The sequence below is a fragment of the Peromyscus leucopus genome, chromosome 10 (assembly GCF_004664715.2).
Source record: "Peromyscus leucopus breed LL Stock chromosome 10, UCI_PerLeu_2.1, whole genome shotgun sequence".
In the NCBI taxonomy this organism is placed as follows: Eukaryota; Metazoa; Chordata; class Mammalia; order Rodentia; family Cricetidae; genus Peromyscus; species Peromyscus leucopus.
Genome location: NC_051071.1, coordinates 17,335,172 through 17,479,350, shown reverse-complemented (window position 1 = coordinate 17,479,350; position 144,179 = coordinate 17,335,172). Strand labels below are relative to the sequence as shown.

Genomic DNA, 144,179 nt, shown 5'->3' with positions numbered 1-144,179 from the left:
GGATCTCAGCTTCTCCAAGGCTACATGCTATCATCCTAGCTGCGGCTGTGTGTGTGTGTGTGTGTGTGTGTGTGTGTGTGTGTGTGTGTGTGCATGTTGAACATCTAAATCCAGAAATGAGGAGGAGAAAGGAAGATATAATAATCTATATATAGCTATGCTATGGTTTATACTTTCAGAGGAGCTATTCTGAGTAACAAAAACACTTGGTTTCAGAATATGAGCTTATCACCTGACTTTTTTTTTTCTTTTTACTTCAGGTAATTTCAGTAAGGCGAACAATACAGATGCACAAGGGCTAGCTAGCTATTTTCATCTTCTAAGAATGCCGTTGATGGCTGAGGACACTGGAAGTTAATAAGCATCCACATTTCATTGTAAGCTAAGTCTTTTAGATCGCTTTCCTTCAAATGCTTGGGTTGGCCCCCTTGTCTCTGAAGATCTCCCCTGACTGATGAGAACTAAGGAGGTGAACAGACCCAGGCAGAGTCCTGCATGAAGGGTAATGTGAGGGGCAGAGGCCCCAGTGGAAGGGGCAACATCACTAAAGATAGGAAGGGAAGGGGAATGAAAAGCCACAATCATTTTTTCTTTAAACTAACAAAAGACCAAATATCTCTTTTAACACTTAACTGAAATGATCCCTGATCTTGATTGAGATCAAAAGACAAAGTAAGAGAAGTTGGCAGAAAGAAAAGTCTCTGGCTTCTCTGCTTTTGGGACCCCTTACATCTGGTCATAATCCTCTGTGAGAGGAAATTTTAAGCCAATCAACATCTTGACTTTAATTTCTACTTTGTAACTCGAAATGAACAGCATGGCTGCTATTCATTTTCACTGCTCATTTAAATCACCCTGTCGTGTGTGTGATACAAAAATAGAATTTTTAATGTTAAACACCAGAGTGGAAGTTAGAGAGCACAAAATCAGACATGTTTCATGTCAAGTATTGCCTCTTAAGAAAAACTGCAGTGCAGCATTTAAGTACAACAGAAGAACAACCTGGACATTATGTTCGTGCATCTGAAGAATGAGCTGAAGGTTCCTGTTGCACCTTTAGTGAGAAGGCTATGGGGATGAAATCTGGAGCTGATTTGGAAAGGGAAAATGCTCTACAAATGTGAGGCACCATCACCCTGTGTCTGGTTGGTGATAGACACTGGACAACACAGGAATCCACGTTTCTCTTGCCACTGGCAAGGACTGTTGGGAAATGCACGTTTCATTGTCATGACTGAAGGAACAGTTTGCTTTCTTCCTGTTCCATCTAATCCTCACCTGTGAGGCAAAACCTTTTGATGGACAGCATACTTACGGTTTCTATGGGAGGGGGGGAGAAAGACGACTGGGTCTTTATTACAACCCCCCAACCCACAGCTTTTCCTGATTTGAAAAAAAAAAGTTTTAGTCTCAAGTCTTTTCCAAGAGACTCCTACTTCCTGCTCAGCACCCAGGTGTCACTTTTAAGTCAATCAAGATCAGTGTTGTTCTAGTTTGTTTTTGGTTTGGGGTTGCTGTGATAAACACCATGTCCAAAGAAAGTTGCAGGGAAAGGCATTTCTTGGCTTACAGGTTACAGTCATCATTGAGGAAAGTAAGGGCAGGAGCCATAAGGCAAGGCTACTTGCTGGCTTGCAAGTTCCCTTCCTTAGACAGCCCAGGCCTCTCTGCCTAGGAGTTGCATTACCCATAGTGGGAAGGGCACTTCTACATCAATTAGCAGTGAAGAAAATGTTCCAGAGGCATGCCCACAGGCCACCCTGATGGAAGCAATTCCTCAGTTGAGGTTCCCTCTTCTCACATGTGTCAAGTTGACAGTAGCTATCAGAGGTATTGAGATTTAAAAGCACCTCTTTTTGGGTCAGAATTATACAAGACATGGGAGCATGCCTTGCCTACAGGTCTTTATAGGTTGCCCCACCTTCTTCATCTTCAAATTGGGACTATTATTTCTACCTTCTTGATCACACAGCTGTAGAATTAGACCAAACTATTAGTGAAATTCAAAGTGTATCAGTACAGTACTCAACGTTAGCCATTATCAACCTCCCAGGATCTTTTAGTGTCTGGAGAGAAGCTGAAGTAGAGGAACTTGAGACTGAAAATTTAGAAACTGACACAAAATAAATATCAACCCGAAACTAAGAGAAAATGTGGATATTAAATACTTTTAGATACTGGGAAAACTTATCAAAAAAGAAAAATATACCTTCTTGTTCATGTTACCAGTATCTCTTCAGAACCTCTTAAATGCAAAAATAGTGACGGCTGACAATAGGCATGCCCAAACCTTACTATGTTAGCAGCTATATATTGTTCTACTATCTAGGAGAATTTGGGATGTATTTTCTATTGTGTTGAAGTATGGGAAGTGACAGAGAGAGCTCCATGAAATCTAAGCACTCTACACTTTATGCATATGTGTTGACAAAGAGTCATGGAATGTCGACATTAGAATAGCCAGCCCAAAGGAGTAGCCAGAGACTCCAAAGGACTTCAGCATCTCATGAGTTCTTTATGTCAATGATATTGAAATCTTTTGATCACAATATCATACTATGTCTGCAGGAAAAAAAAAACCCTCTTAAATGATGACTCAAAACTTGTCAAAATTCAAAAGCTTAAAGCAGCCATCTTTATGTGGTAGGCATTGTTTTGCCTAATTTTCACTTTCACGTATGATAAGGGCAGTTGTCCAATATATTACACAAACTAAAAAGAACATATTTTGCTCCCTAAACTTGGAGCCATTGTTGGATTTTTGGGCGAGATTAAGAGATGTATTCTGTATTCCCAGGTGCTCTCCCTGAACTTACCATCAGGGTTACCTTAACTACCATTAGAACTAGGTCTTCCTCATGTTTCTCACGTGTTTGGGGATGTCCCCAACTATTCTGCTGAAGAACAAGGAAGGAATTGCGACTCCATTTCTTAGCAGGTGCTTCTTTACTGGTAGTGGGTTCAAGGGAAGAAGCTGGCTGTCCATTCCAAGCTGAGGCTTCTCCTTGGGCTCTTTCCTCTTCTAGGTAAGGGGTATTATGGTTCAAAATGTCCTTCAAATGTACAAAGATTGCTTTCTTCTATCTTGAGATTTTTTTTCTCAGTGTGATGTCACAAAATCCTTAGTCCTTCCCTTTCTAACTATATCTTTTACAAACTCCAGGAATTCAGAGCTCTGGGATTTCTTAATCATATGAAAGTAGTGGGGCTGGCGAGATGGCTCAGAGGTTAAGAGCACTGACTGCTCTTCCAGAGGTCCTGAGTTCAATTTCCAGCAACCACATGGTGGCTCACAACTATCTATAATGAGATCTGGTGCCCTCTTCTGGCCTGCAGGTACCTGGCTTACAACCTTCTACAATTCTGGTACCCTTTTCTGGCATGCAGGCATACATGCAGGTGGAACATTGCATACATAGTAAACAAACAAACAAATGAACAAACAAAAAACCCAATAAAATAGATAAATAATATGAAAGTATGATGTCCTCTTCACATTTTTCACATAGAGAAAGAGACTTCTCTTACTGAGAAAAGGAAAATATGGCTGTGGACACTTCCAAAAGTATGACTTTTCCCAACCCACTCAGTCCTTTCTGAGGATTAGGGTAGTTTAACAGTCATTGAGATGCTGACATCTAGAAGACCATATTCAGGGTATCTGCTCAGTGGGGCATGATGCTCGTGTTCAGGACAGGTGGGCATGTGAAGTTGCTGTCTCTGCTATTTCTGTGGTCATCCAAGGAGATTAACCCTTCACTGTCTATTGGAGAAATTATTTTGGCCACTCCACGTAGTTAAAAGGATATTTATTTAATGGCGTAACTCACAAATTAAGTAATGGGTAGGTCGCAGGGTCTGGGGAAGGTGTAATGCAGTCCAGCGGTGTTCTCCGGAGCTCTGCACAGTCAATCTGCACCGGTCAGCGTCCCAGCACCGAGAGAGCGCGCCCAGAGCGAGCGCTGGCCCATCCAACTCTCGGGTCCCCAGGCACCTCCCCTCGCCCTGCCTCGTAGGCATGACAGTTGCCAGAGTCTCAATGGGGGTTGGAACTTCCAGAACCAAGCTGGAATGGCTACCCACTACATCTCCCCCTTTTTGTCTAAATAAGAAGGTTCTAAACTAATACAAGACTATATACAAAGGAATGGTTATCAAATATTGTCCAGAAATAATGAGAGATAATGACCTAGATAAGATGTAACTACAACCAATGCAAACAATATCAAGCAAGAAACACATACTAAAATCCAGAGAAGTATAGAGCATAGGTAAACAGCATGTTATAAAGATCATTCAAAGGTGTCCTATCCTAAAGAACCTGAACCTAATACTTAATATGTTCTATCTAAGATATTATATACACTAAGTTGTAACTATAACTGCTAGTCTTCAATCCCATCAAAGACCTGAGAAGGAACATAATGGTCCCTGAGAAATGGTAGATGGATGCAAGCAACTTTCGGGAATCTTGCAAGAGTAGACCACGACAGCTGGCAGCCTGGACAGTCACCTAATGTTTCTCAGCATTGTTGGTGCATTCAAATTGGCTACAGGCCTAGAGTATCTGACAGACCATTTTCAGAAGCAGGATTTCTGAAAGACCATCTTACCCTGTCTTGGCAGAGTACAGTGGTCGCTTTCCTTGTGTCCCGCTTGTCCAGAAAGGAGAGCATTGCATTTGTACTGTCAGCCATCAAGGCAAGGGCAGTTCTTTGCCCAGTAGGCCATTTTGTGCCAAAAAGACAAACTTCCAAATGGAAATGTCTTAGAAGCCCAACATTCTCTCGGGATCAATTGGTGCAGCCAGGAGCAATTGTGTCTCACGTCAACAGAATTCTAAGTTATTTAAATGCCATATTCTCCAGGTCTATGAAGTGTTTGAAGATTACCTGCCCATCTGACCTATGTATCTGTAAATCTGGATAACCTAACTAACGTAACTATAGAGATGACAGGCATAGGCGACTATAAATCTATAAATCTTATCTATTGAAATAACCTAAGGACTAAGGCTTCACATAAATAAGGTAAACAGTCTATAAGCAAATGTATGGTGAAGAACGATGACTTCAGTAGAGCATGAGACTCTTAATCTCAGGGTCGTGGGTTCGGGCCCCACGTTGGGCGCCAGATATTGGAGAAATTATTTTGGCCACTCCACGTAGTTAAAAGGATATTTATTTAATGGCGTAACTCACAAATTAAGTAATGGGTAGGTCGCAGGGTCTGGGGAAGGTGTAATGCAGTCCAGCGGTGTTCTCCGGAGCTCTGCACAGTCAATCTGCACCAGTCAGCGTCCTGGCACCGAGAGAGCGCGCCCAGAGCGAGCGCTGGCCCATCCAACTCTCGGGTCCCCAGGCGCCTCCCCTCGCCCCGCCTCGTAGGCGTGACAGTTGCCAGAGTCTCAATGGGGGTTGGAACTTCCAGAACCAAGCTGGAATGGCTACCCACTACAACTGTCTTTTGATGTTTTTAGAACTTGGGATAGATTTTCTTCTATTGTTGAAGAATAGGTGAGAGATTCAAACCTTATCAAAGTCAGGTATGATGGCATGAGGATTGCAGTACCAACTGTTTAGGAGGCTGGGGTGAGAGAGTTTCTTAAGCCTAGGAGTTTCAGGCCAGCCTGAGTAGTGTAACAAGATCTTGTTCCAACAAACAAGTAAAAGGGCTAGAACCTTATTACATCTATGGGTCAAGTAGGCATCTTTGCCCCCTCTTGGGCCATGTGTTCTCTGACTAGAATGGGTTCTCTAGACTAGACTCTCATTATCTATTGATCCCTAAGACTGGAAGATGAAGAACCAACCTGCTAATTTATATTCAAGCTGTGCTTTCCTGTCCAGTTTATCAGAGAGGTTGATCCGGGAATAGACGGTGATTGACATTTCTCTAGATGTTAATAAAATGGATACCTTGTCATTCTTTGCACTCATTAACATAGGTGAGTTCAGTTGGTCAGAATGAGGTAGAGGGAGGAAAAATGGAACTCAAGTCACCACTCAGACTCTTCCAACAATGAACTCCAGTTATTATCACTTCCATCTCCTCAATGGCACCAGAGTATAACCAGGCCCAGGCAGGCTTTATGTGAAAGAATCTGTGCTATTGTTCTAAGAGAGGAGTTGGCCTTGGCAGTTCTATCCCTATCCTCTTCAACTTGAGATTCTGGAAAATCTGATTGATTGAAGAGACGGATAAGATTAATTACTGCAGAGATAATTTTGCCAGAGCCTGAGATGAAAGGGAAAGATATTTTGCACTCATTCTGGGAAATAGGGAATTTCATTAGAAAATCCTGAGGTTAGGAATAGCATAAGACTGAGCCTAAATTTGCCCAGCAATATAAATCCCAGGAAAGAAAGAAAGCAGAAAGGTGATAGTACTGTTGGAAAAAGTGTTGTATCTTCTCAGGGGAGTTCTTCATTTCCCTTAGCATTTTTATTAAGTATTTTATTTAATAATCATACATGCATGTAATGCTTGGATTCATTCCACTTTCATATCCCCCTCCAATTCATTTCCTTTTAAATTATTTATCCAATGTTATTTACTTATTTATTTCTCAATGGACTTTGCTTAGAGTTCCCATTGTATTGCAGATGCCGAGAGGAAAATGCTGAAGTGGGTGTATGAACAGGGCACTCTGGGGACAAGTGCCCATGGGAATCATACTTGGCTCACTGCATTCACTGGGATGTAGATGGAAAGGATGGCTTAAGAGACAAACTGGGGGACCAGCCTTACCTAACCCAGAACTCACAACCCTAAGAGCAAGGAACAGTTGGTGTGGCAAAGTCCTGGAAAATTACCATGGGCTTCTCATGTGTTATCCTTCTATTGAGGTTCATGTGCTCCATTGCTAATCTGTGACAGCTGCCTTCACTGAGCAGAAGGCAGTGATGAATGTCATGTGACTGGAAAGCATGTGGTCCACCAAGGGTAAATGTCAAGCTTCCTGTGAATGCTGAGGAGTGTGGCTCATGGGAGAGACATATGTATTTAAGGTTTGTAAGTCTATACAATCTGAAATGAATGTCCTGGAAGAACAGTGTGAAATGGCTGGTGAGTCTAAATCAGGGCTATTATTTTTTATTAAATATTGATGCTATGCATTCCTGCAGGGTGCAGAGAACAGATGTTAGACCTGACATCCTGTCATTTTTATCAATGTCTGGATTTCCAATGTCTATTAAATCTGATAGTATAAAACACAGGAAGGGATAATTAATCCTCCATTTCCATGGTTATCTGCTGACATTGGGCCCTAGAGAATCTATAGCTCTCTCTTGAATATTTGTTTAGAGGCAGAGATAAGCTGAGATGGTCTAGTCTCCCAGCAAATTGTTCCACTGGGCCTCTGGTTGGACAGCAGCCCATTCTGAAAGCACAATTTTTTCTTGTTAGATTTAAGAAAATAATAAACTTCAGATAAGGTTTGCTTTAATGGCAAAAACCTTCACTGAGGATTCTGGTTTTTCTTTCTACCTTACGTCCTTAAGTCATTTCTCTTGACATCACCCTAGATTTAAATAGTAAATAAAGAATTACTGACTAACTAATGAACGGACTACCATTCAATAGTCAAATCCATGTTGAGAGACTGTTCATGTGGAGTCTAAGCAGGTGGGGAGAACCAATTTTGAGCAAATTCACAGTGACATAAAATGTGGCTTATGGTGATTTAGTACCAGGAAATATTTGCTAAGTGGAAAGCCCCGGAAAGAAGAATTTGGAAATCATTCTTGGTCAGGTGCAGCTTATAGTGGGTCTAATCACAGGAAAAATACATACAAGGCCGCTTCCTCACAAAATCACATTGTCTACGTGGGGAAAAAAAAAAGACATGCTTTTACCCTATAACACTCTGTTGTCTTATGATTGTTTAAATGGTTCTGGCCACCATGCTGCAATTTCAGTTACATCCCGAAGGGAGGGTAGACTGTGGAAAGAGAGAGAGAAAGAGATGCTTGGATCTCGGGCCTGAACATGAACTCTTTACAGTAACTGTTTTTTATAGGAAATGAGGTAAAATTTAATTTACGAAAACCTGCTGGGTGCTAGAGAGGTGGCCCCACTTAGTGGTTTAGAGTACTTGCATTCTTCCAGAGAACTGGAGTTCAGTTCCCAGCACCTACATTGAGTGCCTCACAACTGTCTATAACTCCAGCTGCAGGGAAACCGATATCCTCTTCTGGCCTCTGTGTGCGATACACACACACACACACACACACACACACACACACACACACACACACACTCCTAGAAATAAAATGCAAATCTTAAAACAAAACAAAACAAATCATAACCCAAAAGCTGCTGATGTACTGAAGAAACTGAGGATTTCCTGCCCGCTTGAGAAAGGACTGAGCAGTCTACCATCAGTACCCATGAGGCTTAGTTCTGCTCTTAGCCTAGGAGATTTGCTGATTTGCTCTTTGACTCAAGGAATAAAGTAGGGCCCTCTGGTCTTCTTCCCAAACACATTGGTGCATGCTACTAACTAGCTTAATGAAGTTCTAAGCTCTAGAAATAAGAGGTAGCCTTAGTATTTTTTCTTTCTTTCTTTCTTTCTTTCTTTCTTTCTTTCTTTCTTTCTTTCTTTCTTTCTTTCTTTCTTTCTTTCTTTCTTCCTTCCTTCCTTCCTTCCTTCCTTCCTTCCTTCCTTCCTTCCTTTCTTTCTTTCTTTCTTTCTTTCTTTCTTTCTTTCTTTCTTTCTTTCTTTCTTCCTTCCTTCCTTCCTTCCTCCCTTTCTTCTTCCTTCCTTCCTTCCTTCCTTCCTTCCTTCCTTCCTTCCTTCCTTCCTTCCTTCCTTCTCTCTCTCTCTCTCTTTCTTTTTGAGCCAGGATCTCATGTAACCAAGGATATCCTTGAACTTGCCATATAGCTAAGCATGACCTTGATTTTTTGATCCTCCAGCCTTCACTTCTCAAATGCTGGAACCACGGGCATCAGCAACCATGCCTGGATGAAAGACACTTTTTGAAGGTAATTTCTAGGAAGTGGTATGGCAGAGGAATGGAATCCCCTTTGTCAAGTGATTTGAGTTGAGAAGAGACAGTATGGAGAGCCTTGGATGAGACACTGCAACAAACTTTTGGAAGCAAGATCAGGGACTTGGCCATGGTATAATTCAAAGGATACTGAGACCCTGACAGGTGCCCGAAAGTCTTACCATGTGAGCCTATCAGCAAAGGTCAGCATGATTGCTGAGGGGACCTGGTTAAAAAGAAAATAACATTTTCCCTTGGAAATCACACCAGTGAGTTGATGAACACAGAGGGTAGATTAATGGGCAATTGCACATTTAAGCAGCCAAGACAAGGATGTGAAGAGGATCTGGCTGTGTGTAACTTCTGTCACCCTGTTGATTGTCAGGGTAGATCTGGCTGGGTATGCAGGTGTCCCCTCCCTTGCTCCCTGTCCCATGTGTGTCCCTCCTGAAGTTGCAATGCTCAGTGGAAGAGGGCAACCTTCCCTGAATAGGGAAAGACAAGAGGATGGGTCTTTGGTCAAAGGTAGCTATGATGCCCCGCTAGAACACCCAAACAAGCTCTTAAGAAGCCTAGACAAGGATATACAACTGGTAATTCCTGATGGCCATAGTGAGGGTGGAAAAAGCCTAGGAATAGATTTTCTTTCTATGGATGTCAAGTCTAGGTTGGAAACTCAATTGGAGATCCCAAGCCACCAAGTAGCTGCAGAATAGACAGCTGAGAAATGAGGAACCACTGGAAACACATTGTACTCTCTCTCTTTAGGACCTAGCTAGGTGGAGTACTGCTATGTAGCACATAGGCTACTGTCCCCACATAGTATGTTCCTAGGAGGACCAAACCCAAGCACCCAGTCTTCTTTTGCCCATTCTTTGGGTAACAGACATGGGGGGCAGTGAACCCAGACTCTGAAGTCATCCCCAGAAGCTGAGACAGGAAGACAGCACCTGCTGACACTCTTCCTAGCATGCCGATCCCTAGCCTCAGCTCTGCTGCTGAGTTTACATCAACAGACAGAGAAGGCTTAAACATGGTCTGGGTGGAAACTTAGGAGAACCAAAACACAGGAGGAGACAGGTGGGCAAAATTGGCCTAGGTTGCCTCCATGCGAATACATTGTGAGTTCTAGTTCATTTAGAGGGAAAAATGAAGCCTTCCTGAAACCAACTGTCCCTCCTACCCCACCCCAGATCTTTAATGTGCCTTTTCATGGGTTTTGCTTTCAAATCTGCATGAATTATTTTTCTTCTATTAAATATTAATGTGCCTCTCTCAGTAAAAGAAGGGGGCAAATTAGGTCTGGTGCACGTCTTCCCGACACTATTTACTGCTGCTGGGGGACTGAAGCAAATGCCAGCTCCCAACACATTATTAAATCAGGCCTGCGCGGAGCCCAGATGTTACACTGATCCAAGCGCAGTGAATGCAGCCTGAAAAAACAAACAGGAGCGTGCACCAGGTCTGCTCCAGCAGGCTTTGTCTTCCCGCATCCTTGTTACCTTTCCTGCCCAGTGTCCCACCCAGCCCACCTTTTCCATTCAGCATGTTCAGCTAGCCCTTTGAGAAAATTGCCCTCAGCTGGGCACGGCTTGCTGCTCCAGAACAGTAGTTGTGTGAAAGGGGATTTATTTTTTTAAGACTGTTTTTTTTTTTTTTTTTTTTTTTTTTTATCCCCCAATGACTCTTTCTACTTGATTAGTTCAGGATCAATATGTCTGTGGGCAGAATGTGATGACGAGAATGATTTATCAGTGTCAGAGGGAGGTTGGCCTTTGTTCCATGTGGTTCTCTTCTCCATAGTACACACACACACACACACACACACACACACACACACACGAGAGAGAGAGAGAGAGAGAGAGAGAGAGAGAGAGAGAGAGAACTCCTGCTTTGCAGTTCTTCCTCTATTCTTTTCCCCATCTAAATTTTATCCACTTTCACAGTCTAGATGAATTTGGTCTCCTTCCAGAAGCATATCTTTCATTCCTAAATTGTAACTCTAAATGAACTGTGAAGTTTCTGAAGAGACCTATTGCATGGTGTGGGTTCAGGCAATACGTTCTTCAGGACCTTCCAGCTAAGGAACACGGAGGCACGGAAAGAGCATTGGTTTGTGTGATTTCTGAAGCAAATTATTTCAGCTGTGGAGATGGTTGTATCATTATTATGGTCACCATTGCCATCATTATGATGTCATCCTTTTCAGCATTAACACTGTCACCATTGTCTTTCCTGAAAAATGGCTAGGTAGGGAGCGGGGTTGGAGAGGGCCCGAGACCCTATTTTTAACAGGGTCCCAGGCAGTTTTGATGATATTCATCTGATCACCACATTGTGAGAAGGGAGGTCTTTACGACTCGAAATGAGGCAATTCCTGGGAAAGTGACTTGTAAACCGAGAGACCAGACCACTGATAAATCTTAGATTATTCTTGCTTCCTTCCCAGAGAAGACTCTGATTTTTACTCTCCCCCCCCTTTTTTTTCAGTTTAGCAGTAACTCCCATTGGTGTTACCACAGGAAGGTATAGTTAGTCCAGCCGTGATGATCCCTTCCACCCTGGCTAAGCCACCACCTCAGTCCATTACATAGCCATAACTGAACACCACAGAGTGGGTGGCATGCAAGGAACAGAAACTACTTTTCATCACTTCAGACATTCAAGGTCAAGATGCCAGCAGAATTAAGGTCTGCTGAGGGCCATTTCTCCCTAGATGGGAGACATTTTGCTGTTATCTCAGAAGGTAGATGGGACAACTGAGCTTTGTAAGGTCTCTTTTGAATTGATGCTTTTAGCTGGCATAATTTCATGGTCCATTTTCATACATATTGTCTTAGCGTTTCTATTGTTGTGATAAGGACCATGGTCAAAAGCAAAACTTGGGGAGGGAAGGGTTTGTGTCAGCTTACCACTCTCAGGTCACACTCCATCACTGAGAGAAGTCAGGGCAGGCACGTGTGTAGGCAGGAACTGCACGGAAGTAAAGGCCATGGGGGTGCTGCTTACTGGCTTGCTCAGTCTGCTCTCTTTTACAACTCAGGATTACCTGTCCAGGACGGCACCTCCCACGGTGAGCTGAGCCCTCCCACATCAACCACCAACCAAGACAATGCCTTACAGACTTACCTACAGGCAGCTCCTATGAAGGCATTTTCTCAAGATTGCCTCTTCCTAGACATGTCTAGGCTTGTATCAAGCTGACAAAAACTAAGCACGCATGCATTCATGTGAGTGTACACCCACCCACATACACACACATGTATATATGTGAGTGTACACCCACCCACATACACACACATGTATATAATTATATTTTGTTCTTATTCACCTCTATGATGCTCTCCCCATCTCCCTCCCCCTCTCTTGCTAGGCTCTTCATTTACAAAATAGTTCCTAGCCGAGTCTTGGTGGCACACGCCTTTAATCCCAGCACTCAGGAGGCAGAGCCAGGCGGATCTCTGTGAGTTGGAGGCTAGCCTGGTTTACAGAACAAGATCCAGGAAAGGTGCAAAGCTACACAGAGAAACCCTGTCTTGAACCGCCACCCCAAAATAGTTCCTTTCATGTCATAAATTTTATTATTTTCTGTTTTCCCCATCCTCCTTTCTGACCTCTTTCTGCCTTCTCATAGTCACCTTTCTTTTTTCTGATCTTGCACATACATGTGATATATAGATATGTGCACACACACACATATATTTTACATACATTCCATATATATTTAAATCTAGATTCTGTATATGAGATAAAAATGTGATAGTTGTTTGAATCTGGCTTATTTTGCTTAACACAATGATTTATAGTATTTTCTTGAAAATGTCAAATATTTATTTTATCCTTACAGCTAAATAAAATTTCATTGTGTATAGCTACTCTATTTTCATTATCTATTCACCTGTTGGTGGACTTCTAAGCTGGTTTTATGTCTCATTTATTGTGAATGGTGGGGCAGTAAAGATGGATGTACAAGTATTTCTCTGGTTGTGATGTAGACTCTTGATATATACTTGGGAGTGATACATCTGACTCATGGTAGCTTTATTTTAGTTTTTGAGGTATCTCAATCCTGATTTCCATAGTGGCTGCACATTTTACATTTCTACCTGTGGTGTGTGAGGGTTATTCTTTACCCATGTGCGGGTCAGCTTGTGTTCCTTTCTTGATGACAGCCTCTGCCTAGGGTGAGATGGATCTCAGTACAGTTTTAATCTGTGTCTTCCTAATGATTTAGGATGTTGAAAATTTGCATTTCTTCTTTTGATGACAGTCTACTTATTAACCTGTTTATTAATTTGATGACTTTGCCTTTCAGTATATGATTTTGGAGATCTCTCTAGATTCTAGATATTGATTTCCTATTGATGCATAGTTAGCAAGGAGTTTCTGCCTTGCTATAGGCCGTTTCTAATCTGCTGATTGTTTCCTTTGAGAATAAAGCTTTTAATTTCATGTGGTCCCTTTTGCCGATTTTTGCCATTACTTACTATGCCATTGGAGTCCTTTGCATATGCCTGTAGTAATCCCATTTAGGATGGCTTCAGTTGAATTACCCAGTCATCTCTCCGTGGTGCCACCTCACAATACTATCACTTTGGTAATTAGGGTTTCAGCATACAATCTGGGGGTAGAATGAAACACAAACATTCAGACCATAGCAGCGGCCATGTCACTTCTTGCTTAGAGATCATCTCAATTGTTCTCCTGTTTCTATGCCTGTCTCCTTTCACCTATTTACAGTGCAAATTGTTTTTGTGACTCTCATCCCTTTCTTGAACTCTTCGGCAGTCTGCAGTGGCTTCTTAACCAGTATGGTTCCAGCCATCATTTGCTATGTTCTTAGTCACTTGAGTCTTTCACCTTTCCCTTATACAAGTGCATAATATAACCTTTCCTTGAACAAATTATGCTCTATAATCTTTGTCTGGCTTCTCCTTTTCAACTTGTCTATTTAAAGCACTCTCTTACTTCTTACCCAGATTTATTGGTGTGTGTGTGTGTGTGTGTGTGTGTGTGTGTGTGTATGCTATTATCACCTAGCTTTCTGCCCTGTTTTTTTATGTGTTCGCCTATGGTCTATCTTGTCTGTGACTTTTTATGGACTAGAAATAAGCTCCTTGAGGCAGAAGGTCATCTGTTTTACTCTGCTCCCTGCTGTCAGCATGTAGAACATTACTGGACACACAATAGACACCTTAGTTCTTTGTCCTGTTGCTGTAATAAAATAGTACGGTAAAAGCTGTATAAGAAAGAAAAGATTGGTGTTAGCTTGCAGCTTAAGGTACAGTCCATCATGGCAAAGATGTTAAAGCAGAAGGTTCTTGAAACAGCTGGTCACATCACATCCACAGTCAACAATTGAGAAATGAAGGCAAGGCTTGGCTCAATACCCTCTCTCTGTTCACACAGTCAGGATCTCCAGCCCAAGCAATGGTCTGCCCACAATTGAAATAGTTATTTCCACATTTGTTAATATACTTCAGATGATCCTCTCATAGGCATGCCCAAAGGTTATCTCCCGGGTGACTCTAGATTTTGTAAAGCTGATAATTAACACCAACTATCACAATAGGTCTGTAGATACTTGCTCAGGTAAAAACTAATTTAACCATTCTTGCTTACTTAATTGCACTGTATCTTCTGTGGCTAACACAGTTAAGTAATTCCTAAGCATTTTCTCAAGCAGCTTTGGATTAGCTCTTTAAATGTTTAGTCCCTGAATAGCTCTTAGTGCACATCAACTGTTTTTTCTGTGAATCAGGGAAATTAATATGACTGATTGAAAATATGGATTAGTTTTTGAGAGAGGGTCTTATAATATATCCTAGGCTATCTGCAAACTGTGTAGGCCTGGGTGACTTCAAACTTGCCATCTTCTTGCCTCAGTTTTTGAGTGTTGCTATTTCAGTGATGTGCCACCATGCTCAACCAAAACTGTAGGTCTTTAGCAAGAAGTCTAGGTGAATGTCTGAGTTCCAGGAGGCCGGGATTGTATACCTAGAGATGTAATGGGCCCCTAGAATCTTTACTTAATTTTGTCTTTGCCAAAATGATCCCCTCCTCACAAACACACACACACACACACACACACACACACACACACACACACACCCCTGACCAACAGAGGAAAAAAATCCATATCCAAATCAAATCACCCAACTAAACCTAAATAAAAACAAAAAGTAACAGTAATACCACTAAGACCTAAAATGGATCAATACATTGAGACTGTGTTTCCTCTTGGATGCAAGCATTTCATACAGGGAAGGGCTTCTCAGGCTGGGTAATGGAATCCCTTTTCACTTCAGCTCATCTAACATAGCACATTAATAAGCTGAACCAAATGTGGTGCTACAGCTGGTTTTATTGGTCATTAACATTTAAAGATCCACATGAAGTCATGTTTTCCAATTTTGACATTAAAAGACTAGCTGGCCTAATTATCGCTTCTAAATGGAGACGGCAGTGCAGCCCAGTCAGCACAGTAGAATCATTTGTCTTCTGCGATGCACTCACCTTCCTGGAGCAGGTGAGCAAGAGACAAATGTGTTGATTGACCTTTGGCTGGAGTCAGCCTTACAGTAGGGTAGTCCTGGCAGCTGCTCTAGATCTTACTCTTGGCCTGTCTTGATAGTGTACTGCCTTCCTTTGATGGTTACAGGTTCACATAAAAGCAAATGTAATCCATCCACTGAACTTGGCTGTCAGGTTAGGTTATCATAATTTCCCTGTTTGCTGTTCCGTGAGTTTGAGCCGTTAGTTGTGTTATTAAGTTTGACTAACGTCGCTAGGTTTTTTTTTTTTTTTTTTTTTTAACAAATTAACTGATTAGAAACAGTGCTGGCCCAAATAATGTCCTAAGTTTTGATTCAAGAAAAGTGACAGTTCTGAGTGTAGCATGAATCTTAAAAGGTCTTATTAATAAAAACAAACCTGGAGCCAGGTATTGGGGTGAACGCTGAAAGATCAGAGAAACAGAACAAGCCACATCCAACCTCACCTTGCCAACTTCTCAGCTGATCTTGTTTCCTTTAACTGGATGCCTCTGAGTCCTCACCCGAATGGATCTCAGCTGAACTGCTGCTAAAAGCCCAAAAGCTTAAAAAGCCTAAAAAGCCTCTAGTTCCTGATCCTCACACCTTATATACCTTTCTGCTTCCTGCCATTACTTCCTGAGATTAAGGGCATGTGTCTTTCCCAAGCAAAGACATGAAATCTCAAGTGCTGGGATTAAAGGTGTGTTCCCAGTGTGACCTTGAACTCACAGAGTTCCACACAGATCTCTGCTTCCCAAGTGATAGGATTAAAGGCATATGTGCCACCATTTTCTGGCCTCTATGTGTATCTAATGGCTGTTCTGTTCTCTGACCCCAGATAAATTTATTAGGGTGCACAATGTATTGGGGAACACAATATCACCAAGCCTGAGGCAAAAGCAGAGGAAGAAAGGAGGAAGGAGTTTATCGATTGAAAGATAAGCAAACCAGAAAAGTTATCGCCCTTTTCTATCCCATTTGTACGACAGACACTGAATGAGGTTGTGGTGGGAGAACCATGGGCTTTGTTCTCAGGGCCAGTTATGTACCTGGCCCCATCACAAAGCAGAATTTGCCTTGGAATTTTTATTTTATTTATTTATTTATTTATTTATTTATTTATTTATTTATTTATTTATTTATCTATCGTGTGTGTACGTGTGTGTGTGTGTGTGTGTGTGTGTACACGTGTGTGTGTGTGTGTGTGTACACGTGTGTACACGTGTGTGTGTGTGTGTGTGTGTGTGTGTGTGTGCGCGCTTAGAGCCAATAGAGATGTGCTGTATATGCATGGACTGTGGTACTGGAGTTGAACCATGAGCATTGTTCCTTCTTCATGCCCACCTGAAATTCAAATAGACGCCACTAAGAAATCATAACAATGACAGTTCCCTATTAGTCAAGGTTGTTTCCACTTTCTATATTACCCTAAAAGTTTTTAAGATATAAATAAAATTTGATGAGGGTACTGGCAGGTTCCTTCTTCCTTCCTTCCTTCTTTTCTTCTCTTGGTGGAGGACACAGGAGACACATTCCTAGCCTGTAATTTGCACAGATGTTTTCTAAGTAAATCACCGTTGGACCTCATGTCTCCATTTTTCTCTTTCTATTAGCCACCAGGCATAGCCTCTTAATACTCCATGGGGCAGTTGGCCCAATGGAAATGTAACACAAGACTAGGAAGGCAGTGTCATGTGCTGCCTTTTGGGTAGGGGTGAGGGGGTTCCTTGCTACCTAGGTTCATCTTGTTGGGTTAACCAGGCATTTCTGTTCTCAGATTCCTTAACTTTACTGAGTAATTCTGACTGTTCGGGCTTAGAATTTTCTTCCTGTTAGGTATCAAGGAGTAAGACAGACAAGGGAAAAGACTGAGACTTGAGTGATATGTTTAGCAAATGAGACCTTGGCCAAGTTGATTGATGTCACCAGGCTTGAGCTCCCTGATGTGCAACATGTGGACAGCTGTTCCCCCAGAATAGCCTTATGTCCTATACTTAGAGTAACAGCAGGTGGCCATGGTGATTCTGAGTGTATGTGTGACTGTGATTACCTGTGTAGGTGGTAAAAAAAAAAAAAAAAAAAAAAAAAAAAAAAAAAAAAAACTTGGCAATATGTTGAGGGTTGAAGAAAATGTGAAGAGAATGAAGATCAGAAGAATAATTAAGGAACTCTTGAATGGTTCCAGGGCATGCTATGCAAAGTTGTCTACCACTGAGATACTTTTAAAGCTCAGATCCTGGTTTTCATAATTGTTGCTTCTGGATTTTTCTCTATCAGTGTCCACAGGCTCTAAACTAATATCCTCCTGACATGGGTTTTTCATTTTGTCTCTTATTGGTTGACTGGTACTCTTCCTTCCAACACATTAAAGACCTATTTCACAGTACTTAAGAATGTGAATTTTTGGATGGCTTTAAAGTTATCGTTAGATGAATCATTAAATGGGCTTTAATCCAATCCTGCTATCTTACATAGTGATATAGACACACAATCAAGAACACAAGAGATCTGCAGATAAGGCAAAGCAGATGATGACAACAAGGAAAATCAAGGTTGCAGCAAACACCAACTAGGAGGAAAAGAAAGTCAGCTATGTGGTCTGGTGTTCCTGTATCCTGCAGTTTGAAGGCTTTGATTCCTCCAAGAAGGCTCTCCCAGCAGTCTGAAACATGCTGGGACCCTGGAACCTGGTCTGCCTGCAACAGCCCTACTTTCCCACCTAAAGGGATCGCTGAGGACTCCACTTATTTATACTTATGGAACGATCTGTGCATCCTCATTTAAGACCATACTCTAGCATCACTTTGACAAAGAAACAGACCTATCATTACAGCACAATACTGTGGAATCCTCATTTCTGTGGCTTAAGCCACCCAGTGGTGATGTTCTTACAACACTCTAGCACATGGAGACTAGTAAAGGTTCTCTAGAGTAACAGAACTAACAGAATGAATCTCTCTAGTACATATAGAAAGGATTTATTACATGACTTACAATCCGGCCACCCAATGATGGCTGGCTGTGTACAAGAATCCAGTAGTTGCTCAGTCATGAGCTGGATGTCTTAACTGGTCCTTAGTATATTCAGGGATCCTGAAGAAATAAGCTGTAATGCTAGTGAAGGAATGGACTTACAGTAAGTGAGAGCAAGCAGGAAGAAAGCAAACCTTCCTTCTTCTATGTCTTAGATAGGTTCCAACAGAAGTGTACCAGATTGAGGCGGGTTTCCCAGCTTAAAAAATCTGATTAAAGGCGTGTCTTCCTACTGCAAAGATCTAATTAGAAGTAGATCTTCCCACTTCAAGTCAAGCAAAACCCCTCCTGGCTATGCCAGTTAGTTGCCAAAAAAAAAAAAAAAAAAAAAAAAAAAAAAATCACAGTCTCCACTTCACTTTTCCTCCTGGAGACCAGGGTCAGGTGCCTCCGCCTCAGCTAGAGCCCCATGGATCCGCTCTAGATGGATCCAATGCGTCTTCCTGCCCTCCCGCCCCACTGTGACCCAGCTCCCCGCGGCTAATCCAACTTCTGATGCTAGCTGGAAGGTAAGGTTAGTGGTTTCCAACTCCTCAGCTTCGTTTTTTGAGATCTGTAGTCATGCAAGCTCAGCATTCTTGGATTTATGCCAAAAGATCCAAATACATCTACTCCAAAGTATGACTCAAAAATTGGGGTGGAATCAAAGGAGTCATAATTGAAATAATGTGACACTTTTGAACAATATTAAATTCTAAATGTTTAAAGTGCACCCCAAAATATAAGAGTCCAAAGGGACTTCATCATCTATACAGAAAAGGAGTTTCTTCTGGTCAAATGCCCTTGAGGTATTTCAAGACACACATTCTCATTAAGTTTCTTATTTAATAAGACAATGGAATTTCACCATGAGTATAAAATAGATTGCTTTCATCATTTTTGGTTCATTTTATTTTACTAAATTGAGTTAAAAGATGCATACTTCGTTGTCAGTAGACAAACTTGGCCCATTAAGCTGTGTTACAAATATAAATCTGGTCTCTGTCCCAGGTAAGGCTTCCAAAAATAGTTAAGGGTTAAGGTACCTAGATTCCAAGCACTTTGAGGACCATTAAATGCTAATGGTGTTGAATTGGTTTTGATGAAGTTGGGGTCTGATTTAATGGAGCTGTTAAGAAAGCTTTTCTCAATAACATGGAATTTAGTTTGGTTGCTGATAAGGTCAGGATGCCCTGCCAACTCCCCATCTTCTCTTCTAACTGCCTGTGTTATGGGATACTTGACTACAAATCAGATTCCAGTACAACAGATAAAATGGCTCAAGGTAGGAGCTGATGGAAGAGACAGCCTCCTTTGATGCCATGATGGGAACCTTAGTAATATGAAATTTGGACAGATGCATCTTAGAAACATCATAGTGTGGTGATATTTTATTTGTGCTTTAATAAATAGAGCTTGCCTGGAGATCAGAGGAAAAAGGCCAGCCATTATAAGTAAACAAAAAGTCGGGCAACCGTAGCACACGCCCTTAATCCTATCACTTAGGAACACAGAGGCAGGATCTCTGTGTGTTCAAGACCACACTGGAAATAGAGCCAGGTGTGGTGACACAAGCCTTAATTCCAACACTAGTTAACCATGGAGGCCTGGAGGTCTGTACAGACAGACAGGAAGTGACAGAGCTGTGTAGGAAGAGGAAGTGATGTAGCTGGACAGAGAGCAAATCAGATGGCAGAACAGCAAGGCATATAGACATGGGTAGACAGGAAGTAACTTGCATTTGGAAGCTGCCGAGTTGGTGAGGTGAGGTTGGCTGGTAACTTTCCCTATTTCCCTGATCTCTCTAAGTCTTTCATCCCTTTATTTGGCTCCATGTTTTCTATTTAATAAGACCATTTAGAAATTAATCTACATCACAGGAATAACTTCCTATTAGTCAAGGGAGATTCCATTTCCTATGCAATTCTTCAATTTCTAGGTTAGTAATAAGATTTAAATAAGGGTATTAGGAATTTCTTTTTCATCTTCTTGGTAAAGGATGTGGGAGACATTTCTAGCCTGAAATTTGCACATGCGTTTTTCCAGTAGAGCACTAGTAGGCCTTGTATCTCCATTTTGCCCGTTCTCTTCGCCACTAGGCAGTGCAGATGAAGTGTGAGCTCACACTCAGGTAGTGATGCCATCTTTTGTGTCTCTTCTCCTCACTCGGAAAGGGCCTTTTCTCCTCCCACAAAAGCACAGATTTAATTTGAAGCTGGGGGAAAGAGGAAGGAAAAACAACGTTTCAAAATATAAAGCAGCAGTTCTTCTTAATAAAAACCACATTTTCTTTCTGAGTTATGGTACCCGAGGGTCCCATACACAGTTTGGGAGCTGATGAGGGTGGGCTTTGGGAGGCTGAGAAACTGTAACTGAGATGTTGGCCCATATGGTTTCATATCTTTTTATTTTCTTTTGAGATTCATGGCACATACTTGAGCCACAGTGAAATGTGCGAAATCCTTCAGAAAGATAACTGTGGAAATAAATCACAATGGATACTCAAATGGTTAGACCATACATCAGAATGCTGCTTTAGGTCTGAGGACCATTAATGCATTAAATAAGGTCTGTGGTGACTTATGGTGAGACTAAGGTATAGGACAAGGAGAAGAAATGAAGTAAGAAGAGGTGGAAGAAAGGGTCTATAGGAGACTGAACTAGTCATTCTAACTGACCTTCTGTATCTTCTTATGGTTAAATTGTGAACTTTGACCTAAAGGATTCTCATGATTTCCTACATAAAATGGACTTGGGATTTCTAAAGCTACCTGAATATTTTTATAGTTTTATTCTTTATAAGTGAAAGGTGATTAATACAAAGAATGAGACATGAGTAGCTAGAGCTTGGGGAACATTACTTCTAGCTGGGAACTCCCTCATGTCATGGGCAGGGGTGCTAACACAATTGATATGAGTCTATGTGATGGTTAGTCTAGTTGTAAACTCGATACAGCCTAGAATCTGCTAGGATTCTCAGTGACGACAGTTTAGAACGGGATGTCCCGTGGGCATATCTTCCTGGGAGTATCTTGATTTTCTTATGGATATGGGAAGACCCAGTCTGAAGGTGGGTTTGAGGTCCTGTTTTGGGGTTCTGGATAGTACAAGGATAAACAGGGCAAGCTAACTTGTATGTATTTCTTCTCTCTGTTCTTAGATAAGTTGGGACTCCACAAATTCCTGCTTTGACTTCTCCATAAGGATAGACTATAACCCGGAATTGTAAGCCATCCCCCCTCCCCCGTCCTCTAAATTGCTTTTTATCGGTGTACTTTATCACAACAAGATGGAACTATGACAGGCTAATTAAATGTCCAAGACTGCTCCTCTATTAGCTGAGTCCCCTTGCTGCCTCTACAGCCTCCTGTTATGGAATCACATTTGCTGGCTTTGATTGGACATAGTAGCACTTGAGAGAAACATGGTTTCTGCCCTTTCAGCAACACACATTCACCAGAAAGCTTGTGGGATATTTGGATCTTTTGAAGCATCTAATCAAAGTAATTTTACTCCATAGCGAAGGCAGACATTATTTTGGATAAGTGAAATTATTTCAATAGTATTGTAAAAAGATACACAAAGAAGTAGCCTTGAACACAGACTTTAGTTTTGCATGGTAAAACAAAGCTTTCTCCTACCAGCAAGGACTTGGAGGTAGCTTTTTCTTACTATTATTATTTTAAACGTTGAGCTCTTATTTTTTGCTTTAGTTTTTTGTAACACTAGAGCCATACTCTTCAGCAACCTATCCTTTTTTTAAAAAATCCATCTGATTATCAGTCTACCACTGAATATTCATAGGATTTTCTTTGTACTGGGAACAGAACTAGTCACTGTGGACAGGGAAATGGCTAAGAAGTGATTCCTGCCCTTGGGAAACTTACAGTTCTTTCCTTCTTTCCTTCTTTCCTTCTTTCCTTCCTTCCTTCCTTCCTTCCTTCCTTCCTTCCTTCCTTCCTTCCTTCCTTCCTCCCTCCCTCCCTCCCTCCCTCCCTCCCTCCCTCCCTTCTTTCCTTCCTTTCTCTCTTTTTTCTTTTTCTTCCTTCTTTCCTTTCTCTCCTCTCTTTTTTCTCTTCCTTCCTTCCTTCCTTCCTTCCTTCCTTTCTCTCCTCTCTTTCTCACACAGACAGACAGATACACACACACACACACACACACACACACACACACACACAGAGAGAGAGAGAGAGAGAGAGAGAGAGAGAGAGAGAGAGAGAGAGAGAGAGAATCAGTTATAATGGTGCAATGACTCTTCTAATAAAACTCAATGCAGGAGGCTCAGCTGTCCCGCAGAGCTGTTGGTAAGTGCTCATCTGTTTTACTTCAGCCTTCTAAGGGTCTTTGATTCCTCCAAGTATAAGCTACAATTCCAAAGTTTCAGGGGTACAGAATTAGGGATATGGCCTTAAAATAAGTCATATAGGCAGTAGCTACTACTAATTTGAAGATTAAAGGAGATGACTGTAACTTATTCCTACGGTTTATGGATCCCTGTATATAAATTCTCTCAACCCTCTCTCCTCTCTGGGGCATAAGTACATGCCACAGTATGGCAGACTCCATTTCCACTCCAGCCTATCTCCAACCTGCTTTATAACTTGATTCTTTGGGAGGCCTATCTATATCCAGTGAGTGTCACTATAAATTGAAATGAAGTAAGAATTACTTAGCTCCACCCAAGACCAATCAGATAACCATTGCTAAGGCCTGAGACTAGGCTGTACAGATACTTTGCAATTTCTCTGGATTTTTCTTTGCCTTCATCAATCCATAAGCGGTAAGTTGCAGCTTAGGAGAAAAGACTGTGAATGTGGGGACACAAGACCCTGAGGAGGAAAGTCTGCATGAAGAAAACAAATGTAACCAAATAATCCAGTGGTTTTTATTACTATGAGAAACAAGAATAGGAAAAGAAAATTAGGAAGTTGCTGAGGCTTGACTCTGTCTGGCATCGGTGTCAGAGAATGCATCACATTGGGAAAGATGCTTTCATTGACCTTATAGAGATAGGTTTTTAATAGTTTTATGACTTAGAAGGATATCGTCAACCAAAGGTATGGGAAGGTTCTAGATCACACATCGCCTTCACTGTAATCCCCAAGCCTCAGCGCAGGGACAGTTCCTCCAAAAGTTTCACCCTGAAATATATATGTAAGTTTGTTTGGTTTGTTTAAAAGTTAGCTGCTTGGCAGACATTTCTGTGAATGATGTGGTTAAAGCATATTGCTAAGCCATCCAGAAAATGTGATTTTTAACAGTTAAGAAAAAAAATATGAAGGCAGGCTAAAAGAGAGGAAAATGGACCAGTGTTTTTGAAGTCATAAAACCTAAATTTAAAAACAAAGCAGATATGGTTTTTTTTTGTTTTGTTTTTATTTTAAGCATTGGACTTGCTATATAAACTTCTTACTTGGGTAATATTGATATGACTTTAGGGAAAACAGGGCTGCGATTTTCTAAGTGTTGGCACTTGAGGGAATACATGTATTTAGACATACAGATCAAGGCCAACCACTCAGGTGACTTACCAATCTATCCTTGCTACTTCATTTACATTCTGGACAAGAGCCCAGAAATTGAACTAGCCCTTGAGGGCCTGATTCAACAAGGGAATGGATGGGATTTGGTAAATTATATATCAGCAATGCTTGTGTAAGGCTTTGAGACCTCGTGTATGTACATATGCATGCATGTGTGGGCAGAGATGCACATGTTTTTGTAGGTGCATGCCCAGGTAGGTGTGAGTCTATGTGTGTGGAGCCAGAGGTCACCGTCACAACCCCAGGTGCCTTCCACATTTTTTTTTAAACATAGAGTTAATTAATCACTTCTCTTATTGTTTTGATTAAATATCCAACAAAAAGAAACTTAAATGGAAGGGGTTTATTTTGGCTTAGACTTCAGATAGTCCATCATAGAAGGAGAGGCATGGAGGTGGAAGCTTAAGTAGCTTCAACAACAGTCAAGAAGCTAAGAGAGATGAACACTGACAGCCAACTCCTTTTCTTCTTTTTATTCTAGTTTGGGGCCCCCACTCATGAACAATACTGTTCACCTTTAGAGTTGATATTTCTACTATATTTCCCTTTAGTAATGTAGTAGACTATTCTACCCGTTAAAGCAACTTGAGGGGCATGTAGTGACTCCATGAGTAAATTTTCAGCCCTTACCTGACCTACTTGTTCCTGAATGCACATCAGACTTCCTGTGAAAGTCATCTATGGGATTCCATGCCTATATTCATGCTGTTCCATGTTTTGCCTGAAGTGTCTCGCGTCCACCTCTTCACATAATAAAGGTCTAACTATGTCTATCACTTAAGGCATCTATTATGTTTGTCAGAGAATAACATGGTGAATATTTGTTTGAATGTCATGATTGTGATCTTTGTCATGGGAATCAGGAAAAAAAAACAAAAAAAAAAACACTCCATAAAACTAAAATCATTTATTTGTACATTTTGAAGGAGAAGTAGCATTGGGAAGACCCAGGGGGAGGGGAGGAAATGACACAGGGGTAAGAAGGGAAGCAGGTTTTAAGTAATGGGGAGATGTGACTAATTGGATTGAAAGGATTATTGAAAAGAGTAATAAAGGGCCGGGCGGTAGTGGCGGCGCACACCTTTAATCCTAGCACTCGGGAGGCAGAGCCAGGCGGATCTCTGTGAGATCGAGGCCAGCCTGGCTACCAAGTGAGCTCCAGGAAAGGCGCAAAGCTACACAGAGAAACCCTGTCTCGAAAAACCAAAAAAAAAAAAAAAAAAAAAAAAAAAGAGTAATAAAGGACTCATATTTCAAAGTCCCTGAGAAGTTGGAAAGAGTAATAGTGTGATTGTCAGTCTTTTGGGTGGATTTAGAATTACTTAGGAGACACAGCTTTGACAGTGTCTGTGAAGGCATTTCCAGAAAGTTTTAGCATAGGAAGGAAGACACATTCTGAGTTTTCATGGCACCATCCCAAGGTCTATTTATGGTCCTGCACTGAATAAAAATGAGAAAGTGAACTGAGCACCATCGTTTATACCTCTCTGTTTCCTGTCTGAGGACAGAAGTGACCAGCTGCCTCATGCTCCCATACCAACAAACTCCTCCAACCACAGTGGGCTATATGTTCTTAGACTATGAGCCAAAAGAAATCCTTCTTATCTTAAGATGCTTCCGCTATAGTAAAGAGAAAAGTAACTAAGGGGGTATAGCTAGCAGAGGTGTTGTTTCTGTGAAAAACTAACTGTTGTTCATAGGACCTTGCAACTGGTTTATGGGAGAAATGAGGAAGGGTTTGAATATGTGGAATAGAGAAGGTGTAGAATGATGATAGCGGTATTTTTTTGTGACTGTGGAAAATAGGAATGCTGATAGAAATATAGGCATTAAAATTGTGCTCATAAAGTTTCAGAGGGGGACATAGGCTGTCCTGGGAACTGGGCTCGGGACAATTCATATTACATTCCACCTAAGTCACCTTGAATCTTTCTGCCCATGTCCTGACAACTTGAGTGAAGCTGAATACAAAATTATTGGATGAAGTTATTGTGGGAGGAAATTCCAAGACAGTTTGACATTCAGGCTGTGGCATGGTTGCCGCCCACTGCGTTTATGGAGTTTGTTCACTTATTTATGTTTTACATTTTATTTATTATTGTTATTGTATGTATGATGAAGGGTTACATGTTGGTAACTTGTGGAGGTCAAAGGACAACTTTGCAGAACTGATTCTCTCCCTCCATCTTTACATTATTGCCAGGCTTGAGAGGTACACACTTAAGCTGCTGAGCCGTTTCACTGGAGTTTGTTGAGGTTTCTAATAATTTAAAATACAAATGGATGAAAAAGTGCATTTGGCAAGGATTAGTTCAATTAAGAAAAAACTTGGAACTTTTCACTGGGGCAATAGGTAAAGTATTTTGAGGGAAAGAGCCCATCTAAAGAAGGTTCCAGCTTATTAAAATGAAAGTTCATTTGAAAGGCCAGAGACTCAACTGAAAATGGGGTCAAAGAGGTTTCCTGTTACAAAAAAACAAAACAAACAAAACAAAAAAAACCCAAAACAAAACAAAAAAAACCTCCCCAGGGAATTTCCCTGCCAGGTTCAGCTATAAGCTACGTGGGGGTCTCTATGACTGTGGTAGAAGGAAACTAATCTACATCTTGAATTGGCAACCGAACTCCCATCAAAATCCACGTGGTGTTCCCTTCCCAGACATGGAAATGCTGAGTTATTGGGCCGTTAGAGGCTTGCAAAGAGGTTTCAGGGAGCTGCGGGTGTCAAGCAATGTGTGGCAGCATCAGATTCTCTGCAAGAGTGCCCCCTGAAAGGTCACCGAAAAGCTATCAAGTGAAGCCTAAGCAACAGTGGAGACCCCCGGATTTTGGAGATGCCAGTGTGATGGGACACATGCTAAGGAAAGCTTTAGGTACAGACTGTATCTGTCTTAAGAGATATGATTTGTGTGCGGCACAAGGCAGAACTCTAGTGTTAGGGCGACTCAAGGTTTTTGGAGCACAGGTGGTGGTTTGAAGAGCCATGTTTGACATGGAGATGCAGGATTTGGTGTTTGCCTAGCTAGGTTTTGATCTTACTTTGGTGTTTCTTTACTATTTCTCCATTCTTCCTTTTTGGAATAAAAATCCTTATTCTATACCATTGTATACTGAAAGTATATAACTCGTTTTTAAATATAATTAGACACAGTTAAGAAATTTGAGTCTCAGAAGGGAGTTTGGACTTTTGAACAGTATTTAAACTATTTTTTTTTAAAAAACTTTTTATAGATTCTTTGTGGATTTCACATCATGCATTCCAATCCCATCCCTTCACATCAGCCCTCTGCCCTTGCAACTCCCCTGCCCCCAAATAAAATAAAATAACATTTAAAAGAAAAAAAATCTCATTGTGGAAGCTGTAGTGTGGCCCAGAGAGTCACACAGTTTACCCTTTAGACATACATCTGTACTTGCAAGTGTTCATTGCAATGAGTCATTGATCTGGTTCGAGGCCTTTGACTTCTGCTATGCTATCAATACTGGGACCTCACTGGGACTCCTCTTGGATATCCTGTTGTTGCCTTGTGCCATGGAGATCCTACAGCTTTGGATATGCAAGCTTGGCACCTTCACATGTTCCAGCGTTTTACCATGGGGTGGATGTTGGCGTGGGCCAACTCATAGACCTGGTTGGTAACTGAGTTGGTTAGCTCGTTAGCTCTTCCTCATCCTCTCCAACAGAATGAGCTCTCCAGCACTACCCCAGTTAGTTTACCCAAAGTATCAGGCAGCAGGGGGTGGGTCCAGTTCTTCTGCTTTCATTTCCTCAGGGTCGACTCATCCATACCCATACTACCAGGGTCAGCTCTACTGTGTTGCCCAGGTAAGGTACATGGCCCACTCTCCCAAGTGCTGCAGCTGGTAAGGGGCAGGGCCAGTTCCCCCACTCTCATGCCCCAAAGCCAGCTCTTCTGCCTGAAATAGATGGTGAGGAATGGGGGATGGGGGAGGGGGGCATCTTTCCCTTGCCCACATCACCACATGGTAGATGAGGGGTGAGACCAGCTTTCCCTCTGTCATGCCCTCGACGCCAGCTCACCCACATCTCTGCCACACTCATTGTGTAAAATGATAGATTTGGGGCTATGGTGGGTGAGTCGGAATGAGACAGGAAGCATGGGACACATCCTAGCAGATTTTGAAAGAAAGAAATGTCGGGCTTGTTAGAAGATGATTATGGATAAAGCAAAGACACTTACGTTTTTATTATTTGAGAATTTCATATGTGCACATAACTTTTTGATCAAATCTACCAGCCCTCTTCATTTCTTCCAATCCCTCCCCAACCCAGCTACCCCTGATTGGTTTGCTTCCTTGCTTTTGGCCTGTAGTAAAGCAAGCATAGCATTTCCAAGGCATGTGGTCGACGAGAACCAATTACTTCATGACTGGGAAGGATTAAAAGGAGTGAGAAGGGGACTTGGGTCTGACAACACCTTTCAGCAGCATGTTCCCCAATGACTTAAAGACATCCAACAAAGGAACCCAGACACTGAAAGGTCAGAACCACCTGATCTCTGTAATATTGGAACTTAGCTTCAAATTCTTAGATTTACATGCTTCATCAGGAGAACCTGTGGAAGTAAGGACACTAGAAACTAAAAGGGCTATTGGGGTTGGGATATCTCAACAGAGGGGAAAGAGTAGAATATATATGCTATGAAATACCTGTGAAAAATACCAGAATCTGCTGTAGAATATTATTTTAAGGTATATTACAATTGTTTATGTTATAGAACATTTGTTTAATGATGCAAAGATATGTTGCACTTGCTTTACTCTGTTAAGCTGTGTTACTATGCCTGTCTAAAGCACCTAATGATCTAATAAAGAGCTGAATGGCCAATAGTGAGGCAAGAGAAAGGACAGGTGGGGCTGGCAGGCAGAATGAACTAATAGATAGAGAAATCTGAGAGGAGCAAGAAGAAATAATCAAGAGAGATCAAGGAGTGAGACAAAGAAGGGGTCAGCCACCAAGCCACCAAGCCACACAGCCAGCCACAGAGTAAGAGTCAAAGTAAGATATACAGAAGGAAGAAAAGGAAAAAGTCTAGAGGCAAAAGGTAGATGGGATAATTTAAAGTCAAGAAAAGCTGGCTAGTCACAAGCCAAGCTAAGGCCAGGCATTTATAATTAAGAATAAACCTCTGTGTGTGATTTATTTGGGAGCTGGTAGGACCCCCAAAAGAGTAAAGGAGAAAAAATAACCAGCAACAAAAGCCCTTATCAAGGGGCTTGAAAATAAAATTCTTTAAGAAACTAAGGATTAAAATAGCACCTGCCTATGGCACATGGAATTCAAACTCTACTCACATCCAGCAGTTCCTAAATGAAGTATACTTTTAATTTTTACCCAAGGGCTGTGGTGTTTACAGTTACCCTAACTTTAAAGATTATGAGAGCTTTAGCATTCAGTTTTAGGTACCCATGGTCACATGTCTATGTAGATGGGTTCCTTTCTTTGGGATACTAGAACCCAGTGCCTATGTCTGGGACCTTCTTATGTTAGAGATGTGAGGGTCGGTCTGGTGGTAAAAAGTGTTAAATGAGCCAGAAGATGCATACTTGCATCTTAATTCTGTCACAAGCTTTCTGAGAGGATTTAAGCAACTAAACATACCTGTTTGAACTTACTTAAGGTCTGTACATGGATCTCATTGATGGTAGTCAGGTTACTCTCATGAAACCTAAGAGGCTCCATGTCAAGAGTTTAGGAGTTTGACAAACTTTTCATTTTAGTTTCTCTTGGAGAATATACTTTAAATGTTATTTTAAATACTATAATAAAGATAACAGAAATTCAAATGTGTTTTATTTCACATTTTAATGTGTCTGTGAACACTAATGCATTAAAATGTGTTGCTAGGTCAAGTTGAAATGAGGATCAGAATTGTCATGTGCACACATTTAATGAATAATGTCCTTCTGCCCTGGTCTGCCTGACTTGGTCTGACATGGCTGCTGCACATTTCCAGTGTCATAACTTTGCACTTGTGTGTGTGAGACTGGAGTGCATTCACACCTGCTGACTTAGGGGCCAGGTCAAGTAATTTGTATTTGCTTTCCTCATGGCATGAGACTTGTCTGTACACCCAAAACCAACTCACACATCTTGAAAACATCACATTAGAGCTAATGTGATGCTTCCATTCTGACTTTATGATGAGAATGCATGGTTTATTAGGTGTCAGCAACAATTCAACTTTGAAACAGACCTTTCCTACCACTTTTCTTGTGAGCTTCTGGATGGGTTAAGTTGAGCATGGCTCAAAGCTGCTAGGAAAGTTGCTTTGAAACAAAACAGAAACTATGATCATTTGCAACTGCTTAACTAGAACAATAAATGTTTTCCAAATGTGCAACCAAAGAAAAGTAAAATACTAAGTCAGGTAATGAGGATAACATGATCATTTAAATTTTTCACATTCATCACATTTGTCTCATGGTCATCAGTGATACCCTTTATCAGTGAAGTAGTGTGTCTGGATATGAGGATTCCACATAAGACTTACCTTCATCAAGGATAAAGAGAAATCACTCATTCAAGTGACCTCCAGTATTTCTTTAGAATACACCTTTGAATCGTTCAAGGTAGGTGTGAGCAAAGTACAGTGAGGGAAGAGTTAGTGACTCAAGGAAGGTAACTGAGCACTGGTCTCTTTAACAGGTAGGACTGAACATCTAGGTACACAAACACATACACAAACACAAACTGAGTACCAGTCTCTTTGACAGGTAGGACTGAGCATCTAGGTACACACATGCATGAGCGTGCGCGCTTGTGCGCGCTTGTGTGTGCGCACACACACACGCACACACACACACACACACACACACGTGCACACACACACACACACACACACACACACAGACACAAACACAAACTGAGTACCAGTCTCTTTAACAGGTAGGACTGAACATCTAGGTACACACATGCACACACACACACACACACACACACACACACACAAACAAACACATACTGAGTACCAGTCTAACAGGTAGGACTGAATGTCTAGGTAGACACATACACACAAACACATACACTTTGGAACATCACCTCTAGTCATGATTTAAACTATAGAGTATGTGGGTCCAGGAAAAACCACATGGTTATCAAAGAATTCTGCAAATTTATGTTTAGGGAACTCAGAAACTCAGGAAGTCTTTTATTTTCATTGCCAAGTGCTGTGCGCTATGGACAACTGCATGTCTATATAATGCTGTATACATTAAGACAATTGGCAGCACAGTAGCTTGTTCGCAACACCCTCCCTCAAACATCTGCATCAGGCAGTGTTCTGTAAGACAAAACCAGAGACTGCATCAGGAGACTAAGGAAGGCACTAGCTGTCTTTCAGCTGCGGTATATTCATGTGGGACTCCTTTGTGTGCTCACTGTGCCAGTGGTCAAAGTGTTCTTACGTGGCCCACGACTTCACTTTCTTTCTTTTTCTTTTATTGAAAATAGATCTTTTTATAAAATGTATTCAGATTGTAATTTCCCCTCTCCCTACTCTTCGCAGTTGCTCCCATCTGGATCCACCCCCTTCCTGTCTTGCATTAGAAAACAAAAGGGCATCTAAGGTATAGGAATATAACATAATGTAGTGTAGAATAATGTAACAGCATAATAATATAAAAAAAAACAAACAAAGAGGGATAGCACAAACCAAACAAAAGGAAAGGCGTCCAAGAAAAGGTACAAGAAACAGATATAGACACCGAGACACACATTTTCGCACCTTTAGGGGGTCCTGTAAGAACATAAAACTGGGAGCCATGCTATATATGTAAAATATGTAGGAGGAAAAAAAGAAGATCTAATATGACATTGTGAGACAAGGAACCTTCAAAGATGCCACTGAATTTGTTTTCTGTTGACCATCTACTGCTGACATCAGCCTACACCTAAGAGTAATTTGTTTCCCTTGTGAGACTTCTTTGGAGAAAACTAATTTTTCATTTGAAAGCAGTTATCAATTGGTGCTAGCTTCTGGGTTAGGGATGGGGGCATGGGTCCACTTGTCCTTTCAGCTCTAGGACCCCATCTGGTGCAGACCCGTGCAGGCCCTGTGCATGCCGCCTCAGCCTCTGTGAGTTCAGATGTGCTTCAGTCCTGCTGTGTTCAGAAGGTCTTGTTTCCTTGGTGTCCTCCATCACCTCTGTTCTTACACTGTTCCTCCTCTTCCACAGGGTTCCCTGATCACTGAGGGAAGGGATTTGGTAGAGACATCCCTTTGGGGGCTGAGTATTCTGATTCTAATTCTCTGCCTATTGTCTGTTGTTGGGTCTCTGTATTTGTTTCCATCTGCTGCAGGAGGAAGTTTCTCTGATGGTGGGTGAGCAGGACACTGACCTGTGAGCAGAGCAGAATGCCATTAGGAGTCATTTTATTGCTATGGTCCTTTTGTAGAACAGTATTCCTCCACCCTCACCCCAGGCTCCTGACCTATCTAGTCTCAAGTTCTCATTTACCCACACAGCACCAGATATGGTTTCCATTTCATGGAGTGGGCCTTAAATCAAATGAGATCTAAGTTGGTTATTCCCACAAGCTTTGTGCTACCATTGCACTAGTCTGTCTTGTCCCCCACCCCCCTCCACCTTGATCTTCCTATTTCAGTCCCCTTTTCATCCATCCATAACTATCTATTCTATTTCCCTGTCCTGGGAAGATACATCACTCCCCTCTAGTCTCTAAATATCTAGCCTTGGTGTTTTTATGGATTGTAGTTCACTTATTTTTGATTTCACAGCTAATATCCACATGTGAGCAAATGCATACCGTATTTGTCTTTCTGGATCTAAGTTATCTCATTTAGGAACTTTTTTCTAATTCTATCCATTTGCCTCCAAATTTCATTGTTTAATGGCTGAATAAAATTATACTGTGTGCCGGGCGTTGGTGGCGCACGCCTTTAGTCCCAGCACTTGGGAGGCAGAGCCAGGCGGATCTCTGTGAGTTCGAGGCCAGCCTGGGCTACCAAGTGAGCTCCAGGAAAGGCGCAAAGCTACACAGAGAAACCCTGTCTCGAAAAACCAAAAAAAAAAAAAAATTATACTGTGTAAATATACCACTTTTTTTTTTATTCATTGATTTGTTGATGGTCATCTAGGTTGTTTCTAGTTTCTGGCGATTTTGAATAGAGCAGAAATGAACATGATTGATCATGTTCTTCTGGAATAGGATGAAAAAGCATCCTTTGAGTATATGCTCAAGAGTGGTATAGCTGGATCTTGGGGTAGAATGATTCTGATCTTCATGAAGAACCCCCATACTAATTTCCATGGTGGTTATATGAGTTTGTAGTCCTACCAGCAATGGGTGAGTATTATTCTTACTCCACATCCTCTTCAGTATAAGCTGGCATTTATTTTATTGATTTTGGCCGCTATGACTGGTATAAGATGAAATCTCAAAGTGTTTTGTTTTACATTTATCTAATGTCTAGGGATGTTGAACATTTCTCAGCTATTTGAGTGTCCTGTTTTGAGAATTCTCCGTTTAGATATGTACCTCATTTTTAGTTGGGTTATTTTGTTTTCTTGATTCCTAGTTTTTTAAAGTTCTTTATATATTTTGGATATTATTCTCTATTGGATGTATAGTTGGCAAAGCTCTTTTCCCTTGCCAAACAGCTGTTCAGTTTCATGAGGTCTCATTCATTAATTGGTGATCTTAGTGCCTGTGCTAATGATGTTCTATTTAGAAAATCTTTTCCTGTGCCATTGAGTTCAAGGTTATTCTCCATTTTCTCTTCTATCAAATTAAAGATATCTGATTTTATGTTGAGGTTTTATGATCCATTTGGAGTTGAGTTTTGTGCAGGGTGATAAGTATGGGTCTATTTGGATTCTTTTATATGTAGCTGCCCAGTTGACCAGCACCATTTGTTGAAGTTACTTTCTTTGTTTCCTTTGTGTATAGTTCTGGCTTCCTTCTAAGAAAATCAGGTTTCCAGAGGTAAATGGATTTATGTCTGGGTCTTCAATTTGATTCCACTGATCAACGTGTGTAGATGTAACCAACCATCTTATTAAATAAGAAACACAGAACCAATGTAAAAGAGAAAGCCAAGAGGTCAGAGCTCAGAGCTAAAACCTTACCCTTCCTTCTGCAGTGCTCCTACCTCTCCAAAAGAGAGCTATTCCTGTGTGTTTGTCTTTAATATAGTCTTTCTGTTCTGCCTTCTCATTGGTTGTAAACCCAAACACATGACTCCCTTGTCACTGCCTGTAAGTACAGCCCTCCAGGTCTTAAAGGCGTATGTCTCCAATGATGGCTGTATCCCTGAACACACAGAGATCTACCTAGCTCTGTCTACCAATTGCTGGGATTAAAGGCATGTGACACTGCCGCCACGCTCTTGCTATAGCTCTAATAGCTCTGACTCCCAGGCAACTTTATTTATTAATATACAATTAAAATCACATTTCAGTACAAATAAAATACCACCATAAACGTGTTTGTTCTTGTGCCCAAACCACACTGTTTTTTATTACTATAATTCTGTAGTACAAGTAGAAATCAGGTATGCAGATACCTCCAGCAGTTCTTTTGTTACTCAGGATTGTTTTTAACTATACCTTTTTGATGTTGTTGTTATTTTGTGTGTATTTTCATGAAGCTAAAAATTATTTTTTGATAGACTTATCTGTTGCTGGAGGGCTTCTCTCCAGGTTCCACCAAACCCCGCAGTCCCACAATCTACTTATAAAATAATCACTCAGATGCTTATATCACTTATAAACTGTATGGCCGTGGCAGGCTTCTTGCTAACTGTTCTTTTATCTTAAATTAACCCATTTTTATAAATCTATACCTTGCCACGTGGCTGGTGGCTTACCAGAGTCTTTACATGCTGCTTGTCCTGGCGGTGGCTGCAGTGTCTCTCCCTTAGCCTTCCGCTTCCCAGAATTCTCCTCTCTCCTTGTCCCACCTACTTCCTGCCTGGCAACCTACTTCCTGCCTGGTCACTGGCCATCAGTGTTTTATTTATATAGAGCAATATCCACAGCACTTCCCCCCCCCTTTTTTTTTAAAGGAAGGTTTTTTTTTTTTTTTTTTGGTTTTTTCGAGACAGGGTTTCTCTGTGTAGCTTTGTGCCTCTCCTGGAACTCACTGGTAGCCCAGGCTGGCCTCGAACTCACAGAGATTCACCTGGCTCTGCCTCCCGAGTGCTGGGATTAAAGGCGTGCGCCACCACCGCCCGGCCTTAAAGGAAGGTTTTAATTTTAACATGGTAAAATTACATACAACAAAACAATTACCGAGCAAGAATTATAGTTACAATATTAAAGAAGATGTCCTATCTATCTTATATTTGTGAGTTTAAGGTTTTATATCTAACTTATCTTTTATCATAACTGAGGAAATTACAACTATCTAGTTTTCAACCACATCAAAGACCTGAGAAGGAACATAATGGTACCTGAGAAATGGTAGATGGATGCAAGCAACTTTCGGGAATCTTGCAAGAGTAGACCAAGACAGCTGGCAGCCTGGACAGTCACCTAATGTTTCTCAGCATTGTTGGTGCATTTAAATTGGTTACAGGCCTAGAGTATCTGACAGACCATTTTTAGATGCAGGAATTCTGAGAGACCATCTTACCCTGTCTTGGCAGAGTACAGTGGTCGCTTTCCTTGTGTCCTGCTTGTCCAGAAAGGACAGCATTGCATTTGTCCTGTCAGCCGTCAAGCAAGGGCAGTTCTTTGCCCAGTAGGCCATTTTGTGCCAAAAAGACAAACTTCCAAATGGAAATGTCTTAGAAGCCCAACATTCTCTCGGGATCAATTGGTGTAGCCAGGAGCAATTGTGTCTCATGTCAACAGAATTCCAAGTTATTTAAATGCCATATTCTCTAGGTCTATGAAGTGTTTGAAGATTACCTATCTATCTGAAATATATCTATGTATACTAGAAGACTTAATTAACATGGCTACAGATATGATTATTATAGATGACTAATTATTAATCTATTTTTTAATTATCCATTACAATTTTAAATGAGTTACATAAATATAATACCTCAAACAAGAATAGAAATATATATATATATAGTATAACAAAATTAACTTCAAGTTTGTATCAATAAACTAAAATTTATACCAATGTAAAACATTTTAAACATAAACTAAAATCTATACCAATGTAAAACATTTTAAACAAGTTGTTCTTTAAAAGTAGGTTCATTAATCTACCCTTTTATCTTATCATCTCCATATCCTCCTATATATCTATATCACTTATCTGAAGAGAGTTTGTCTTTTTTTGGGGGGGGTATTGTGATGGATGTTGTTTTCCTGATTTACTTCTAAGTCCATTTGTCATTTGCATGTAGGGTGATTTTTCTGAGTTTATTTTGTATCCAGCCACTTTGTTAAAACTTTTTATTGGTTGTAGGAGTTTTCTGGTGGATTTTTGAGGTCACTTATATATACTATCATATCGTCTGTAAATGAAGATACTTTGACTACTTTTCTAATTTATATTCCTTGATCCTCTTCATTTGTCTCATTGCTCTAGCTAAGATTTCCAGCACTATATTGAGTAGGTACACAGAGAGAACAACCTTGTCTTATTCCTGATATTAGTGGAATTGCCTTGAGTTTCTCTCCATTTAAGTTGATAATGTCTACGGGCTTGCTGTAACTGCCTTTATTATGTTGAAATATGGCCCTTGTATCCTTCATCTCTCCAGGACTTTTATTATGAAGGGGTGTTGGATTTTGTGTAAGGTCTTTTCTGTATCTAATGAGATGATCATATGGTATTTGTCTTCCAGATTGTTTATATGGTAGATTGCATTTATCAGTTTATGTATGTTGAACTATTCTTGCATCTCTGAGATGAAGCCTACTTGGTTACAATGAATGATCTTGTTATGTTTTCTTGGATTTGGTTTGTAAGTATTTCACTGAAAATTTTTGCATCTATGTTCATAGGGAAATTGGTCTGTAATTTTCTATTTTTGTTGGGTCTTTATGTGGTTTAGTTATCAGGGTAACTATGGTTTCATAAAACATATTGGGAAATATTATTTCTGTTTATGTTTTGTAGAATAATTTGAAGAGTATTGGACATTAAGTCTTCTTAGAAAGTCTGGTAGAATTCTGTGCCAAACAACCTGACTCAACTCTTTTTTTACTTGGGAGAGTTTTAATGATTGCTTCTATTTCACTAGTGACTATAGGTCTATTTAATTTGCTTATCTGACCTTGATTTAACTTTTGAGGTGCTATATATTGAGAAAACTATCTATTTGTTTTATTTAGACTTTCCAGTTTGTTGGAGTACAGGTTTTTAAATATGTCTTTATGATTCTCTGGGTTTCCTTGGAATCTGTTTTTATATCTACTATTTCATCAACAAAATGAGAAAATTTGGTTACTTTGGGTCTTTTTCTCCACCATTTAGTTAACTGAGCAAAGAATTTGCCAATCTTGTGGGTTTTCTCAAAGAACCAACTCTTTGTTTCATTGATTTTTTGTATTATTTTTGGTTTATTTGTTACTATTTTATTGATTTCATCCCTCAGTTTGATTATTTCTTGCCGCCTACTCCACTGGACATTATTCTTCTTTTCATTCTAGATCTTTCAGGTTTGCTGTTAAGTTACTGTTACAAGATCTCTCCAATTTTTTAGTGTGGCATTTAGTGCTATAAATTTGTATTTTAGCACCGCTTTCATTGTGTCCCATAAGTTTGGGTATGTTGTGTATTCATTTTCATTGAATTCAAAAAAATCTTTAATTTATTTCCTATCTTTGTCTTGATCTATTTTTCTTTAAAATTTTTTTCCAAAATAACATTTTTATTAATTATTTGGGAAATTTTTATAATGCACTCCAAAAATGTTAACTTCCCATTCCTCCAAGGTTCACATTCCCACTCTTGTCTCTCCCTCAAAACAACCCCTCAAATCCACCAATTTGTGTTGCCCATGTATTCACTGGAACACGGTCAAATTCCCATTGGCCAGCCCCTTAAAGAAAACTGAGTCAGCCCTTCCCCATCCCCTCGCCAGACGCCATCAACTGTGAGGAGCTACAGTCAGCATCTTTATCACAGTTTTTAAGGACCCTCTTTTATAACTTCCTGTCTGTCTGGACTGTTTCTTTCTTTCTTTTTTTTTTTGTTCTTAGGAGGGAGGTTGTCGTAGAATCCTTCAATGTCCCTCGTTCTCAGTTATGAGTCTGCAGTCATTGTTACCACTGCATAAGAAACGTCCTTGCACATAGCAGCCCACAGCAGCACAGATCATGGACTTCAACATGGTTTCCGGTGGCAGCATGGATGACAGACGTCAGCATGACCCCTGGCAGGAGGCACAGACTACAGATACCAACATGGTCTCTGGCAGCAACACGGGTGACGAACATCAACATGGCCCATAGACAGCACAAATAGATTGTGGACATCAGTATGGTCTCCAGTGGTTGTACAGACCATGGACATTAACATGAACGGTGGTGGCGGCATGGATCATAGACATCAGAGGCCATGTTGGTGTTTGTGGTCCATGTCACTGCTGGAGACCATGCTGATGTCTGATGTCCATGATCTGTGCTGTCACTTTGGGCTGTGTTGATGTCCATGATGTCTGCTGACCTATTTGTCACTCAGTAGTGGTGCTTTTCAGTTTCCATGAGTTTATAAGTTTTCTGTTGTTATTGATATCCAGCTTAATCTGTAGTGGTCTTGAAGGATGCCATGTGTTCTTTCAATTTTCTTGTGTCTGTTGAGACTTGTTTTTTATCTGAGTCTGTGGTCAGTTTTATAGAAAGTTCCATGAGGCATATTCTTTAGTGTTTGGGTGAAATGTTCTCAAATATCTGTTAGGTCCATTTAGTTTATGACATCAGGTAGGCTACAGTATTTACCTTTGTTTCAACTGGATGACCTGTCTTGGTGACAGTGGGATATTGAAGTCACTCACTATCAGTGTGTGAGGGTCAATATGTGATTTAAAGTGTATCAGTGTTTCTTTTACAAACTTGGGTGCCCTCATGTTTGGTGAATAGATGATAAGGACTGAAATGCCATATTGATGGATTTTTCCTTTGGTGAGTATATAGTGTCCTTCCTTAACTCTTCTGACTAATTTTGCATTGAAATCTGTTTTGTCAGATATTAAAATGGCTATACCTGCTTGCTTCTTAGGTCTATTTCCTTGATCTTTTTTTCTCTCCTTTTGTGTCAAGGTGCTATCATCCTTAATGTTAAGGTGTGTTTCTTGGTTGCAGCAAAATTATGGATGCTGTTTTCAATCTGGTTTATTAGTTTTTATCTTTTGGGGAGAAATTGAAACCATTGATGTTGAGAGTTATTAATGAAAAGACTCCTTTAATTTTGTTTTTCCCAACTCTTTTGATTTGCTGGCCAGGATTACATATTCCTTGAATTTTTTTTAATGGATGTGGTTATCCTCTTCAAGTTGAAGTTTTCCTTCTGTAGTGTGGGAGCCCGTTCTCGGGTTCCTCGTGGCTTTACCCAGCAGGTCCGAATAGAGGATGATCAGGACCACGGGCCTGAATGCAGGTGTCTGAGATGGTCTGCACTTGGCTGTGCTGGGGGAGCAGGTCTTTTGCTCCACTCCTTGGCGTCTCTATAAAAACCCTGGGCCAGAGACAGTCGGGGCCCGTTGGAATAGGTTCCAGGCCCTCTCGAGGCTATCCTTTATTTTCTATCTGTTTATCTCCGCGATATTCTCCGCAATAAATCCTTCTATCTAATATTTCCTGCTGATTGCACTCAAGAAAACTCTGGGGAACTGTGGGGGTGGTGGGTAAACGCCCCACACTGTAGGGCTGGATTTGTGGATAGATACTGTTTAAATTTGGTTTTATCTGATATTAACTTTGTTTCTCCATCTATTATGATTGGCACTTTTGCTGGCTATACTACTATGAGCCAGTATCTATGGTCTTTTAAGTTTGTAGAACAATGTCCAGGCCCTTCTGGCTTTTAGTCTCCATTGAGAAGTCAGGTGTTATTCTATTAGGTCTGCCTTTTTATGTTGCTTGGTCTCTTCCTCTTGTGGCTTTTAATATTCTTTATTTGCTCTATGCATTTAGTGTTTTGATTATTATGTGCCAAGAGGAGTTTCTTTTCTAGTTTGTCTATTTGATATTCTGTATGCTTCTTTTAGCTTGAGGGACATCTTTAGATAAGGGCAATTTTCTTCTATGATTTTGTTGAAAATATATTCTGTGTTTTTGACCTAGGTTTCTTCTGCTTCCTCTATTCCTATTATTCATAGATTTGGTCTTTTCATGGTGTCACAAATTTCCTGTAGGTTTTGAGCTGGAAGTTTTTAAGCTTTTACCATTTTTTGACTAAGGAATCAATTTTTTCTCTCCTATGTTTAATGCCATAGATTCTCTCTTCCATCTCACGTGTTATGTTGGTGAAGTTTACTGCTGAGACTCTTGTTCAAGTTTCTAAATTTTTATTTCTAAATTTCCCTCAATTTGGGTTTTCTTTTATGATTCCATTTTTTACTTTCAGGTCTTGAGTTGTTTTATTCATTTCCTTTCCTGTTTGTTTGTATTTTCTTAGATTTCTTTATGGGATTTATTCCTCTTATCTTTAAAGACCTCTATCATATTCATAAAAGTTATGTTAAGGTCATTTTGCTTTTATGCCTCTGTCCAAGGCATTTAATTTTTAGAAGATTGTAATTCTAGAAGCTTATATCTGCTCTTGTCTTTGTTGGGTAGGTGTTTCATTCTGTTCTTGGTTTCTGTTGCACTCTCTGGTTCTTAAGAGACTGTGGTAACTGTGTGTTACCTAGTGGAGAATGCTTTTGGGGTCCTGATAGGAGATTAGGGAACCCTGCAGAAAGGTGGGAGGAAAGATTATGAGCATCAGAAGAGACGGAGGTCACTTGGAAAGCAAATGTTTTATATGTACATAGGCTATCTCCCCCTAAAGTGGGGTTCAAGAGATCAGTCCTGGATATGGGGAAGATAAAAAATTTTATTGCTCAGGTGTAGAAATTTCTGAATGAGAGATTTGACAGGCAAATAGTGGGGTTACAGAATCAGAACATGAGCACAACAAATTGGTCATAACAACCTCCTGAAACAAAGATATGATTGCAAGGTGGTCATAACAATGTGGTCGTCTCAACCTCCTGAAACAAGGCATGGTTGTAAGGTGGTCATAACAAGGTATTCATAACAAGGTAGTCATAACAACCTCCAAAACCATTTCCTGGAACAGGCAGTGCAGACTTATTTGTAGTTAATGTTACAGGTGGGGCATAGCTTAATCCTAGAAAAACAGAGATGTAATCATAAACAGGAATGAACCTACTTTGACTTTGCTATATGATGGCTTTTTAAGCCTGAGATGGAGGCAGGTTGGCTTATCAGAATGAGGAGAGGCCCCATCAGACATTCTGCTACAGAGCTGGGGATGAGACTGGGGGATTGGATTTGGAAGGATGGAGGGAGAGTGAAGACCTGAAGCTTTGCCTGTCAGCATTGTTGTCTTCCTTGTTCCTCTGGTTTCTACAGTTGCCTGCTGGAGCTGGGAGCTGAGGCAAAGGGATGAATGGAGAGGAAGGTTGGAGAAGATATGTGTGATTCATGGAGATGGAGGAAGAGAGGGAGTGAGACCACAATAGGCAGTGTGCTGCTGAGCTGTGGGTGAGACAAGGGGATGGGATTTGGAGTAGAGCAGGAAGTAGCCAAGATTAGCAGTTAGTCTACTTGCTTCCCTGGCCAGTGTGGCCATCAAGTTCCCAGGGAGCCCTGTAAATAGTTATAAAGTGTTATTTTTGTATGATCTAGTGTAATTATTTCTGAGCCTATTTAAAACATGTATCACATTTCCATGGCATACTCTTCCCTGAATGACTTTCTTTTGGAAGCAGTACTTTATATGATGTCAAGAACAATGGAGCCTGAGGCTGGGTGTTTGTGTGGTAGGGGATGAGTGTGCTAGGCATGAGCAGTGGAACAGTCCTCATGCAGTCAGTGCAGGGGTGTGCGAAGTTGGAAATGGGGGCCCTGATTTGTTTTAGCTGTCACTTTCAGAAGTTACCATCATCAGATCTCAGCATCCTCCCAAGGCTTCCATTGCATGAGACACTGAAGTTCAGCTTGACAACTGATTCTGTAGGTAAACAGCACTGATGAGGCTTGCGGAACATGCAGAGATAGATCTGAGAGGTCCTGGACTGCACAGTTGTGTGCATGAACCTTACTCCAGTGGTTCCCCCATGCACATTAAGATGAGAAGAAAGGTCTGGATATAGAATGGTGGAAGATAGCTACCAGGGTTTGCATTGGAACTGGACTGACCCACTGAAATAAAGGGCTTCTTCACTAATTTTTGTGGGTAGAAGTCTATCAGTATTGAAGAACTATTATCCTGATTTCAACATTGATTATTACCATGGCAAAAGTTTACATACAACAGAGGCCCTAAACAACAGTGGTTTAAATAGGACAGGTTATATTTTTCTTTCTTATAATAACCAGAAAGCAGGAGAGAGAGGACATTGTGTTCTGTTTTACACAGATGTCTTAAAATCTCAGTTCCCTCTGTTTTGTTCCAGTTTAAGAATATCCCCTTTATATGTATGATTCAAAATGGTTCCCATGTCAGTGGTATGGAAAGTATAAGTTAAAAGAGGGTAGTGGGTACCCATCATTAAATAAGAGAGTCTGAGGTTGAGTGAATTATTTATGCTCCCATTATCTTGCTCAGACTTGATTGGGTATATGACCATTCATAGCTGTAAAGTATCTGGAAATGCAAAATTTATTTTATTTTTTTGAAAGAAGATCTTGGTATATACTTTATTCTAGCCTTTAACTCAAGCTTCACCTGCCTAAACTCCCAGAATGGTAGCATTGGATGCATGTGCTACCATGTTTAGAAGCATAGTTCTTATTTTATGTCCAGATAAAATAAGGGGAGAATGGATATTGGTGTAGAAGTGGATGGCCTCATTAGAGTCTTTAATGAAATATGCAAATACTCTGGCACTGTTTTGAAGTCTGCCTGCCTACTCTCCATTCCAGAGGTAGATGGCCATGTTGATAAGTGTGGAGTCCAGAGTGCGGCACATGGTGGTCCTGGGCCTAATGTCTTGCACATTAACATCATCCTATCTGTACTTATTTCCTCAGGTGAGAGATTGCTCTCTATTGAAACTGCTTGAAGACATAAAGTTGTGAAAGGTTGATCTAGATGCTCAAAGCACATTAAATGGTAATATACAGACTAGATGACTTCAAACAATACCCTAAGAGACCTGGAATATGTTTACAGTTCCAGGAACAGGAGGTAGAAATGGAAAACAGGGATATTCATTCTAAACTCCATTCCCTACTTGATAACTCAACCAGAATACCTCATTTTTACTTATTTTATTTCTTTTTCTAACTAACATTTTCTTTTACTAAAATATAGAGTTTGCATCTCCAAGGGTCCATCAGAATTAAAATGCTTATAATTCAGAAAACAGATTAAATGATGTATTAACTACTAATGCCATAAAGAATAATTTTCCAATGTAATGAGAAATTATCTTGACCACATTTTTGCCAGGAAGCAATTTACAAAGGAAATAAGAAGAAAATGCCACAGTTCAAAAATAAGAAAAGCATAGATGGGCTCTAGTAGTCATTCTGAAGAAGAATTGTATAAGTTTGTCTGTCTATCTATCTATCTATCTATCTATCTATCTATCTATCTATCTATCTATCTATCTATCTATTTATTCATTCATTCATTTATTTATTCCCCGCCTCTGTGTGTGTGTGTGTGTGTGTGTGTGTGTGTGTGTGTGTGTGTGTGTGCATGCCATGCAAGTACATGGAAACCAGAGGATGTGGGATGTCCTGCTCTGTCATTCTCTGCCTTAGTTCCATTGAGACAAGGTCTCTCATAGAACCTGGAAGGTAGATGTACACTCTTCTCCTTCTGTTCATTTGCTTATACTCCAACTGCGAGATGAAGATCTGTCCCCAGGGACCTGACACCAGAGACACTGCATCAAGTGAGCCAGATGGTTATGCAACCTGACCTTTGTGCTTGAGGCTTCTCATCTCTTCTTACTCCCATCTCCTGTCATAATCAGTCACTGTCTCAAGGGTTGGGAGAGACTCTAGTAAAACAAACAAACAAACAAACAAACAAACAAAACCCTGTGGAACCTCCAGGGAACTTAGTAGACTCTATGCTACAAAAATAACCAAATCAAAAGTAAACATAAACAGTATTTTCAGAGTAACAATTGCCTCAAAGAAACTTAGTCCAGGTAATGACAAGCTGGAAGCACTGTCTATGGCCAGGAGGTGAGACCTGAGTGAGGGAAGAGGTGAGCCATACAAACCTCTTGAGGAAAAGCATCCAGGATACTATGAGAGCAAAAATGCTCAGCCGTCACAGCCCTGCAGAATCAGTGGGGCTGCGAGCATAAGCAAGGCTTTAAAAAGCATTGTTTGTTATGACACAGAGAAGAGGAAAGAAGGACTAGCAGAGGGGGATGGAGTTCTGTCTGTGCACAAATAGCCGAGGCACAGCTATTTCCGGAAAGAAAGGGGGCTGAAAAGATGTGCCAGGGCTGATAGGTTTAGTGGAAAAATTAGTAAAGTTTTTTTTATTAAAAGTTACTAACAAGTCTTTCCTACTTGGTTCTACTTGTCAGTAAACTATCAGGTGAATTTTGAAGTAGGATGAGGTCAGGAAAAGAGTAATGAGTTTCTGAGGTCATGAGAAAATGAACTTACCAGCAGATGCACACAGGGATTCTGGGTGGTTCTGGAGGTCTCTTTGAAATCTGTAGTATGTGGCTTATGTAAGATGCTTCTACATGGCTGTATAATTTTCTCAGCTATGCCTGGATGTCATGAAGGGAGAAACATAATGGTGGATTCACTCATGGGAAAGGCTTTATCTATCCCTTTATGACCTATTTTCCATCCTTCACTGAGTGCGACACTTCAGAAGGTTGACATTTATGGACAACTCAGTGGCTCTCTTGGCTTCAGGACTGGTTTTGGCTGGTGACAGACAGGGGGGTGACTGAAGCAGTAGAGACAGATAGGTGTTGACAATTAGTTTATTTTCCCTTTCTCTTACAATGGTCTCTGGCTAGCCATGGCTCCATTTTTCTCTTGGAGACTCAGCTCTATTGGGCAGCTCCCACCATAGCTTTGGTTTTTCTTAGTTCCCAGAAACCACCTTTTTTCTTTTTCCTGCAGGTTTATATGTGGTACCTGATGCTCTTTCTTGGGACCTTGGAGTCATGCTGGTGCTTGCTCCCAGCACCTCTTCACTTGCCCTCTCTGTATCTTCTTGGTCAGTTACTAACTACTGCAAACATGCTTTGCGCATTGGTGACGGAAGACTAGCAGAAGGGCAGAGGAACATGGCATTTGTGGGTACAGAGGGAAGAGGTACTGTTGGAAAGGGATGCTATGTTCAGTGTAGAGGGAAATTAAGGGCATGAGAAGGTGGCAAACCTGGGAAAGCAGCCGAGTAGGGCCATGAAAATTCCAAGAAGGTCCGTGATTTGGGGGGCATGGGCTACTTCACTAAGCTGAAAATTAGGAGGTCATTGTCGAAGGATAGGGTTCTTAGAGAAGGAAATTAGTGATTAATATCTTTATTGAAAATAGCAATATCTGCGTTAGTGGTTCCCAGCTCTGTCCCATATGTTAAAATTACCAGGGGCAATGGCAAAAAATACTGATGGCTGATTTCACCTTAAAGAGTCTGGCTACAATGGGTCTGATATGGGCCCTGCACATTATAATCTTTATAAAACTGTCTCCAATAATTAAAATATATGTCTGAATTCAGGGACCACTGGTCTGGGGCCTGGCAAAGCAACTTCTGCATCAGTATATTCTGGAGGATATCTTTCTGTATGCTGTGAATACATGTTGTTCCCATTGGTTAATAAATAAGCTGCTTTGGCCTATGGCAAAGCAGCTTAGAGGCAGGTGGGGAATCCAAGGAGAGAGACAGGAAGAAAAAGGTAGAGTCTGGAGAGAGACACCAGCCTGTCAGTCAAGGAACAACATGCCAGCAGGCCAGTAAGCCACAGAATATGTGGCAAAACATAGATGAATAGAAATGGGTTAATTTAAGATATAAAAGCTAGCTAGCAAGAGGCCTGCCATAGACCACACAGTTTGTAAATAATATTAAACCTCTGGGTGATTATTTTATAAGTGACTGCAAGACAATGGGACCGGGTGGGACCTGAGAAACCTTCTGGCTCTACTTGGCACCAACATAGGGCAAGAATTTCAACCGAAAACCTGAGAATGCTTTAAAAAAAGATGCTAAAATCAGCTTCCTAAATGTATCTCTCAGGCAAGCTGTGAGCTACACTATGGCAGGTTCACTGTGTATGGGCTTGACCTACAGCATGGCAGATTCCTGCTGCAGTACACAGAGGTGTCTCCAAGCCACACAGCATGCTGTATGGTGGATTTAGCTTTTGCTAATACAGACACACAAAAGTTTTCTGGGCTACGTGCTCCTTGATAGACAGAAGCATGGACCCACTGCCTCCCAGAGTCAGCAGACATGGCTCCCAGAGCTGGCAGTGAATTACCTCCACCATATTGGGAAGCTGAGGTGGGCAGAGTCAGCAGCCAAGGCTGTCTTTTCAGTCCTAGTGATGCTGCAGTTCAAAGCAACAGAGTCACAGAAAGACAGATTCAGATGAAATAAACCTTTAAAAGTTTACATTATGTGTAAAAATGCATGTAGGCTTGGAAGAGATTGAAAATGGAGTATATGCAGTTATATAAAGAAATAGTTTTAAAAAATAAAGCCTTTAAAATGACAGTAAAAGTAATATAAAAAAATAAGTCACATAAAGATGGAAATCACACAGAGAGTCTGGATTATATTGTCTTTGGGATTTTTTAACTGCATAAAGACATTTGATTGTAAAGGCTGCTGAGTTAAGCCAATATATATATTTTAAACGTATCTTGACTTTAAAATTTGTGTCTAAGAATATGTTGCTTTGGAAAAGAGGTTCCTTTTTTGTTTCCACAGAAGATGAGAACATGTGGATTGTTTCCAAGCTAATATGGTTTGAACAGCTTAGACCCCCTGAAAGGTCTCCAATGCACCATGACCCAGATGATCCAACATCCAAGATCAGCTCCAAAGCAACTGTCTGAGATATTGTATTTTTTTGAAGTTAGTCTTCTTTGAGCGAAAAGAAAAGGCTTACCTATCCTTTTGTTGTGTTCCACTAGTGAAGATGAGAACATGTGATTGGTTCCAAGCTTAATTTATGCGTTTGAACATCTTAGAGCCTCTCTCCTGAAAAGTTTCTCCAAGATGCTACCATGAGCCTATTGATGATGGTCTACACATCCAAAACAGCTCCTCTCCAAATAAAGCAACTGTCTGAGATACTTTCTCGCAAATTCCTCAACAGACTACAGCAAGATATTAATATTTGTTAAATAATTCTTTCAACATTTTTTCTGCCATCCCCATAACGATTGTAACTCTCCGTTTTTGGCATTCCTAATCAAGCAGTGAGACCCAATAACGGTAGTATGTAGGGATAAGAAGGCATGACTAGTACACAACATAATTCCTCATGAAATATGCCTCTATAATGCTATAGTTTTGGTATTTTTTAAATTAGGGTGTTTGATTTAAATGTAATCATGTTTTCTAAAGGAGAAAAAGGGGAATATAAAATAATAATGATAAAGCTACACAAGAAAGGAAGGATTGCATTACTTAGCCTGTATTGGCTGATTATTTGAGAATTCCTACTCTCATTAAAGACCACAGCTAGTTCCCAAACAACCTTTGTTGTAGCAACAATTGTGTTACAAAATTGCTACCATGTGGGAAGTTTTTAGTTTTATTGCTATAAATTTAAAGTTAATTCTTTTTATCATTGTATGTATATGTTTCGTACTACCTTAGCTCTATGAATTAAACAAAGTATATATAGTAATAGGACACACTTCCCCTATATACAAGTATCATTTGATAAGTTTATTCTATTAGGTGGTATACATTAACGCATTTTCAATACAGGTGCCTGCTATTCATGCATCAAGTAAAATCTCAGATCATCCTATTGATATGAGACTACATACTCTATAGACACTTATTGCGATATGAGGATTGAATTGATCTTTCTAGATGTTCTATCAGACAAAGGTATAAAGTTTTATATTATTTTTTTTTAATATGTCTGAGTAAATTTCAGAGTTAGGTAATCAATATATGTTGATATTTTAGTATTCTCGTCATTTTTTCTTAAGACCGAAATCCAACTGGGTAAGAGAGTGGCTTAAATAAACACATTAAAAGAAAAATGTTTACACTCCACTAATTGTTGAGACCTACAAGTAATATCAGTCATTTCTAGAAATGAGTTGTAAAAAATTTCTGCTCTAGCTCTGTTTGCAGTCACGACTCTCTCTCAGCAATAGCTGAATATGTCCCTACTTCCACCCCTTTGCTAGCCTATAGGCCACGAGTGTTGCTACAAAAGATAGATGAAATGCATGATCCGTCGATCTGAACAGGTTATAACATCCTTCAAATAATGGAGTTAATTTTGCTGCTCCATTATGCTGAGCAAAGTTACACCATTCAGAAGCGAGAAAACTTGTTCCTTAGTCCTTGGATCGCTCTGGCAAAATGTTGTATTGAAAGCGTTGGCCTATACATTGCGCACCCCTAAGGATAATAAGAAAAATATGACACAGCTAAAGAGAGTTTATGCCAAGTACCACACGGCAAGCAGAAAGTCCCTCGTCGGTTCTGCTTATGGACATGCTAAGAAGTGTCACATTCCAGACGAGTCTGTCACGGACACAGGGAAAAATGACTAAGGATCCTCCGGACAGCTATAACGGCTTTGAGAGTATGGAGTGCGACAGACACGCCACTACATAGCTATGAGAGAGGAGAACTTGGGCCTGACTATCCAGGGCAGCTCAGCTCTTGATCTTGTCATTCTGAGACATGTGTTTGCGCAAGTTGCCTGAATCTAGCAATCACGAACTTCCTGTTACACAGAAGCGCGTATGGGTGCTTAACTCGAGCGCATATAGTCTAGAGATAGGAGACCTCAAGTATTAATACTTTACTAATCTATAGGTGTTTACCTCTCGAGAGCCTGAGTGAGGCACTAACAAAAAATAGAGAGGTAAGTACACTATTTGAAATCTTTGTAGCTCAGTAGTAAAATACTTAGGTAATTTACGACATAATACCAAAGTATCACATATTTCTTATTAGAGTATTGCAAAGCACCTATTTAATCCCGGCTTGATGAATGATTAGGTAAAATACTATGCGTACCATATTAATAGGTTCTTTAACTAAATAACTCTTACCTAATCTCGATAACTGGGTCGTACTATAATGTTTGGACCTCTTATTTGAAGAGCTAAAAATTTCTGAGGCCTCTTTTTCTCTTTCCCTTGGGATGGTATATAGAAAATGGAAGTGTTGCAAGTATGCGTAATGTAACTCTTAACGTGGTCACCTTATAGTAATTATATTAAATACTCTTATCTTAAGTATATGACGTGAGTGTAGATGATTACAGAATCTTATCTAAATATGCTAAAGTGAAAATATATGTTGTCTCCATTGGTTAATAACAAGCTGCCTTTGGCCTATGGCAATAGACATCATACTCCATGACACAGTCAAGTCTTGTGTCGACAATTTCCGGCACACCAGGAGAAAGAGAAAAACAGTGAAGTTATTTGACAAAGCGACAGAAATCTTGGAAGAAAGACACCAGCCTGAACCGCCCAAAGTGAGCAGATCTGTTGCACATGCGAAGAGTACTTTGGTTAATGTCGACTCATTGTAAATGTGGGCTAAAAGACCATTATGCAATTACATAAATAAATGGATTTATACATATAATTTAAGAATAGTATAAAGAGAACTAGCTAAAGACAAGAAGTGGTGCCTAGTTTCTCATGATTAGGGTATGCCTGTAGAACCAGCCACCAAAGTGTGTAAAGGACTGAATATTATACGACGTTACTACGTGTGTATGGTATAGGAATATATTGCTCATAAGTTTAGGCTGTCGCGGATTCACAGGATTCAGGCACTGCGAGCGGGCGAGACCCAAAGAAACTTCTTCTGGCTAACAAGCGTATGACTATTTGGGTAAAGGGTATTAACAAACGATTCTGGTAGTGCTCGAAAGGCAGTTGGACTTTCAGATCTCGTTCTAAACGCTGATGAGTATGTCCTTATAGAGGCTCTAGTAAAGGTAGTGCGAGCACACGTATGCAATTGTCGCAGAAGCCACGGCAGAGGTCTGTCAAACAACAGAGAGATGGTTAGTGAAGAAGAATGTAGGAGGAGAGAATGGGAGTTGCCAGGTTCTAGCCAGGAAAGGAAACATGAATTCTTGAGAAAGAAAATGTGTTGAATAATCTTCACGGTCACAAATAGGGCACCTAGGATATCCACTCTCAGCTTCTTGTCTCTATTGTTATAGAGTGTGCAGATAGACCATGGGTTTTGACTCACTAAAATATATATTTGTTTTTGTTCTTATGCGTAGCGGCACAACACAGTTAGCTCTAGCAATCTGGCAATGGACTTAGGTGATTCTCTGGTTCTCCAAATCTCCCCAAGCAAACAACTATAAAGGCAAATGTGAGTTGAAGGTAACAGTCAATCACCTTACGTGGGGGTGATCGCGCATGTGTACTCTCTCCTTTGTAGACTCATTAGAGGGGCAGCTTGCTAGAGACTTTCTAGGAGTCTTACACTCTTCCCCACAAGATCACTCACCATGTAGATCCACCCTTCACTCACTGCATTCACTCACAAATATCCTAGCTCTTATGCAGATGTGCTTTATGCTATTCCAGCATTATCATAGTGACTTTGGCAGAAGCTTGACCCCACATACAGGTGAAATGAGGGTTTGCTGTTTATGGAAACAGTGCTTGTCGAACTGAGCTTGCGTGATTGCTGTGCCTTAACCTCACCCATTGACTCTGTTACCAAGCGCTCGATTAGTCATTTTACATATTTTTTCTGCTATACTATAAATAAACATTTACTCACTTAGAGCTCCTACTCGCACTACGTGGCGTCGTAGAGAGCGTGCGTGTGCGCTCGGAAAATACTAATCAGCCATTCTCAAATGGTCTCATTTCAAAATGGGGACCACCACTGTGTGTCTGCATGGATGTAGGAGAGTTTAGGCAGTAGAGGGAGGGTTGCCCATATTTTTTAATGCACAAAGGTAGGATGTGTGCGAGGCTGTTACTACCGTAAGCATCTCATTCTAGTGCAAAAGTGGCTACGTCTCCAAATATTGCCACACCATGGATAACATCCCCTCTGGTTTGCTCCAAAAGTGGAGAAGAACCTAACTGGGCTGACTGAGCCCAGCAAGTTTGGACCCACTAGGCCTACTTTGTTGCATTTCTGAAACGACATGCCCTTTGAATAATATCCCCAAGGGCCATGCTAGTTGTATCTATAAACAATTCCTATCTCATAAGGTCTAGACGTGTGCAGGACTGAATAACCCAGCGTGAGCCCAAGCAAATTCGTGATTATTAAGTTGCAATTCTTGTCCAGAGTTAGCTCAATGTGTGCTTACGATGGAGGCAATTGGTTAGTTAAGTAGTATGATTTTGCAGACATGACACAGAAGTCAAGGCCATATTAAGTGAGTGACTGGAGAAATGAGTCAACACGTAGTGTGAAGTAGGCTCATCGGTATATTCTATACTACTGAATCTGCTGGGGCACTGGAACAATCGCATTTCTCTTAGCTCGCTCTAAAAAAGACGAGTGGACTCGCATAAATTTACAGTCTAGTCAACGAGTTAGTAAACTCTACGTTGTTACAGACACTCATCGTCACAGTATTGCACCCCTCAGAGGACTATTCTGTTTAGCAATAACATTAAGGAATAATTGAGAATATGGTTTTCTCCAGCAGATTAGATGGAGCGCTGCAAATAGTATATCACATTCTCTTTTTCCTCTTGTGTTAGCCGTGTTGGAATTGTTGGTTGCTTCCTCGACATATTTGTGATTATAAATGCGTATTATCAGCGATTATTTTACGTGGCTATAGACCACAGCTTTCCCCATCAAAAGCTGCATCTGTTGCTCATTATAACTATAGTAATCTATCAGCATATATGGGTATGGGATCTAATACTCACGACACTTGGCATAAATGGAATACATCTCTGCCACAGACACAAGAACACACTACAAATTTACTGTTACTAATGACGATGTATATTGACCTCTCCATCCCTAATCCTGCCACCTCCGTCTCAAAGTTCTCCAACTATAATATGATTAAGGCCATCTGCTCCACTCACATTCTCATCATGAGACTAGTCTGCCACAGCAAGAAGACAGTTGAGATTTAAAAATTTCAGTTCCAAAAAAAGCATGAACAAGAAGCAGTTGGTTAGTGGTGGGCTTTTTTAGCCAGGTCATATGTCGTTCTGCGGCAGCCCAGTGGCCTTCGGTGAGTTGCCGGCAATGGGTTACTCTCCTTCTTTTCTTACGGCTCTAAATTTCCTTATCATATACTATGGGGTGTTGTGTGTGTGTGGCGTGATGAGATTGTGTTGCTGTGTATTCACTGAATACTCGCATATAGTCGATGTAGTAGTATGGTAGTATATATGTGCGATTCACCAACTGATGTAGATTCTTTTGAAAGGTTTTTCTAATAATATATATCTTATAAGGTTCAGAGGCTGTCTGTAACTACTATTGGGTTCTCTTACGTGATCACACCATTATTACATTCTTAATCTATTTCTAATGAAGTTTAAATAAAGATGCTATCGTAATCTCCGCATGTGTAATAAAGCTTATCTGCGCGGACACTACATTCAAAAATTGTCCAGCCCTAAAGTGACACCTGATATTTACTCTTTCCTTTCATTACGCTCGCTGCCTAAATAGTGTGTAAAAGGCATCGTCGCCTATGTTGCATCTTTAGGAATTCAAGCGTATTGTTATGTTACTTTTTTTGTTTATGCAACCCCACTCCCCCATTCCCATTGAATGCTTATCAATGCTCGTGCGCACCCAAACTTCAGAAGCCTCCTCACAAACTAGACAGTGCTCCACACCACGTTGAGGCTACATCGCTCAGAGAGTCATGAATTGGCGAAAAGCCATGACGAATCAATAGAATTATTAGTGTTAATCTTCAGGTTATTCTATCATCAATGTTCATCTCTTGCCCCACTTTTTTACCTGACCAAAGAGAACCCTTGCGCAACAAGTGTGAGCCCACTTATGGAAATTAGAGTACCTTAGGCATGAGAGTGGTAAGAATACTCGCTGAGTCGTATAAGGCTCTTCTGGCTTGATTGGCTGCTATCTAGATTCCCTGGGTATCTCTGCAGCCTACTAATTGAATCCATGTATTCATTAAACTCTAGCACTCTGCTAACAAGAGGAGATTAAGGAATAAGGAACTGTAAATCCGCCTGGGGCATCCACCATTACACCTGTCACATTCACTTTGTCGGTCCTTGGCCCCTGCTCCGAGAAGAACTCCGCGCTTCGCTAAGTTAAAGGTACCATGGGGATGTAAAAGCCTGCGCAGCATTTGTGGAACAAATACTGATGTCGGCAATGCTACCGTGATTGGCGCTCGAGGGCATTCTCGCCTCAGAGTTCCCTGAACAGCTTTGCCCCTGTGAAGTCCAGGCGCTCTCTTGCTCAGGGTTATGTTAGATTACACTTCATAGTGTTTATCCTGATCGGGCTATGATTTCCTTACTGAATTCTGTCATTCTTCAGTAAGCCTACGTATGCTGCTCTCCGATATGTATACTTACATACATTCCACAAGGTACACTAAGTGTATCTCTCTTTATTTCTCCTTGAACTCTGTGGTCCGATCTGTGTTTCTGCAATTTTATTGCCCCTGAAATAGAAAAGAACAGGAAGAGAAACTAAACAAAGCACTAACCACTTCTCGAGTAGATCTAGGTCTCTCAGAAGCTATTTCATCAGGTCCTTATGAATAGAGGAATGGCCGACAAAGTCCACTTTGGTGCTCGCCAATTGGCTATAACCTGTCCGGTTTTAAACCTACATAGAGCGCGTGGCATATCTCAGTGGTCTAGAGGTAGACCCCCATCCAACAAGTTAGTTTATTAGGTGGCGTATTGTGAAAGCTAAAATGGCTCCGGGAACTCTACTGAATCCTTAGTCTAAGTCTCTCTCAAGACAGAGTGTGAGAGGAGCAACAACTTGGAGCCGCTGGCTAGCTCTGGGCCCAAAGTTGATTAGGATCAGGCGCTAGAACATCCGCTCACAGTCTATCCGAATGGTGTCAGATGTTAGAGAGTGAGAGTGGTTTCACTTCAACCTTGGTAGGAATTGAGCTGTTTCCCCCTATAGCTAGAGAAGCCAGGTCCAGCTCTCCCCGCTCTTAGGTTTCACGCCTTCTTCTGCAACTCAGCTAAGAATAGTCCTCCCTTGCTCTAAGCTGGTGTGGTGAGCCCTCCTTAATAGACTTTTTAAATTCATGTCCTTAGGAGACGATGCTATCTCTTCTTATGTTATTTGAGAAAGTGTTATAGCTTCTTCCTTCAGGAGACCAGTATCATAAAGCTTAGTGCAGCTCTGGTCTCTCGTCCTCCCATTTCCACCGAGCCTCGATTCACCAGGTGACTACGTGAGAGAGAGTTCTGTGCGCCGCGCTCACTATCTACCTCTTTTCTTACCTAACAGCCCTCCTTTTCTCCACAATTATGATAACAATCATCCTTTATCTGCCTGGCACACCTGCCTACCACTGAACATAGGATTTTCATTGCTTGTAAGCTGGTTGGAATAGAAACATACTTACTCACACAATAAGTTAACCCATACCAGGGCCGAATTCCTGGAATGAACTAACATCATTTATTGTTTTTCAAGGCCCGAGAGGAGTGACTCGGTGGTTACTGGTACTGTGAAGGGTATGGATCGAGCACTTCTTAGGCCACCTGATAGTTAATGTATTTAAGACAATCCACTTCTTTCCCTTTTCCTGCTTGGCTTCATGTTCAAGGAAACAATTGTAACTTGGATGAGCACCGAGTCCATTAGAGCAGTGTCCTTGCTGACTCCTTGGACAAGGACCTTCGTGTATACTACGTATAGAAAGTGGGTAATTGCTGGTGAGATCAAGCAAATTACCGAAGATAAATGGATTATCATGAATGAACCATATAATGTCGGAGGTGATCTCCTTCTATTCGTTAAGTTGGACAATGCCTCAGACAGGTCCGTGCATTGTATTTCCTGCACTGTATATCCTCATGGTACTATAATTTTTTTGGGGGGAATAGGGTGATGACTCCAAAAACATTGAACTCATCTGTTCCCATATTTACCGTTCTTCCTTCTCCATTAAGGCAGACATACCCTTTTAATGAAAACCGTAGCATCGAGGTGTGCTGTGGCCAACAAAAATCAAGGGGCCCTTCCATCAGATATAACAGTTGCGATACGAGAAATGCCTGGAATCTCGGTTAAGTCTCGACATCTATGTGTCTCTCCCTCTCTTGCAGTCTATACCTGGAGGGAATCTTGACTCTGCAAGAGAGGGCTGGACTGCAGACAGTCAACCGCCAGAGCTAACTACCGTCTGGCTAAATCGCGCATAGGCCATTTATGGTTCCATCCTGGCCTCCTTGCTGAAGCAGCTCCACGACTGGTGGACAAGACGAAGGCCTTTATGTCTCCCTATAGGTTAATGCATTAAGCAGAGATTGTCCTGCAATGGAGACCTGCACTTTGTCTTAGTTAAGTCAGATAACTATTAAATGATAATAGAAGTACAAAAGTCAAAAGGAAGAAAGTTAATCTCATCCCCAGCTACACTCATATAAATACAGATTCCTCACCGCGCCATAGCAACACATACTGCTTGGACCTCTTTGACTCCCTTCATGAATATCAATTCTCTTTTCCTGTCCTATAATGGAAATGTTCCAACTTTGTTACCATTAAGAATGCGTCTTATCTGTTTCTCCGGTGCTATACAATGCACGCTCACAACGGCCATAAACTGGCTCTGACGAGACGCACTGTGATGCTGCTGCCTTCATGTTTTAGAATAATAAATAGTTAAAAATCTAATATTTCCAACAGTATATAAAAACATAAATAACAGGTGCAAAATGCAGCATGTCTACAAGATGGCCTAGCGATAAGTGGGCGGAAGTCAAACAAATTATAGCTATACATAAAGACTTCCCATAGATAACTTGAAACTCTACACAAGCAAACCAAGGATATTGATAATCTGAGTTATAGGATTCACATACACCGTGAATGACGCGCATAGTGTCAGGAATTTAGCATGAGGTAGATTTAGTTGAAGAGACAACGATATGAAGGTAAGTGATCCTAGAGATTTACTGTATGCCCTCCCACGAGAGCATTCTGAGAACACTGACGTGTGTTGAGAAAATGGACTTCTTAAAAATGTGTTGTTCCAGAATTCCTTGGTCACAGGATGAATGCCAGGTGCAGCAGCTTGGCACTTCTGAAGCTTCGTGTGTTGTCAACTGCGGCTTCAATTCTCCTCATTCCCCTTAATCCAGATGTGTGTGATGTGCACACACACACACACACACAAAACACAAACCAAGCCACACACACTTCCTGGTGGAAGAATACGTATCATACTTATTAATTAACGGAGTGCTCATATGTTGCCCCAAAGACAATGGTATGCTTATCTTTAACAATTCTGCTAAAAGAAAAAATGGAAGAGACAAGAGTTGTTGTTTTTTCCTCTCATATCTCTTTCTCAATGAAAAAAACATGTAGCGCGAAAAGTAACGTTTTTTTTCATATAAAAATATGAGAAAATGAGATATGTATTTTTGAACCTATGGATAGAGTCTTATTTTCAAATAATCATCTCTGTGTTACAGCGTTTAGACAACATACTTACTCATGCTAGTCAGATCGAACCCTCAGACCTTCATTTCTGTTAATTGATACTATCGAATAAGGGAGGCCAAACATTAGAGTCTCTAGATACAAGCATGCAGGGGAGAATTCTTTTGCTAGTATTCCAAATTAAATCCCAGTCATCCTTTGATAGTAGATCGCATACATGATTTCAGACTGCTTCACGCTTCAAATCCAGCTGCCTGCTTATAGTCCAGTCTCAGATAGACTATCCAACCTTAATGAGACCACCACAAACCTATATAGGCACAAAAAGTCAAGATGCTAGCCAGGGGTCTATAACTAGCGTCGCATAGTGTCTCCGGCATTCTTCGGAAATATGTATAAGAGCTGGCAAATGGTATTTTTTGGTACAGGTGAGACATGAATTAACAGTTCTTATTGAGATTTGGCTTACTTCAGGATGGAATTTAAGAATGAAATAGAGATATAATGCTGTGGGTTATATTATCTGCCAGATCATATAATCCAATAGAATACTAGTATGGCTTCCGTTATGAAACTAAGGCCTCGAACATATTGTCGCTAATATAAGGACCACTTTACACATACGCAATGCAATTTTTCACCACGAGAGACTATGTCATAACCGTCCGCTCTCTGCCTCGCCTCTATATTGTAGTCTTATTTAGGGGTCATTTAGTTACAATTTTAGGTTACATGACATTTTCTTTACTTATATGTCTCGTGTGATTTACTGAGAATATACTAATTGTGTATTATTATTATAACTTGGTTATTTATATAAAAGAGAATATTCTGCTTACCATTTATATAACCTCACGATGACACAATTTTACCTGAGTCGAGTTAGTACTCTCATGAATTATGTGTGCATGTACCCGACTATTCACCCTGTTAACCTGCCACGCCTAGACGCTAAGTGGGACTCTGCCTGACTCAACTCCCGTTAGAAAACCTAATGTAAGTAGTCTTCTCGGTGTGAAGCCACTTACCACAGTGTGATATAACTCAGCAGAAAATCAGAATAGAATCGTCATTTTTTCTCCTTATATATTAAGGTTTCCCTACCATTTATCCTAAACCTCACGTTCTTAATTTCTAAGCAGATAATACATAAGAAGTCAAGCTAAAGCAAGCCAAATCTATCTATTACAGATGTTCCTCGATTGTTTATTTAAAGATAGAGAGAGTTGCACCACACAACAACCAGACCCACACACACTAGCGAGGCAGCACGATCAACACCACAACACTTTAATCTACTTGACTCACACTCCATAGCAGCGCTCAAATCAGGAAGCTAATTTTAAAAGAATTTAAGAGTGGTTGAAAAAGACCCATTACAGGCACCATTTTTCAACTGCCGCTTCAGGAAGCAGAGGTGGTTTATCTTGTCTCAGGGATTGGCTGTAGCCTTGAGTGTCAGGGGTAATGGGCTGAAGCCTGTTGTCTCGGGTGCGGCTGAGCCTGTGTCTGCTAGGGTGGGCGCGATCGGGCGGTTAGTGCCTGAATAGTGCTCATCGGTCCACTTTGGGATGGCAGAGCCAGGCCGGGATCTCTGTGAGTTCGAGCCAGCCTGGTACCAGGTAGTGGAGCTGTAGCCTCCCATGAGGTGTACAGGAAGGCGCAGAGTTGCGGCTTTAGACAGGTGTCTCACGGAGAGTGGGTGGAATAGCATGTGCCTCTCAGGTGGGCCTGCTGTAGCCTCGTGATATCAGGAAGATAGGCATAGAATAAGCATGAGATGTACCAGGGAGTGCATAGATAGCCATGATGTAAACTCAGGGGTAAAGGGATGAAATAGCCTGTGTAAGCTTCACGGGGATGTGGGTGCTTTAGTCACTACACAATTAATAATATAATAAACTACCTTAGCTTATGAACTGTTTTAAGAATCTCAAATGTGTTCTTAGCTGCCTCAATGCTTAGGCTGTGACGTTTAACCCTCAGTGAGGCTCAAAGTTAAAAAACTGCCCATTGGTCCTTTCTGTCTCTAACATTGATAGCTTCATTCTTCATGCCTACACTCAATTGGTGGCGCTTAACTGTAGACCTTGTTTTCAGCCAAGCACCTATTCCTGTGGTTAACTCTGTGTGTGAACCACTGTAATGCTGGTACTTAAAGGCTGTTAGCATTCCCTTGTCTGTGCACTCAAAGATGCCTCATCGCGCCATAGGGCTCGTAAGCCTGAATTTTCTTCCCTGCTACTAATATGGTTGTCTCTAGGGTGGTGCACTTAAGGCCTGGTGTCTACAGTGTTAGAATAGGGACTAGATAACTTGGTGTGACTGAGAGCAGTTTGTCCCCAAGGGGAGGTGGGCGTTGTAGCCTGTGTCTCAGGTGTGGGCCTAGGTAAGCACTTGTGTTCTTAGTGTCCACATTGCTGGCTGTAGCTTTACTGAGTGTCAGGGACGTGCGTGCTGATATGCTCGCTGTTGGCTCAGGTCCGTCCGTTGGCTTGTCAGCTCTAGTGCTACTCAGGAGCAGTGGGGCTAGCTCTGTGAAAGTGTCAGGACGTGGGCTTTGAGGATATAGCCTGTGTCACTCAGAGCATGGGCTAAGCTAGTCACATGTGATCTCAGGGTTGTGGCTGCAAAATTATCTGCTAGTATCAGGTTTGTGGGCTTGTAGCCTGATGTACTCATGTGACGTAGGCTGTATCCTGTGTCTCTAGGAAGTCCTCCTGCGCGATTCTTGATTAGAGGCCTGCTCGTCTACGAGGAGCGAATATAGAGATCTGCTTATGCCTGCCTCTGGGTACACATGAAGATTAACGAGAGGTAGCCTCACTCAACATGTTCCTGCACATCTTCTATCAGGATGATGATTTTCTAAGTGCAGTGTAAAGAGTTATTGAATGCACAGTGCCCTCAGTGCTTGGCCACAACTCTCTGTGAGCGTTAGGTCTTAGAGCTTAGCCCTCTTGAGAACTTATCGCTAATGAGGACTGGGAAAGCAACATCAGCGCTGACTCAGATACGTCTTACACTGGGACTGTGCTCGTGCATAGAAGTTTACCCACCCGCCATAAAGCAAAAAAGGTTTAAATTTTATAGACCCTTCTCCTGACCGATATCTTTAGCCAAAATTGTTCACTTTAAGCAATTGTTATTTTAAGATATCTGCCAGCACAGTACGTTCAAAATTACAATTTGCGCAATCTGATCACCCAACTTCAGTTAGTTTAGGCTGGGTATTTACTATAATTAAACCAACGCGGAGCAGATCTGTGTAAATAAGGTTAGAAAGCAATGAGAACACCCGATTCCACATGTTGATGTGCGATTTGGCACTAGAATGATCGCGGTATGGGCTCACCACATAAGGCCCTCAAAACAGAGCATCCAACCTTAGTCCACGACTTTATCTGAGACTGAAGTTTTCGGCTGTATCTCCATCAATTCTAAACTAGAAGCCGTTCATTAGCTGCTATTAACTTTTCATAAAGGCCAGGATTTAACACCCAGTCTCGTGTTGGTGATGTAGTGTAATTGATGTGTTGTGTGTCGTAAGAAAGTACGAGAAGTAGACATTGGACCCTGATTATTTTTGACGAGATTGAAGAGGGACGAGAGAGAGATGGAGATTCTTAAGAGTGAGGGCAGCAGGAGTAGTTGTGAGGCCTCTCTCAAGTGCTGTACATGATATTTACCACTGGCCAACCAAATCCCCAGTGCCAGCATCATGGAGGATTCTTGCTTTTGTAGACTGAGAGCACCTTTCCTCACGAGACAAATAGCCCCATAACGAGCAAATTGGCTTTACGTCCCGAGGACTTTTCCCGGATAACTCTGAAGGGAAGCCTTGGTGACAAAGCTCAGTAGCGGTAGTACCCCTAATTAGTACTATTCCTTAGTATTGAAAGTAGAATTTTATTCCAGCTGTTGACGCCCTGGTAATCAGGTGTTTGAAGGGCAAGCCCTTACCACTTCCTCACAGTTGTGACTCCTTGGACGATTAATTGCATGACATGTCTGTACCGTTTGCAGTACTGTAGCTGGCAGAAGTGGTCCAGTGCGTGGTTATATTCTACAGCTGTCCCCCTCCTAAACTTCACAAAGGGCTAATTTGGGCACTCTCGAGCCTCAGTGGATCAGTCAGCAAGATCCACACTCCCTTTCTAATATCCTCGTACCCACTCTCGAGGTGCGATATATTCTCAATCCTGGCTCGTAGCGCCTATGTGACGCCTTGTTCTGCCCTGCGGATGCGAGACTTTGCCTAATATCTTTGGTGCTATGGTATTAATCACCTTCTCTCTTCCAGGTATCTCTCCTGTATTGTATTCCCCTTTGACGCTTGCCTGCCCGACTCCCATGACCTGCTGCTCTGCGTGCACACTCCCTCTATTATGAACTAGTAAAACAGATTTTAAATGCTAAAGAACTATCCAAAGCCTTTTCGGGGACTTCAACGCGATAGAATTCTCCGCTGATCTGGTCCGCTTGTTCCTTTGCTCACATGCCGCTCCCCTATATAAATACGTTGTGTCTCTCGTTATATATCTCACGTTTTCACCTTATTGCTGAGTAGAGATCAAATCATCTCTGCAACATCGTATAACTATATTCTGTAAGTATACTGTGAATCATCAAAGGAGCCACACACCAACGTACAATTCTTCGCGCTCTGAGTGTTGCCTAGGCGAAGTTTCCATAACTCCACCTACAAGTGTCATTACCACACAGAGATTTGTACGCCACATTATTTGATACACCCTGTTTGGACACATTGGGGAGTGCTTGAAAGTCCAAAGGGATCGCACTCGTGAGAAGACTTGATAGAATACATCTTTAAATCCTGGTCACTATCCACCTTCGTTTACATGAGAGATTGGTTGCACTTACAGGCACCTGACTAGCCTGAACCCAGAATCACATGCCTCAGGAAGGGTAAGACTTCTCGACAAAATACAGATTACCGATTCAAGTTGTTCCCTCAAACCCTATTATCCTCTCTCACCAAAAGTGCGCGGTTTCAACCAATCCACTGCCCTCCACAGAGCACACGTGAAGCAGAGGCTACATCTCTCCGGTAGAATGTCTCGAAAGACTTCATAAAAAATACCTGAGTTGTGTCCTCAAAGAAATCACCAAGATCGAACAAATGGACTTTAAGGTAAGACATATGAAAGTTAGTGTTTAATATATAAACCGAATAGCATAATATAAAGGAACCTCCTACTCGAGTAGATTCAGATATCCGAAATTAACAGCGAATGTATGTGTATTCACATAGTGATAGCAACACATACCAATGAGGTTCCAAGGCTCGTGAATGATAAAAGCCAGAAGTTCTAACTAATGGCTCAATGAAAAAAAGTACCTTATAGTATACATTTGGCGCCTCTGGTTTGGTATTGACTTTTGTATCCATTGCCTTCGGAAATGCTATTGGTGTCACAAGGACATATCAGCATCTAAAATGCATTCCCTCTCTTTTTTCCATTCATTCTTTACTCGGCATCCCCCCCTCAGTGAGTGGGAACAGCCCTCTAAAGATATCAAGTACGACACTCACTACTCAGCTGCCCTAAACCTTTCCTTAATGCAAAGAGAAGCAAACGTGGCAGTGTAACGATAGCTCTATTATCGAAACTGGATCAATTTACTACATTCTTGTCTCAACAGTATAGGAGGCAACTGCAGTGGGTTGAGGAGACCCAGCCTCAGAATAGTGCGTGAGAGGACAACTATCCGCGATACCTACTAGGGTAGTGCTATCCTAGTAATAACACTCCAAATTTTCCCCTTGACCTCATTAATTAGAAGTAGATGATCACATCTGCTATGTATTACACGCGATGCGTCGTGACAATAGTTCAAGGGCAAGAGCCTTGTCAGCCCATGAAGTTAAGTATACGAGTTTAGGTCCTTCCTATTGTGCGTCACGGCACGAGAGTAGCACTGTCTCATTCATTCAGCGCTTGAAGCTTCTATCGAGATCTATGTGAAATCTCTAATTATTGTCCTTAGTGTATATCTTCCATTTAAGATTAAGATAAAAAGAGGTATGAATTGGAAAGAGTGCCAGTGGGTTTTGCTGGCAAATTATTAACGTTGAACCAATCCCTTTTTTATTCTATTGGATGAATGTGATCTAATTGAATCAAAGCGGAGGTAATCACTTAAGTTAGATGTGGGGTATCCAAGAAAGTCCAGGGGAATTCCCCTCGATATTTCGTTGGTAAGCCGCCACGAGTTGCGCAAGGGTCAAATGCCTGCCCTTTTTGGTGACTTCTATGCCCTATTTCATATCTTTTGGAGAGTTAAGTTCCGGCTGGGTAATTTTAGCCCATCTGTAAGAAGAGAGCTACTGTGTGACACAATGTGGCTTCTAATTTCTTCACAACTTTATGAAACTGATCAGTTTCTTTGCATAAAATCTTAAAAAGGCACCACAGACTCTTTAAGCCAAAGAAGGGCTTTGAAAGCAGTTCAGGAAATTACCGTCATGAAAGCGATTTCCACATGTGTCTCACAATATTACAACCTCCCCCTTCAGGCGCTGCTCTTCTCTAGACGGTAATAAGAAATGAAAGAACAGCTTATTTTCTTTTTAAAATGAGGTGCAATGTGTGTGTGGGGTTCTCTAAATTCTTATGTATGAAGATCCTGTGCAGACCGTTAGAATTCTTCTTTGACTTCAGGACCCAATGTGTATTCTCAGTTTGCTATGACTTTTCCATTCCATCTAGGTCAGGAGGAATTATGTGTGTGTAACTGAAGTGCAGGATGCATCTTAAACAGAGCATATCCTAGGCCTGCAGAGAGTCAGTAAACCTTGCACCTGCCTAAGAGGAACCCCTTCTGATAATACCGATACCATTTTCATCCAATAGAATAAAAAGGGAATGGTACACAAAAGACTTCACACGACCCTTTATTTTCACTAGGAAAAAGAATTACAATGCCATGTCTCTCTGCCAAATGTCCTTGGGGTCTCTGCATTGCAGTGGTTATTCAGTGTCATCACTGAAGTGGCTATTCAGTGCCAGCCCTGTAGAACAGGGTAGACCCTATTTCTGTGTAATGACTCAAAGCCATCTCCCTGGAGGCCTTGAAGAGTGGGATTTATAACTGACTTTGGGGAGGGGGGCAATGCCAGGACACACAGCACATAGTTTTGCTCCTGAACTTGGTCCTAAAACTTCCAGAGAGTTCCTTTTCACACATAGTTTCTGAGTGCTGCCGTGTGACCAGATCTAACACGGCAGGTGTAAGCGATGGAGGGATGAGGATACAGTTCTGTCCCTCAAAGATTTCACAGTCAGGTAAGGAACACAGAACTGGGTGGAAGAAATGTCAGTATGGGCTGCTCACTTACGTGTCATGATGGGCAATGAAACATTGCTAGGGTGGAGTATGAATGGCGATGGGAACTAGGGCTTAAAAAACAAAACAAGTTTTACCTGGTAGAGAATGTAGGAGGGCATGTGAGGCCAAAGGAACAGCGACAGAAAGCGTGGAGAGGTTTGTGTGTGCATGTATTTGGAGCGCAGGTGGGTCTGCAGAGTACAGGGTATCTTATGCTCTGCACACTAGATGTTCCCAAGGACATAAAGACAAATCAGGTCCCAGTGACTCTCCCCAGTCTGACATACTTAGGATGGAAGCCACATGTGTATGACTAATAGCACCATGAAGCAGCTCTGTGGGATACTGTGAGTGCATCTAGGAAGAGCTGATAGGGTTGGGCAAAAAACGAGAGCCAGGCAATAAGACAGCTAGAAAAGCAATGATGATTTTGATATTTCAAAGACTTCACTTACTGATGATAGAATTACAGTCACAATGTGTTTGCTCCTTGTTCAAAAGACATTTTGTAATGTTATTCCTCCAGTTCAAAACAACAATGATGTGTTATGATTTTACTCACACTTTAGGAGTATTAAGTTTGGGATTCTGGCTCAGTGGTAGAGTATTTGCCTAGCATACACAAGGTCCCAGCACTGTGCATAAAACAAAATAAGACCAAGATGTACATGTTGGTGTACTAATTTATCAGATGTCTGCATAAATGCAGATTAGACCAAAGTCAAAACCAAATGTGTATAATTGACTTTTGTTCTAGTTTAAAACCCTGTGTGTAAGAACGGAGCAGGGACTGAGTTTAAAATGTGAACAAATTCTGGCACCTGGGAAAGTTTCACACATTTTTTTTTTTTTAAATCCCTAGTAACTATTAAAGTAGCAGAAGAAAGACAATTTGTTGGGGATGAGGCATTCTGCAGTAAGGAATAATGTCTCTAGTCAGTTAAGTCACAACCACAGGAATAGGTGGCTAGAAAATGTCTACAGTAAGCACATTGGTGGCAGTGAAAGATGAGTTGATTTAGAGACAGAAGGCCAATGGCAGTTTTTTACTGAGCACTCACTGGGTAGTCCACACAGCCTAAGCATTGTGCAGCTATGAACTCATTTGAAGTTCTTAACAGTCTCATGACATAGGTGTTTTTATATTTATTTGTAGCTGACTAAACTGACTTTTTTTTTTTTTTTTTTTTTTTTTTTTTCGAATTTTCTGTTACTTTGTTTCTGACTCATTGTAAGCTTCGAACTACAGAATGCTTTGTATGCTTAAACTCGAACGCCGCACCATGGGGAGTCACAATAAGTGGTACCCAGTGCCTGTGTGTTGAATCCTTTTACCAAAATAAATCTTGATGAGAAAAAGTAAGAAAGGAAAGACATTTGTGAAATCTTCCTTTATTCTCTGAGTTATAGAGACTGGGTCACAGGACACTCACTTCTAAACAGGGAGGTGAAGTCAGCAGAAGTCAGTCTGTCTAGGAGCCCGTGGGCAGGTTCACACAGTGATAAGGAGTCAGGGAGATCATCCTGAGTTCATGGGCCTCAGTAACTTGTAAATTATGGACCTTTGGATAAAATTCTTTATCTCTACAAATCTCAGTCTTTTCCTGTTTAAAATGAGTGAAATAATAATCCCTTTATATCAGGATTGGGGGGGAGGTTAACCCCAATGCAGAGAAGGGATTTTCCAGTTGCTTAGTTCATAACGAGAAGTCAATATAACTTAGTAATTCTTTTGATACTATGAATCGAATGCAGGATTTAAACAAATACTTTACCACTAAGTTATATTCCCAGTCATACTTACCTAATTATGGTGAATGAGGTAATGTCATTATAAAATTTGTGTTGTTTAAGTTTATAGTTTTTTGAAAGTATCAGTTACATTAAGATATAGTATGACTCAAAGGATGACTGAGATTTAATTGTAAATAACAAATCCCTTTGTTGAAATTAATTTTGGTCCTTAATTGATAGCAAGTAGTCAGGTGTAGAATATATTTTACAGAGACTATCTGGTTCAAAAATCACTCATATGAAGACTCCTGTGGCAAAAATGCCCTTGCAGAATTTAAAGATAAGAACATCTTGTCTTTGCCCTTAGAGACCTTAGTATGTTGATGGGGAAAGACATTTCTCCACAGCCTCCCCTTTGCCCTGGGTTAGATACCTTGAGGCTGTTTTATGTCACATCGTAGAAATCTGAATTAGTTTAGGCCTGCTTTTATTTTGTTCATGTACTTAAAAAAAACCCTTCATTTTAGTGATTTCTCAGTTTTATTATATTTATGTTTTATATTTTATATTTCTTAAAGCTGCAAGTCAGGGGAGAGAAATAAACGCTAATATAACTTTTAAAAAGTCCAATCTCTGACTTTTCTTATAAATGTACCTTATGCTAATTTGACATGCCCATCTTGTATTTTTTTTAATTTAAATTTTTATATATGAGGGCTCTGTCTGCATGTAGGCTTGCATGCCAGAAGAGGGCATCAGATCCCATTATAGACTTAATTTAAGTCAGAGTTATTTTGGGGTACATTCCCAGTGGAAAAGTCTCTTTTCTTAAATTTAAGGCAATTCTTAGAATAAATCACCTCACAGTAAGAAATAGTGTTAGCATGCTCAACTATGTTCATAGTAACACTATTTGTAACAGCCAGAACCTAGAAACAACCTAGATGCCCTTCAACTGAAGAATGGATAAAGAAAATGTGGTACATATACATAATGGAGTACTACTCAGCAGGGAAAAGCAATGACATCATGAGGTTTGCAGGCAAATGGATGGAACTAGAAAATATCATCCTGAGTGAGGTAACCCAGACTCAGAAAGACAAACATGGTATATACTCATTCATAAGTGGATACTAGATGTAAAGCAAAGGATAACCAGACTATAACTCACAGCTCCAGGGAGGCTGCCTAGTAAAGAGGACCCTAAGAAAAACACAGGGATCGCCCAACGACAGAGAAATGGATGAGATCTACATAAGCAAACTGGGGGTGAAGGGGAGGTAATGGAGGGCAAGGGTCGAGGGAAAGAGAGCTTAGGGGAGCGGGAGGTCCTAGCTGGATCAGGAACAGAATGGGAGAACAAGGAAAGAGATACCACGATAAATACCATGATAAATAAATAATTCCTACACCATGGGAATAGGAAGAATTAGAGTGCTAGAGAGGTCTCCAGGAATCCACAAAGATGACTCCACTATAGACTACTGGCAATGGTCGAGAGAGTGCCTGAGTGACCAACTCTGGTGATCGATGGCCAAACACCCTAACTGTCATGATAGAGCCTTCATCTACTAACTGATGGAAGCAGATGCAGAGATCCATGGCCAAGCCCCAGGTAGAGCTCCAGGAGCCCAATCGATGAGAGAGAGGAGGGATCATATGAGCAAAAGATATCGAGACCATGATTGGAAAAAGTACAGAGACAACTAGCCAAACTAGTAGAAAACACATGAAGTGTGATCTAATAGCTGAGGAGCCCTCATGGAACTGGACCAGGCCCTCTGGATAAGTGAGACAGTTGTTTAGCTTGAACTGTTTAGGGGGCCCCCAGGCAGTGAGACTGGGACCTGTCCTTAGTGCATGAGCTGGATTTTTGGAACTTAGTGCCTATGCTGAGACACTTTGCTCAGCCTTGGTGCAGGGAGGAGGGCATTGGCCCTACCTCAACTAAATCTATCAAGTTCTACTGACTCCCCAGGGGAGACCTTGCCTTGGAGAAGGTGGGAATGGGGAGTGGGTTGAGGGGGAAGGCTAGGGGGTGAGGAGGAAGGACAGGGGAATTTGTGGTCAATATGTAAAATGAATAGAAAATCTTTTAATAAAAAAAAAAAGAAATGGTGTTAGAAGACAATTTTGCAAAAATAGAAAAATCTACTCAGGTTAAGGGAGAGTGGCAGCATTTGAAATTGCTGTGGCTGTGTAGATCTCTGCCCCCAGGACTCAGTAGGAGAGCAGGAGAGCCACAGTGGGAGAATTCTGTGTAACATAAATCATGAATTTTACTGAATTTTAAATATGTCAACCTACAGTCCTCATTGTTGGATGAAAAGGAAAGTAACCAATCTATGAGAATGAGATGGAGGGAGGGGGCATCATCCAGTAAAAGAAGGGGCTTTGTGGGGACCCGGGACAGCCACCAGGGAGAGTTTTAGTAAACAATTGATGGGGAGGGATGTAAGATGAAATGCTAAACGATCTTATTAATAAAAACAACAACAACAACAAAAACCCCAAAAAATCCAGAGCCAGATATTGGGGTGAAAATTGAGAGATCAGAGAAGCAGAAAGAAGCCAGCCATGTTTTTACCGCTAGAAAATCTTCAGCCAAAGAGAGAGCTACTTCCTGTATACTAATACTTATATGCCTTTCTGTGTCCTGCTATCCTACTTCCTCTCTCAGCCCAGCTACATCACTTCCTGTCTGTCTGTACAGACCTCCAGACCTCTATGGTTAACTAGCACTGGAATTTAAGGTGTGTTCCACCATGCCTGGCCTCTGTTCCCAGTCTGTTCTCATGGAGATCTGGATGAATCTCTGCCTCCTGAATGCTAGGATTAGCACACACCTTTTAATCCTATGTTTAATACAGTGGCTGGCTTTTTCCTCTGATCTCTATGTAAGTTTTATTTATTAGAGCACAAATGAAATATCACCACAGAGCAATGGGTGAGTTAGCACCCAACTTTCAACTGTTTCTACCTCTGTATGAGTTGCATTTTCTGTGTAAACTATAATGGATTGAGGTGCAGTGAGTCTCTGTGGTGATCGATGTCAACACTGAGGTCTAAGCTGCCCTCTTAAATTGCTAGGAAGTCACTGGCGTCCCAGAACTCAACTCACATTTGCCTTTATAAGTTGTTTCTGGGGAGATGGAGACCAGAGAAATAAGTCCTCCAGTCCTGCTACTGTTTCTGCTCAAATGGGCACTCCTTACCAACACTAAGGAAGAATATTCCAGGGCCTTGCGTGAAGATTGTTCAACACATTTCTTTCTCAAGATCATGTTTCCTTTCCTGGCTAGACCTGGCACTTCTGTGTGATCCCTCTTCCCAAGTCTTGCATTTCAGAATTTGGACGTCTAAGAGCACATTTGAAACCCAGTGTCCTTTCCCAAATAGTCGAGCTGCAGTGTGAATTTGAACGGCACTGCTTTCCTACAAAACTTACTGTTTGCTTTCTTTGCTCCAGGCATACCCTTCATAAAACTGAATTTTTTTTCTATTTAATTTGCAAGAGAGCAAAAGTCACACCAAGAGTCACAAAAAATACTTGAACCATTCTTTTCTTATTTCTAGAAATACTTTGTGGGGCCAGTGAAAGATGCTGATGGTATCTTTTTTAATATTCTGAAGATTAATCCTATTAAATAAAAAACAAGGAAGCTGTTATACCCGAAAGGCAGAATTACCCAAAGCCGACTGGCAGGCGTCGAGTTACTTCACAGAACCCTAGCTGTAGGCTGTTCCTATCATTCCATCAAGGGCTGGTGAATGAGAAATGATTTGTGGCTTCTGCTCATCTCGTCATGAACTTTGTTCTGTGGAATTAGATACAACTTTGACAAATTAGAAAAGGCTCCTGGGTGCCCTGCTGTCCCCAGAGAAGTACAGTCCACTGATTGTGCGCTGGTCTCCTGCGCTCCTGCCAGGTTAGGCCGTCAGCGGCAGTCAGTCCATTGAGCGGGCTTTTTAATAAGCTAGTCTGTCACCACCAAGTTCTTCCGATCTTCCGACCTCGAATTAATCCTCAGGACACGCTGACTTTCTTCTATGTTTCATTTGTGGCAAAAGGCCCTCAACAGAGAAAGAACTATCTCCTTTGTTTATAGAGCATGGACAACAAAATTAACCTTTGAGATTAACCGTGGGTGAGGATCATGTTTTATCTTTTCCCCAAGACAGTGGGGTAGGATTAGTACTTGCATAAGGGAGTGATCACAGACTGCATTTTCTCTTCTGGATGAATATGGCTAATGAAGGGTGTACATTCTTTTTTCCTCTCCTTCAAGTTGATTTCAGGTCTTAGAAAAATGACGGAGATATAAAATATCAACATATAATTGATCCCTGATAAGTTTCAAGACAAAAAAAAAAAAAAACTTACCTTTGTCTAATAGCACATGACTGTCCTTGCCCGGTGCAAGTCTTGGAGTCAACACTGTCCTGATACAGAGCCAGGACCAAGAATGGGACCATAAAGAACCATATTTAGGGGAAGTGTGTTCCTTTGTTTGTTTACATAGCTGTCACACTCATGGTTGACAGTGTCGGGTGGGAAGCTGTGGTCCTGTAGGATATAGGCAATACCAGGCTAGTATGCAATCCTTTTCTGGCTTTTTATTTTTAAACATAAACCATTAAATAAGATGAACAAGAAATTTATGCTCTTACATCTACGTGGCATAATCAAGATGCAGCTGGGCTTGGACATACAATTATTTTCAAAGTAAAGTTGACACAAACAGCAACAATAAACAAAGTTTGTTTGTAGACAAATTTGTGGTGGGGCTTGATGGGATGTCAACTGTATTATGAATGTCATCCTTGGTCTCTGGAACTTCTTGAAGGTAAAGCAACATGAAATCAAGATTGTGTTAGTTCTGCCCTTGAAAAGCCCCAAATGACACCCACTGTTTGCTGCTGAGAACACTAGCCACTCTGTGGCTTTTTTTGTTATTGGTTGGTTGGTTGGTTGGTTGGTTTGGTAAGAGCTTCCCCTTATAAATAGAATTTGATCATGACAAGATACCACCACCACCAAGGGCCAAAGTTAGGGACCCAGCTTCATGCCTAGTTCTTCCTAAAGTGGCAGAAATGGATCTGGAACTTGGAGCAATGATTTATCCTGGTTTAATCACTTCCTGAAGCCAAGTGCTTCTTGTATTAGAAATGCATTCAGATTCCCATTTCTTAGGATTTGAATGGATTCCAGGAATCTGAATCTGATCTTTTAGAATTGTGTTGCCTTTCATCAAGTAGGATCATTTTTCCTATTATCTTCTCTCTCTCTCTCTCTCTCTCTCTCTCTCTCTCTCTCTCTCTCTCTCTCTCTCTCTCTCTCTCCCTCACTCCTGTTCATTTTATTTTTTCACTCAACAGTAGCAATGACCATAGCACATAGTAGAATAGAAAGGACTGTGCTGTAGGTGTGAAACTAGGGTTATACAGAGTGGAAAAATGACCATGTCAGTCCCCATGAGCCAATTACATAATGCTCAAAGTTTCAGGGTAGTGAAAAAGAGGCATGTGTTGGGATCCCCAGCTCCCCATTATCATCGTCTTGAGCTAGGTACTTATTGCGTGTTGTGCTGGTTTTGGCTAAGGAAAGTGCTTTGAGGAAGCAGTTTTTAAGGCTCACTTCTTGTCTCTGAAAGGCAATAAAGATTTCTATTTGCAAGTAGCCCTCTTTTCTGTGGAGTGTATTTTGTTGGCATTGTCAACTCCAGCAAAAATAATAGCTTCTTTATTTTCTTTAGTGGGAAGAATAGCAGGTCTATTTCAGCAGGTCTGGTTTCAATGTGGATGTTTTACTTTCTGGGTATGCTATCTGTTCAGGTCATTTAACTTCCTTCTCAATATTCACATTAGCTGTGTGGAGTTAATGCAGTCTATTAAGCACTTCTAAAGAGCTGCTGTAAAGGCCAATGAGGAACAAGTGATGAAAGGCTTTGCTTTACTATTCTACATGGAATGTAGCCTTTGAAGTACATTTATAGCCTAGGTAGATATCTTGGACCACAGAATGCTTAAGCACACAACATGTAGACTTGACTTTATTTGGCTATTCTACCAATTGTCTGGAAGCCCTTTGAGAGTGGAAACACAATTGACATCTTGTGTTTTTTGTTTTATTTTATTTTATGTGTACAGACATTTTGTCTGCATGTATGTCTGTGTACAATATGCATGCAGTACTCTTGGATTACCTAGAAGTGGAGTCACAGATGGTTATGAGCAGCCTGTGGGTGCTGGGAATTGGACCACAGTTTTTATTTTGAAAAGCATCCAGTGAATCACTGTGCAATCTGGTCATCTTGTACTAATGAAGCTTAAAGCCCAGCTCAATGGCTTAATCCTAGTAGACAACTGGCCAAGGAGATCAGATGTTTGATTTAACCTCATCCTTAACAGGGATGCTCAAATGTATGTGAGAACTGTGGATGCCTGTGCTCCTCATGAAAATGTGTGTTAAAATATATTTTGAACCAGTTTTTACACATTTATATGATAAGATTCCATAGACACTCAACTGTATAATCACATCAACTGTCTCCAACATACTGGTGTGACCAGAAAAGCTCAACTGTATAATCATATCAACTGCCTCCAACATGCCGGTGTGACCAGAAAAGCAACACTTTTGTAAGGTGAAGTCAAGAGTGTGAGGTGTGTCATTCCAGTAGACAAAAGAGCACAAGAAAATATGTTCTAGATTCTCTGGAAATGGGGACCAATCTACAACATCAAACTGACTTTTCTCCACACGCGAGGTCACTTTGCTCACCCTGTTCTGAGGAAGAGACAGCATGGACTTTCTTTCTTATCTCTTCCACCCTCCTTCCACTCATATCTGGCATTTTACAATGAGATTTCCAACAGACATGGGTTGTCCAACAGACATTATGATTCATTGATTGATTATGTGTGCCAGACTTTCAGTATACAATTAAACGAAATCAAACTCTATCAAAGCAACAGGCATAATTTGACTTTAAGACACAGAAACAAGGGAACCGAGTAAAAGCAGAGTCTCTACATCATTCACTTCAGAATTGCAAAGCAGATGAAGTGTAATCAGAGATGTAAATCACAGGGGCCATCACAGGAAGAGGCAGGGAAGGAAGTCATTAGAACCTCTGATTTGGAGAACTTTTAAAGGCAGAAACTGAAGTCAATCACTTCTACAGAAACCAAAAATTCTTCAATGATGAAAAAAATGGGAAAAAATACTTATGTAAGAACTCCTTCCACATACACCCATGCTAAGGGTTGAACCAGGCTTTGTTTAGTAATGCCTGTTTTTAAGTTATTTAATTTTCTTAAGTATGATCTAGATACAACATATTTATATTGTTTCCAAATTATTTCATTTTGATCTGTTTTTACTGTCTCCAAAACCAAATTCAGAAAACAAAATATATTTCACATCTATAAAAATGAAAGTATTATTTTCCTACTAGCTATAAAAGTAGAATTTATTTACTATGGACATATTAGGAAAATATGAAAAGTTACATAAAAAGAAAAGCAAAATCTGTGTATAGTCCCTCACTTTGAGAATTTTAAGGTGACCAGTGTCTTTCCAGTTTTTAGTTTTGAGATTGACTCTTGAACTGTGATTTCTTTTTTTACTTTGTGGTGTCTCATAAACATTTATTATTTCTTGAAATAAGACTTGAAATTGCTTAATATAACCCTGACAGTTGTATAAATCATGTAGTATTTAATAAGGTTAATATTTTTAAAATTCAGTTGTCTTCAGTGCTTAATTATTATTTTCCAAATAAAATACATAAATGAACAACAAATACTCTACACATACATCTTACACATATTACTGACGTTTTTCCTTGTGCCAACTTCAATGTTCAGTTACCTTATAAGACAAAGATTCATCCAGAAGGGCAAGAAGGCTGAGCCACAAGTTCCCTGGAAACCAGGAAATAAACCTTATCTCTACCCTGGAGGAAGGTAGGTACACTTCAGAGGATTATAGCATGGACCTCAGGGTAAAGGGGTAAAATCATAAAACGAATGAATCTAAATATTTTTCATGTTTCTATGTGAACAAATGGGAACAGAAGAAAAATTGTCAAAACTGTAAAAAGCCATTGTGGTAGTTTGAATGACAATGCCCCCTCCACCCATAGGATTAAAGGTAACACTTGGTTACCAGGGAATGACACTGTTTGAAAAGAGTAGGAGGTATGGCCTTGTTGGAGGAAATGTGTCACTGGAGGTGAAATTTGAAGTTTCAAAAAGCCCATTCCAAGCCCAGAGTCTCTGTCTTTCCTGTGCCTGTGAACCAGGATGTAACTCTCTGCTACTTCTCTGGCACCATGTCTTCCTGTATGCAGTCATGCTCTCTACCATGATGACAATGACTGAATCTCTGAAACTGTAAGTGACTCCTAATTAAATGTTTTCCTTTATAAGAGTTGCCATGGTCATGGTGTCTGCTCACAGCAATAGAACACTGACTAAGACAGCCATTGTATATAGAAGTGTAATAAGCCAACTTTAAAAAGGCAAATGAGCACATTAGAGAAGTCTGTTTATCCAGATTCATCTAGACAGTGAGTATCTTCTCCAACAATGACTTCATTCAAGATTCCAACTACTCCTCTTCCAAGAACAGCTATCCCATTCACGCTTTTGGATTTGATAACCGACAGCTGTGCTTGACCCTTTCCTTGGATGATTAGTGTGACTGGTGGAAGCTAGGTTGGCTGGATAATTTCCCAAAGTCTGTTAAATTGTCTTTTGTATAAATAGAATACTTCTTCAGTTACAAGACATTGAAAACTCTGACTCATATTGGCTTAAGCAAAAGGATTTTTGTTGGCTCCTATACCTAAAGTATTGTAAGAGAGACTTAGGCTGTGGATATGATTTGATTGGAAACTTAGGTGCTATTATCGGGATCAAAGTCTTGATTCCTCTTTGTCTGAGTGAACTCTTCCTTCAAGCTGGTTACCCTAGTCCCAAACTCACTTTGCACTGAGTTGTGGCCCAGGTTAAAGCACAAGGTTGAGTCAAATATTCAGAATATGTTGTCCTTTGGTTCTCTCTTACCTGCCTTGTTTAGGTCCCACATCCATCACTGAATATTCATTGACTGGCCTTGATAACATACTCACCTAGTCAACTGAAGTAAGATTGAGTTTTTCTCTGGATCCAAAAGTGAAGTCTGTACAAGACAGGGCAAGGAACTGGAGCATTACCTGGAAATACATCCAGATGAGGATATCAACACATATCTACTAACATTTCACATTGTCTGATTCTGAGATTTTAACTTGTTGATTGTTTTAGAGATAAATTCTACTAAGGGAAGGATGGATGGTGAAGAAGAAAGAAGGAAGTAGAGGAAAGATACACAGAAAGATGCTGATGGCCTTTCAGTTGCTGTTTCTAGTTCTTTTTCATGGCTATTCTGTTTCTGCCCCTGGTCCCTGAAAATCCCCATGTGCTTATAACAAATCCTCTTTCTGTTGAGCTCATTTTCAGTTGTTACTTCCCCATTTGCATCCATGGAGATGTAGGAAGCATCTCTAACCTTCCTTTGAGGCTGCCTGTTTTTATTGTTCCCCTTTGCCTCATGTGTAGAGCTTCCTTTTGGTAATTCTTTTCCTTTTATTAAAGGTGAGCTCATAAGTGCCCTGAATGAGTAGCAAGGAGGATCAGAGAGCACAAGGAGATGATTCTGTATCTAAGAGGGGCTGTCTGTAGTCTATCAAGTAACTGATATGGTGTATGGTAGATGTAGATACCACTTTCTTATAAGATGCTTATCTGTTCCTCAGCAGAAAGGATGCATAAACCTTCAAAAAGTTTTTCTTTTTTTTCCTTCGCTGTTGTATCATGATGTGATTTTATATGGAATACTTTGCCCTTTTTTAATTAAACAAAGCTCTTAAAAGTGTCCTGGCTGACATGTAACACCATGACAAACCCTAGTGGATTGTGTCAACCATATTACTCCATGTTACATTAAGGGGCATACTGTAATGTGATTGATACCTCACAGGACAGCACATTGCAATGGGACCCATCTCAGAGATAGAGAAACAGCAGAGAATGTAAAGTCACAACTGGAAAGTGTTTGAGTGTTGGTGGGTTCCTGCAGACTGAATGCTGGTGGGTTTCTGCAGGCTGAGTGCTGTTGGGTTTCTGCATGCTGAGTACTATTGGGTTCCAGTATGATAAATGCTGGTTTCCTGCATGCTGCCCCTTTCATCTGTTGTTAGCCAGGAGGCAGTTCCATTCTTTAGGTATGGGTAAACTGTGAGTTTGAGTTGAATATCTCTGAATCTCTTTTCAGTGTTTTTAGTAATAACACCTTTCTATACTTTGAAATTGCTTTCAGAATTTTCCTATCAAAAGAATCCTATCCTTGCTCATATATATTTTCCCTTTCAAATTTCCAATATTTCCTGTCTCTTATTCTTCTAAAGATGGAGGCAGAAAAAACTATCTAAACAAACCACAGAATACTTTTTTACATTTTATTGTAAGGTCCATGAGAGCACACATAATGAGAGTTTGCTGAATGAGTTGCTGATCAATATTCTTCTTTGTGACTTGTTTGTGTGTTTGGTGTGGCATTTAATAAAGCACAGTAAATGTATTGATTTCTTAAGGCTTCCCTAGCAAATAATCACAAACACGGAGCTTTAACAGGAATCTGTCCCCCATAGGTCTAGAGGACATATCCAAATTTAAGGTGGTGCTGAAACGGCCACAATCCCTAAGTAGTCTTAAGGGACTTCAACCTCTGTTCAACCTCTCCCAGCATTCTCCAGAGATGCCACACAGTCTCACCCAATCTCTGCTTCAGCCTTGGCCTGCTGGGTTTATCATTAAGAAAGAGAAGCCAGACCTGGGTAGCCAGCACCTGTTAACCAGGCAGAGGGAGGGTGTGCCTGTCCTGTCTTTCTACCAGCATAACAGCCTGGTCATGGGTTTATATTTCTCTTTGATTAATATTTGTGGGTACAAAGGGTTGTTTGTTTGTTTCTAGAGATAGGATATCATGCAGCCCAGACTGGCTTTGAACTTTTGATCCTCCTGCCTCAGCCTCCCAACTGCTGAGATTACAGATGTGTGCCATCATGATTGGCGGCATAATTTAGTAAGCCAAAAATCATTGTGTTCATCTTTGATTACAGCAGCATGTTTCTTTGAATAGAGTTCATTTATTGGGATATACTGGCTTATATCATTTTAAGTTCATACTGATGCCCTTTGAATGGTCATACTATCATCCCAATTATTTATCATGGCTGGTATGATTCAGACAGCTTTGGTTTTATGTGTTTGTGTGTTTGTGCATGCATGTGTGTATTTGAGACAGGGTTTCTCTGTGTAGCCTTGGCTGTCCTGGAACTTGCTCTGTAGACCAGGCTGGCCTTGAACTCATAGAGATCCACCTATCTCTGCCTCCCAAGTACTGGGATTAGGTAATTAATATTTTTATGTTATTCTTAAGATTGGGCTATGTTGATATCTTGATAGAGGCAGACATCATGGGAGTAGGAGGAAACCTGGTACCCAGGAAGTTCCCAGGAATTCACAAGGATGACCCCAGCTTAGACTACTAGCAATAGTGGAGAGGGTGCCTGAGCTGGCCTACCCTGGTTATCAGATGAGTGAATACCCTAACTGTCAACGTAGAGCCTTCAACTAATAACTGATGGAAACAGATGCAGAGATGCACAGCCAAGCACTAGGCCAAGCTCTGGGAGTCCAGTCAAAGAGAGTGAAGAGGGATTCTACGAGCAAGGGGGGTCAAAGTCACGATGGGGAAATCTACATACAACTGAACCAAGCTCATAGGAACTCATGAACTTTAGACTGGCAGCTCTGGAGCCTGCGTAGGACCAGACTAGGCCCTCTGCATAGGGGAGACAGTTGTGTAGCTTGGTCTGTTTGAAGAGTTGCTGGAAGTGTGATCAGGATCTATCCCTGGTGCATGAACTGGCTTTTTGGAGCCCATTACCTATGGTGGGACACCTTGTACAGCCTTGATGCAAGGGGAGGGGCTTGGACCTGCCTCAAATGAATGTACTAGGCTTTGCTGACTCCCCATGGGAGGCCTTACCTTTTCAGAGAAGGGAAGGGGAGGTAGATTGAGGAGAAAGACTTGGGGGGAGTGGGAGGAAGGATGAGAAGGGGACCTGTGATTGGTATGTAAAATGAATAAAAACTTTCTTAATAAAGAAAAAAAGATTAGGCTCTGTCATACATGATGGGTGATATTGTTCTGTATGCTGTGAATATGTGTTGCTCTGATTGGTTGATAAATAAAGCTGTTTGGCCAATGATGAGGCAGAATAAGGTTAGGTGAGACAGTCTAACTAGAGAGGGAGGAAGGAAAAAGAGCAGAGCAGGGGAGACGCTGCTAGCCACCACCAGAAGAAGCAAGATATAAAGTACCGGTACACCACAAGCCATGTGGCAAAGTATAGATTTTAGAAATGGGTTAATTTAAGACATAAGAGCTAGCTAGCAAGAAGCCTGACCCATTAGGCCATATAGTTTAAAAATAATATAAGTCTCTGAGTAATTATTTTAAAAGTGGCTGTGAGACTGCAGGGCCACAGACACCAGGTGGGACACAGGAAAACTCCCAACTACATTTGGCACCCAATGTGAGGCTCTCAAATTTCCATAAGGCCTAAAAGAGTTTAAAAAGGGCTTCTAAACACACAATAACAGAGCCAAAAATAGCTTTCTACTTCATGTTTCATGTGGGTTGAGATATAGAGATGCCAAGGTACAAAGATGCTGTGGTGTGTGGACTTAAGCTATAATATGGTGGGTTCATGGCACGTGAGCTTGAGTGCAGCATGGCAGATTCCTGCTGCAGTACACAGATGTTTCCCCAGCCTTTGACCATTCTTTCAGTCTTTTGGGGGCCCTCCACATTCCCCCTTTCACAAGTACCAATGATAGGACTCAACCATGAGTCCTACCTGCCCTAAGAACCACTAGCTAACAGATAAATTAGATATAAAACTTTAGACTCAAAAATATAGGATAGATAAAATATTTCCTTTAATTTTACCAAATACAAATAGGCTAGATATTGTAACTGTAATTCTTGCTTAATAACTGTTCTATTATATGTAATTTTGCTATGTTGAAGTTAAAACCTTCCTTTTGAATAGAAAGAAAAGGGGGAAATGATGGGTGATGTTGTTCTGTATACTGTGAATATGTGTTACTCTGATTGGCAAAAATAAAGCTGTTTGGCCAATGGTGAGGCAGAATAAGGTTAGGTGAGACATTTTAAGCAGAGAGGGAGGAAGGAAAAAAAGCAGATCAGGGGAGATGCTGCCAGGAGAAGCAAGACATAAAGTACTGGTAAGCCACAAGCCATGTGGCAAAGCATAGATTTATAGAAATGGGTTAGTTTAAGACATAAGAGGCAGCTAGTGAGAAACCTGAGCCATTAGGCCATATAGTCTCTGAGTAATTATTTTAAAAACGGCTACAGGACTGTGGGGCTGCAGAAGCCGGGTAGGACACTGGAAAACTTCCAACAACACATACACACCTAAATGTATCCTCTCTAGAAAGACAGAGAAATTCTGCAGCAAATGAAGTCATCTAGAATTCACCATAGTAGAAACTCTTTACCGAGTAGGTTAATATCTGAAATTGGTTTTGAAAGTTCCCTTATATAAAATAGCTAGACTCCACCTATTAAAGGAATCTAGTAGTTCAACTTCCCCTAGTCATAGGAAATGATCACCCCAGACAAAATACATTTTTCTTAGTAGGTATACAAAATATAACATCTTAATTTGGCTAAACCTAGTTAAGAAAACCAAAGACTTCAGTGGGGGAAAATAAAGGTACTTGCTGAGTATCTTTCAAAGTTTGATAAAAATCAAATCTTTGATAGCTGAAAGGTCATGGATACATTCCCTAAACAACTTTCTTATACAATTGTATGCTTAATTATATTCTTAAAATCATTGATTTACCTTAAAGTTCAGTACATAGTCACTTCCTGTTGAGCACATGGTGATATATCTACATTTTAAAAGTATTTTGTTTCCTAACAAGAACACAAACTTAATATTTATGTGTTTATAACAAGGTATAGGTCTCATCTACATCTTCACAAATTAAGTGATTAGACTCCCTGTCCATGGGTTCCCTTCCAAAGGGTTATGCAGTCTGGTCCTGGACACACACACACACACACACACACACACACACACACACACACACCAAAATGTATATATAATATCTGCCTTTCTGAAAGCAGGCATATGCATAGTCCTTTCAATCCTAGGTTTGTCAACTCTCTGGAACTCAGAACACTGATAATAGCTACTTATTAGGAAAAGTCAAAGAGAAGTATAACAATTTTTAATTAGACCCTAAGACTAAAAGGTGAAATTAGTAGGAATTTTTTTTCATTTTCTTTTTTCTTTTTTTTTTTTTTTTGGTTTTTCGAGACAGGGTTTCTCTGTGTAGCTTTGCGCCTTTCCTGGGACTCACTTGGTAGCCCAGGCTGGCCTCGAACTCACAGAGATCCGCCTGGCTTTGCCTCCCGAGTGCTGGGATTAAAGGCGTGCGCCACCACCGCCTGGCCTTTTTTTTCATTTTCTAAGTTTTGATGATTATTCCAAATTTCTGGGAAATTTTATGCCTTCCCACCATTCTCTGAGTGCCAAATGTGCACTCAGAGGATGATGTTACTTTTTATGTATTTATTTATCTTTGTATGTGTACATACAGGTACTTGCATGAGTTTATGTCCACCAAAAGAGGCTACCAGATCCACTTAGAACTGGAGTTGCAGGTGGTTGTGAGCAGCCTAACATGGAGTTTTCAACAAGGGCACACAATGTGCTATTAAACTTTAAAAGGCTACAATGTCTTCTGCATCCCTTTATATCAGGTGTTATCCCCATGTTCTTGAGCTCTGTTTCAGTGCTGAATCATTACTGAAGTGTATGCTTGCCAGGAATTGCAAAAGGAAAGCCAAGCCCTTCTCACAGCCAGCATCGAAATAGCATTGACTCTCAACTTTGGTATCCTGAAAGCTGCAGCACAGGACCTGACACTGTCTATTTCTCTACACTTTATTTAAAATCTTTCCCATACTCAGATGTGTACGCATTTTACGTTTTCATGTCCTTACTTTTATGTCTTTTAGTCTTAAAATTGCAGAGCAGAGCTGTACAGAATGAGGAAATTTTACATAAATAAGATCTCTGAGCATAGATTTAAGGCATCTGAGTTACTTTATTTCTGTGTATATACTTGATAAGAGCATTGCATGAATAAAGTGAAGAATGAACAATAGATGAGGGAGTATTCATGGCACATTCAGACCTTATCAGGCCTGCGATCAGTTATCTGTTGAAGAAAATTACATTGCATCTGTCAATAGACTTAATAACTCTGGGTCTGTGATTTCATAATGGATAATCACACAAATTCAGGAAGCTATACCATATGCCATTCCAGTTTTCTACTCTTATTCACCTTAATTTTCTAGATGACTGAAATTATCTAGCCCTGCACTGGAGATGGCCCACATGGAAACAGGGCCTGCAGGAATCCAGCCCCTCCCACACCAGGCCTGTGCAGGTTGAGGCTGCTGGGTTTTGTCTGAGATCCAGGCATCTAATTGAAATGAGCAGAACTTGGAAATTGTAAACCTGGACAATGCAAGTGATTAATGGGTGGGAAACAGTGCAGGGAAGATGTGGAACAGCTGGGGGAACTGAGGAGGGAGAAATGGGGTGGTGAAGGCCAATGATTTGGTATCTGATGAAGAATTCCACATCTCTCTGTGAGCCATGGGGGATATAGAGTAAATGGTGCAGATTATTCTAGAAAACTTTTCATGGAAGCAGAGACTCTCAAGGACACTTCATTTCCATTGATTAAAGATGTTACTGCTATTTATAGACTCATTTATCCACTTTCATATAATATGGTCACTGTATCAGTAAGTAATGGTGCTTGTTTTCTACAAATACTGAATGACTTCATTTCAGCCATCTAACCAAGTAGGTGTTTCTTGTTCTCAGGTGAGATCTGATGAAGGCAGTTCTTGGTGGGGTTTGGGCTGCTCAATGACATCATCAGGGTCTCAAATTCTTTCCATCTTTCTCCTAGACTGTCTACCACAGCTCTTGTCCTCATGCTTTTTTACAATGCCAAGTGGCCACTACATCTGTAGACCACCCTTCCCTGTGCAGGACAGGTGTGATCAACACCTGTCTCTTCACATCAGAAGCAAACTTGACTAGAGACTCCCAATAGATGCTTGCTGGAATTTCACTAGCCCAAATTGCTTCTCGCAGACAAGGAAATTTCCAAAGAAGCAGACCAAGTCAGCATCTCATTTGGGACTGGCATGTGGCTGCCTACAAACAACTGGAGATGTGTGAACAGGGAAGGTGGGATGGACACATGTCAGTTCAGTAATGGCCAGGGACGGCTGCCACCATGTGCTAATGCTCCTAAGGAAAGACAACAGGAGAAGCTTTAGGCAACGGTGCTATCACCCGGATGGTCTAAGCAAAGGCAAAGGTGTTGGTCACCTGTGCTTGTTGTGTGTGTGTTGGTTGCCTGTGCTTGCATGATTTCTTTGTGGTTATTATTTTTTATAGTTTTGCACATAAACGCTTTACACACTGACCCCTCTCATCCTCCCACCTCTGTGCCAACCTTCTTCTTACATCCTCTGTCTTTCCTACAAATATCTTTCACACATTCATGTCTATTTATTTTGTTTTGGGTTCTATGGGGATTAATCAGGACCATCTGTGTAACCACGGGTTTGGAGCTAGCCATGGGAGCCTGGAGGGCTCAGCCAAGGGTACACAATTAAAGGCACTGATTCTCCCTTTCCCAGAATCTATCAATAGCCAATGCCCAGGGTAGGGCCCCATGAGCCCCTCCCTCTTTTTTGACTAATTGTCGGATGAGGGCCAGTTTTGTGTGGGCCCAAGGTAACTATAGTTGTTGTGAGCTAATGAATGCAATGGCTGTGTTGAGTCTAGAGAATGACATTTCACAGACTGTCACCCTATCTAATGGCTCTTGCGTACTTCCTGCCCCCGTTCCTGTCTCTGTTTTCCCAGTGCCAGAATTAAAAGCTGATGTGTATATGCAGCGTGTCACACATTTTTAAAATAAGGCCATTTGTTTTCTTGATGTTTAGGGTTTTTTTTTTTGTATATTCTTTTTTTTTTTGGATTCTGTGTTTTTTATAATTTTTTTTAAAACTTTTTAAAATTGATTCTTTGGGAATTTCACATCATGTACCCCACTCCCACTCATTTCCCATTCCTTTCATATCTGTCCTTCACCCTGATAACCGATCTCCCCAAAAGAAAGTAAAATAATTAAAATTAACATTAAGAATAAAAAAGTCATGCCAGCCCCTCCTCTGCTAACCTCAGCCTTCTCTCGCACCTGTCACAGCTGCCACAGCTGTCACAGCTGTCTTGTCTCCAGGACCACCGTGTATGTGCCGCTTGGCTCCTGCTTACCCACCTCTCCATCACATATTCATTCATTGTAGTGACTTGGGAACTGAGATGTGACACAGAGTATACCCGTCTGCCCAAGCAGCATTGCTTACAAATGTTCATTGAAATCAGTCTTTGGTCTGGTTCAAGGCCTCTGGCTTCTGCTACACCATCAATATTGGACCCTCACTGAGACTCCTCTCTGCTGTCCTGTTGTTGTCCTGAGTCATAGAGATTGTGTGGCTATGATTCTGCCAGTTCTCCTGCTCCCATACTACTGGGGCCAACTCTCCCACATCCATGTCACTGGGCCCTCTCCCATGCCACCAGGGCCAGCTGTCCTGCACCCATGCTACCAGGGTCAGCTCTCCTGCATCCTCTCCACTGGCACCAGCTCTCCCATGCCCATGCTGGGCAGTGGTCAGTGAGGGGTGGAGCCAACTAAGCAAGGCTTTTGAACATCAGCATGGCTTCAGGCAACAGTCCAGACCACAGGCATCTGCTTTCACAGATATTCTACACTAGACATACTGACTAAAGAGTCAGAACTAAGATCTTCATATGAGAGAGAAAACATAGCATTTGTCTTTAGTGCTGGGGTTAATGATTATTGTCAGCTCCATATATTTCTCTTCAAATTTCATTTTCCTTTACAGCTGAATAATATTCCATTGTGTACATGTACCACATCTGCATTATTAACTGATCATCTGATGGGCCACTAGGCTGAGTTGTCTCAGGAGTAGTATAGTTGGCTCATATGGTAATTTTTAGTTTTTATTTATTTATTTATTTATTTATTTATTTATTTATTTTTGAGAAACCTCTGAACTTATTTCCAAAGTAGCTATATAAATATGCACTCCCGCCAACAGTGTATAAGGATCCCCTTTCAACACATCTGCACCAGCATCTATTATTGATGATGTTCTTGAGGATGGCCATTCTGAGTGTAATGTGATGGAGTCTAAGCCTCCTATTGCTTACCTGGAGAAATTAAAAGTCTCCTTTAGAATGAGAAAAGACAGAGACCAAGCACTGAATTTGTAGTAGTGGCAATGTCACAGCCTTGTGGCCTTGGTCAGACCATTTACACGGGAGCAAGTATGTAGGTCCTTTGACTTCATTTCATTGTCCAAGGTCCACACAGCAAGGATATTTCTAGTGACCAGAAAATCAAGACTCTTGGCAAGTGGGACTTCTCTCCCATTTGTGAATGACTGGGTAAGTCTGGGACCCAGAAGAGTCCTAATTTGGAAGGACCCCAAGGAATATGTGTGTAAATGTACCTGTGGCTCTTGTACTTGTGGCATTCTCATAGGCTGGAATCCTGATATTTGCTGAAATATCAGGATAGCCTGAGACTTGCTATTATCCAAGAAAGACACTGCTGAGAGATGGGTTGTGCACCCATGCCACCCAGTCACTGTGTCTGGTCTCATTACAGTGGATCCATTCCCTGTTCTGATACCTAGTTCATGGGAGATAGCTAGGCAGGTGGTACCTAGGGAGGTGATGCCTAGAGGGGTGATGTCTAGAGGGGTGATGCCTAGAGGGGTGATGCCTAGAGGGGTGATGTCTAGAGGGGTGATGTCTAGAGGGGTGATGTCTAGAGGGGTGATGCCTAGAGAGATGATGCCTAGGAGGGTGATGCTTAGGGAGGTCATGCCTAGAGGGATGTGAGGTGTTCAACTTTTTGTTTTGCTTGAGAGAAGACTTCCTTCTATCTAGATGCATAACAGTTCTGTAAACTCACTCAAAAATGTCAAGAACCAGTGTGACTTCTGAGATATTTCCTTTTCCTTGAAGACCTTCTTCCTCTGCCTTGGCCTCTCAAGCCTCAGGATGCACATTTCCCTGGTCAGCTGTTTCTTACAGGCCATGGGAGGGTTGGGCACAGACCCAGCTCCTCTCTGCCTTCTGCCGGTGTGCTACTTGCCATTGATTTTTTCTGGATACATTTTTGTTTTGTTTTGTTTTTTCCAAGGCAGATGAAACTTCATGGACCATTTCTTCCTACTTTCCTAGAAACAAAGGCCAACCCATGGGAGGGCGTGTGAGACAGGAGACTTACACAGAAAGTCACTTCTCAGCATCCGCCAAGGAAAGTGCTGACCTAGTGGAGGAGCGCTGGGATTTGGAGCCAGTGCTCCTAGACGATGCACAGCTGCGCGCACACACATTAATCACGCAGCTTCCCCAGCACCAGGCAGAGTGGGATTTCTGTGATCAAGGGCTCAGTATAAAAAATGTTGTAGCCCTCTCTCTCTCTCTCTCTCTCTCTCTCTCTCTCTCTCTCTCTCTCTCTCTCTCTCTCCCTTTCTCCCTCTCCCTCCCTTCCTCTCTTTGCAGCTTTATCCACTCACTGTAGCTCACTCTAGCTTTCTAAGAGGAGTAGATGCTTTTCATGTCTCCCCCAAATGCTCTTATTTTTCTGTTATTTGCACTTTCCCAGTTGAAGTGCAACAGATGTTTCAAAAGGGTTCGGAACAAAATTCCTCATTAGGGAACCATGACAAATAAATCACATCCTTAACTGCACAACCCCCATTTGCTCAGATCTTGGTGGATTTTTTTTCCCAGGGTGAGAAGTGGAAGAAGAATCTATAATAAAACTAAGTGAAAAGAACATAATAATAATCACATTTATTGACTGAGCTGGGAGTTGCTGCTTGTCTAAGTACTTTCCCATCTGTTATTTTACTCCACACTCACAACCCCCTCAGGGACAGGTATTACTGCCTCCATTTAACTTATAAGAAATGGAAATGCAAACAGGACTGGGGAATTGAGCAAAAGATTAAGCTGATCCACATCTGAAGAATTTGATCAGAGTATAGAATGCTACAGTGTCCACACACATGCAAATTACAGATTCCCACAATAAACCAAGCCTTCTACGTTTTAACAGTAAGATGATTCCTACTACCAGCGTGTTCTGGACTTCAATTTTCCCTCCATTATTTTTATGAATTTTCAAGGGTATCTTAGATATATTCATCACCTCACCTCAAATTGTTTATTGTGGGTTTTTTGCAAACATTAATAATAGCATTATCACCAGCAGCAGACTCTCAGAATAAAGCAGATTGCACTGTAACTCTTTGATATACTTGTGTGCACCCAGTGTGACTTGTTTGATGTCTGGTGCCAGATAAACAGGTCCATCAAGTCTTTAAAGCAAATGTGCCTTCAATCAGATGTAAGCGACAATGACTGTAACTTCCAGTTTATTAGGTGGGGATGTTAGGGTAGAGGGACAAATGCTGTGAACTCTTTTGTATCCCTCATCTTTCCTATGGCCCAGTCTTCCAGTGTCTCTCAGATCTCTGAACCTCAATCCTCTTATCAAGAGCTTTGTTAGCCACTCTAGTCCAAATGGCTATATACTAACTAACTAGTGAACTGCTCAACCCATTTATCATGAATTTCTGTTATTTGGAAAGGTGCAATGTCCCAAAGTCCCAGAACAGTACTTACACTGAAGCAGGCACTCAAATATATTTACGAAAAGGATCAGAAGTCAGGAGAAAATAACAAAGTAAAATAAAATGCTTTGTGAAGAATCAGAATGGTATTGAAGGGTCTCTAAACACAAGAACTTAAGGACTCCAGTCTTGAGTTTGCGCACTGTCCAAGGTGCCATTCTTTCATCAAAGGTCAGTTTCCTAATCATGATGTTAAAAGCCATATACACATATGAACTTCCTTTCAGAGGACAATGAGAAAAGGTAGTAGTCATATATCTCAGGCCAGCAGTATAATTTTTTATTACCATGCCCAGCCTGAAGCTGAAGTGTGAAGCTTGCAGGAAACAGGAAAACATCCAATGTCATGTCTGTTTTTTTATTGTTAGTGTTGTTGCTGTTTTAATAATCTCTACAGAGTACAGATCTTCAATGATCCAGAATCCAAACAAAAAGAAAAACCTTCCCAGACACCACCCATGCCCACATACCCTCATCCATCACTGTCCCAGTGGCTGGCCAGCAGGGAAGATTCCTGTGGGCAGGCTTCCCCACCAACACCCCCGATAGGACTCTGCAATCTACAAGACCCACACCCTGCCCCAAACCCAACCATCCCCCTGTGACCTCAGTGGCATCCTGAGACACAGAATCCACCAGCTCAGACTGGATCAAAAGTGGCTCCCTGAGACACAGAATCTGCCAGCTCCAATTAGACCAACAGATACTGTTGGACCAAGATTGGCTCCTTGAGACATAGACACAGCAAGCACAGATTGGACCAAGAGTAGCTTACTCAGACACAGGCACCTCTTGCCTTATTGAAGGAAGAGATGGGTAGATGCCAGTGCAAAAATACATACAACAACATAAAGAGCAATATGGCACCACCAGAACTTAGTGGTTCAACAACAGCAAGACCTGAACATCACAACATAGAAGAAGCAGAAGAAAGTGATCTTAAAAATAACTTCATGAAGATGATAGAGGCCTTTAAAGAGGAAATGAAAAATTCCATTAAAGAAATTGAGGAAAAGAGAAACAAAAATTGGAAAAAATCAATAAATCCCTTAAAGAAAGCCAAGAAAACCAAGAAAAAACAATTAAATAGGTGAAGGAAACAGTTCGAGACCTGAAAATTGAAATAGAAACAATAAAGAAGATCCAATCCAAGAGAATGCTGGGAATAGAAATACTGAGTAAATGAACAGGAACTACAGATGCAAGGCTAACCAAAAGAATACAAGAGGTGGAAGAGAGAATCTCTTGTGTGGAGGATACAACTGAGGAAAGAATTTGTCAGTCAAAGAAAACACCAAAGCCAAAAAAGTCATGACACAAAATGTCCAGGAAGTCTGGGACACCATGAAAAGGCTAAACCTAAGAATATTAGAGATAGAAGAAGGAGAAGAATACCAACTCAAAGACACAGAAAATATATTCAACAAAATCATAGAAGAAAACTTTCCCAACTTAACTAAGGAAATACCTATGAAGATAAAAGAAGCTTATAGAACAACAAATAGACTAGACCTCCAAAACATTCCCTTGCCACATAATAATTAAACCACTAAACATACAGAATAAAGAAAGAATATTAAGAGCAGCAAAGGAAAAAGGCCAAGTGACTTATAAAGGCAGACCCATCAGAATAACACCCAACTTCTCAATGGAGAAAAGCCATTTTCTCAATGAAAGGCAGAAGGACCTGGACAGATGTAGCTAGAAGGTCCTAGACAGACATAATGCAGACACTAAAATACCATGGGTGCCAGCCCAGACTAATATACCAAGCAAAACTTTCAGTCACCATAAACTAAGTGAAGAAGACATTCCAAGACAAAACCAGATTTAAACAATACGTATCCACAAATCCAGCCCTAGAGAAAGAACTAGAAGGAAAACTCCAACCTAAGGAAGTCAGATGCACTCACAAAAACACAGGCAATAGATAACCTCACAGCAGCAAATCCCAAAGAAGGGAAATACACACACACTACCACCAAAAGATAACAGGAATCAATGATCACTGGTCATTAATATCCCTTAATGTCAATGGACTCAATTAGCCTATAAAAATACACAGGCTAACAGAATGGATGTGAAAACAGGATTCATCCTTCTGGCGCATACAAGAAACATACTTCAACTTCAAAGATAGACACTACTTTAGAGTAAAAGGCTAAGAAAAGATGTTCCAATCAAATGAACTTGAGAAGCAGTTTAGCTATCCTAATATCTAACAAAATAGACCTCAAATCAAAATCAGTCAAAAGAGATCGAGAAGGACATTACATAGTTATCACAGGAAAAATCCACAAAGATGAAGTCTCAATTCTGAACATTTATTCCCCAAATACAAGGGCACCCACATATGTAAAAGAAACATCACTAAAGCTTATATCACATATCAAGCCCCACACACTAGTAATGGGAGACTTCAACACCCCACTCTCACCAATGGACAGATCTGCCAGACAAAAACTTAACAGAGAAATAAGGGATCTAAAAGATGTTATGACTCAAATGGTATTAATAGATATCTACAGAACATTCCACCTTAACAAAAAAGTACATACCTTCTTCTCAGAACCCCATGGAACCTTCTCTATAATCAACCACATGCTCGGTCACAAAGCAAATCTCAACAGATAAAAAAAAAATAGAATAATCTCCTGTATTTTGTTGGATCACCATTGCTTAAAGTTAGATTTCAACAACAACAAAAATTACAGAAAGCCTACAATCGCATGGAAACTGAATAATGTTCAACTGAATCACCAATGGGTTGAAGAAGAAATAAAGAAAGAAATTAAAGATTTCCTAGAATTCAATGAAAATGAATGTACTACATACGCAAACTTATGGGACACTATGAAAGCAATGTTAAGAGGAAAATTCATAGCACTAAATGCCCACATAAAGAAGTTGGAGAAACTTCACACTAGCGACTTAACAGCATACCTAAAAGCTCTAGAATAAAAAGAAGAAAACTCACCCAGGAGGAATAGACACCAGGAAATAATCAAATTGAAAGCTGAAATCAATAAAATAGAAACAAGGAGAACAATAAAAAGAATCAATGAGGCAAAGAGTTCATTCTTTGAGAAATCAACAAGATAGACAAAACCTTATCCAAACTAACCAAAAGCTGGAGAGAGAACATCCAAATTAACAAAATCAGAAATAAAAAGGGAGACATAACAACAGACAATGAGAAAATCCAGAGATTATCAGGTCATACTTCAAAAACCTGTACTCCACAAAATTGGAAAATCTAAAAGAAATGGGTAATTTTCTGGGTAGGTACCACATACCAAATTTAAATCAAGACCAGATAAGCAATTTAAATAGACCTATAACACTAAGAAAATAGAAACAGTCATTAAAAGTCTACCAACGCCCACCCCCTAAAAAAAAAAAAAACCCAGGACCAGATGGTTTCAGCACAGAATTCTACCTGAGTTTCAAAGAAGAGTTAATACCAATACTCTTCAAATTGTGCCACACAATAAAAACAGAATGAAGGTTACCAAACTCTTTTTTTATGAGGCTATAGTCACCTGATACCCAAACCACACAAAGATGCAACAAAAAGAGAATTACAAACCAGTCTCCTTCATGAATATTGATGCAAAAATACTCAATAAAATACTGGCAAACTGAATCCAAGAACACATCAAAAAATTATCCACCATGACCAAGTAGGCTTCCTCCCAGAGATGCCAGAGATGCATGGATGGTTCACCAACTGTCAATGTAATATACCATATAAACAAATTGAAAGAAAAAAAACCACATGATCATCTCATTAGATGCTGAAAAAGCCTTTGACAAAATCCAACACCCCTTCATGATAAAGGTCTGGGAGAGATCCGGAATATAAGGAACATATCTAAACATAATAAAGGCAATTTACAGCAAGCCAACAGCCAACATCAAATTAAATGGAGAGAAACTCAAATTGATCTCTCTAAAATCAGGAACAAGACAAGGTTGTCCACTCTCCCCATATCTATTCAATATAGCACTCGAATTCCTAGCTAGAAAATAAGACAACAAAAGGAGGTCAGGGAATACAAATTGGAAAGGAAGAAGTCAAACTTACACTATTTGCAGATAAAATGATAGTATATATAAGTGACCCCCAAAATTCTACCAGGGAACTCCTACAGTTGATAAACACCTTCAATAATGTGGCAGAATAAAAGATTAACTCCAAAAATTGATAGCTCACCTATATACAAATGATAAATGGGATGAGAAAGAAATCAGAGAAACATCACCCTTTAGAATAGCCACAAATAATATAAAATACCTTGGGTAACTCTAAGTAAGTGGAAGACCTATATGACAAGAACTTTAAGTCCCTGGAGAAAGAAATTGAATAAGATATCAGAAAATGGAAATATCTCCCATGCTCATGGATAGGTAGAATTAACATAGTGAAAATGCCAGTCTTACCAAAAACAGCCTGCAGATTCAATGCAATCCCGATCAAAATCCCAACACAGTTCTTCACAGACCTGCAAAGAACAATATTCAACTTCATATGAAAAAATAAAAAATGCAGGACAGCTAAAACAATTCTGTACACTAAAGCAACCTTTGCAGGTATCACCATCCCTGACCTTAAGCTCTACAATAGAGCTATAATAATAAAAACAACTTGATATTGGCATAAAAACTGACATGTGGACCAATGGAATCCAATTCAAGACTCTGACATTATTCTACACACCTATGAACACCTGATTTTTGACAAAGAAGCCAATACTGTACAATGGAAAAAAGAAAGCATCTTCAACAAATGGTGCTGGCATAATGGATGTCATCATGTAGAAGATTGCAAATAGATCCATATCTGTCACCATGCATAAAACTCAAGTCCAAGTCGATCAAAGACCTCAACATAAATCCAGTGACACTGAACATGACAGCCCAAAAGTAAGAAGTAGTCTTGAACGCATTGGCACAGGAGATCACTTCCTAAATATAACACCATAACACAGACATTGAGAGCAAAAATTAATAAATGGGACCTCCTGAAACTGAGAAGCTTCTGTAAAGCAAAGGACACAATAAATAAGACAAAATGACAGTCTACAGAATGGGAAAAGATCTTCACCAACCCTGCGTCTGACAGAGGGCTCATCTCCAAAATACATAAAAAACTCAAGAAACTAGACATCAAAATACCGAACAATCCAATTAAAAAATGGGCTATAGAGCTAAACAGAGAATTCTTAACAGAAGAATCTCAAATGGCTGAAAGACATTTAAGGAATTGCTCAACATCCTTAGTCATCAAGGAAATACAAATCAAAACATCTTACACCTGTGAGAATGGCTAAGATCAAAAACACTGAAGACAGCTTATGCTGGAAAGGATGTAGAGCAAGGGGAACACTCCTCCACTGTTGGTGGGAGTGCAAGCTTGTACAGCCACTTTGGAAATCAGTATGGCAGTTTCTCAGAAAATTGAGAATCAATCTTTTTCTATGCCCAGCTATACCACTTTTGGGAATATATCAAAGGAATGCTGAATCATACCACAAGGACACACGCTCAACCATGTTTATAGCATCATTATTTGTAATAACAAGAGCCTGGAAACAACCTAGATGCCCCCTCAACTGAAGAATGGATAAAGAAAATGTGGTACATATACACAATGGAGTACTACTCAGCAGTAGAAAACAGTGATACCATAAAATTTGCAGGCAAATGGATGAAACTAGAAAATATCGTTCTGAGTGAGGTAACCCAGACTCAGAAGTTACTAGATATAAAGCAAAGGATAACCAGACTACAATCCACAGCTCCAGAGAAGCTAGTTAACAAGGAGGACCCTCAGTGGGACACATGGATCGCCCTGGGAAGGGGAAATAGATGAGATCTCCATGAGTAACCTGGGGATGAGGAGGAACAATGGAGGGTAGGGGTGGAGGATGAGAATGTAAGTGAGTGGGATGGTTGAGGTAGAAAAGGGCCAGAGTGGGAAAGCAATGAAATAGATACCATGATAGAGGGAGACATCATTGGATTGGGATGAACTAGGTGCTAAGGAACCTCTAGGAATCTACAAGGATGACTCTGCAGTAAGCCACAAGAATATATTATAGAGATTCAGCTGTATATAATAAACTATACCTTGACTAACCAAAGAGTCCTTCAAGAGGAAGCCATTTATTAAGGAATATTTGGTGTTATTTAGCTTATTAATGTATATCAGACATCTTCTGCTATGAAATTCTTGTACATCCATATGCTACTAGGCCATGTGGCAAACAGTTTAGCTTCTTAGACCTACTGATGATCCACTACATAACACCCCTGCAGGGCCTAGGAGACAGGCAGGTTATAGATTCATAGGTTTGTTTCTTGTGCAAATGAAGCTCAGACCATCCCTTGCCTTTAGGCCTAGTATCACTGCAGAGCTATTCACTAAGGAAAACAGGGTTTTTTGCACCATCAAGTGCAGTAAGGACTGGAGGAGAGTTCCTGGGTAAAGCAGAGCTGTGTAGCCAGGGATAAGGGAAGGAGGCAGAGTTTCTGTAGATGGTAAGGCAGAATGGCTCAGTTCGAGGAGTGAGGAGCAAGGAGAAGCTTTTATGGATTGTAGGTGAATCAGGTCAAGAGAGGAGAAGAGGGAGGAAAGGTGGAGGATGAAGGAACAGGGGACAAAGGTGAGATTGAAAGCATAAGAGATTAATTATTACTAGGGCTATGAGGGGAAAGACAAAGAAGTGACACAAAGGAACTGAGTGTCAGGGCAGAACTGAGGCTGTAGAGACAAATAAAGTTGAAGGACAAAAGAACATGGTATATATAGATTCCTTTCCCTCAGAAAACCCCAGGACCCTGGGAGGGATTTTCTCAGGGCAGACCCCAGGGAGAATTTCATTATGACCCCAGCTTAGACTAATAGCAGTAGTAGAGAGGGTGCCTGAACTGGCCTACCCCAGTAATCAGAGCAGTGAATACCCTAACTGTCATCAAGATCATGATGGGGAAACCTACAGAGACAACCAACCCAAGCTCATGGGAACTCCTGAACTTTAGACCAACAGCTGTGGAGCCTCCATGGCACTGACTAGGTCCTCTATGTAAGCGAGACAGTTGTGTAGCTTGATCTGCTTAAGGGGCCCCCTGGCAGTGGGATCAGGATCCATTCCTGGTGCATGCTGGGTTTTTGGAGCCCACTACCTATGTTGGGACACTTTGCACAGCCTTGATGTAGGGGGAGGAGCTTGGACCTGTGTCTACTGAATGTACCAGGCTCTGCTAACTCCCCATGGGAGGCCATACCTTGTTGGAGGAGGAACGGGGGGGGGGTTGAGGGGAAGGCTTGAGGAGCAGGAGGAGGGGAGAGAGGGGTATCTGTGGCTGATATGTAAAATGAATAAAATAATTCCTTAATAAAAAAGAAAGAAAAGAAAAAAAAAACATTCCTATGTGCTTATTGTAATTATTGGTAAACTGAAGCCTGGCAGGATTATAACTGCCTTTGAAATCATCAGATGGGCATTGTGTTTAGACTACCTGAGTATGAATAGCTGCCATCAGTTTTCCCAGAGGTGATCACCTATAGACATTTTACTCTGGGTTGGTTGAGGTAGAAGCCACAGCAGCAGTGGTATCTAGGGGAATCTTTCTCATAGGCTAGGGTATAGTCCAGTGTTAGTGTGTTTGTCCAGAATACAGTGTTTGTTCAGCATACACTGAATCTGTGCTCTGTTATAGCAAATAAACACATAGAAAAGGTACGATTTCAGCCCTTTCTCTGACTTACTGAATTGGAGTGGGCATTTTAACAAGATATCTACAGACTCAAATGCATCCTGAAAAATCACTAGCTTAGGACATTAATTCAGCTAAATAATGTCATTCTTCCCTCAAAGTTAGGGACATTTACCTTTCCTGTAACTGCAGAAAGTAAACTTTTATCTCATTCTGTAAACCTAGCTTATGAGCCTTGATATTTAAATGTGACATCAATTATTATTTTTCATTTTCATTTTCTAAAAGATCTGCTAATTTTCAGAGTGTGGAAGTAATATTTTGAAATCATGATGTTAGAATAGAGTCTATGCAGTTTAAGATTCAAGAGTAAATTTCACTGAAGAAAACATTAAAAAGAGAAAATATGTAACTGGAGAGCTGGTTCTACCGGAGTAAGGTGTTTGCTGTTGATCCTAAGGACCCAGCATGATTCCTTGGACCTACATGGTGAAAGAAGAGAACTGACTTCTTCAAGTTGTCTACACACACACACACACACACACACACACACACACACACACCCCACACACATAATGTATTTAACAATAAAAGGATCAAAACTAATAGTACTTCTTTGGATTTTCAATACTATTTTTCTTTTTTTTTCTTAGAATACTTAAGTTGTTGTTAATCTAAAGGAAAGAAAGAACTTAAAGTAGATGAAAGTCCAACATGCGTGTCCATTTTGCCCTGTTGAATCCTGAAGACTTAGCATTTGTTGTGCATCCAAATTCTCTCACTTGTGTCACGCCCACCACTATTATCATTGTTTCCCTGTTTCTTCTCTTACATTGTAGTAGAACGTGAGCACAGATGTCTTTTGGTGATTTTAGATTATTCTTACTTTTCTCCCTTATCTGAATTCTTAGAAGAGCTTCACACACACACACACACACACACACACACACACACACACACACACACACCAACGAAAGAGTTGTCTCTATGGATCTCAGAAGTCATATCAAATCAACTGAGGAATCATCTTAACTTGCTTTATTTCATTCTTCATTGTTGGAAAAAATTCTGTACTAGTCATCTTTCCTAAAGCCTTTGCTAGGATTAATAGTTTCAGTAACATTTCTCGTGAGGCTAAAAACATGGCTTCTATTGTCTTTAAACAAACCAAAACAAAATCTTCCATCTTAAGACCTGTTTTTATTCTTTGTGCATGTTTGTGGAGACAGGAGATCAAGTGCAGCCGAACAATCAATGTAACATTCATAGCAGTTTAACCTCTTCTCTTGACTGATGGGGAAACTGCGTGTTAGAGAATGTGCTTGATCCAGTGAAGGTCAGAACTCAATGGTGCTTTTCCATTGTAGTAACAGAAAATAGCATGAGGGTGTGGGGGAGGGGCGGTGCTGACTGCCAGCCCTGGGGCTGGATGCACTTTATTTAAAAATATAAGCAGGCATGCAGGTATGCCTCCCACTTAACCTGCCCTTTGCTAACTCCTGCTGTGGGAATCATCCAGCGTACTATACATGAAGGCATTTTAAAATAAGCAAATGGTCTCTGAGGTTCCTATGTCTGGTAGCATTAACAGTTGGTTAAAATTGGCTTCCAATGTACTGGTGACCTCTTACTGTCAAGGCCTCTATAATACTTTGATTTCCTGTGAACCACTCTTTCCCGTTTCTGCTGCCTTGAAGTCAAGGCATAGAAAAACCATATAGGATGACTCAATTTGGATCAAATGACCTGTGTAATAGCAGCAGTTACAATTGATTCCAGAGGACACACACTCTTTACTTCTTCCATTTCTACGTTATGAGGCAAATAGAAAGGAGAATGAATATTTGGGACAGGGAGTGAAAAAAAAATTACCAATTGCTTCCCTGGATAGGCACAGCATGAATGCATGAATCCTTATTCCAGAACAGATTAAAGCACATTTGACAGAAACAGAGCCAAGTTTAGACATCAGGATTCAAATAGAACCATTAAAGGATGTACCCTTGGGGGTTCTCAGCATTAATCACAGGTGATTATGAGGGCCTTGCCATGTTGTGAGTGTCTGTCATGCATAGAGACTTGCAAATCTCCTTTAGCAAAATGATAGAAAGGGCTGAATCATAAGACAATGATGGTTAACTGCTGCCTCAGAAAAATAGTCCAAGTTGTTGGAGAAGCTGAGTTTAAAAGAAAAGCAGGAAGGAGGGTTGGGGACAGGGAGGGAAAGTGAGAGGGGAAGGAAAAGAGAATAGTTTTGCTTAAATCCAAAATTGCTTTGTGTTTCATAAATTAATTTGATTCAAGCTGTTTGGTGGGATCTAGATCAGTCAGAGAGACAGATGAGTTTTGATTGACAAAGATGACCAAGGAGCTCCAATCTGGATTCGTGTGACCCGTGTTCAGTTACTCAGTACTTGGGTGTTTAATAATGGGGTGAAGAGGCAGAAGGCCCCTGGGAACACTGGGGAGGCACGAGGCCTAGAGTCAGCAGCTGCCACTTCGTTCTGAAGATCGAGACCACCAGGGGAGGAGCTGGCTATGCATAGAAAACTCTTGCAATCATTCCCTTGAAAATGAATCGTTGGTTCCACATCTGTAACACAAGAGAACTGACTCACCAGTCCTGTGTTCAATTCAATTGTGAATGATTTCACCATGAGCAGGATGGAACGTGCTTTAATTCATTATTAGCTCAGCATCCCCTTCCTTTCTGAACTATAGGCTACTTCCATCCCCAGAGACTATTGCATCCGGGTTTTAAAGCTCAAGTCTTTTCATATATGTCCCCATGTCCCCATGTTGACTCTAATTCAATTATACTTAACCACTTGAAAATACTACTGACTTTTTATTTGAACTACGAAGAGCCAAATGAACAATTTATAGGCTTTTATAGAGGCATTTTGTGTCAGAAATGAGAAATAATTAACTGCCAGATGCATGTGTGGTTTGCTCTGGCATTTTCTGACCCAGAGTTTTGTGAGTATCCAAGCAGGCACACCCCTTCTATGTCTGTGTCCTTCAGTTAGGATGGACATGGGGCTCTTTCCAGAAAAACCATTTGGTACACAAAGATTAAGTCCCCAGTCAAATGGTTTCTGCTTTCATATATTTTTGAACAAGAAAGAGCCAAAACATTCAGAAACTTTCATTTCTAGGTGATATATTTTCCAACCTTTTTGGTAGTCCTAGAAGTGACATTGGTCATAACCCATAAGTCAGCAAATTGCTTCAGTTGTGGATGGTTGCAGGGTTTTTTTTTTTTTGTTTGTTTGTTTGTTTTTTTTTGGTTTGATTTTTTTCAATCAACAATCACATGCCTCCATAATTGTTGAATTATCTCTTTTCAATGATCCTTTCTAATTTTAAGCAGGGCTTGGTCATCTATATTATATCATGGTCAGTAATGCAAGGTCAGAAGACAGTGACTTTAAGAAATTTGAAGAAAGGCTTTACAGTAGGATATCTTCAAATTAGGGTACAGTGATTACATTCAGCAAATAAAAACAGAACATCTAAGTAAGTTTGAATTTAAGATAAACCACTATTATTTTAAAATAGTACAAGACTACTCCATGAAACATCTAGGCATGTTTATACTAAGTTTTTATTTGTTATTAATCTGAAATTAAAGCATAACTCAGTATCTTACAGTTACCTTTCAACCCCATCTTGGGACAAAGGGGTGAGGTCATTTTATAGGGCTATTGGAGTCATAGAGTTCACTATAACTAAAGTCTCAATACCCAGAGGTGATATCTGCAGAAAACTCAAGGTGGGTGACCTTACTGTGATCAACAACTAATCACTTGCACATGTCAGGGTCTAGGAGATGAAGCTTGACCCCAGATGCAAAGTGAGGTTAGAAAGCTAGATCTAAGTCAGGTGACCAAACTGGACAGTTTTTGCATGTTCTGTTCTCCATTACCCATGTGTGTCTTCTTCCTGTTTTCCATCTAAATATTTCATAAAGATAGATGATGTTTGCTATCTAGAGATGCTATAGGTGGCTGAGTATTAATGAAGAAAAGATGGCCATTTGTCCCAGTTCACGACTCTCTGGGCCTTTAATACTAACCAGCTTTCCCCTGGTTAGAATTAAGCTGGTGTCACAGATCCTCTTACACAGCTGGTACTTACTGCCCCGAACAGGCTTGATAAACCTGTTAAAGAAGCAGGCCTGAGCCCATGAATCTGGCATTGTAACTCACTGTTCTATTGTTCTCTGCTTTGGGGTCGAGCATCACTGCCGATGGAGAGAATCTATGGATGGAAACCCTGGCTTTTTACCCCTCCACTTCTGCGTCCTCCTGCAATTAGAAATGAAAATCATTATCCTTCCTGTGTACCGGGGCAGATGGAGTGAGTAGACAAGGCAAAGGACATGCTAGTCCCTGGAACGAAGAGAATGCCAAACACACTGAGGAAAGGGACGCTTTCTTTGCTCTCTTGCTTCTTCCCAACAGCCGCACATCCCAGTTGCGCAGGATAGCCCAGATATATCCCTCCTACCCCGTTATAATTTATAGCAGCCCTTCTGTGCCAAAACACGGAGGATGTCGTGAACTCAGGTAAGCTGGCTAAGGAATACCAGTCTCAGATCTACTGGACAGCAAGCCGAGTACGTTATACTAGCGTTTTCTCCGAGTTCTCTCAATTGCCAACAGTCCAGGAGCACCGAGTCTTCTGTAGCAGCCCCGTGCAATACTGAGTCTCACTTTGACTCTGAAAGCTGAGCAGGTTCTAGGCAGAGATAGGGCTGAAAGAGTCTTTTCTCTCCTTTCAAAAGCCCCATGAAATACTTTTTCTCAGCCTACTTCTGCTACAGGAGCCTAAGAACTAATAAAGCTACATGGAGATTAACATATGAAAGAGGCCAATTTGCAGAGAACCTGAAGCCCTTCCCATGGCATCATCTAAGGCAAAATAAAGCCCCTGTCATATAAATGGGAAGGGAGGGGCTACAAAAGGCTTTTGGCCTTTCAGTTCACTAACTCACTTCTATTCACGGAAATGATTTTCCTTTTCTTAAAAAAAATTTTTTTTATTCATTTCACGTATCAACTACAGATCCCCCTCTTATCCCTCCTCCCACTCCCCCAGCCCCCACCTAACCCTCCCCCGACCCACCCCTCATCCCCTCCTCCAAAAGGATAAGTTCTCTCATGGGGGGGACCGCAAAACCTGGTATATTCAGTTGAGGCAGGACCAAGCCCTTCCCCGCTGCATCAAGGATGAGCAAGGTGTCTGCCCAGATGTAGATAATGGGATCCAGAAAGCCAGCTCATGCACCAGGGATAGATCTTGATCCCACCTGCCAGGGGCCCCTCAAACACACCAAGCTACACAACTGTCTCCCACATGGAGAGGGTAGTCCGGTCCCATGCAGGTTCCACAGCTGTCGGTCTAAAGTTTGTGAGTTCCTACGAGCTTGGTTCAGCTGACTCTGTAGATTTCCTTATCATGCTCTTGACACCCCCCCCCTCATATAATCCCTCTTCCTTCTCTTCGACTGGGCTACCAGAGCTCAGCCTGGTGCTTGGTTGTGGATCTCTGCATCTGCTTTCATCAGTTACTGGAAGACGGCTCTATGATGACAGGTTATTCACCAATTTGATTACCATGATTATCCTTTTCTTGACAAGCTATTTCTATACCATGCCTGAATTAAAAGGCACAACTTTGTCTCCATCTCTCCTGGCAGCTGCTGGAAATTTTGACTACACTGTTGTGTTTTTCTCTGTTGTATTTTTCTCCTAAACTCCAATAAAAGTGCTCTTGAGCTTCCTTTAGAGTTCATTTCCAAGTTTTTTTTTTTTTTTTTTAATTCCCAAGGTGGGGAATCTCCTATTGGTTTACATCTTTGCCAGTATCTTTACCTTCCACAAGATGGATCTTTTTTTTCATGCTGCCTTGCAGAGGTCATTTGAAGGGCCACAGGAAGTTACTTGCTTCCTTGCAGCATTTTCCATCAGTACAGATCTCATGATCACTTCTTCCATGAAGATTCTGCCCAGCAATTGAGAAATCAAATAGTTGTCAAGGCCACTTACTTCTTAACTGACTTGTCATCACTACACTTTTTAGTTCATTTACTGACTTTGGCACCCTTGTGCGGTGTGTGGTTCAACAGTCCTCAGGATGTTAACTGAAGCCCAGTTGACTTAGGAAAGGGGCCAGTGAAGACTTGACATAGGTTAAGAAGTTGAACCATTGTGGACCTTTGGATCACACCGTTGGTATCTTTGAGTCTGAAGTTGAATGCCAGTTTCAGTTCTTCAGGCACATAGATGCTGTCAGCTGCTCCTACCTTCCTGGCCCTTTGAATCTTGTTTCGATGCACCTGCTTCTATTCCTCATGGAACTCAAGGCATTTGGCTTCTTCATAGATAAGCTTCTTCCTTGCTCTTTGAAGCACCTTTTGGGCAAACATAGTTCACAAGGTTTTTCTTCAACTTGGCAACACCTCGAGCCTTGCTTAAAGGTTTCGGCACAGCAGGAGCCTTCCTTTTCTTCTCTGTGACGCCCTTTATGGGTCCAGCCAGAAGATAAATTAGAACAGATATTGTTTGAAGCCTTTCACATTAAGAGCTCTCTGAACTTCAGGCAATGGTGGCCTTGGAGGAAAGAGAATTCCCATGGCTAGTTAACCTGTGAGTACCTTGCAGCATGTCAAGGCTTTGGATAGTGGAACAGGAGGATTGCCTCATGTTGCTCAATGGTGGGAAGAGTCTGGCAGGTTCTCAGGTTTGATGCAACTTTATAAGGCAGGGAGGAGTTGATAGATACTAAATGGGTGCACACCTCATCATCAAAATGTTATGTAGATTTGATTTATCTTTATACACAAAGTAAAGAATTTGCTGATGCTTCTTCCTGGAAAAATCACTGCCTAGAAACTTCTCTGTGCCCCATATCTTGGCAAGAATGGCTTCTACTTTTTTTCTTAGAAATATTCCTATTAAATAGTAAGTCTTAATATGTAATATTCATTCTCTTAGAGATGACAGTCATCAGAGCTAGAATCTTTAATCAACATCTAGTAGGCTGAGAAAATTCTATGCCAGAGGTTGTATCTGGGGCTTTTTGTGCTGAGACCTCATTTTATAACATCAGTGATTTCCATTGTAAAGTCTGAGTGTTGAAGGAAAGTATCACTTTCCTTCTTCTGGATTGCAACTGGATCTCCTGTAGCATAAATCTTATTAAATAAAAACAAACCCAGAGCCAGGTATTGGGGTGGACACTGAAAGATCAGAGGAACAGAACAAGCCACAGCCAATCTCACCTCACCAATTCCTCAGCTGATCTTGTTTCCTCAAACTGGAAGCCTCTGTGTCCTCATTCAAAAGGATCTCAGCTGAACTGCTGCTGAAAGCCTAAAAGCTTAAAAGGCTCTAGTTCCTGGTCCTTATGCCTTATATACCTTTCTGCTTCCTGCAATCAATTTCTGGGATTAAAGGCATGTGTTACCATGCCTGGCTGTTTCCAGTGTGGCTTTGAACTCACAGAGATCCGAGTGGATCTCTGCCTCCGGAATGCTAGGATTAAAGGTGTGTGTGCCACCATTATCTGGCCTCTATGTCTGTCTAGTGGCTGTTCTGTTCTCTGGCCCCAGATAAGTTTATTAGGGTGCACAATATATTGGGGGACACAATATCACCACAATCTCGTGCTATGGAGAACATGTATTCATGCCTGCTGTTCTGGTACTGTAAGAGCATGACTCTGAGACTCTGAACTCGGAGGTTGGCACCATTGCTTTCACCCTTCATGCCCGATAAGGTAGTGCAGGCTGAACACTGAGCTGTAGTGCCATCCTGTCACCCTTGCTGGTGTCCTGCGATTCTAGCCTGTAACCTCATGTGGAAGATTAAAAGCAAGAAAAGGAAGCTTCTCTGGGAGGGATTATTGTTGACAGAGAATGAAAGTAATCAATGGGGACATTAAACAATAATTGTAACAATACTGACTAATCTTGGTGTTTTTGAGGGAAAATCTTGAGATTAAATAAAAGTTTGTGTATTTTAGCATAGTGTAGGTACTACAGCATTGTATAGAGTTTTCATTCTTTGAAAAGAACTGGATGATTGTATAGAACTTGAGAAAGGAATGCCCATCATCCCGTTGAGCTGAGCCAAAAACTTGCCTGTCAATTCCAAAGAATATGTTACATAGGACATTATAATAGCTGTTAGCTGCAGTAATCATCCTCAACTACTAAATAATTGGTTCCTAGTAATGAAGGTGGCATAAGGATGTAGTGTAAGATTTCACTGGAGTGACAGACTCATGGTTCTGGATATAAACAGGTAAGAAGAATGGGTCTCCAAGATCCTTTGCAGCCCAAACTGTGATGTTGTCAGGGAGGGAACATTGGAAGAATGTAGAAGCAGTGCCACGAGGCCCGCAAGCCAAACTCTCCCATCGGAATAGATGAGGCAATTCCACAATACCGGCCAGTAGATGTCTCTCTCTGTGTTATTTCCCTTCTGATCATTACCTTGGCCATCAGACAGTTCTGCTACATTACTCGACTGTACTGGCGAGAGAGAACTGACAATATTAAAATGACTCCATTGCTTTTATGAACTGGCTACAGGAGACTTGAGTACATTTCCATTACTGAGATGTGTTGCATGCTTAACCAAATGCTTTTGGAAGCAGATAATTAGGCATCGTAAGCTGTGATTGTTTAAGGAAGACACACATTGAGGTTTGAGACATGGCACAGGAAATGCCTGACTTTTGAGAATAACCTGGGGTGATTTGGGCTGGGAAGAACAAGACTTCTTCCTGTAGCAAACACTCTAATGGCAGTATTTTAAACACAAGCATTCTCACTAGATGATTGGTGAACAGCCTCAGTCCTGCCACCAAAGGAGGGTGTTGCTTTTTCAAAAATTTGACTTTCTTGTTCTGAAACAGCCAGTGCCAGCACGCTTAGTTTGCATGCGCTGACACAAAGCATATTTGAAATCTGAAAGCATTTATGCATTAAATAATACAAGGTCTCATATCTGGAGTAATTACTGAAAATTCTGGTTTAAAAGGAACACATTCACTGCACCTTTTAAGGCCTCCCAAAAGAATCATAAAGACAAAAAATACTTTTTGAATTAAATACATAGACAATCTGGAGCCAATAAAGAAGAACTAGATAAGGAGACTTTTGCTAGTCCTTCTCAGGTAGTCATGAGGAAAGGTAGGATGATTACTCATGCATATGACTCATAAAGTATCCATTGAGACTTTATCAAGGCTTCCAGGAGATTCCAATGAAACTCTTGAATAGACAGGCCATTTGAGTGGGGCTGATTTCTGGATCTGCCAAAAGTCAAAGTGTGGACAATGGATGAGGGCTCCCAGCTACATGTGGAGCTTGTTGGGAGTGCAGACACTCACACTTCACCCCGCACTGCAGAATCAGAGTGTCCACTTTCGTAACATACCTGGTCATTTGCTCCTATCTTCCAAAGACAAAAATGCCTTTTAGTTATTCTTTTACTCATTTATGTATTTAATGAGCAATTGAGTGTGTAGTTGGTACCAGTCTTGGAACTAAGCTCTGAGGATATAGTGCTAAACAAAACAAGATAGACAGGCTTTATGACATCATATTTTGTTTTTATATTTATTTATCAAACAGTCATAGCACGATTCTTGCAAACCATGACTATTTGAATCACTTCACTTATACGGATATATTTTATCTTCTAATAACTCCGTGAAGTGGGCTCTATAATTCTTGTTATTGTTTGCACTTTAGAGATAAGGAAATGGAGGTGCAGCAAGGTAAAGTAACTTCCGTAAGCATCAAAAAAGCTGAAGGTGGCAGAACATGGATTAGAATCCAGAAGTCTGACTTCAAAGTTCAGATCGGTAAGTCAATCAGCTAGTTATGTTATTTACCTCCCAAGGACATAATCAGAATGTTGTGACAGAAACAGTGGGAATCCATTAGCCAGGCCGGTCATAAATATGCTTGTGAGACACTGTTCATTTATAAGAGAGAAGCACCCTCATGTGAAGATGTGCAGAGTCAACTTTCAAAACAGAGCATGTGTAAAGCATCTGCAATACAAAGAATGTGGCCTCTTCTGAGACCACCCAGGGAAGCCTGGAGAGATGATAGGTGAGGCTGGGGAGAGGTAAGGGAAGGTCAAGCTGAGGAGTAAACCATATTGAAAACACAAGACTTTGGAAGAGATCAGGGAAAGAGAGCTGGTCTAATGCTAAGTATTCTGAGAAACCAACCAACAAGGATTTGGTCAGGAGGGCATGACAAAGTGACTGTTAATGTGACAGCTGAGAGGACAACAGGTTTTAGAAAGCAAAGGCAGAGGCGTCAGAACTATCCAGAGTTGGTTGAGTGGCCCAGGTGCAGGATGGTACAGCCCTCATCCCAATTGTAGCTGTGAGGGGTGCAGAGCAGGACTCGTGTAAATGCTGACTGGCAGGCGGACCAATAGAAATGATTGCTCACACACAAGGATCTGCAGGTTTCTAAGAGTCAGTGATGCACAAAGAGAAGAATTAGGTCACTACCAGGGTTTTTGATTTGAACATATTGGATACATGGCACTGCTATTTGCTAGACTAGGACCAGCCAAGGGTGGCCAGTTGGTGAGTGGGAAATACCTGTTCCTCTTAGGATTTGTCAACTTGAGCTGTTTCTGAGACTCCAACTGGATACATAAGAGAAACATCATGTCTTTCCACTCTGTCATTCTGGGTCTGGGATAGACTGTAACTTGATATTTACTAAATGAACTACAGAGAAGTCTGTTATGAGAAGATATACTGCTAGTTGCCTGTCTTAGCACTGCCTGTTGGTTGTTATAGCAGAGATCAAAGCTTTGCTCTGTAGAGTTAGGATGATATACAACTGCAAATGACCACCCCAGCAAACAAATCAGAAACAACAGAGCTAATGCATTAATGTAATTTGCACTAAGTATACAGGAACTTCTTGAGAGAAGATTATAGTAGTTAGACTCCTGGCTCTGGGAGGGAGGATGACACCCAGATGCAAGCGCCTTGCGAGCATGTTTTACTCTTCAGAAGACGGTCGCTAACTCAAGTGTTTCAGAGACTGCTGCTTTGGATATGATGTCCATGATGAATTTTGTCCAATGCCAATGCTACTCTGCCAAAACAAATTCAAACTCTTTTAGAGAATTTGAATGTTGTATGAAAGCCGTTCATCTCGTCACAGTGATGCTGTAGTCACTGCGTTCTTTGTTCATCTCTAAGCTTCATTCTATTATTTCAGTCATGGAAACAGTCACGGGATCTTCAAAATTGCTCATACAAAACTGAGATGTGCAGAAAAATACAGTTTACATGTTTTCTGAATTTGTTCTGGGGGCTTGTATGAATCTGCCTGATTGGTGGGGTGAAATGAGGCAATCACCACCCTCATTTTATTTCATTTCATCTTAAAATTTAGGCCAGTGGGCAAAACTGTCTCTCAGATTTTAGGATCCTGTTCTTCCTTATACTGTATACTGTCTTAGGATGGTGTGAGACAGGGAGAAACATTTTCATAGTGTCACAATGAAGATCTCTGCTCGATGCTCCATGGGTGAGTGGGGACTGGTGTTTGCTAAATCTGGTTTACTAAATGCTTCCATTGGGCATTCAGTTGCTGATAGTTTTATAGTGCATTTCATAGCTCAATCAGTGGAACTAACAGAGAAGGGGAATAAGAAATGTACTCCAAAATATAATATTAGGTGTACACATTTGGACTCTGCAAGCACAGAGTAAAAGTCTGACTAGTACAAAGTAGAACCATGGAGCCCTTTGAGATAGTCTTGATGAGAAATGCATCTAAGCCAGGGGTTAGAAACCTAGCTTTTGGAGAAGAATCTCACTGTTAAAGAGTTCTTTTGTCACCATAATGGATTGGGTCTTCACTAGTAAACAAAAGCCTCATTTTTCCAGCATCATAAAGCAGTGTTTTAAAAAATAAAATTAATTCAAAGAGCAAGTGCTTATGGAGCCTCCTATGTGCTCTTCCTTCTTCTAGTGTTCTGGACAAAGAAAAAAGGGCAGAAGACATCATATTCATTAGCCACCAAGAGGCCACAAACTACTTGGGGAGAGATGAGGCACACCATGAAGTAGTTGACTAATGGATGCAGTTAAGACAGCGACATTGAGGCAAGTGGTTTGTGAAGATGGAAAGTATTAGAAGAAATGAGAAATGGAAGACTGCTCTGAACCTAGCACTCTTTATGAATGATGATTTATATACAAACCATTGAGAATGACTGTGCTGGAGAGAAGCTGAGAAGGTAAAAAAGATAGAAGGAGGTACATAAATCATAACTTTGATGTGTGGTTGAATAGAATTACACCGTCCAATATGGTGGCTACTAGCCTCATGTGGTTATTGTGTACTGAAAATACAGTGATCCAAAAACCTGTGGAGAACTAGGCAACAGGCCCTCAGGGAGAACTTAGTGCTATTATTCTGTCAAATGGACATGATGATAAACTGTGCTGTAAGTTATTATCTTTATACTCACCAGTGAGTGCATCTCTCAACCCTCATTAGAGAAGTTTTTTTAAAATATCAGATAGTAATTAATACAGAGAATGTGCATACCATAAGAGACTATGAAGTTCTCATCTCTAAATGGATCATCTATTTCATAGCTCCTTTCCCAAACCCTGAGGGATCATTGAGTAAGTGAAGGTGGAAATATTTTAAGACATAGAGGGAGTGGCTCTCTGTAGCCAAACAGTATTTGCTGGACATGACTACACACTTTGCACATGTGAACTCATAGCAGCTGGAACTACATTCAAAGATTTTCACAAGATCAAGCCAGTCTGAATCCCAGCATAGATGGGAGAGGAACTCATGTAGCCTCACCCACAGCAGAGGAGCTGTGGAAGTCATGACTGCTGGGGTCGGGGGACCACTCTTATTTAGGGATGTGGGCCTGAAAGACAACCCATGCTTTAGTAGATGATCCCACACCCATGCACATGTAAGCAACACTAAGTGGACTCAGTGGATATTACATTAAGAAAGAGAGTCTCATGAAGCTGTGATAAGAGAGAAATTAGAGGGAAGTGAATGAATAGTAGATTGGATCTGAATATATTATAACCAATTATGAATATTAGATAAACTATTTTTCGAAAGAAAGTGGACGATAATGGCCTGTAGAATTTTTGTGTTATACTAACAATGTTTCTTTAATGCAATTAATCTACATATTGACTAAGTCACACATACAATGTTTCAAAATCATATTCAAACTATGACTGCATTTATTTTAATAAAGAAAACTGGTATGTTAAAAAAGATGTATCAGAAAATATGACAAGATTAAAATAATATATATTGTTTATGTAAGATATATGATAGATGTTAGAGTATTAATGAACTTCTATTAAAAAAGATGTAGTTATTTATTTTATGTATATGAGTGCTCTGTCTACCTGTCTGCCTGCATGCCAGAGGGTATCAGATCTCATCTTAGATCATTGTGAGCTACCATGTGGGTGCTGGGAATTGAATTCAGATCCTCTAGAAGAGCAACCAGTACTCTTTACCTCTGAGCAATCTCTCCACCCCCTAATATTTAATATCTTAATATTAATTTTTAAAGTATGATATATTGAAATGTTAATATTTTGGAGACATTAGATTAAAGTGCATTATTTAAATAAAATTTTCTGTTACTTTTAACTTTGTCCTTAAATATGGCTATTGGGAAATTCAAAATCATGCTTGTAGTTTGCTTTAATTTCTCTTGGACAAGACTGGTAGAAAAACATGAGAGAAATGATTCCATACTGAAAAATTAGATTTGTGTACTCAGGAGGCCCCATCCTCCAGAAGGCTCCATCCTCCCAGGAGGCTCCATCCTCCTAGGAGGCTCCTTCCTCCCAGGAGCTCCTTCCTCCCAGGAGGCTCCTTCCTCCCAGGAGGCTCCTTCCTCCCAGGAGGCTCCTTCCTCCCTGGAGGCTCCATCCCCTCAGGAGGCTCATTCTTTCCAGAAGGGTCCTTCCTCTCAGGAGGGTCCTTCAACCCCTTTTTTTGTGAAGAAAAGAAAAAGAACAATCTCAAACTCCCACAGGATAGTAACTGCTCATTCAAACTTAAGCATTTACGAATTCTGTAACATCACTATATAGACCCATATTGTATCAACTTTTATCAGTTTTACACACATAAAAATTACAAGATACATTGGTAAGAAAACTTGGGCAGATAAAGCCCTGACATCTCTAGCACTAATTTAGGGGTTCTTTTGGAGTCTGAAGTTTTAATTCCTGAGTGGGAACTGGGAACCTTGGGGCCAGTCAGGATAAGAACATCAGCTTAATTGGGTAGTGTGTTGAGTATCATGAATAAGAGTTGGAGGTTTATTTCCTAGACAGTAAGAAATTTAATGTGCTTCTGTCTACCTAGCAAGGTTCTGTTATATTCTTGCCTTGTTTTGGTACTGAATTATCCTCTCTTGAAGCTTGGATCTTGGTCCCTAGATTTACTCAGTGAGGAAGCTGAATGGGACTGCACCTTTCTGGGTGTTGTCAACCCTGTTTTAGAATTACTATCTAGTACAGGTCAGGACTGCCAAGCAAGAGCCATTTGAATGTCTGTGTGACAGCTACAGAGTTATTGTCTTGTAGCTAGAAATACTTTTGGATGCTGGTCCTAAAACACCTTGAAATCTTTCCTCTAGTTCTGTTTTTAGTGTTTAGCCTTGTCCTGGAAGACTGAAACGTCAGCTTACCTGACAAGTAAAATGTAACCATGACCCATTGTCTAAAGCCTGTTGATCCTGGGACTGTCATGTAGAAAGCTGCCTTTACCAGAGCAGAAATGTGTCCTTCAAGGTGTGTATCTGAGGTTGGAGTTAACTGTAGTATGAGGCCTCCATCAAATGGGTTAAAAGCCAACGTTACAATCTTGAATAGGTCTGCTACCTTTTGGGGTACAGAGCTTTTTATTTACTGAATACTCCAAGTGTCCCTCAGGAGTCTTGCCTCGACAGATTTATCCTAGGATCCTGTCACCAGTGGCTGTTTTCTCACTAAGTAGATGGAGGGAAGAGCCAATGGAGGTAACTGTCAACTAAGAGTCACTTGAATATTAGCACGATGAAGGGAATGTATGCAATCTGGAAGGTCTTAGTTTCTTTTGTCTTGTCCTAGATTTTTTCTTTGTGAAAGCATTTGATATTGCTATTAGTATTGTTGGGGAATGGAGACCAGCCCTTACTCACACTTCATGGATAGGTGGATGGGCTGTGAAGACTCTACTCTACATATGGTGGGGAGAGGGCATCAAGATTTCAGACTGCACTTCCATCAACTTGTGAACTGATAGACGTTTGACACTCATCACTGTGGTGGTAGAAACATTTCCAATTTGCCTTTGCTCCATTTTAGTGGCAGAAGTTTTGTGGGAAGGGATAAAGTATGGAAAGGACAGAACTGTCAAATTTTAGCCTTTGGTGGGTCTTTAAGAAGGCACACTTCTCAGCCTTTCTTTGGCCAGGGTATCTTTGGTTCAAGATAATCGCTATCATTAACCCTGGATTAGCCAATAATGTAAACTAGGAACTGAATGTTCTATACCTACAGTTTTCCCTCTTGTTTTGTGACAGTACTGAATCCTGTGTGCTTTATATTTTGTCCTGCCCATGTGCATGATGATAAAGTTTAATTACAGTTTAGTCACAATGAGACACAGCAGCCAATAATAAGATGGGACGATTGTAGCAATGCACTGTGACAGAGCTTAGCTGTGATCCTTTCTCTCCGTGTGTGCCTGCATGGCTTGCTTGACTGCTGGTGCCTCATGTTGCCATCAATCACATTCTCTGTGCATGTTCTCCCACGCACAAATTCAATGCCTTCTCTGTCTTAACAAAGCAATTATCAAGGTGCATCATCAAAATTTGCATGATTTCCTTTTCCTCCTTCAGTTTCACAGTTAGGACATTTGTTCTTACTGCAATCTCAGCAGACTTTGAACACAGTTTAACTTTCCTTATTAAACTGAGAAATTTTAACTTTTTGCTTACAGAAAATACTTTGTGATTCTCTTTGGCATAATCAAATTGTCAACATCACTACTGTTGGATTTTAAAATATTTCTGGGTTTTGTTTACTTGTTTGGTTTTCCATTAAGAAATTACTATTTTCTTCTTCATGAAATCCTTCCCTCCCAGAGCTCCAGGAATCCTGTGGAAAGATAGGCAGAAGGAGTAGGGGAGACGGGGGTCATGGAGGACATGAGGAGAACAAGGCCCTCTAAAACAACTGAGTGAAGCTCATGTGAACTCACAGACACTGAAGCAGCCAGCAAGGGGCCTACATGGGTCTTCACCAGGTTCTCTGCATAGATATTGTAGCTTTCAGTTTAGAATGTTTGTGGACTCCTGAGTGTGTGAATGAATGGGTCTCTGATTTCTGTGCCTTTTCTTTGGGCTCTTTTATTTTTCTATTGGCTTGGCTTGTCCAACTTCAATATGATACTTTTGATTTATCTTATTATTTTTTTTATTTGGTTGTGTTTGCTGTGATCTCCTAGAAGCCTGTTCTTTTCTAATGAGAGGCATAAATGGAGTAGACCCATATGGGAGAGAAGGTGGGGAGCAACTGGAAGGAGTGTGGGGGGGAATTGTATTTCGATAAAAAACGAAAAAGAAAAAATATTTTTAAAAGATACATATGAACTCTACATGAGATTAATACCAGTATAGCGTGTCATTTCCAATGATAGCCATCAATCTTAACATTAAAAAGAAATTATTTTTATTTTTGAAAATTTTATATATCTATAAAAGTCATTGTGAACAAATTCATCCCAATATCCCTGCTTATTCCCCTTCCACTCTTGCTGACTGCCTTCTTACTCCCAACTAGGCTCCTCCTACTTGTGTGTGTGTGTGTGTGTGTGTGTGTGTAGGTCTTGTGCAGGTAGTCACAGCCACGGCTTCTATCTGTTCATGCCAGATCCATAATATCAAGAAAATAGCATTTAGTATTTTCACATTTTGAACACAAGCACTGAGATATAATCACAGTGAATGTGATAACTAACTATCACTAAGTGACTAACAGACTTACACGGGCTGGAAAAACTGACGATGCGATGATTCATGTCCTGAGCAGGATGAAAAAAGATGCCATGAGAGTGCATCAATATTCAGGAAACATTCACTTGAAAATGCAAATTACTTATTCTAGAAGCTTCCATTTAGTACCTTTGTGCCTCAGTTCACCACTGAAACCATGGAATTCAATGCCATGGAGACAGGCACTGTTGTACAGGTGCAGCCCTGGAGGTCTCCTCCCTGTGCAGTGTACAGGTGCAGCCCTGGAGGTCTCCTCCCTGTGCAGTTGTACAGGTGCAGCCCTGGAGGTCTCCCTCCTCTCTGTGCAGTTGTACAGGTGCAGCCCGGGTCTCCCTGTGCAGTGTACGTGCGCCTGGAGTCTCCTGCAGTTGTACAGGTGCAGCCGGAGTCTCCTGTGCAGTGTCTGCGCTGTCTTCTGTGCAGTTGTACAGGTGCAGCCCTGGAGGTCTCCCTGTGCAGTTCAGTGCAGCCGGAGGTCTCCTCTTCTGCAGTTGTACAGGTGCAGCCCTGGAGGTCTCCTCCTTCTGTGCAGTTGTACAGGTGCAGCCCTGGGAGGTCTCCTCCCTGTGCAGTTGTACAGGTGCAGCCCTGGAGGTCTCCTCCCTGTGCAGTTGTACAGGTGCAGCCCTGGAGGTCTCCCTGTGCAGTGGTCAGGTGCAGCGGGGCCTGGGAGGTCGTGCGCGGGTCCCTGTGCAGTGGTACAGGTGCAGCCCTGGAGGTCAGCCCTGGGAGGTCTCCTTTCTTAGTTCAGGTGTCAAGTCTAAGAAGTCCATTAGAAACAAAGAATGCCATTGCTGGATAAAGGAGCACACAATGGAAGAGTAGCTCAGCAAGGAAACACCCTTTGCAAAAAGAGGTGCACCAAGACCCACACTTGGCTAGCAAGCACACTTGGTCATGATAGCTACCATCTTTTATTCCTGTTGTGACTGAGTCACATCCTATTGGTGGGGGATTTACTTCACAATCTGGTTCATTTGGATAATTGGCTCACAGGGGATGAGGAAGGTTCAGGAAATATTAGTACTTGCCAGGCTCACTACCTTTGATAGAAACAAAACAAAACAAAACAAAACAAAACAAAACAAAACAAAACAAAACAAAACAAAAAACAAAACAAAACAAAACACAAAGGAAAACATTCCTCACAGACTCATTGCTGGTTCAGGTGCCAAGCCCAGGAGAAGCTCTCCTTTGGCTCAGTGCTGAGCCTAGGACCTTGGTTTAATGTAGATTGTCACCTTAAAAATTTTTAATAATTTTTGTTGGGAATCAGGACACGCATTTCCATGTCTAAATGGGCCTTAAAAATTATGTAATCCATGTGGACTGCATCCCAGTTTGGGGATAGTTGTTTTCAGTGACAATTGATTTTAAAAGTTATGTTTTTAAAAGAGTCATGATCTACTCTAATTCCCAGCATTGCTGTTGACACACACACACACACACACACACACACACACACACACACACACACACAAAATCAGAATACAGAAATCTATGGCATGTGAGAAGCATGTTTAACACTGAATTCGGATCTTACCTTGTGAGATAAAGGAGCAGTGATTTTCTCTGCATTGTGCTATTTTTGCCTTGTAGAGTCTGTGACTCCAGCGTGTGTCTCTTTAAGCTGTCTTCTGGCTTAAGGCTGCTATGGATCATGGCCTATCTGTTTCATCTTTCCTTTGCCCCTTGAGTACAGAATGAGACTTAATAATGAAGTGAGCCAAGAATCTCGGTGTGGCCGTCATCCTTCTTGTTGATAGTCCTTAAAATAAATTATCAAATTACTCCAAGAAATTTCAGGTTGTTGCTTTCAAAATACCAAATGTTACTTCTCAAGGCAAATGTTAAAAAAAAATGTCAGAACCATAAAGACTTGGTTTATTCATATAATCTCTACTTAAGTTCATAATAAAATACATTGAGTTAATGAAAGAAGACATTAGAAAGTAAATGTTCATAACACAATTATTAGCAAGATTATCAATATTGGGATTAAGATGGCATAACAAAGAAAATATAACAAAATATAAGAACATAACTAATTTTAAAATGACAATTCAGTTACTAATTTTATTAGTTAAGGAATGTCAATAACAGAAGTTTGTTTTGTTTTGCCATTTAAAGTAAGGTGGGGTCTAAATGTCTGGGTCTGTGGTTATTGATTTTACTTTATCTTTTGATTATCTTTGAGAACTTCATACAATATATTTTGATCCTAATCACCCTTTCCTCGTCTCTTCCCAGATCCACCCCCTTCTGTACCCACCCAACTTCTTGTCCTCCTTTTTTTTTTTTTTAACTCATTGAGTCCAATCTGTGCTGCGCAAATACCTTGGATGTGTGGCCTTCCCCTGGAGTGTGATCTATCCACCAGGAGACCCATTCTTAAGGGAATCAGATTCTCCTCCCAGCATTCATCACCTGCCAATGACTTCTCAACCAGGGGTGGGACTTCATGCCACCTCTCCTCTCTATGCTGGGATTTTGTCTGGCTTGAGCTTGGTGCAGCCTGTGTTCATGTTGTTTCAATCCCTGTGAGTGCATACCAAAAGTATTTCTGGATACCAGCTTTGAACACTATATATATATATATATATATATATATATATATATATATATATATATATATTTGGAATATTCATAGATATGGAAGGAGCCATATGGAAGTTTCACAGGAGAGGAGACAGAACTCAGTGATATAAGGGTAACAGGAAATAATGGAACAAGGATGATTAAATTAGGGTTGGGGAAGGGAGGGCAGGATAAAGAAATGAATATGGCAATAAGTATCACTAAAGAGCTTTTAAAAATAATATGAAAACACACTACTATAGAAGCTTCCTAAAATATGTACATAAGCATACATTAAAAGAGTTTAAATGGAATTATCCTATAATGGAGCAACAATGCCCTTACTATATACCACAACTAAATAAACACAAATAAAAAGCCCAGTGCCAGGAATGGGTTATCTCCTCCAGTGTTGTTAGCTAGTGAGGTCCCATAAAGCCCAATGTTATTGCCAGTGCTATTGATTATCCTCAGAACACTATTGCTGAAGACAATAGTGAGTCATAGAAAATGGAGAAATCAAGCTGGTACTGACCTGGAAGCTTCATCCATACTGGCTAGTTTACAGAGTGCTGGAAGGTGTTATGAATGGCCCCAGAAGAGGAAAGCTGTCATCAGTCTTACCCAGCTGAGAACTCTTAGGACAAAAAATATCTGGCCTGGCAAGGCATGGCCACTGGTAAAAGTGGCAAGAAGGGTGGGTGTAAACAATCACTTTCTGATTGGATTTAAGGCTTGCTTCGAAAGAGGAAAACCATACCTGGCACCATTATTGGGAACAAGAACCTGTGGCTTGGCAGGTCACAGACTCTGGATGAGAACCTGCCATTGCTCTGCTAAGCTGACATAGTATTAAACTGATTGCTAATAACTTATCTTTATACCCGTATATCAATGCATCACTCCACTCTCATCATAGAAGCTTCTATTTGCAGCAGTTGGCAATCAACAGAGAGACCCACAGCCGGTCAAGGTGCAGAGAATAAGAGACCGTGGAAATCTTTGATTTTCTGTACATTCTGGGCACTATGCCTTGTGGGGTCATTTTGACCCATTTTCACAGCCTTCTCAGAGAAGAAGAGCGGACTAATGGGCACTGTGCAGAGTACTCATGGGGCCTTAAGATTTCTCAGTTAGAAAACTGGAAGGTTTGACTGAAGCAATGACAGTCAAGCAGACAAAAACAGGAACTTGGAGGTAAGTTAGTTAAGGCCAGCGACCACCAAGATGACTGACAACTGACTGAGGACTCTCTTTGAGCCTCATTATGCCTTTTTGGCAATATGTTAGCCTAGTGAAATCTCTGTAAGGGGGAAGGGGAGCTACTGTACAAGCAAAGCCCATTTAATTCCTGTGCAAATCAGCAGACATGCCCTAAAAGTCTCCCCACTTTCCAGAAAAAAACATGAATATTCAAAACACTTCCCAGAAAAGGCATGAATATTCAAACCCTTCCCCATAAAATGAGATGTCTGCCTTTGCTTTGGGCTGCTCTGTCTTTGGAGTAGCTGTGCTTCTTGAACAGCAGAGTTTAGTTGGGAACTTTCACTTCTTCCCAGCTGTTCTGTGTCTGATTGCATCTGATTTTTCTCCTGTAGGAGACCAAGGATCCACTCAGCTGGGGGACACTTCTTCCATACAAACCTTGAAAACTCAAGCAGCTTACCAAAAAGGGTGACGGTGACGTGCTTTGGGTTGAAACTGGGTTGAACTGGGGAGCCATAGCAAGTGTCGAGTAGGCAACCCACTCTTCGAGGATCACAGAGAATATTGTCAATCCTGATTTTCAAACAGAGGAGAGAGCTCTCCCTCAGAGACAAGTCAGTGACACGTTAAAAACTTAGCTGTCCCAGGCCAGCAGGGTAGCTCAACAGCTAAAGGCACCTGCTGCCACGCCTGATAACCTGAGTTTGTTTTCTGCACCCAGTGGTAGAAAGAGAGAACCAACCTCAGCAAGTTGTCTTCTGATAGTCATGTGCTGTGGCATGCCTCTCTCTCTCTCTCTCTCTCTCTCTCTCTCTCTCTCTCTCACACACACACACACACACACACACACACACACACACACTGCATGTGAGAGAAATAATGAAGAAAGATAGAAAGAAAGGAAGGAAAAAAAGAAAGAGAGAGAGAGAGAGAGAGAGAGAGAGAGAGAGAGAGAGAGAAAGGATGAAGAAATAAAGAGAAGAAGAAAGGAAGAAGCTATTAAAAAATATAATCGTCCAGGACTGAGTCCACCAATGGATGGCTCAGACCCTGCATGGATATTCCTAGAACATGGATAAGGGTAAAGAGAAGGCCTTTTAGGGATGTTATTTTCAGGACTTAATTATTTGAATAAGAAGTAAAACCAACTCTCACATTAGATTATAGGACAACCTTTGTTCTAATTTTAATATGGTTGGCACTGATCTCATCTGTTCATTCCCCATGAAATCCATTTTCCTAGCTACAAAATAGGAGTAAAAGCAAGTGATTGTTTTTGCCTCACACTGAATATTAAAAAATAATGTTGTAGGTACACATTCCTGGCTGAGATGTATGCCATGAACATCATCATCTAAACAGGAAAGATAGCTTTTGACAGCTATTTTGACAAGGAAGTTATGCTATGTTCCTGACATCTTACTCACTGGCTATTGTTTAGTAGAAAATAACCAAAGTGACCACATCTTCTCTTATTTTAACTCTGGAATACTGTAGAGTTGAATAACTGACCTCTGAAAAGAGGAATTAGGGACTGTTCTCACTCATAAGCAGGTTAGACAAAGCTAGATATTTTTTCAAAAAAAAATCAAATTAGTAAATAAAAAATTTAAAAACTGTTCTCATTTATATGTGATGGATTCATAACCATTCTTGTATAAAATTTATAGCTTTAACAATTAAATTTTATGTTCCCAAATACCTAGGCTAGTATAGTAACATATCTTCTGTTAGCAAATTTCAAAGACTCCCTATTGTATCAGTCAGCTTTTTGGTACTGTAGGTTGGATAATCAACTTATGAAAAGATTGACTTTGGCTTCCTGTTTGAAGGCGTCTGTATAGAAGTCAGCCTTCACCCTTTTTTTATTTTTTATTTTTTTTACTTGGTTACTTTTTGCGCCTGTGTTAGAGCAGCTCATCACGGTGGAGCACACGGCAGAGGAAACCTGCTGCTGTGAAATGCCCCTCACAGGCTCCAGTGTTTGGACAATTGGACTCCCAGAAATGGTTCTGTTCTGGGAGGCTGTGAGGTCTTCAGGTGAGGCCTAGCTATAGAAGTCAGCCATTCTTGCTTCTTCCCTTTTTCCCTTCAAACCGAGCAACACACCCACGCTTTCCTTGGCCTCTGCTCCTCCTGAGAAGTCGATACTTCCCTCTTTCCCCTTTTCCAGGCATTGCTCCTCTCCCTTCTAGACTTCTTCCTTTCTTAGCTGTTTTCAAAGGCATTGGCAGGCACTTGTCCAGGTGTTTACGATAATAGTGAAATGAAGTACGTTAAAAGGAGACCCAGAACTGAAAAGCAGATGTGAATGGGAGTGAGGTCTGTGCAGTTGGGCTCCCTGGGGACTAACTTTGTTTTCCTTCATGTTTGTTTTGGTGATTTTTTTTCCCCTGGAATTGCCTCAGAGAGACCTCCCTGAGCAGGGGGTCAAAAGGCACTGTGATCACTTAGCCATGTTGGAGTTAAGCTACCACAGTAACCGGCCTTTGTGAAAGCAGAAATGCCAGCCGTTTTATTACTGACCCTTTCTGCCACCTGCTTCTGAAAAGGAACGGGTGTCACCTTCCTGACATTCAGGTCTCATCACATGGCAACCCAAGAGTGAGCCATGCATTATCTCCAAGTGAGATCCTTCTAGCTGTCCAGGGCTGTGTCTGCCTCTCTTTTCCCAGGGTTGCCAAAGCCCTGTGGGGAGGTTTCTAAGATACCCCACCCCCAAACTCACACACTCTCTCCCTCCAGGCTTGATACTGTTTCACTCCTGGAGCTTTCTGAAGTTTGCAAATGCTGCAGTTTCTCCATAGCTAAACACTTCCCTTGCCCATTTCTGGCATTGACCACTATCCAACGCCTGTCGTCTATGAACACTCAGGTGGAGAATTCATTTTTTTCTTATCCTTTTTGCCTCTTGTAGCAATTACTTTTGCTTGCCATTCCTTTGATTTCCAGTTCCCCACATCCTTAAAGGTCTTATTTATTTCAGCCAGTTTTGTCATTTATCTTGGGTTCTTTTTCTATTTTTGCTTGTCTTACCATTTTTTTTTTTGTTCTTTTTTTTCTTCTGTCAAGCTGACCCTCTCTTCCTGATGTTTTATACTCTGTTGATATGCATGCTCCTTGTCTCTGACTGATGCCACCGGCTCCCTCCTTTCCTAGCCCGTGCCTTTGATGTCTATTGCCATACATTTATATGACTGACAATTACTTTTCTATGATCCTGCCTTCCATCCTCTTTCTTCATTCCACAGTTGCTGCTGCTATTCTGGGTCATCCACCCAAGACTCTTCTGACCTCTGATGATGTGCTGCTGCTCCAGTCTCAGGCTCAGTTCTGACACAGAAATCAGCCCTGCCCTTCTCTTCTCTTTCTCCTTACAGCCACATTAATTCAACTCTCTAGCCACCATGTAAGAAATCACTCTCTAAACATATGGGATAACTTATTGTTGCAAATAAAAATGTCTGGTTGATTCTCAGGAGTGTTCTCTACTCCAGCACACACTGAACGTTAAAGCCCTGAGAAGTGCACAGTGTCATGAAAGTCTGCTTCCTGTTTCTATGACTTTTTTCTGCTCATACTTAACCTTTCAGTAACTGTAGAGCAAAGCCTGAATTTTCTCCTTCACCCCCACCTTCTGTGTTTGCTGCTTTCTTTATCAGAGAAGGCAATGTCGAGTTCCCCGTTGAATTTGCTTTCCTCAATCAATGAGACAGAGGAATTTTCGGAAAGAGATGTTGACTTTAATCTCTTCCTTCCATTATGAAAGCTGACTGTGAAATGAAAAGGCCTATTTTGTTGAAGTTGATTGGTCAAGGGCTAGTGTGAATATATATACATACTTTCTGCAGTGTTTAAAGAGGCGTTTGACATCATTCTAAGTGTCGCCTCTCACATTCAAAACCAGGGTAGCTGTGGGCACCATTTGGGATCAGGTAGATAACCTCATTTTCTCTCAGAAATACAGGACTTCACTAGCATCAGACATAGACGCTAAGTATACACTGGTAGATTACAAGGTACACAGAGAAACTCTACACTTCTTCATCTGTCTATGTATCTATGTATCTATGTATATGTATGTATGTATGTATGTATCCATCCATCCATCCATCCATCCACCCACCCACCCATCTATCCATCCATCCATCCATCCATCCATCCATTGATCATTCCTAAGGCTTTCAGAAGCTGGAAATAAGTCTGGCTACACGTTCACTTCGACCCATTCCATCTCCTCCTAATATGGTAGGGCAGTGTTTCCAATGATGTCATCCACAGTATCTATTAAGTGTTTCCCTTGGGAGTGATTCCTTGGACTGTGACTTCCTGTGTAGTAGTGACATCATCCCTTGCTCGGGTAAGGGAGTCAGCCAGCATGACCATACTCTAGTTCCACCATGGTCACTCTAGGTAAGTGGTCTAACCCTTCCACCCTTTCTGTTTTTCTCAGCGAGACCACAGAGGTAGACAACATGGTAGCAGGAAGCAGTGAAGAGCAGGAGCAGAGCCAAGGTAAGCGCTGCTAATTCAGTAGATGAAATTTAACTAATTACGATGGAAATGCAAAATGGCCGGGTAGGTTTCCAATGATCAGTCCTCTGAAAGCTTGATTTTCTGAACTTTCCAGAAATAACCCCTAAAATGACTTCTTCCCTCTCTTGACACCTTACACAATGTTTTAGAAAGCAGGATTTGTTGTTGTTGTTGTTTTTAAGAGAGAGAGCAGTCATCACTACCATTTTTCTTCCTGTACTTCACTTGCACATCTTCTAAACTATTGCTGTTATAATAAAATGATGAATCATCTATTATCTTTACATACTCTTTTTTACATATACATATTTACATATTACTTCAATATGCACAAGGCTATGTAGTGTTTCTCCCAATGCTTAGATTGGTTCCAAAAAATGGTACATTTTCAGAACTTCGGGGACATTTCCCCTTTCTACCCACAAGAAAATCACTAAGTACTTCCTCATGCCTAGTGTAGTCCATGATAAAGATGATGATGATGATTTTGTTATTTTTGTTGCAGGGAATATGCTATATTCAATTTTTAAATATTTGCTTGTTCTGAAAATATCTTTAGGGAATATTTAGATTTAAAGTGAGCCGAGGTTTATCCTGTGTTCTTGCCTGAGAAGATTTTTGTGCCCATGTAAGTGGACTCTCTGATTTTTTGTAAAGTGGGAGAAATAATCACACAGAAGAGAACGTTTGGGGGCTCTTCTGCACTTACAGTTTTGTCTCTGTGTTTTTTTTTTTCTTTTTCTTTCTTTCTTTTTGTCTCCTTCATCTCTGGATCTCAGCTAGTTTTTAAATGACTTTGTTTCCTATTCAGAGCCCCTGCTTCTGTAGATTCCTTCATATGGAATTGGCTGAATTGAACTGAACTGGAGACAAATCTGTAAGCACACAATGGAAGTTGTTCCAAGGCTTTGGGGAAACCCTCCAACAACAGCAAAACCCCAGGGTTCTTTATTTCTGTGATCTTTGTACCACCAAGTCCAATGGTAGCTTCTGTTCCTGCCACTTGTCACAGAACTTCCAGGGAAGAAATGGCTGTCCAGAGATTGCTCTTCTCACCTCTGAAGAGCAGCTGAGTTTTGTTTGTTTACTATTGTCGCTATAATAACCATAGAAAACCTAATAACATACAAAAGTGAGCATTTATCTGTTGTTCACACACATGTGGCTCAGTTGAACTTGCCTTTATATGTTATTGACTTCCGGTCTGCTTCACATGGCTGCTATCACTCTGAGACCTACAGCTCCCTGGAGTTCGCATTTCATGAAAACAGAGACATCTGGGAGTCCACAGCGTGAACGTAATTCCAACTATCCTACTATTCCAGAATATGAAAGCAGATCCCATTGGAAGTCAAGAAGTGGAGAAATGCACTTTTCCTACCAATATGTCTTCATTTTAACCATTTATTGATCATATATTCTATGGTAGGCATTATCTTCTTACCTATGGTAAGTGTAGGTTATAAGATGCAGTGAAAAGCTGCCACCTTGTAAGTTTGTATCTATAGCAAGCCCTGATCAAATGATATCAAAATGGCTGGACATCCTCAAAGGCAGCAGTTAGACTTACAAAATACATCCGTTGATAAATATAAGGCTTTTTAGTAGTAAACTGTAAGATAATATACCAGTTCATGATATTTCAAGTTCCTTCACATTTGGTTTTATTTCCAGGGCTGAGGATTACCTAGGCCCTCAAACACCCCAGGCAAGTGCTCTACAATTGAGCTATATTCCAAGACCTACTTTTACTTTGTATTTTGAATCCAATTCTCATTAATTTGTCCAGACTGGCCTTGATCCCTTTCTGTAACACAGGCATCCCTTGAACTTTTGATCCCCCGACTTAGCCTCTCAAGTAGCCATGATCATAGGTTTACACCACACAATCCAGCTTGCATTAAATCTCATTTAGGTTTCAGAACAAATGTGAAGTGTGTGTGTGTGTGTGTGTGTGTGTGTGTGTGTGTGTGTGTGTGTGTGTTTGATCATTTTAAACATTTATTGATCATGTGTTCTAAGGTAGGCATTATGCTAAGCACTCTACATATCCATTCCTATGAAGATGATCTGCTTCTGAGGCTCAGCTGAGAAAGCTAATATAACTGAACCAAAGACATTTAACTAGTAAGAAGCAGAGACAAGCCTTCCTCTGGTTGCTTCAGACATACATCCTTTTCTAAGTATCATGCTATGTACCATTCTCTAAACCTTGGAAATAAGCTGCAGATGTACAGAATAGATGCTTCCATTTTCATATCACAGATCACAGATAGGCACAAACAGAAACTAGATACATACAAGTGAAACACAGCATAGGCTGCCCTGGTAAACAGTGGGCTGGACCTCTCTATGGAATCTGGGCTTTCCAACCTCACAGGCGACTCTGGGCTGTGTTAGGTGAGCTGCCGGGGGTGGTTTATTTTTAAACCCTCATGCCTTGTTTGTGTGTAGTCCGATTTTATGTTGTTGCCCCTTACTCTTTGGGTTCTTCAGCCTTCGCTGAGAGCTGGCTGCTTTATGGAGCTCTTGGGAGGATCTTGCTATGATGAAATGGCAATGGCTGTGCTCCTCACCTCTCTGCCAATTTGGGTTTATTTCTGTGCAGACACAGACTTGGCAGGCCCTCCTGTTGACAATTATAGGCTAAATCCATTTCGGGCTGTTCCCCAAGCTGGGCCCACAAAAAGAAATCAAAGGAAAGGATACAGCAACTGTGTTGGGAAGAACAATCTACAGGGACCTGGGCTGGGCTTTAACTTGGAGGTTGTCCAGGGGTGGGAATTATTATGGGGGGAACAGTGGGACAGGTTAATGTACTTTTGCAAAGATTTATATTATGATATGAAATGTCTTCTTAGAGCAGTTTTAGATGGCATAAGAGTCATAAGCAGCAGTCTGGTGGGTGAGTAAATTGGGAGTGTTAGTAGATTGAACTACTTTATTGTGTTCCTTGTCAAACTTTGTATTGTTATCTGAAGGTACTTCGGTTACATATGCTTCATCTTTTCTTCACGGTGAATGGAGTGTAACGACACATGTACAAAAATGCTACAATGAAGCCCATTACTTTGTATTGTAACCTAAAAAATTTAATTTAAAGAATGATCATTGAGTCTAAGAGCCTATCTTACTTTGATAAGCATTTGTGCAACTTTGGATAATAAGGTTGGTCAACTGAGCATTTTGTTAAAAATCTCCCAGGAAAAGAGACATGTAATAGCTCTCCTTCACCCTCACCCAATATTCTTCACACCAATCTCGCCATGGTGTTTAACATCAAAAGGGGAAAAAGAGTCTGAGGCTAGGATCAGGAAGAATGTGAGGGACCACTGGTCTCTGTAAGGACCATAGTACAAAGACACCATGGCCCCAAACTACTGAATTACAGCAATAAAAAGTTAGAGCAGACACTTAGGTGAACAGTCTTGGATATACTACTGCAATGCTTCGTTGCAAAGTTTAGTGTGAATCAAGAACCAAGTGGGAAGGCCTGAAAATACAGCTTGTTATATTCATATCCTGTCAGTGTTTTATGATTTGCTAACACTGGTGTGGTAGCTGGAATAAAATAAGTCTAAAACATATGAAAGAAGATAAGCACACACAATGGGCAAGGCTCTGAACTGACAACGGGAACTCTGGTTATGGTCCTGTTTCCACTGTAGGTTAAGGACAAGCTAGTGAACCTCTCTGAACCTTGGCCTTCTCACATGGGCAGAATTACAGCAGAGTCTGTAATTGCCTACCATAGAAAGTTGATCTGAAGATCACATGAGATAAAATATGTAAAGCAGTTTATAAATTGGAAATTACTACCCACATACCAAGATTAATTATTCTTTCTTAATCCTTCCATTTCTCTCCCTCTATGCCGAAAGAACAACAACAACAACAACAACAAATGTTGGCACAGGACAATGTTCGGCTTGGAAAGGGGAGTAAGTTGTTGCCTCTGCACCTTTCGCTGCTAACATCTGTCACCCCCACTTTGACAGCTGCTTCGAAGTTTCCAGTTGGAGAGGAACAAAACAAGTTTGGGTCAAGCCTCCAATTCCTACTCAACCATGCCCTAAACATTATTAAAAAATTAACATCTCCTCTCTTAGCAGATGCTTGGAAAGATACCATCAATGAAAGCTCTCAACACTCTTTTTTTTGTTCTACTTTTCATATGGTTTGGATTTCTCCCCCCACCCAACGGGAGCAAATTATAAGGCACAAGTCAAACATCAGCATAGTTGTAAGGTATAACTGGGGCCTCGGCACGAGAAGCTGCTTTTGCAAGCTACTTCTTGTGTATTTCTTGATTTCAACTCATACTAAACTTTGAACTAAACAAAAATGCTTGCTTTCTCAGTGCCCCATCCAAGAAAGTTTCCCATTCAATATTATTAATAATAACATATTTTAAAACCTTGGCTTAAAGTTGTAGCAAGTGCCAAGAGGCTGTAGTTGCTATTTTGTCGAAATAATATCAGATTTCCTGTGATGCTTTACATAGTTGTCATCTCTGTGATGTGATACATCCATGATTTATTGACCTACTGAAAGTGCTGTCATTGACTTGTCATAATAAGCTTTTCGTAAAGTATGAAAGTCTAGAATGTTGTGCAATAGTTCAAACTAGAACAGAGGCTTAATCTGCTTATGAGTTTTGACTTGGTGACTTGTACACCTTACACATGAATGTTCTGCCTTATTCCTATCCCATATTTTATTCCTTTTTCCCTCTCGGTTCCTTGTTACCAAAGAGGCTGGCAGAGAGCAGGGGATATCGTGTAAAAACTATGAAGATTGAAACCTGACCTACTGTGTCTAAGAATTGCCAGCTTCAGTAGAGCAAAATCCAAACTCATGATATTCTCTAAACAACCTTGCCTTTGTGAAGTCTGTATCCTCTGAGGTCAGAGTGAGCATTATGGTTGATATATGAGTGGATGGGTGCTTAGAAAGAGAATCACATCTAACCACTTATTGAGCTTATTTCCATGGATACAGGAATAAGGAGGAATTCTGAATGGGAGAAGACCTAGGAACATTTTATGTTCAAGAATTGTCTCTTTTTCTGGGACCAATGACTGTTTCTCTTCATGCTTGTGGTAAAGGAGGCCAGTCCTGGTTACATGATAACTTTTCTCCATTAGCATATCCTGACTTCCACATCTCCAGGTACAGTTGGCTGATCTAACAGATAAGCATGAGACTCATGTAATTCGGGTAGACCCGGAAGGGGTGCTTGTTAACCTATTCACTTGTTATGAAGCTGGGCAAGTGGTTAACAGCTCAAATTCTCAACTAGTGAAATACAGGGGACTGACCAAAGTTGGGGGACAAGGACACAAGGGAGATGGGAGAGTTGTGAAAGGAAATCAGAAGGAAAGAAAGTACCAATGAAAACTCAACCAATGAACTACAATGTTATAGTAGGGAAATAAAATGACTCATGTATAGCTGTACACACACACACACACACACACACACACACACACACATACACACACAGAAACAAGTATCCATGTACACATATGCATGGCTCAAACCACAATAGATTAACTACCTTTAAGACTCTAACTTGAAGGCAGATTTAAACATTTTATTATTGTTGCTGATTTAGTTTTTACAAAGATCTTCATATGTAGCCTAGGCTGTCTTTGATTCTGTGATGATCCTCCTGAACTAGCCATTCTCAGCTAGGGTTACAAACATGCACACCTGTGTCTGAAAAGTATTATGTGAACTATTATTATTTGTCTTTGTTTCCTTGTTTTGCACAGAAATTTCACCCAAAAGGGAAGTTTGGAATAGATTGTTAAGTCTCTGGAAAGTTTTAAATCTTCATACTAATGGCTTTTTAATTGAGGAAGGACAAAATGGAGAGGAAACAAATACACGCCTCTACTAATAGTTAATATCTTCCACATTTACAGTTTCTGCATCTACAGATTGAACCAATCAAGGATTGGAAATATTCAGAGAAAATAAGGGAATGTGTGCAGTCTTTTTCACAGATAAGAATTTTTAAAAACTTGATTAAATTTGTTCTTTGACAACCTCACAATGTATCTGATCCATTCTGATTACCCCTATACTTCACATATGTATATGATCCATTTTGTTTACCTCCCACACCTCACACATGCATACGATCCATTCTGTTTACACCACACACCTCACACATGAATATGATCCATTCTCTTTACCCCCAACAAACGCTCTTACCTTCTTCCCACCTTCTCACTTCCTCCTTCCTTCCTAAAAATTCCTTTCCCTACTTATGTCTTTTCTTTTTGTGACCCCTTGATTTTAACCCAGGTCTTCCTGTATGAGTCTGGGTTTGGAACTATCCACTGGAGCCTGATGGACTCACCATTGGGTTCACAAATGAGGATGACTGTCCTTTGGCCAGAATCCATCAGTATTCAATAGTTTATCAGGGAGGGGAGCATCTATGATCGCCCCCTTTATCTGTGATTGGCTGATGACAGGCCCACACTTGTTCAGGCCCAGTGCAAATAACCATAGCTGCTATGATGTCACCCGTGCACTGATTTAGTTGTTATTATTCCCTAATTGCAATAGGGCAACTACTTATCTAGCCTTTATAGTGGGTTCAGTATTATATGTAATTTATAGATGATTTGAAAGTGCATGGAAACGCCAACTCTGATGGCACACACCTTTAATCTCAGGACTCAGGAGACAGCAGCAGGCAGACTTATATGAGTTTGAGGACTCTACATATAAAGTTTCAGCTCAGTTAAGACTACACAAAATGTTGATATGTATCTTAGGCTGTGCTTGCCCTGTGGTGATGCCCTGAATCAGCTTCCCATAGATGGCGTTACAAACATGTACACTTATGTCTGGATTAGATCAAGTATTATATGAACTATTCAAGTTTGGTTTCCTTTTTTGCACAGAAATTTCACCCATGAGACCCTGTCTCAATAAATAAATAAACAAATAAATCAAGCGAATGGGAGAATCATATAGGTTATATTCAAATACTACAGACTTTTATATAAGAAGCTCAAGCATTCATGGATTTACGCATCCAGATGGGATACTGGGACTGATCTTTTGTGAATACCAAGCAACGATTCTACCTATTTTTGTAGGCTTATTTGATTTTCAGTTACTTTGTCCAATTAGAATCATTCATATCTAAATACATGAAAAAATGATAATACCCATAATATGATCATGCTTGGTTCTCCTAGAAATGTGAAAGCCAATAAAATGAGTGTGCCTGAAAGAAGATATGTAAACTAAACTTGCTTTCAGCAAAGTTAAAAATTTTAGGGTAAAAGATACAAATTTTATAATAAGAAAAATATTTATGTTTAGTTTCATAATACAAATAAACAGGCTTAAAGAAAATTAATTTCACATTTGTAACATGGGTATGAAAGGGAACAGAAGTAAACTGTTCTTATCCAATATGCTATTTTGTGACTAATGGTTAGTGGTTAGGTGCAAATGTATCAAAACAATTGAGTGTCATTCAATTATTTTCTCTCAGAATATTGCATAAAGTCACTAAACCTATGTCCAAGAATTACTCAGACAATGACACAGTAAGTAACGGGGAGCTGTTCTACAGAGCTTTCTTTGTTTATAATTGAACATTTTAGTCACCCGTTATTGGAAGTACACTTAACATGGTTAGCTCCTGGCTAGCATGTATGGTCAGCCTCTTGAGAACAGACAGTCATTGTGACAGCTGAATACAAGCACTGTACCAAGCATTGTGAGGACTCTTCCAATAGTCCCTCCCAGGCATCAAATATTATCTTATGACCTCTTATTATCCCCATGATCTGTCAAGTGCAACCTATACTTCAGTAAACAAGCCTTGAGTATCCTCAGGATGTTTTCATTCCAGTCAAAAGGATTGATAAAATACGGAGGACAATGTTTTCAAACATATGACCACTTAGAAACTGGATTGGAGTGAACAGACACCAACCGGAAGCTGCAAATACAAGATAGTATGTGATAAAATTGTACATTTCAAGCAAAATCTGAAAGATAGAAAAGAATTTGAAAGGAGTCAGGATGGTTTCGGATTGTTGAAAGATGAATGAGGTTGGGAAGAAAATAAATGAAAGTTTTTGACAAGAGGACAGTGCTAAGAATGAAGGGTTTCATATATTTTTTTTTTTTCCTGAACAGGTGTGGTTCAATGCCAAGGGCTTGTTGCGCATTCTGTAGACACAGCACCCTTCCCTGGTCTCCTGCAGCTTCCTGCCCTTTTTAGTGTTGGATGACTGAGGGAAGCCTGACTTACAGTACATATGAGTAGTGGCAATATACATATAGAGAGACATGTCAAGGGGTCCCTTGACTGGCACTGGAAATCAATGCCTTGTAGACAGAACTATTTTTTTTTTTTTTTTTTTTTTTTTAGTGCTGGATTCCTGGCAGTTCCAGGGATCAGAGTGTTGCTCTCTCCAGGAAGCCTGGCAAAGGACACAAGAAACTTGTTCCAGCTTATTCACAATGGCAGTTGATTGAGTCTCACATAAACCAAACATCAAATTCAAGTCTCTGTATTCTACTGAAGTTGTCTACCTCATGACTGCATTTCAAAGTTTAAAGATGTCTTTTCTCCTTGGGGAAGAAGTAGTTGGAAATGTAGGAGAATAAATATCAATTCTCTGTTACTTTTTAGATTTTTCATCAAGGCCTTTCACGTGGTTGAAGGATTTGTAGATCTAAACAGAAACAAGGTTAGTTTAAAGAAAGCCCGGTAAAATCCCATTGTTTGTTGTTTTGGAAGCCAAACAACAGTCCGATTGCATGATACTAATATTTTTATTTTAAATTGTTTTTTAAATCTTGTGGCTCAAAGCTCACATTTACACAGTCTTAGATTAATACCATAGCCTGCATAATAAATAAGAAAAGATGAAATGCATGAGAAAGTCTGATACTCTTTTTAAAAAGTACATGGACTCTATACAAATAACCACAGAGAAATAAGCTAACCATTGAAATAAATCAAGGGAAAATGTGAAGGGTAAAATTACAAATTCAGCAACGTGCCCTGTGATTTCACAAGGAAAAGCATATGTGTCTTTTGAGGGTGTCTAAGGTGTCCCCACAGCACAGTGTGAGCCGATGTGCTTGCTGGATACTTTGATGTAAAACTGAGCAAGAAAAGCAGTATGGGGGAAATGGTTATTAAAAATGGGGGAGAGATGACGGAATTAAAATGGAGCATAACAAGTAAATAGTCTTTATGGAAGCCCAAATAATAGTAGAGACGCTTTCTAGAGCTTTGATTCTTGCCTTTCCTCTAGAGTAGGAAGCAGGCATCATGGCTTGTTTTTGATGCATGGAGAATGGGAGGAAATGGCCCTCATCACCTTATCCCCATCCTTAGTTTTTATCTGCAGAAGTGTCACGGTTGTGTGAGGCATTAGGAGTAGGAAATTGTGGAGAGGGTTGAACTCTGTTATTTTTGCAACTTTTCTGTGAAAACTCCAGAAGTGTACTGGTTTTTCCTCTTCTTACCTCTTCTCCATTTATACTCCATGAGTCTGGGACTGACTATACAGCCAGTGTCCCTGACTTGGGACCAGAGAAGCTGCCCTTTTCTAAATAAGAGCAGACAAGAGAAATGCCTTCATTTTGAATATTTTTATTCACCTGTCTTTTTCTTAGGTGTCATGGAGCCCTACTTATATTTATAAAAACACAAGCTTATCTTTATTGTAAGGTCTAGAGAAAGTAAAATTTAAAAATTATAAATGAAAGCATAGATTCAAATGACTATCCAGAGGTGGGCTCTCAAGTCAAGCTGAATCAAGAACGCTCCCAATCTTGAAGCTCTGTTACAGATTCCTGAGTACAGTAGCTCAGAGTATGCAGGCAAAGGACAAAGGATAAAAGATGCGTTATATTTTTCCCAAGGTTTTTCTTTCATTTTATTGCAGGGCCCTGGAGTGGACTCTAAGCATAAGCTCTGAGTTCACCAATCACTTGCTAATAACTGGAGCTGAAAGAGGGCTCTGCCCTAATGCCATTATGTTCAAGAGCCATGATTGATTGTGTTATAGTATGTTTTTGAAACCTAATTACTGTCTGAGTGAGTATCTGTACTCATTAATCTTTAGTCCTGTAAATAAGTAAAATTGACTAAATAACTGGATTTCTCTAATGATGGCTTAGGTTATCTTTGAACCACTGCCTTGCCCTACCCTCTTCAGAGCAGCAAATTATTTTCTTAATGGTAATTGCTCCCCAGTTTTGAAATCAATTTGTAAAAGTCGGCTTATAAAACAATTTTCCGTGTTTCCCTGTGGTTGCTCAGTCCCTGCTCCATGTTTGTGGTCTAATGAGCACACCCTGCGAAGTGCTCGCATCCATTGTGTCCGCAGAGATCTCCATGGCAGGGAGGGTCACATCACTTAAGGAGAGAAGAGGCTTGAGAGGGGCTGTTTTGCCTTCACTGTGCTGAACTCTACTCCATTCTCACCCAAATGGAAAAAGTTCCGTTTCGCACAGCCTATGCCATCTACTCCAAATAAGGCAGTAATTAACACAAAGACAATTTCCCTGTCTACCTCCTAATAACCAACCCAGGATACCGAAGGTGTGGGATTTAATGATACATTTTTCTTTCTTTGTTTCCCACCCCATCTAATTACCATTTTATTACCCATTAGAATTTTTCCTTAGACAGCCAGCTTGAGGAATTGGATTCTGTTATGTTCACATACACTGAGGGACTTCTACTTCCAGCCAAAATAGAGTAAAATTGACCAGATATGATCTATTCTTGAAACAGTTAAAAAATTAAAAAGTCCAAAAAAATGGTATTTTGACACACTGGACATAGCATCAAAGGACAATGATGCTGAGAGACAAGATCAGATGAGCCGAGTTCCATTGCAGTCACAGCCTCTAGAAAATTTCCAGATGGTGATGTGAAGAGAGAAAACACAGGAATGAGGCAGGCATGGGAATCAGGGCAGCTGGAGCTCACAGGGCAGGGTACCACAGAGGGAGCTGATACACAAATAAAATTCTAGCACTCTGTGGAGGGTCTACTTTGAATATCCAGTTCAAAATAAATTAAAACATCTACAAAAAAGCTAATGAGAAAGACGAAAGGTATTTAGTGGAACCTGACCATACAGGATGCTGAAACCTGTTGTGATGATGTGAATAAGAATGCCTTAAATAAGGTGATCAGAAAGTTTTCTAAGACATGGGGAATTTTGAGCTGATATGTGAGAGATGACAAGATAGATCATAGCTGAAAATGAATAAGGAGAATAACTGAGCTACTGCCAAGCATAGGGTCTTAAGGTGGGTCGGAATGGAGACATTTGTAGGCCAATTTAGGAGCCCATGTGATAAGAGTACAGTAAGAGAAGGAAAGCTAGGGAAGACGATGCAGAGAGGGACAAAAGTCACACAAATGGGGTCTCGAGGCTGTTCAGGAATCGGGCTGCCTTCTAAGCACCATGGGAAAACACTGGAGAGCAGCACTTGAGATGATCCAGCTTCCTTGAAAACACAGAGGCCATCTTGTTCTGGTGTGTAGAATGGAAGGTTAAGAGCAAGCAGGGAGACAGGGTAATTTGCTGTGAGATGAGCATCGACAAGATGAGGAACTAGAGACAGCTGGATTGGGCCTGTGGTTCAGGAGAACTGACAGGACCTGATGTCAAAGCTGGACACAAGAAGGACCTAGTAAACAATGAAGATGGGCTATGTCCCAGTTTTGCCCGAGTCCAAGTTTCTTTGCATTTTAGTGTTGTCATTCACATGCTTGAACAACTCTATGGATGGCATATATCACCAGTGGTGAGAACATCAGTAAGTGCACAACCATAGACTCTGTTGTCAAGGACACTGGCAGTGAATATAGAAGAAAAAGGCTAGGAATGAGGTGAGCTTGGACCAAGAAGTGCATAGTTAGAGGAATGCTATTTGGCAAAGAAGGAGATAGTATTGTCTCAGGGACTGTCTCAGGGGACTGGGAGTGGGGTTTCACATAGTTCTCAGGGAATAATGAAAAAAATCAGGATGGATTACATAAATACACTATGCAGAGAGAATTATTTGAAAAGGTAGCTGTGGGTAGTGCTGAACAGCTAGATTGACAGTGTGTAGTATAAAACTTTTAAATGGCAACTATCAGATAGACCAATTTATCCTCATCATGGAGCTATTGATTCATAGTGGAGAACTGATGTCATATACTACATGCTTCATATAATCATTTTAAGTAAAAGTTAGAAATAGCAAGGATTCATTGGGACATAGCCTGGCACAAATAGTAAAAGCAGAATTTTAAGATTTTGTGTGATGTTTTTCCTGTCCTTCATATCATGGAAGGCACTTTCTTATTCTCTATCATCTTTTCTTCAACTCTCCCTTTTATATTGGACTCTAAGTAAAAATGCACTAAGTGTCCTGACTGTGGGGATTCATCTGCAATGTATGATCCCCGAGACTTTCCTGAGACTTATGGAAATGTACAGATTTTGCAAACAATAATATCCTTAGCCCTTAGTAATATTAGTAATATCCTGTAGGCAACTCCCTGCACCAAAAGGAAACACAAGTGAGGGACTCATAAATGGGTCCTGTAGAGCCAAGCCCCCACTTTTCCAGCCCTGTGGAGACAGGAGAGTCCACTGGGGAAATCTGCTGGAATCTCCATGGTTGGTTCTATATCCTAAGGGTGTCACTGCCAATCTTGGATCCTAACTTCAGGACTGGATATCTGATAAGCAGTCTATGAGCTCAGTTGCAAATTGCTTCCAACAGAACCCTATACACCAAAGAATTCATCTCTGAGCTTCCAGATGTGCCGTGAAAGGAAATGAGTCATTTCTGAACTGTATCTGCTGAATCAAGCCCTGCTGCTTTTTTTCCCCCCAGCTCCAACACCAAGCTGTATTCAAATGAAGGACAACGGGCACCAGCAGTCTCTACGTTCACCTTTGTTTGCAGCATTCTCCTGGTAGTCTGAGCTTGTCTAGGCTCTAAATTACTATTTTCCTTATGCATCATGGGTCCAGTATGCCGTGAATCACACTCTACCTGTACGTACACACACACACACACACACACACACACACACACACACACACACTTCTCAATTCTTGGACAAAATGCTCAATCCAGTCGAAGAATTCTTACGCTGAGAAAAAAAAAGTCTGAACATTTATTTAGAAAGATCCATAGATTGAAAATTATGTTTTGTTTTGATCTCCATAAGCAATATTACTAGTTCTATATAAAACACTTGAACACATGAGTAAAAAGAATGTCTTACCACAGATTTTCATCGATTCCACATGCAACAGTTCCATTTCCCTCTAAGGGATCTATTCTTTAGGTTTCTATCTTGCTAGTGACAATATTCAAATCTTTGACAATTGGTTCAGACCATAGCTCAGAAAGGCCAGTATACAGTTAGTCTATTATATAATATAAACTGCTATTATTTGGAGAAGAATTGTTTACTGATCATGGTTAAGCCTCCTCCAAAACCAAAACAATACAAAACAGTAACTAAAATCAGGACAAAGTCAGTCTGGGGACCAGGTAGCCCAAATCACTTAAACTAGGGTTTTCCTACCTCTGCACATTGCTGACCCACCTTCATTATTTAGGATCTTCTGGCTTTCTCTACTGGCTCCTGTTCCTTCTACATAGCCTTGCCAGTTCTTCCACAAAGGCCCTTGACTATACTGACCTGATCTGCTGGCTTCCTCTTTTGAGGTCACGCCTTTGGTTCTTTGCTGCTTCAGATTACTAACTATACTGTCACTAATCTGCCCAACCTTTCAAATAGATTTAGGTAGGCAACTAACTATCCAAGATGTTGAGGCAGATGATCATCTACCTCAGAACCCCCAGTCTTCCAGCTCCTAACTGGGAGTTCCTTGTTCATTTTTCCATGTCTTTTAACCTTTGTCCTTTTTCCTTTAGAAAAACAGCAGTAGTAAGCTCCTCTCTACAGTATGACTCTCAGAGGCATGAGCTTTTGACCAGGCTTTCAGAACCAGGCCTGGAGTCTTACCTGTAGAACAGACTCAGATCCAATCAGAAAGCAGTTGGCTGCACCCATAACCTTGTGCCACTATTGTACTCATAGGCACATTTTGCCTGACTTGTTGGTGTTGTGGTGTGCAGGGCTGGCTTCAAGGATACCATTGGTGTCTTTTCTCTCTGAGGAGAGGCCTGCATATCACTTTCCAGCACCATGAAAGCTAGTCAACAGGGTGAACGTTTTCAGTAATTGCCAACTTTATTTCTCTATGTCCTGAAACTGAAGTATGTTGTGTTTTCAGAATAAGATTTTACCATCTGATCTGATACCAAGAACAATGGCAGTAGTCATATTGTTTTGAGGGGTCTCAGGGTCTCTCTGACCAATAACTCATAAGGAAGTATTCCATTCCTTGTGTTGAGAGATTTTTACTTAATTACTCATATCTTCTAGGAGAATAATTTTCTACCCATGCAGGGTATCTGTGTTTGAACTCTGTCTATGGTTTTCATTATATTTTCAATTATCTTACAAAGAGTGGCTTTCCATAGAGGTTTTTCATATATTCTTAGTTCTGATTAACCAGCCTCATCACCTTCTGTTAACTGTTGAAGGAAACTATCTATTTTCATTAATTATTAAGTATCCGCTGACTATCTACTAGATGCTAGAATCTACCCTAGGCACTAGAGGTACAGTAGTGCACAGGATAGCATTTGTCTACTCTCTCAAGGAGTATACAATTCTAGTAGATACTCAAAGTCAACAAATAAGCAATCAGGATATTTAGAACATGGTAAGGTAGGATAAAAATTGAGAATAATTGGGGGAGGGACAGAGTGGGAGAGCAATGAAAGAGATACAGTGATAGAGGGAGAAATCATGGGGATAGGGAGAAACCTGGTGCTAGGGAAGTTCCCAGGAATCCACAAGGATGACCCCAGCTTAGACTACTAGCAACAGTGGAGAGGGTGCTTGAGCTGGCTTACCTAGGTAATCAGATCGGTGAATACCCTGTCATCATTGAGCCTTCATCCAGTAATGGATGGAAGCAGATGCAGAGATCCACAGCCAAGTACCAGGCATAGCTCCTGGAGTCCAGTCAAAGAGAGGGAAGAGAGATTCTATGAGCAAGGGGCATCAAGATTATGATAGAGAAATCTACAGAAACAACCAAACCAAGCTAGTGGGAACTCAAGAACTTTATAAACAGCTGTGGAGCCTGCATGGGACTGGACTAGGCCCTCTACATACGGGAGACAGTTGTGTAACTTGATCTGCTTAAGCAGCCCCTGGCAGTAGGATCAGGATCTATCCCTGGTCCATGAACTGGCTTTTTGGAGCCCATTACCTATGGTGGGACACCTTGCACAACCTTGATGCAGGGGGAGGTGCTTGGACCTGCCTTAACTGAATGTACCAGGTTCTGTTGACTCCCCATGGGAGGCTTTATCTTTTCGGAGGAGGTAATGGAGGATAAGTTGAGAGGAGGCAAGACTGGGGGTGGTAGAAGGAGGGAAGAAAGGGGGATCTATCATTGGTATATAAAATAAATAAAAAATTCTTAATAAAAAATTGGAAAGAATTTTAAATAGGGCAACAGACTACAGAGAGATGATTGTATAAGAACATTGGCAAGGATTTTTAGCAAGAAGGGTCAGAAAGCCTCTCGGGTGGTAGCATTGAGCTCAGATCTACTTATAACAATTTCAGGGAATCTCAGAGAGAAGTTCTGTATGCAGGATGAGAGGGCTGATCACTATGTGCTCAGCACATTACAAGAGAAAGATACCCCCCTGGTGGAGCGCTGGGAGTCTAATTAGCGAGAAAGAGGAGGGTCTATGTGAGCGAGAATTGTTGAAGCCAAGGTTGGATAAAGCACAGGGACAAATAACCAAATGAATGGAAACACATGAACTATGAACCAAAGGCTGAGGGCCCCCAACTGGATCAGGCCCTCTGAATAGGTGAGACAGTCGATTGGCCTGATCTGTTTGAGAGGCATCTAGGCTGTAGTACCAGGTCCTGGGCTCATTGCATGAGTTGGCTGTTTGAAACCTGGGACTTATGCAGGGACGCTTGGCTCAATCTGGGAGGAGGGGACTGGACCTGCCTGGACTGAGTCTATCAGGTCGATCCCAGTCCTCGGGGGAGACCTTGATCTGGAGGAGGTGGGAATGGAGGGTGGGCTGGGGGGAAGGGGAGGCGGGCAGGAAGGGAGAGAACAAGGGAATCTGTGGCTATTATGTAGAACTGAATAGTATTGTAAAATAAATAAAATAAAATAAAATAAAATAAAATAAAGAGAAAGATACCAAGGCTAAAGTGGAGTCTATGGAAGGAATGGGGCAAAAGAAATGAAACATGAGTCTTGAGGTAGAAGACATGGCCCAGAATATGAATGGCTATTGGCCTTTGTTTTAACTTACTTTTTTTGGGAGGGGGATACATAAAGCACACAAATATTAATTGTTAAGTTACATAAATAAATATATTTTCTTCCTAAAATGCAAAAGGGTTCTGATTTCTTCTCCTCTTTACGAACACTTGCTTCTGTAATTCCTTTAATTCTATCCATTCTGATAGACATACATGGGTTTCACAATGGAAATATTTTTTGGGGGGTGGATTTTTAAATACACTATTTCTAGAGCATTCCTACGCCTTAAGTACTTGGCATATTGTATTCTCATAGATATTTATCAATATGTTATATATATGCATGCATATGTAAGCACACACATCTATCACCTGGATTCATACGATGCCAGCACACCCTAGAAGTCTTTCTCATCTTCTGCCAGGTGTGATTAGTTCTTGGCACTTGCCTTTCCTTCTCCACATAGAACTTCTCTCCCAGATTGTATGTGATTGTCGTCTGATGACCTCAGTTCAAATACCACCTCCTAAGAAGCTTTCAGGCCACCCTAGAAAAAGACTGTCCCCAACTATCATGTCCTGATAGATTAGTTTTATTTACTTTTGAACAAAATATAAGTGAGCACAGTGTGCATTCTTTCGGGTTAAGAAGTGTGACTGTTTCATAGTTTGTCTTTCTCTTAATAGATTTCACATTGTGTCCAATCTCAGGCTATTATAAATAAAGCTGTTATAAACATCCTTGTTCACACCTTTGATAGACATGTGTACTCAATTTGAGCATATCTATTTATTTAACAGATGGCACAAAACAGTTTTTTGAAGTGATGGTATCCACTTATACTCTTCCTAAAATATTCCCTTCTTTACACTTGCTCTTGTCATTATTTTTAACTCCAGTCATTCTAATAGGCATATATGGGTATGATTTTCATTGTGGAGATTTTTTTAGGGAATGGGAAATATTTTAATACATTTTTATTTCATAAGTACTTCATATATTGTCTTCTCATAGATTTTACCATTATGTTATTGATTATGTAGTTTGAATTCAAAATTTTAGATTTCAGGCTTCCTGGCTTCCATTCCTTAATTCCAATACTATGTTATTTTTCCCATTGTAATAATCCCAATAGCAGCGTAAGAACTCCATCATGTTGACATGACATCATAAGTTCACTGTCTTTTGAGACTCCAATATTTTATCTTTTATAGGGGATCCTATTCCAGTATAGAAAGGAAAATAGAAACCAGGACTTAGAACTTGAAAGAGGAAATTTGAAGGAGCCTCCAGTTTAATGTAGTTTCCATTCTTGGAGCCAAAGGGCTGTGTAGTCAGTACACAAAGGGAGTTGCCAGCGGAGTGGGGGTGGGGACTGTTGGGTTCATTACATGCTCATTACACCACTGCATCAGGGTGTCTCGGATTTTTGCCCTCATGATGAAATTAAGAGTGTTATCCTTCATTTCCTGTTTTGGAAAATAGTTTGACTTAAGAAAAAAAAGGTTAATTGCATATTGTTTTTTTGTGAATTGGGTTGATAATTTTTCATATCATAATTAAGCTAATTGGAATTCTATTATTTTCCGACAGCTTTAATGAGGTCTTCTACTTGGCAAGGAACCTGTGAGACCCAAAACCACTGCCATTTGTTAAAAGATGGAGAAACCCTGACGACAAGCGGGTCTTTAGTTGCATTTCAGCTAATAAGATTTATTCGTTAAGCTAATTATATTTTGTTGCCTCAAGTTTGACAAACTTTTAAAGTTGTCCACGTTTCTCCGATGTCTCTGTTGCTCTCTCTGCTCCCGCCTCAGTCCCTTCCTTAGAGAATTCGTGGCGTCTGAGTTAAAATAGGTGGAAACAGTCTGTTTCCAGCCGCGGCTCCCCAGCTTGGTTGGAATGCTCATCTGGTTGTGATAGAGGCCGCATTTCGGCCAGCAGTTCTTAAAATAGCTCCTTGGCTTATAAAGCAAAAAAAGTAGACATTTGGGCAGCTCAGGGTTTGCTCTGTGGATGCTTCTGGCAACTTGCTTTGGGGGGCACTGTTGCTCCAGGTTGGGAGCTCCAGCCGGGTTCTAGTGAATGATGGCTCTCTCCTGCACAATCTTGTATCTGTACCTCCTGTCAAGTAATCATTACAAATGTTTCATGTAGGAGCAAGCTGGCTCTAAGCAAAGGTCTGCCTTTTAGAAGAAGCAAGAGCCTGAGGGGTGGGGACCACTGTGTCCTGTCCATGGTAACATTTTCCCTTTTGACAGTGTAATTAAGTGCTAATTAACTAAATGAGTGTAAATGTTGAAGGTTGAGATAAATAGCCACATCTTCTTAATCTATTTTCCTCTCCAAGATTTGATAAAGGAAATCTGGATTTAATGGAGGATATTTGTCAATTATTTTTTTTTAAGACCGCAAATCTGTTTAGAAGGAACTCAGATACACCAGTTTTAATTTCTACAGGAAAAGTTAACAGCATATAAATATAGGAGAGCCACAATAAAACGCGGATGTGATACTGCAATAATTATGGTAAGGAGGCTTAGTAAAACTACCTTTTGGAAACATCTGGTTTCTGTTTTTTTTCATATCCTGCAGATGTTGCTGAACTGATGAAAAATACTGACAGGAGAATACATTAGCCCATGAAGTCACTTCAATGAATAAAGCAAAGACTAGCCTCTTAACTTTCTAAAAAATCTAGTTAGAAAAGAACTCTGCTTTCAGAGGAGGCAGAGATTAGGCCAATAAATGAGAGGGGCCCAGGACCTTCTAGAAGTGTCAATAGTGATCTGTTCTTGCCAAAGGGGAAAAGAGATGCTTTTCGGAGGAGCAGTCTGGGTAATAAATGGGAATCTTTGTAATTCAGGCACTTTCCCATTGCGTTCCATGGTGAGTGATTAGAAATGAGGTCGAGGAACAGGCATGGGAAGCCCACTCCTGTGCTTGGCAGTGGAGCAAAAAGGCTACTGAGTCTCCCTCCAACCGCTCAGCCTATCTTGCTAGAGTCTAGGGCTGAAGTGAGACCCAGAGTCACATAGACAGCTCTTGGGTTGGAGCAAGAATCTTGGAAACGGGTGCCATTTGATCCAAGATAGTCATCACCCTTCCCAGGCAGGAAGTAGCAGGATAAGCACATGTATACTGAACCTCCTGGAAAGCAAGGGATGGAGCCTGGGAAACTAGAATGTATTTAATGGGGTTTAGTTGCATATGAGATTAAAACCCCAAAATAAATGCAAAAGAAATATTTTGGCCTATACCCTATTTGGCAGGAGGATTGGGAGCCTGAAATAGTCCTCCAGCTGCCTGGGAACTCTGAATCGCTCTGAAGTGGTTATTGATATCATCACTTTGGGTCACAGCATCATGTATTCAGAAGGCCCCAATTAAAATACATGACAAGTGTTTTTCTAGTAACCACTCTGGCAGACAAGAAGGACATACTCATATAAATGAACTCATAAAAACCAAAACGACAACAAACATAGAAACAGCATGTCTCTGGTTCTTCTCTGAGTTGTTGACTTTGATGGCTCACTGCTCAACAGTAGCATCCTTTTTCGTTCTGAGGCAAAAGGACAAAGCTGTACCATGACTCAGAAAAGACTTTTTATTGTCTGTTTTGTGAGGCCCGGAGGTCCCCGGAGAGGGAGTCCGTCCTGGCCACACAATCCTTCCACTTCAGCCACAAACGTGTGAAGATACCACCAGCCCACCTGCTCTGCCATTTGGCCCGGCCTTTATTTGTGGCATATTTCTTCCTGGCATTATTTTTGACTCATCTTTCCTCCCACCCAACCCTCCTTTTCTTTGCACCTGGCTAATTTCTGATGGTGATTTATCAGCTGTATTTCCCAATGCCAGATTGTCACGTTAAACTCAATACGACCAGTTCTTGCTCCTTTGGGGGAGTTTTGGTGCTAATGCAGAGTGCTATTTAAAGAATATTTAGCGTCATTGGCAAGGTCATCATAACTTTTAACATTTATGCCTCTTTGAATATGAGTGACATAGTGCCCCAGCTTTTTTATTCACTCATCATTTCTTCTCTGCCTTTGGCTAAAAGCAAATGTCAAATCTGCTGATCCTGGTATAGATGAGTAATAATGGTATAGGTGAGTACCAAAGTCGGATGTTGAGGTTTAGATGAAGAAAGTGATGCTCACAGAAACTAAAGCTATTTATTCAAGATCATACAGCCAAGGGAACTAGGATTCAAGTTGTTTTAGAATCTTTTCTCAGGACGTTTAGTACTGGGCATAGCAAGCAAGCCCTTGCTACCACTATAATATCATAACAACCTAACAAAGATAAGCCATGCACTGGAAATATCCTTGTAGGTTCTGCCGATGTGCCAAGAATGGGAAAAAGTAGGGACAGCGAAGCTACACAATGAGGGAAGATCTAGACAAAACTGGGGAGATTTAAGTTTAGAACTGTTTTCCCCTAAAACGTGTTTTGTAAAATGTCAATAGATATTTTGTTAGGAAATGGGTGGCATGGCTGTATAAGCTCGATAAATATTTAAACAAAGTTATACATTTTTGATTAAAGTATTATCAGAGCATTTGTCACACAGTATCAATTCCTAAGACAGAAATCAGATATTCTGTAATCATTTTGCAAACTTTAGGCATAGGGCCAGTTTTTTTTTTTTTTTTTTTTTTTTTTTTATCCTGGGGTTCAAACACTGGGCCTTGTTCACGTTAGGCAAATGCTCTACCACAGAGTCACTTTTGACCAAAAGCATTTTGTGTGGACACGATCTGCAGACAAGCCCAAGAGGGTTGATAGGTCCCAGAGCAGACAGCTGAGAACTGTTCGGATTTCAGGGAGAGATTTAGAGGTCACGTTTATTCTACCATGCTTTTATTGAATCCAAGAATTTGATCATGCAATCCATCAGGCTTTAAGGTTCTATAAGAGGTAAAAGGATATGTCAGATATCTATATGCAAGATGAAATGGAGCAAGGTGATAGAGAGTGCTGGGGAGGAGGGGGGAGGGTAGGCTCCCACCTCCAACTAACTAGCCATAGCTGTGTGACATTGGTCAAGTCCCACCTCCAACTAACTAGCCATAGCTGTGTGACATTGGTCAAGTCACCATACCATCTGTGTTTTCTTTCCTTCAGCTACAAAACAAATAGAATGGATTACATGTTTCTTATAGGTCGAAATTTAATTGTTCTCTAAATGAAAGTTGTAAGTTATGGAAAGAAATAGTTGGTGTTGAATGTGGAGAGGGTTTTCTTTGAGAATTTATTTATTTGGCACAGAATGCGCTGTTAGTTAAGTATCACCAGAGAGGAAGGTGGGAAACCACAAGAACTGTAACCGGTTTGCCTCGTGGATACCAGCATGACACGGGGCATTTCATATTACTTGCTACACAGTGTCTAATTATTCCAGGAGGAAAGAGCCATTTCTTGGAATGTCCCCTGGCATACTGTATACTGGTTTTGACCACCTCAATTTATTTCTGAGAATTTCCAATATGAAGCTGAAAAGTGAATTAACCAACCAATGGGATGCTTCTAAATAATCTGGATCCTTTGCAAAACATGACAAACATCTATTCAGTTGATCTTTGTCTGATAGAAAATTGAAGCTTCTAGCCCCCAGGTATGTCTGCATTCCTTTGAGAATGAAATGAAATGGGTGAGAACAAGAGACAGCTGAAAGTGCAGATCTGTCTCACCCTGAAATTATAAATCTATCCTCTGGCAAGGCTTAGTTTTTCCTTCCTGTCTCTAATGTGTCTGATGACTCAAGAAATGTGTACTGGTGCAAAAATGGTCAGTGCCAGGCTCCTTCAAACTCTTCTAACTTATGAAGAAGCCACGAGACCCTGACTTCCTGCTCTGTGGGATCCAGCTGCTCCCTAACTGGACATGGTTTCCCCCTTCTCCCTGGAGATTTTCCTACTCCTTGTGACTTGTCCCTCCAGAAGGACCGAATCCAATCCTACTTCTTTCTTTTATTTACTTAATTTCTATTTTACGTATATGAGTTCTACATGTATGTCTGGGTATCCTGTGTGCATCTGATGCCCGTGGAGGACAGAAGAGATTATTGGAACCTCTGGAACTGGAGTTACAGATGATTGTGAGCCACTATGTTGAGGTTGGGAATTGAACCCGGGTCTCTGGAAGAGTAGCCTGTGCTCTTAACCACTGAGCCATCTCTCCAGCTCCCAAACCCCATTTACTGTTCTCCCACACTTTCTAACTGGATGTTTTATAGAAACTGATGAAGTGAATGATAATAGTTAAGCAAAAACAAAACAACATGAGTCTCTTCTAGGCCAAGCCAGGCCACCCTGTTCCCAGCTGTTATTTCTCTTATCTGTCACTTCTCTTTCAGCTCCTCAAAGTTCCCAGTGTCAACTGGCTGAGGAGTCACCGTGCCTCAGTTTCTCTCTTCCTTTTTGTTTCTTGAGTTACATCTGTCACTGTAAAACTTGCCCTTTATGACCATTCTTGGGAATCACATACAAAAGCAATAAACAGAGCTGGGTGTGATGGTGTACACCTATAATCCCAGAACTCAGGATGCTTTGGGGAAGGGTTGTCGTGAGTTCAAGGCCAGGATGGACCTACACAGTGAAAACCTATTGTTAAAAACAAACAAATGAAAGAAACCCCCCCACACACAAAAAAAAAAAAACGGAAAAAAGTAAGAGATGGTTCTGTTCTGACAGTCAGGGTCCCTTGATGTCACCTCTGCTGCTTCCTCTGTCCCCTGCACTATCACTGTAACCTCACGTGACCACCAGGCTACCTGGTCTTGTCTTAGTGGCATGATGTAGATTCACAGAAAAGGTGATTTATCGGAGGAAAAAGTGACTCAAAGATTCATACATCTTACTATTATAAAAGAATGGCTGAGAAAATGATGGACTATGGGCCAAAGTGCTTAAGTAATTGTTTTGTTACAAACATGAAGTTTTATGGGAATTTAGTCATCCATACATATGTATTCTCTGCCTTTAAGTGACAGCGGCAAGTTGAAGTATTATGACAGGCAGTGTCCAGCCCTTGAAGTAGGAGGCCTGACCTTTGATAGGAATCATTTTACTGATCAATGTCTTAGAAGATGCCACCATGAGAGAACATCCCCACTACAGAAGAAACAAACAAACAAACAAAAATAACAACTACTGCTCTGTTTCGGTCCTTATTAGAAAATCCCACAAGAACAGTAGCTATTCTCTCCCAAAATAAAACAGATTTTTGATCTCACAACTTCCTACTGAATACAAGGTCCCTGACTGCTGTCTTCTCATGAGATCTTTCTCTCAAGCTACCATCTCTAACCCTGCTCACACCAACATTCAGCTCTTCCCACTGTTTACACAGACAACCAGAGGGAAGGTCTGGGATTTGAGCCTGCAGACCTGCTATCTTCCTCAGCGAGGTGTGAGGAAGAGGGGGCTGCAGGAAATCCTATACTCTGTGATCGTCTCATAGCAAACCACCTGTTACATCTGTATCAGCTCATCCCTAAGTGGAGGCTTGCACCCGAGTTA

The 144,179-nt window shown here is 40.8% G+C and overlaps 1 long non-coding RNA gene across 2 annotated transcripts; it reads right to left on the bottom strand.

The window, feature by feature from the left end:
• Positions 1-32,392: 32,392 nt before the first annotated feature.
• On the bottom strand, positions 32,393-113,612 carry LOC114703688. Of its 2 annotated transcripts, none has more exons than XR_003736165.2 (3): positions 113,472-113,612; positions 75,235-75,318; positions 32,393-32,449 (listed from the first exon to the last, which is right to left on the bottom strand). It is a non-coding gene; the product is annotated as an uncharacterized LOC114703688 (long non-coding RNA). The 2 variants fall into 2 exon arrangements; XR_003736164.2 differs by lacking the exon at positions 32,393-32,449 and adding an exon at positions 69,692-70,168.
• Positions 113,613-144,179: the final 30,567 nt, after the last annotated feature.